This window comes from Pteronotus mesoamericanus, unplaced genomic scaffold (genome assembly GCF_021234165.1).
Source record: "Pteronotus mesoamericanus isolate MK-2021 breed Mesoamerican mustached bat unplaced genomic scaffold, CSHL_Meso_final scaffold_705, whole genome shotgun sequence".
NCBI classification, from domain to species: Eukaryota; Metazoa; Chordata; class Mammalia; order Chiroptera; family Mormoopidae; genus Pteronotus; species Pteronotus mesoamericanus.
The window spans coordinates 10,318,646-10,462,824 of NW_026555326.1; the positions used below are offsets into that span (position 1 = coordinate 10,318,646).

The window sequence follows — 144,179 nt, forward strand, 5'->3', positions numbered from 1 at the left end:
TCTGTATATCTCCCTAGGTGTCTGACTACATGAATGTCTGTTCAAGTTTCTTTGTTTGCTGGACGGTTGGTATCTATAGGTTTTCAGTATGTGTGTGCTGTGTCCTTCTAAAAATGCCTGTCTGCATACATGTACTGCGTCTATGTGCATGAATGTGTAAGCATGTGCCAATATGGAGAGGAATCTGTCTTCCTTCGATGTGTCAGTGTCTTTGTGTATATGTGTGTCTCAGTGTGGGGGATGCTTGTGGGCATGTCTGCCTCAATAGGTGAGTAATCTGTTTCAGTGTCTATGACTATTTTTTGGTGTTTGTGTGTCAATTTCTGTCAGCTCCATTTTTAGGGGGAGGGGCTAGCTCAGCAGTATTAAATCTTCCCTAGAGTCAGACCCACAAACAAGAATCCACTCCCACAGACTGCCCAGTCCTGACTGGAGTCTGGGCTCTTTATTTCCCTTTCCCTCCCCCACCCTCCTGATGAGGACACACTCATTTCTTTCAACCTCTCCCTCATCTCTCAGCCTCTCCCCCTCCAGTTCCGAATAAGCTCACGACGTCAACACTTTCCTGACCCAAAGTGGAGTGTTAATCGCCCCCCTCCCCCGCAATGCCCTTCTCCGTATCAGGCTGGCCTGAAACTGCCTTTGGAACTCCACTCCCCACCCGAGCCTCTAGCGGGGCAGGGATGCCAAATCCCTACCAGGAACCCCGAGGCACCCCTCCCTTTCACCAGAGGGACAGCTCCAGTCAATCTGGAACCCCAGCTCCGACTGGGTCCCCCGAAGGACTAGGCTGGGGTAGAGGGATTCCCTTAGCAACACCTTCCCAGGCCTGGGTCCCCAGCTTTTCGCGCACGTCCCACTCCCCCAAATCTGAAATCCCAACCTCTTTCCAGCCATCCCCTCGGGCAGGACCCAGGCGTCCGGACTTCCAGCCTCAGAGGGTGGAGAGGTAGGTAGGGCTACCTGAGGCTCGGGAGAAGACTTTGATTATACCCGTCTCTTTTTTTTTTTCTTCTCTGTTCTCCCGCGCAGCCAGGGGAAGCAACTTGGTCAAATCAACGGAAAACTCATTCTCTCCCAGCCCCAGTTACTCCGCGCCCGCGCCGCAGGGTTCCGCTCGGGAACCTAGCCCCCGCTTCATGGCGTCAGGACCCCGGGGAACCCGCCGCGGGCCGCCGGTCCCCCGTTCCTCCCTGAGTGGAAGTCCTGTTCACCAGCTCCAGGGTGGGAGTCGAGTCTCGGGCGGACTGGAGCCCTTACCTTGGGAGAAAGTATCCGAGAGAGTGAGGATCCAGATGAGGAGGCTCAGCATGCTGTCTGCCCGCCGTGCGCCCGCCCGCGGCTGGGCCCGGAGTTGGCGACTGAGCCAGAGGAGATGGCTGGGGAGGAGGAGCCCGGACCGCCCCCGCCCGCTCCCGCCCCCTGCACACACGCGCACTCGACACACTCGTTCGCACAAACTCACTTCCCTTCCCTCCTCTCTCTCTATCTCTCTTTCCTTCCAGTCCGGTTCTTCGCTCTCCCTCGTTCCCTCCTCCCCTCCCCCCGCCCCTTGTATTATTTCTAACCTCAAGCTTTAGCTCTCTGGGTTTCTGTAATCTCTGCCCTCCCATTCTCTATCCTTCTCCTCTTTTCCCTCTTTCCCTCTTTCCCTCCTCCCTCTTCCACAGTCCTCCTCCTCCTCCTCCTCCAACCCACGCGCGCGCGCGCACATACGCACGCCACTCGCTGGAACGCAGACGGTAAGAGCAAAGAGAAAAAAAGGAATCGAGGGCAAAGGCAAAGGGGGTAACAAACGTGACAATCGCGGGCACTGGGACAGGGACGACTGACAATTGCTTACTGGTTCCTCTCTCGCATTTATATTCACAGTCTTGGTCCCGGGCTACTGGACTAGGCAGTGGATTACGGAGGCTGGGCATGGGCTAAGGACAAATCTCTAGTCCAGAGGAGGACAGTGATGGGGAAGGAAGTGTGTGTTAGTGCATCTGTGTTTGGGTGTGTGTAAGTGTGTTTGGGAGAGTTCTTAACCTGGCCAGATGGCTCAGTGGATTGGAACTGCCTCCCCCGGAGCATAAAGGTTGCTGTTGGATCCCCCAGTCAGGGCACCTAACCTAGGTTGTGTTCGATTCTGATTCAGAAAGAGTAGGAGAGGCAACAGAACTCTCTCTCCTCCTTCCTCTCTAATATCAATAAAGATGCTCAGATGAAGATTTAAAAAGAAAAACCATAAAACCCTTTTCTTGTGTTTTGTTTTCCTTGTTAATACCACACTCAGAATTCCACACCCAAGTTTTCCCAAACTGGGAAATTTTAATTGACTAATGAATGATGGGGAGGTATTCCTTCCTCTCCCTAGAGAGCTGCAGAATCTGCTTCCTGGATCCTCCTGGAGCCCCTGCCAGGACGTCTTCCCCAGCACACAGCAAAGCCAGGTTAAGTGTTGGAGTCCTCCACTGGTCCTTGCAGAGAGAAAGGTGCAGTTGACTCCTTCTTTCATCGTGGGCATCCAGTTGGAGAACATGCTTTGAAGGGCGAAGGTGAGGGCAGCCGCAGGGAAATCTCTAAGCAGGAAGGAGTTTGAGATTCTTTGGGGTGGAAAGATCTAGGTACTGGGAAGGGAGAGCATTCAGTAGGGGTCTCCTTCTTAGGAACCCAGTTTGGCCACCGGCTCCTCTAACCAGATGTTTCTGCTCACAGGGTTGCTGGGGATGCGAGGACATCTGGATCCTAGGATCTAAGTTGAGGAGAAATAACATGAATTGCACAACTTTGCAATACTGTGTTAATCTAGAGAGGTCTCCACTTATTCCTTATCAGATTCTAGGTCTCCTGCATCACTAACAAACAACTGCCAAGATTGCTCCACTTTGGCCCCTGTGAGGCCATGCATTAGCTCTCTGGTGCCCTCTGCTGGTGAAGGGCAGCCACACTCAAGTGATCTAGACACATAGACACACAACTAGAGGATACAGAAACACAGGCAGAAAAACACACAAGCTTATGTTCAGAAGCACATTATGCATTGATCCATAAAGTCCTTCATATGTTCAAAAACACATATGTATAGGCAAACAGAGTTTAAAAACAAAGAGCCATACCTACCCCAGAGAAATAGAAATGTAATCCCAAATACATACAACCGCACACCAATGTGCATATACATAAGAGATTTGCACTTACTAATTCATTAATCATGCATTCCACAGGTACTTCTCCACAGTCTGCTTATGTTTTAGTTACAATGCTAGGCCTTGGAGATACAACAATGAACAAAATATTGACAAATCCCTCCCTCATAGTGTTTAATTTTGTAGGGGATTAAGAAGCAGTAGATCCCTGGCTGGTGTGGCTCAGTAGATTGAGTGCCAGCCTGCAAAGCAAGCGGTCGCTGCTTCAATTCCCAGTCAGGGCACATACCTGGGTTGCCGGCCAGGTCCCCAGTGGGAAGCATGCAAGAGGCAACCACACATTAATGTTTCTCTCCCTCTCTCTCTCCTTCCTTGCCCCTCTAAAAAAATAAATAAAGAAAAATCTTTTTAAAAAACAAGAGGCAGTAGAAAAATATAAAATACACAAGGTTGTAGTAAATGTTATGAGACAAATAAAACATGACAAATGAATAAGGAGTGGGAGGGAGGGAGAAACTTTTTCTCATAAGTAGTTACAGAAAAATGCTCTGCTCAAGTAACATTTAAGCAGACATTTGAAGGAATTGGAAACTAAAGGATTCAGGCTTCTGCAAAGAGAATGTAGCAGGTAGGTGGTAATAGCAAGTGAAAAGGACCGGAGGTAGTGGTACTCTTGGAGTATCAGCAAGACAGCCTTTTTACTCTGCATGAAGGTACATGGAAGGGAGGTGCATGGTAATACTGATTGAGGAAAATGTTAAGAAAAAGCTCAGGAGCAAAGAAAGTATTCTTAGCTTAGTGCTTCTTGCCCACTTCCCAGCTTCTGATAGTCAGGTTTGATGGTTACTCTCAGTATGAGGAAGGACTGGGTTATCAAAGCTTTTACTCCTCCTCAGATCTCTTATCTCACCTCCAAACCCTAGCAAGAGAGGAACTAAATTTCTCCATATTCTTAGCAGTAATCCTACCTCTCCTGGTCCCTTAATTTTGTTACCCCTCACTTTAATCTCAAATCCTTAACAGCTCAGTTCATAGTATGAACCCTGAGAAAGAAGACACCTACTAAGAAGACTCCTCTTAGCTAACTGGGCTCAAAAAACAAACAAAAAATCAACCCAGCAGTTATTTCTACAGAGGGACCTCTCTCACACACAAATAGCAGTTCAGGGAGAAGCCTGCACTGAAATGCTTGCCTTTTCACTGAACTGCTTGTTTGCAGCGTGTTCCTGTCATCTAAGCCAGTCCTTATAGAGGAGTTCCTGGTATCACATTTAGACCAATAGAATTGAGGCTTTTTCCCCATCCAATCGAAACTGTGCAGCTCTGACCAACCACAGCACCTCTATTCTGACCAATCAGAACAGTGTCTTTTGGTCCAATCAAATCTCAAAAATTTAAAGCCTTCATTTCCATGAAGAGAGACCAGGGACCAGGGGTGGCAAGTTCTACTTACATAAGCCAGCTCCCCTCTGGCTCTGGAAGCCCACTTTCCCTTTCAACCAAAGACTGAAGACTGTGTTTCCCTGGCTGAGCTGAAACACAGTTGTCTCACTGGAGCAGAATGCAGCAGACCAGTGCAGCACAAAGCAGACAAGCAAAGGGCAAAGCTGTCTAGCTGGAGAGGGGCCTGGCCCCAGGTCTCTCTGGCCTCCCAGTGGCTACCTCACAGCCATGCTGTTTTCACAGCTGTGCTGCATCACAATTGAGCTGTTTTGTACAAAGTTTCCTTTTTCACCACACCCAAATAGGGAATTCCTATTGGTGTTAAATTGAATTGCCAAAGACCATAGTTGAGAATAGCAAACATAGTTCTTCAGAATCCCTTCTACGTGAGCCACTCAAAATCCCAGTTTCCAGAGCTTAAGACCCCAACTCTAGCTAGTGGTCCTCAACATCAGCTGTGTATTTGAATCTCCTGAGGGGCTTTTTAAAACAGCAGTGACCTTACCTCACTCGTGAAGAGGAATTGTCCTGGGGTGAAGCCCCAAGCATGAGCATTTTAAAACACCTCCCAAGGTACTGATTGTAGTGGGTGGCCAGGGTTGAGAATCACTGAGCTAAGCAAACCCCTGCTTTCTAGATATTGCCCGCAGCAAATCTGCACACCACAAAGGGCTATACTCTCTTCCTTCCACAAGCAGTTCTGTTTATTGCAGATCCTACATCATCCTCCCCTCCTTCAGGGGAGAATGCCAATAAAGCTTCTTCAAAATTTGCTCCATTCTCATCTCTCTCACACTAGTGTTCACAATTCTATCTAATTGGATTAGCTGAGTCTGCTGAAGTCTAATCAGGTAACTCATCAAACTGGGAGCATCCTGGGGCTGAGTCCCCAGTATGAGACAGATGTTCTGAAAAGAAAGGCCTGTCATCAGACTTGACATACTTACCCAGGTGAGGATATCAGTCTCCACTATCAAACTTGGGGATCCTTGGGGGAAAGGGCTATGCTCCTTTAGTCTGGACCTCCCTGAGGGTAGGGAAGAATCCCAGTACTTCCCTCCCATCAGAGAAGCAATAGAGTACTTACAAACAAATACATGGGCCCTAAAACCAGGCCAAGAAAATTCTAGTCTAGCTTCTTCCCCTTATTTTTTTTTGGAAATTTACATTTTATTTTTAAAAATTTTACTTGTTTGTTTTTAGAGAGAAGGGAAGTGAGGGAGAAAGAGAAAGAGACAAGCATTGATGTGTGAGAGAACATCTATCGGTTGCTGACTGGGAACCAAACCTGCAACCCAGGCATGTGCCCTGACTGGGTATCAAACTGGCGACCTTTTGGTTTGCAGGTCGACACCCACCCAACTGAACCATACTGGTCAGAGCTTACATTTTATTTTTTATTTATTGATTTTACAGAGAGGAAGGGGGAGAGAAAGAGGGGAGGAAGAAACATTGATTTGTTGTTCCAATTATTTGTGCATTCATTGGTTCACTTGTGTGTGTCCTGATGGTGATCAAGCTCTCATCCTTGGCATATGGGGACAATGCTCTAACCAACTGAGCTACCAGGCCAGGGTTTGCCCCTTACTTTATGTAACATTGGCAGTTTATTTACCTAACCTCTCCAATCCTTGGTTATTTCATCTGAAAACAGGAATGATAAGGGTATTTATGGAGTGGTGATGAGGATTAAGTGAGTCAATATCCATATAGCTCCAAGAACAGTGCTGGGCACACAGTGAGTAGTAGACGCTAGCTATGATTATTCTTGGTCTGAGAGTTCCCCAAAGTAGAAACCTTTCAAATCTTCCTTTTGCAGAATCAATTTTCATTTTCATGTACAGGGACCAGCCCAGGTAGAGGCAGAAAAAAAGGAGGAAAGCAGCAAAAGTTTATATATGGAGTTAGGAGGAATATTAAAAACATTTTTTTTATTTTTAAATCATGTTTATTCTATAAGAGTTGTCTCAATTTTTCCCCCTTCTCCCTCCTCCACCCATCCCATCCTGTCCCCCGCTCCCACAGTCAATTCCCACTCTGTTTTCCACATCTATGGGTCATTCATACATATTCTTTGTTTAGTCCCTTCTCCTTTTCACCACTGTCCTCCTTGCCCATCCCCTCTGGTCACTTTCAGTCTGCTCCATAGTTCCATGCCTGTGGTTTATTTTGTTCGTTAGTTTATTTTGTTGAATAGATTCCACTTATAAGTGAAATCATATGTCTTTCACTGACAGGCTTATTTCATTTAGCATAATATTCTCCAGTTCTATCCATGTTGTTGCAAAACATAGGAGTCCCTTCTTTCTTTTTTTTAAAATGCAGATTAATTTTATTTATTTTTTAAATGTCAAAATCCATTATAAGATATTTAAAAATTTAAATCCATTATAAAATCTCAGCAATTAAAACACTATGACACCAGCACAGAAATAATCAAGTAGACCAATGAAATAAAATGAGCATTCTAGAAACAAATGTATGTGTCTAACAATGTAATATATGATGAAATTGATATTTCAGGTCAGTGGGGAAAATAAGACTCATTCAATAAATAAGGTGCATGGACCACTATTACTTGAAATAAAACAAATATAGAGCACTATTTCACACATTATACAACAAACATTCAGGTGAGTTTCCAATATGTAAAATCTAAAGTTTTAAGAGAAAATACAAATTAATATTTTTCTTAACTTGAAGTAAAATATTAAAACCCAGAAGCTATAAAGTAAAACATTGACAATATGACTATATTAAATATTTAGGACTACATAGTACTATACATATTTTAAAAAGTTAAAGGGCAGGTAATAGAATAAGAAAATATTTGCAACACATCTAAAAAAGGTTAAGAGTTTTGTTGGGTTTTTTTTCCTGGAAAATAATTCTACAAACACTTAATAAAAAAATGGATAAAGAATACCAAAAAGCCATTTAAAGCTTTTTAAAAATAATAGAAATAGGTAAGAAATATACAAAAACAGGTTTAGTTTCAACAAATAATAAAGTAACAATTAAAATAACACATCACTGTCACAATCAGACTAATAAATATTGATGACTGTGAAAAGAACTGGGTATTCACAGACTCTTTTTCTTCATTTTTTAAAGCAGTCCTTTTAGCATATCTTGCAATGCTGGTTTGGTGGAGGTGTATTCTTTTAGCCTTCTTTTGTCTGGGAAACTCCTTATTTTGCCTTCCATTTTAATTGAGAGCTTTGCTGGGTAGAGCAGTCTTGGTTGCAGTCTTGGTTGCTTTTCATGACTTGGAATATTTTTTGCCATTCCCTTCTGGTTTGCAGTGTTTCTATTGAGAAGTCAGCTGCTAGCCATACCGGAGCTCCCTGATATGTTACCAATTCTTTCTCCCTTGCTTCCTTTAGTATTCTCTGTCTTTGATATTTGCCAGTTTAATGATGATGTGTCTTGGAGTGGGCCTCATTGGGCTCCTCTTGAATGGGACCCTCTGTGCTTCCTGGACTTGTGTGACTTTTTCTCTCCTCCAATTAGGGAAGTTTTCCATAATTACCATTTCAAGCAGGTTCTCTATCCCTTCCTCATCCTCTTCTCCTTCTGGTATCCCTATTATACAGATATTATTTCGTTTCATGTTGTCCTGCATTCCCTAACCGCCTCCTCTTTCTTTCTGAGTCTTTTATCATTTTCTTTCTAGCCAGGATTCCTTTCAAGGTCCAGGGACAGGGATCCAATTCTAATTCTCTGAATATGATGTGACAGATAGGCCTTCCTGCTTGTGATGGCTACACTCTAGGCCAACGGTATTCCTCTCTGCTCGTACCAGCTTTCCAGTTTCTGCGTCAGGAAATAGGTTAGCCATAACTGCTAGGCAGGGTCTGGCTACTTTCAGCAGCATTTCCTAAATAGACAGATAGAGAACATTAACTTAATGTCTCTCCAGTGCCCGTATTCCAGTCTTCAAGACTCAGCCAGCAATGAGGCCTGGCACCAAGTCCTCCTCCATAAGGCCATGGAAGTTTCCCCTCCTCTACCAGCCTTCAGCTGGGAGCCTTTATTTCCCCCATCTCACTCTAAGTCTTCCCCATGTAAAGACCAAATAGTTCCAGGGTAGAGCAAATCCTGAGGACGAAGTTGCCCGTTAGGGGGAAAAAATTATAGAAAACTACCTACTTCTTCAGTGGTCTTCCTTCAACAATGGTACCTTCAGCCCTGGCTGATATTGTACAGTGGATTGAGCACTGGCCTGCGAAACAAAAGGATGCCAATTGGATTACCAGTCAGGGCGCATGTCTGGGTTGTGGGCTAGGTCCCCAGTAGGGAGCATGTGAGAGGCAACTGATGGCTATATCTCTCCTGCACTGATGTTTCTTTTTCAAAAAAAAAAAAAATTAATTGATTGATTTACTTTTAGAGAGAGGGGAAGGGAGGGAGGAAAAAGAGTGCAAGAAACATCAATATGCAAGAGATACATCAATCAATTGCCTCTTTCATGCCCCCAATTGGGGACCTGGCCCGCAACCCAGTCATGTGCCCTGACTGCAAACCAAACCAGTGACCCTTTGGTTCACAGGCCCGAGCTCAATCCACTGACCCACACCAGCCAGAGCTGAACTGATGTTTCTTTCCCTTTGTTTAGCCCTCCCTTCCCACCTCTCTCTAAAAATCAATAAATAAATATATTTTAAAAACTTAAAAAACTAATGATACCTTCAGAGAGTAAGACGGTGGCTGCCAGAGCATGGGGAAAGGGGAAAAGAGGTGGCATTAGTCAAAGGTACAAAGTTTCACTTATACAAGGTGAATAAGTCCTAAAGATCTACTGTACAGCATAGTACCTATAGTTAACCAGCAGTAAGCATTGTATACTTAAAAATCTGCAAAGAGGGTAGGTCTTATTTTAAGCATTCTCCTTTGTAAATTTATTATTGTTATTTATTTATTTATATTGTTCAAATACATTTGTCTCCATTTACCCACCACCACTTTCCTCAGCCCCACCAACCCCCACATCCCTGCTTCAATCCTTCACCATTTTGGCTTTGTCCATGTGTCCTTCACACATGTTCCTTGATTTGACCCTTCCCATTTCTTTCCCCATTACCCACCTGCCTCCTTCCCTCTCGTTTCGGTTTGTTTCTTTTTTCTTTCAATGTTGCTGGTTATATTTTCCATACTTGTTTGTTTTATTGATTAGGTTCTACTTATAGGTGAGAGATATGGTATTACTCATTCACCCCCTGGCTTATTTCACTTAGCATAATATTTTCCAATTCCATTCATGCTGTCGGGAAGTGTAGTAATTCTTTCTTTCAGCTGTGTAGTATTCCATTGTGTAAATGTACCATAGTTTTTTGATCCACTCAACTACTGATGGGCACTTAGGTTGCTTCCAGCACTTGCCTATTGGAAATTAGGCTGCTTTGCACATTGGGGTGCATAGGTTCTTTTGAATTGGTGTTTCAGGATTCTTACGATATAATCCCAGCAGTGGAATCACTGGGTCAAAACGCAGTTCGATTTTTAGCTTTTTGAGGAAATTCCATACTGTTTTCCACAGTGGCTGCACAAGTCTGCATTCCCACCAACAGTTTACTAGGGTTCTCTTTTCTCCACAGCCTCGCCAGCACCTGTGGTTTGTTGATCTTTTGAAGATGGTCTTTCTGACCGGTATGAAATGATATCTCATTGTAGTTTTAATTTGCATTTCTCTGATGGCTAGTGATGCTGAGCATCCTTTCATGAGTCTCTGGGCTCTGTATATGTCCTCCTTGGAGAAGTGTCTGTTCAGGTCCTTTGCCCATTTTTTAATTGGATTGTGGGGTTGTGTGAGTTCTTTATATATTTTGGAGATCAAACCCCTGTCTGAAGTATCATCAGCAAATATATTTTTCCATATGGTTGGTTCCCTTTTCATTTAACTGATGTTTTGTTTAGCCGTGCAGAAACATCTTATTTTGATGAAGTCCCAATTGTTTATTCTTTCCTTTATGTCCCTTGCTCTAGGAGACATATCAGTGAAAATATTGCTGCATGAGATATCTGAGAGTTTTCTGCCTATGGTCTCCTCTAGGACTTTTATGGTGTTGCAACTTATATTTAAGTCTTCTATCCATCCTGAGTTTACTTTTGTGTATGGTGTAAGTCGGTGGTTGAATTTCAACTTTTTGCATGTAGCTGTCCAGCTCTCCCAACACCATTTGTTGAAGAGGCTACTTTTACTCCATTTTATGCTTCTGCACCCTTTGTTGAATATTAATTGACCATGAAGATATGGGTTTATTTCTGGGCTCTCTATTCTGTTCCACTGATCTACATGTCTGTTCTTATGCCAGTACCAGACTGTTTTGATTACAGCGGACTTGTAATATAGTTTGATGTCTGATATTGTGATCCCTGCTACTTTATTCTTCTTTCTGAAAATTGCTGAGGCTATTTGGGGTCATTTATGGTTCTATGTAAATTTTTAAAATGTTTGTTCTATATCTGTGAAATACATCATTGGTATTTTAATAGGGATTTTGTTGAATCTATAAATTGCTTTGGGTAATATGGGCATATTGGTGATGTTAATTCTTCAAATCTATAAACACTGTATATGCTTCTATTTATTTGTGTCTTCCTTAATGCCATTCTTCATCGTTTTATAGTTTTCTGCGCACAGGACTTTTACCTCCTGTACTCCTAAGTACTTTATTTTTCTTGTTGCTATAGCAAAATGGGTTTTCTCCCCCTGATTTCTGCTTCTGATATTTCATTGTTGGTCTAAAAAATGCCTTTGATTTCTGAATATTGACTTTATATCCTCCTGCTTGCCAAATTCACTTATTAGGTAGAGTAGTTTTTTGGTGGAGTCTATGGGGTTATCTATGTACACTATCATGTCATCTGCAAACAATGATAGTTTTAATCCCTACTTTACAATTTTGAAGCCTTTTATTTCTTTTTCTGGTCTAATCGCTGTGGTTAGAAATTTCAGTACTATGTTGAATAAGAGTGGCGAAAGGAGACATCCATGTCTTGTTCCCAATATTAGTGGGAAAGCTTTTATTTTTTGCCCATTGAGGATGATGATGGCTGTAGATTTTTCATATATGGGCCTTATTATGTTGAAGTATGCCCCCTTTATTCCCACTTTGTTGAGTGTCTTTTTCAAAAATCGGTGCTGTACCTTATCAAATGCTATTTCCACATCTATTGAGATGATCATGTGGTTTTTGTCTTTCCTTTTGTTTATGTGATATATTACATTTATTGATTTGTGAATACTGAACCATCCTTGCATCCCTGGGATGAATCCCACTTGATCATGGTGGGTGATCTTTTTAATGTATTGCTGGATGTGGTTTGCTAATATTTTGTTGAGGATTATACTGTCTATGTTCTTCAGTGCTATTGCCCCATAGTTTTCTTCCATGGTTGTGTCTTTATTTGGTTTGGGATTAGAATGATACTGGCCTCATAAAAAGAGTTTTGGAGTCTTCCCTCTCCTTGGGTTTTTTAAAATAACTGAGATGGACAGGGGTGGGCTGTTCCTTAAATGTTTTGTAAAATTCTCCTGTGAAACCATCTGGTCCAGGGCTTTTATGTGCCGGGAGTATTTTGATTACTGCTTCAGTTTTACCAGCTGTTATCGGTCTGTTCAGGCTTCCTGCCTCTTCTTCATTCTGTGTTAGAAGGTTATATTTTTCTAGAAATTTTTCCATTTCATTAAGTTTTTCAAATTTCTTGACATATAACTGTTCATAGTAATTTCTTACAATCCTTTGTATTTCTGTGGTATCAGTTGTTTTTTTCCTCCTTCACTTCTGATATTATTTATTTGGGTCCTCCCTTTTTTTTCCTTGATGAGTCTGCCTAAAGGCTTGTTGATTGTGTTTATCTTTTCAAAGAACCAGTTCTTAGATTGGTTGATCCTTTGAATTGATCTTTTAGTCTCTATGTCATTAAATTCTGCTCTGATCTTGATTACTTCCTTCCTTCTACTTGCTCTCGGATCTGTTTGTTGTTTCTCCAGTTCTTGCAACTGGCAGGTTAGGTTGTCTTTATGAAATGTTTCTATCTTTTTTAGGTAGGCCTGTATGACTATGAACTTCCCTGTGACGACTGTCTTCGCTGAGTCCCATAGGTTTTTGACTGTAGTGTCTTCATTTTTATTTGTTTCCAGAAACTTTTTGATTGCTTCTTTGGTCTCATAATTGACCAATTCATTGTTCAATAGCGTGTTATTCAGTATCCATGAGTTTGAATGTTTTTTAGTTACTTCCTTGAGACTGGTTTGTAGTATCAAGCCCTTGTGGTCCAAGAAAATGATTGTTATGATTTCAATCATCCTGAATTTTTCAGGCTTGTTTTGTGTCCTATCATGTAGCCCAGCTTCAAAAATATTCCATGTGAATTTGTAGAGACTATGTATTTTGCTTCTTTGGGATGAAAGGTTCTCTATATGTCAGTTAAGTCCATTTGATCCAATGGATCTCTCAGTTCCACAATATCCTAGTCAATATTTGTTTGGAAGATCTATCCTTTTTTGAGAGTGGGGTGTTAAAATCCCCTGCTAATAGTGTGCTGCTGCCCATATTTTTCTTGAAGTCTTCCAAGATTTTCCTTACATATTGGGATGCTCCAATGTTGGGTGCATATAGGTTTACAAAGTTTGTTTTTTTTGATGGTTTCTTTCTTGAGTATTATAAAGTGTCTTTCTGGGTCTTTTATTATGGCCTTTGTTTTGAAATCTATTTTGTCTGATATAAGGATTACTACCCCTGCTTTTTTTTTTTCCTGTTCATGTGCCTGGAATATGTTTTTCCATCCCTTTACTTTCAGTCTGTCTACGTCCTTTGTTCTCAGGTGAGTTTCTTGTAGGCAGCATATGTGAGGAACATGTTTTCTTATCCTTTCAGCTATCCTATGTCTTTTGATTGGTGCATTTAATCCATTTACATGTAAAGTTATTATTGATAGGTACTTATTCATTTTTTTCCCTTTGTACCTGTGTTCCTCTCTTTCTCACTCTTTTTCTATATCTTCTTAAAGCAGTCCCTTTAGCATATCTTATAATGCTGGGATGGTACAGGTCTATTCTTTTAGCCTTTTGTCTGGGAAATTCCTTATTTTGCCTTCCATTTGAATTGAGAGCCTGGCTGGGTAGAGCAGTCTTGGCTTCAGGCCCTTGCTTTCCATGACTTGGAATATTTTTGCCACTCCCTTCTGGTTTGTAGTGTTTCTGTTGAGAAGTCAGCTGCTAGGAGTATCGGGGCTCCCTTGTAGGTTACTACCTCTTTCTCCCTTGCTTCCTTTAGGTTCTCTGTTTGTCTTTGATATTTACCAGTTTAATGGTGATGTGTCTTGGAGTGGGACTCATTGGGTTTCTCTTGAATGGGACTCTCTGTGCTTCCTGGACTTGTGTGACTTTTTCTCTCCTCCAATTAGGCAAGTTTTCCATCATTACTTTTTCAAACAGGTTCTCTATCCCTTGCTCCTCTTCTTCTCCTTCTGGTATCCCTATAATAAGGATATGATTACATTTCAGGTTGTCCTGCATTTCCCTAAGCACCTCTTCATTCTTTTTAAGTCTTTTTTTCATTTTCTTGCTCTTTCTGGGAGTTTTTTTCTACCTTTCCTCCAGCTCACTGATTTGATCTTCTGCTTCATCTAGCCTTCTTTTGATCCCTTCTACTGTGTTCTTCAATTCAGAAATTGTATTCTTCATTTCTTCTTGCCTCTTTTTGGTAGTTTTTATGTCCTTTTTCATACTGATACAGTTTGCAGTAAGTTCATTGTAGTTTTCCTGTAGTTTTTGGTAATTCTCTTTGAGCTCACTGACCTTCCTTAGAACCATCGTTTTGAACTTAATAGCTGGTAGTTTACTTGCCTCTATTTCTCTTAGTTCTCTTTGTGGCGATTCCTCCTTACCCTTCGACTAGGGGAGGGTGTGTGTTTCTTTTGCTTCCCATTTTTTGTGATACTCTTCTTTTTCGCTTCTGTTTCTTAAATTGACATGTCTTGACTTCCTGAAATTGTAGTGTGAATTTCTGTGGTAGAAGACCCTTTTTTTTCTTTTTGTTTCTGTATCTGCCTGTGCTGATGTCAGCTGTTGATGCCATCTGACCTTAAGCAGTCTGAAGGAGACTTCCAGGAATCTACTGTCTGTTTCTGTCTCCTCTAATTGTTAATCTGGTCACTCTGGCCTCAGCAGTTAAGCTTAGGCACCACAGGTTGGGGCAGAGTCCCTCCTGTGGGTGGGTTTATTGTGTTCTTCAGGCTGCTGCCACTCAGGGGGGTAGTCTGCCTGAGCCACATGGCTGTGTTGTATAGGGGTGGAGTCACCCCCGGGATCCACCTGGTTACTCCCTCAGTTCTTCCCTCAATGCCTCTATCTCCAAACTCTCTTCAGGTGTCTCTATACCACTCTGCACTCCCTTTAGCCAGGGATCTACTACCTGTGACTGTCACTCTGTACTCAGTAGTCAGGCTTGCCCACCACCTGGGCCAGGGCTGAGCCTCCTGTAGACCAGGTTATTGTGTCCATTCACACTGCTGCTGCTCAGGGGAGTGGTCTGCCTGATTAAGGTGGTTGCTTCTATATGGGGGAGGATTTAGCACCAGGATCCCCACCGGCTTCTCCTTCAGTTCTCTCCCCAATGCTTCCTTTCCCAGACTCTCCTCAGATAGCTCCAGGCCACCCTGTGTCCCCTTTAGCCAGGACCTACTATCTGTGACTGCCACTCTGTACTCAGTACACAGGCCTGTACATCATTGGACCAGGGCAGAGCCTTCTGGGGCAGGGCTTTTGTGTCCTTTTACACTGCTGCCACTCAGAGGAGTGGTCTGCCTGTGCAAGACAGCTGCTGAGGAATGGGGTGCTGAGTCAGTACTGGGACCTCATGGGTGCGCTCTCAGTTCTTTTCCCAAAACCTCCCTTCCCAGTCTATCCTCCAGCGGCTCCAGCCCGCTCTGTCCCCACCCTTGCTGGAGCTCAGGGCAAGTAGCTGCCACTACTAATTTTTGTGCTGGCCCTTTAAATGGTTCCTTGAGTCTCCAGCTGCCTGTATCTGGCAGAGAGCATTCCTGTGCTTTTCGCAGCTAGCTGTAGTCTGTGTTTTTTTTGCAGGGGGGCTCTGTTGCTGCAGGCTGGAGATCCCTGCCTATGGTTTAGACCCTGCTTTTCTCAGGGGGATCCAATCGATATTTTAATATCCCTTTGGTGCTACCACCCGTTGGCGCCCATCTTGCCTTCTCATGTTCTACCGCACTTCTTACCAGTTAGGTTGTGCAAAAACCGACTCCTTTGTCTTTCCGAAATTTTAAGGCTCCTCTCGCTATTGTTCAGTTGTTTGTTCCAGGTGATTTATCCACAATTTAGTTGCAATTCCAGTTTGGTCCTGGGAGGAGGTCAGTGTGATTTCCACTAGCTCCTCTGCCATCTTTAAGTCCTTAAGCATTCTTTTCATTTAAATTTGTATTTATTGATTTTAGGGGGTTGAGGGTGGGGGAGTTAGAGAGAGACATCAATTTTTGTTGTCCCACTTATTTATACATTCATTGGATGCTTCTTGTATGCGTCCTGACCCGGAATCAAACCCACAACATTGGCGTATCAGAATGGTGCTCTAACCAACTGAACAACGTGGCTAGGCATGTTAAATGTTCTTATCACAAAATAAAATAATAATAAAGGGGGCAGGAGAAAACTTGGAGGTGATGGAAATGTTTATGGCATAGACTGTAGTGATAGTTTATTTCCTGGATATATTCTTATTTCCAAGCTCATCAATTTATATACATGAAACATGTACAGCTTTTTGTTTGTCAATTATAAATAATGTGATTTTTTAAAAAAGAATGGCACTAACCTCCATCCTGTTGTTCAAAGCAGAGTCCTTCCAGTTTGTACTTGACTCTTCCTCCCTATTTGTAACTGGAGTCTCCAATTCTTGTTGGTTATTTCCAAGGTAGTGGTCCATGTTCTTCTATTTCCACTGTCACCACACTATGTCTCCTGCCTTGCCCATTAGCAATAGCCTCTGGGTGTCTGCTCATGACCCTTGTTCAGTTCTGTTGTTTGCAGCCCCAGTGGTCTTTCTCACATTTGACCACCTCACTCTCTGGCTTAAAATTCACAGGCAGGGTTGTGTCTTATCTCCCCATCTCACTGTTCTCCACTATCACTCCTGTCCCTTATACTCCAGCTTTATAGGCTTCTCTGAATTTTTGGAACTGATTGCATATCTCTCATTGTTGGGATCTCCACATGGGGTATTCCCTTGCCTGCAATGTACTTTTGCACTCAGGGCCCTACCTCTGCCTTATTCCCTAGGCTAAGTCCTGCTGATCCCTCAGACCTCACACTGAATGTCCTGTCTTCATGGAAGCCTCTTGAATTCTTCCAAACAGGTTAGATCATCTTGTTAGCAACTTCAAGCACTCTCTACTTCCACTGGCAACATTAATCACATTTGTAATTAGTTATTCAGTGTCTGTTTTTCCTGTTGGGTGGCAAGCCCTGTAAAAATGCAGACTATGTCAGTATTGTTCACTGCTCTCACCATAGTGCCTTGAATATAGTAATATCTTAAGATAAAAAAAAAAAAGAGATTTTCTCTCTTCTGAGTTCTACACAGAATTTCTTGAAGTAGAGAAAGGGTTAAGTTTCATTTTACAAAGCACAGAGCCAAAAAGCTAGCAGTTAAACTACAAGAGGAACTTCCCCACTAACTAGACATTTGGTAAGTTCCAGAAAGTCATCCTTTCAAGGCACTGGAAGAAGAACAGAAATGGCATGATTGTATGTGGCGGAGACATATGTTACCTCAAATATGCAAAAAGAATAATTCCAAAAAACAGTGAACAAAGTATAAATAGAGCCAAATGTCAGGTTACATCACCTGAGCACAGAGTAATAATTTATGGCCAAGTCACATGGCTCTAAAGTAGATTTATAATTGTGTGCTTCATTACTACTTATTCCTGCCCACCAGCCCTTCTCATTACCCTGTTCAATGGTGACCAAATGTCTTATTCTTCTGATGAAACAGAATGGTAGGGCCAGACCCCTAGTTGGATGCTCTGATGAATGGAGCTATCTCTCCAAAAATATTCATTAAAAACCTGCCATGAGCCCTGGCCAAGTAGCTCAGTTGATTATATCATTATCCTGATATGCCAAGATTGTGGGTTTGATTCCTGGTCAGGGGCACATACAAGAATCAACCAATGGATGCATAAATAAGTGGGACAACAAATTGATTTCTCTCTCTGTCTCGCTCATGGGCACTCTATCTCTCTCTGTCCCTACTCTTTCTAAAATCAGTAAATTAAAAAAAAATGTTTAAACTTTCCATGGTTTCACATCTCCTAGTGCATAATGAACACTTAAGCCAGGCATTGAACACATGCAAAGTCATTCACTCTCTGGCTTTGACTCACCTTTGGGCTTCAGGGACAGCTTTATTGCTTCCAATTTTATCCACATACACCACATGGTCCTGTATCTCCAGTCTATTAGTATTTTCCCAAATAGTCCATAGGTGTTTACTCCCTTGTCCCTTTGTTCATGTTTTCCCTTCAATGTGGTGTTTTTGGTTTTGTTTTCACCATAAATCTCCAGTCAAAACTTTTCCTTCAAGGACTAAATCAGATGTAGCATTGCCACTGAACTTCTGATGCATCTTTGCCACTGGCTCTCCACTCCTGAGGCCACCTGTTTTACTATTATAGGCCTGTGTACAGATGTGCCTTGGCCGCTTCTTAAACTGTGAGCACCTTTCCCACACATTATTTTCTCTCTCTGGGTCTGCTCAGGACCTTCCATATGGGAGATTAGAGAATTATTTTTTCAATCAAATGTCTGTCCCTTCTGTGAATTCATCCTCCTTGAGCATATACACGTGTCCAGCACTATGCTAGAAACTGTACCAGCATTATTCTCCATTCTCACAATGACAAGGTAGGTATCACCATCTCCACTTCTGTATAGGGTAATTGAAGCAGAGAGAAGTTAAGTAGCCTGGTTTCTATCTAATATTCCAGGATTTACATTCTCTTCTCAAATGCACTGCACACAGCCAGCCAATATATAGCCTGCCTCTTCACAGCTGGTTCTAGTGTGGCTCACTCAGGTGCTGAGGTTATCAAAGTAGAGTTTTCTGAGGAGGTACATCAAAGAATCACTGCTATGAAAGACGGAGCACCGGGCTGTGCCTGTATTCTGAGAGACCTGCCTTGTCCTCGTCCTCTCATGCCTTATTTACATGGGAAAAGAAAACTCAGAGCCAGCAAGAAAGACTGTGAGATATAGTTACCTGGCAGCTACCCACTCCTCACAATACTGGCTCTTCTTTTGATTCTCCCCTCCTCTGCTTCTGGATCTTCTTGGGTGATTGTACTGCCACCTCTATTTAGTCTAAATGGAAATAGAAGCCAAGGTGGATTGAGAGTCTCCCTCTCTTAAACAAACCATCAAATACTTACTTCAGAAAAAGTAGGAACTAAGAATTATACAAGGTGGGTGGAGTTAATAGTGCTGGGGTAGTTCAGCTAAACTGAGACCTGTGTCGTGGTCTCCTGCAAGCAGAGGTTTTAAAGTGGGGGCAGACGATAGTGGGGGAAGAAAACCAGTGGAAATCAGAAAAATTATTTGTCTTTTTGGTTCAACCTCAGCTAAGTCAACAGGATGTGATTTAAAGCATTGAGTAAAATCCAAAATATTTCCCAAGTAATGTTGAAAAATTGTTATTGATATTATTATAAATCTATATATATATATATATATATATTATTGTTGTTCAGTTACAGTTGCCCCAGTTCTTCCCCCATTGCTCTCCCCTGCCCCACCCACCCCACCACACCCTCAGTTAGTCCCCACGCAGTTGTCCATTTCCGTGGATCCTTTATTCTTGTTTCTAGACTAGACCCTTCCCTTTCTTTCCTCCATTGACCCTCTCCTGCCTTGCCTCTGGTCACTGTCAGTTTGTTCCTTATTTCCATGTCTCTGGTTCTATTTTGCTTATTTGTTTGTTTTGTTCATTAGGTTCCACCTATAGGTGAGATCATATGGTATATATATCTTTTGCTGCCTGGCTTATTTCAGTTAGCATAGTACTCTCCAGTTCCATCCATGCTGTCATGAAGGGTAGGAGTTCTTTCTTTCTGCTGCATAGTATTCCATTGTGTAAATGGACCACGGTTTTTTGATCTACTCATTTAGTGATAGACACATAAGCTGTTTCCAGCACTTGGCTATTGTAAATAATACTGCTTTAAATTGGGATACATAGGTTCTTTTGAGTTGGTTTTTCAGGATTTTTAGGGTATCCTAGCAGTGGGATCATTGGATCAAAAGGCCGTTCTATCTTTAGTTTTCTGATATTATTAATAATTTTTACATCTCTAATATTTCTCAGAATTGGAAAATGATTAAAAAAATGATTCTGCAAGGCTAATAGGGATTCTCTCTTACTTTTTCTACCCACACAGGTCACCTGAAACCCCATATTTGGCTGCAAATACAGCATATCAATTCCCTAGGCAAGGTGTAAACTGAAGAAAGTTTGCCTTTGGTGAAAGGGCTCCCTTTTTAAAAAATCTTTTATTACACAACCATCTATTCTAAACTTCCCCTAGTGAATGAGTTAATACTAATATGTGGAAGACTCCATATCTTCCCACCCTCTGCCCTGCACTGGATCAATCCTTTAACAAAAGGAACAAATTTTTAACAATCTAATTATAGACAGCTCTATACTTAGAGGGACCATCTAAAACCTCTGAAATTATACCTAGTCTAAGAGTTTACAACCAGAGACAGACTTATCATGAAGTTAAGGAAGCACACTAGCTCAGGGCCCTTCCCAGGTCCTGGGTGACACCCTGCCAGTGTGTTCATGTGGATCTGCATAAAAGACACAAAAGTAAGATATTGTAAGCACAAGTTTTTAAGGCCACTGTTTCTTTCATTATGACGTCCCCCTTTATCCCACCCACATCCTCCCCTGTGAGATAGTAGAGAAGCTACATACATTTCAGGGGTCTGGATAAGTAGATATTGAGTTGAGAGTATGTATAGATTGGATTAAAAGCTTATGTAATGTGAGTTAAAGTCACTTGTATGTATGGTCATGCTACCTTTCCTGGTGTAAAAAGAGCTTCCAAGAATGTTTCGGTAGCTACTAAACTAATGATGCAGTATCATGACATGTAAAAGCAGAACCAGAGGGTTACAATAGTAAAAACATGTTCTTTAGTATCCATATCTGGAAGCAGTTTTAAGACATATGGAGACAGAAATTAGTTCATAAAATATTCTTCTAATCACCAGATGTATAACATTGCAAGTAGTTGGGTTCTTATTGATACTTTGCCAAAATGAAAATTCTTCACTGTCAGGAGTATGCCTGATAATGTAGTATATACTAAATTATAAATATACCATACAAAATGATTCCTTTTTTATCATTATATTTTATTGATTGTGCTATTACAGTTGTCCAAATTTCTCCCGCATTGCCCTTCTCAACCAGCACCCACCTTCCCTTCAGGCAATCCAACACCATTGTTCATGTCCATGGGTCATGAGTATTAAGTTCTTTAGGTACTCCATTTCCTATATTGTACTTTACATCCCCATGGCTATTTTGTAAGTATCTATTTGTACCTCTTAATCCCCTCCCTCTTCATCCATTTATCTACACCCTCTCTCCCATCTGGAAATCATTAAAACTCTCTCCATATCCTTGATTCTGTGTCTTTTCTTCTTGTTTGCCTAGCTTGTTTTTTACATTCAATTGTTCACAGGTATGTGTTTATTGCCATTTTATTGTATTATAGTTTTGATCTTTTCTTAAATAAATCCCTTTAACATTTCATATAATATTGGTTTGGTTATAATGAACTCCTTTAGTCTTTTCATGTCTGGGAGGCTCTTATCTGCCCTTTAATTTCTAAATTATATATTTACTGGGTAGAGCATTCTTGGTTGTAGGTCCCTGCTTTACATGACTTGGAATATTTCTTGCCAATTCCTTCTAGCCTGTAAAGTTTCTTTTGAGAAATCAGCTGACAATCTTATGGGATTTCCCTGTAGGTAACTAACTGCTTTTCTCTTGCTGCTTTTGAGATTCTCTCTTTATCTTTAACTTTTGGCATTTTAATTATGTGTCTTGAAGTGAGCCTCTTTGCATCCATTTTGCCTGGGACTCTCTGTGCTTCCCGGACTCCCATGTCTATCCTTCATCAAATTAGGGAAGTTTCTTTCATTGTTTTTTCAAATAGATTCCCAATTTCTTGCTCTTTCTCTTTTCCTTCTGGCATCCCTATGATGTGAATGTTGGAACACTTGAAGGAGTCCCAGAAGCTGCTTCTAGTATCCTCCTTTTCTTGGATTCTTTTTCCTTCTTGTTGTTCTGATTGGTTGTTTTTGCTTCCTTATGCTTCATATCAATGATTTGATTCTCAGCTTCATTCACTTTGCTGTTGTTTCCCTGCAAATTATTCTGTATTTCAGTTAGGGAATCCTTCATTTCTGGCTAGATACTTTTTATGCTGTTGAGGTCCTTGATAATTTCCTTGAGCATCCTTATAACCAGTGTTTTGAACTCTGCATCTGATAGATTGTTTATCTCCATTTTGTTTAGTTCTTTTTCTGGAGTTTAAATCTGTTGTTTTATTTGGGCCATGTTTCTTTGTCTCTTCATTTTGGTGTCCTCCCTGTGTTTGTTTCTATGTATTAGACAGAGCTGCTATGACTTCCTACTTTGGTATCATGCCCTATTGTAGTAGGTGTCCTGTAGGGCCCAGTGGCACAGCCCCCCTAACACCCAAGCTGGTTATTCAAGGTGTGCCCTTTGTATGGGCTAAGTACAACCTCGTCTTGTAGTTAAGCTTTGGTTGCTGTTGGCAGGTCAATGGAAGGGATTTACCCAGGCCAGTCATTTGCAAGAATTGGCTGTGACCTCCACCCTCTGTGGAGGATCAGCTGTGCAAGTACAGGGTGGTGGTGCTCCCATGTGGTCTATGAAGAGATAAAGTCAGTACTATTTGCTATTGTGACACCATTTGCCTAGCAGGCCTATGACCTTGTTAAATATGACTGCTATTTTACTCTTTTGAGCTTATGTCCTCAAGCCTGGAACTTATTAGAAAGCAAGAGCAGAATGTGGGTAACTGCTTCCTACAGTGGCATGCAGAAGATAACTTTGGAACCAACTGCAGCCTCTGTTACAGCAGGTCAAGGGCCACATAACAGCAACACTCCACCCTTTTTAAAATCCAATTATAATTCAATAAAAGCTCAAAGCCCCTACCCCTTAATGCTGGTCTGTCTCTCCACACCATGCCCCTCTTCTTTCCTGAAGAGTGAATAAAAATTTTACTTTCTATACTTTCTTCTAGTTTTGTGAATTCTTTCACAGCCTGTGTCACCAACCACCCTAACCTTTTGGTGGTGCATACGGGGACAGTCTCTATTTCTCCCTCTCCTCCAGCCTCCTGAGACTTGTGACTAGGGGAGCAATAGATAGCAGGAATTTGACTCTGGCTAACCCCCTAACCCTTTCTCTGTGAGGTCCGGAAAAAAGATTCTAATCCTTCTCTGTCTCTTTAGACTCTGTGGACAGCTTCCTCCTCATCTACCTTCACAGCCAGTGATTGATAAGTCTCTCTGAATCTTGGGATGAAAACATTCACTTTGTTGAAAGTGATAGCTTATCCCCTTGTCCCATTGTTGTAAACCCCATACTGGGTCTCATTGTCTCACGTTTTTGGCTGGGAGGGACCCCTCCAACCATCTCCCTGATGGGTTCAGTCTGCTCTCTGGGAGAGATCTTCATGTTTGTCTGCCCTCAGGCTCAAGGATGCTCAGCTCTGACTGAAGATCTCTAGGTCATTTGAGTTGGGGACACCCTTCTCAAACCTTCCCCCCTCTTGTTTGTTCTTGTCCCTGAGATATCCTTCCCTTTTTTGTAGCTCCCACAATGGGCAATATCAATTAACCTTGCCCAAGGACTCCCCATTGGGTTGTCTACTTAAGATGTTGAAGGCTCTGGTACTTACCTCAAGCCCAAGCCCTTGATTTTCTGTTGCAACATGGATACAAGCTGGGTAAGTAGGAAGTTTGGCCCATGGATAGATCAAGCTTAACTATAATACTATCCTCCAACTTGACCTTTACTGTTGCCATCTTGATCACCTCTTTACATTTAGTTCTGTAAAGGAGGAGACAAGATTTTAACCTTCATCAAGGATTCCAGGTCTTTTGCTCCTAACTATGACTTTTCATTCAAATTTGCCTCACTGTACACTCCTCACCTCAATATTTGTTTTCCAGCTGAGTGGAACTCTACTCCTTTAAAGCCATGCTCATTTTTTTAAAATTGTTTTTCAAGTACAGTTTTCTCCATTCCCCCCACCCTCCCCCGCCCCATGCACCCCTACCCTCCACCCTCAATCCTGTCCCCTTTTGCCTTTGTCCATGGGTCCTTTTTACATATTTAATCAATACTACCCAGCAGGGGTGATATTCCTTACTGCTTAATCCAAGTCTTGCATTCAGCTCCCATTTGGAATTAAGCCTGACTCCACTGTGCTCATGTTAAGTAAAAACAAGGTTACAAAGATGTAGAAAATCTCACCACCATACCAGACTGTGAAACATTCTATATTCTCCTCCTGGAGACCTGGGAACTGCTAAATCCTGGGAAAAGTGGGCCTGGCTCTCAATGCAGAGAATAAAAGTGGCAGTTTAAACTCAAGCTATTTTTTCCACCCCTTCACCTGATGAAACCAAAGTCCTTCTAGGAGATACTTGCTTTTCTTCCCCTACATTTTTGAAATGTAAATGCCTGGCCTTCTCCAAGGACTCTTGTCTAAGCCATCTTTTAAAATACAAATTTTTGGAAGATAATTCTTATCAAAAGAGGGACAATCTTAGCTATATCTGAGCAAATCAATTTAATTTATTTCAGCTATTAATTTCTAAATTAGTAAATTCTGATGTTATTGAATGTCTAGGTATTTTGAAATAACATGAAATACTGAAACATAGATTGTTAGGCCTGCTATTGGCTTTTTATTACAAAGAGGCTATAGAGCAGATTCGGAGCTGTAGATAAATGTCTTGTGCTTTATATTGGAGGTATAGTTCTTGAAAGTGAGAATGTGTTTACCAATAAAGGAACTTATGTTTCTAATGGTCATGAGATGTGTTCATAAGTCAATCCAGGGAATGCTGGTTGCTTATTTTTGGTCATTATTGGAAATTGAGGTTTCTAAAAGTTAAGTTCAAATTAAGTTGGGAAGAAATTGTATGGACATGAGAAAAAGGCTGGCACTGCCATACTTGTATCAGACAAAGTAGATTTCAAAGCAAAGGCCATAAAGAGAGACCCAGAGGGGCACTTTATCATACTTAAAGGAAGAATCTATCAAGAAGACATCAACATTGTAAACTTATATGCTCCCAATATAGGAGCCCCCAAGTTTATAAGGAAATTGTTGGATGACTTCAAAAAAGATATAGACAGCAACACACTGATAGTAGGGGATTTCAACACCCCACTATCGAAAATGGACAGATCTTCCAAACAAAACGTTAATAAACATATTGTGGCGCTGAATGACACACTGAATCAAAGAGACTTCACTGACATATATAGAACCTTACATCCCAAAGAAGAAAAATACACATTCTTTTCAAATGCTCATGGCAGTTTTTCAAAGATAGACCACATGATAGGACACAAAGCAAGCCTCAGCAAATTCAGGAAAACTGAAATAATACCAAACTTTTTCTCAGACCACAAGGCCTTGAAACTCGAAATCAACCTCAAAGAGAAACTTCAAAAACTTGCAAACTCATGAAGACTGAACAGTGGACTATTAAACAAAGAATGGGTCAATAATGAGATAAGAGAAGAAATCAAAAAATTTCTGGAAACAAATGAAAATGAACAGACAACAGTCCAAAACCTATGGGACACAGCAAAGGCGGTCCTGAGAGGAAAGTTCATAGCAATACAGGCTTACCTTAAAAAGATAGAAACATTTCAAATAAAAGACCTAACACTTACAACTTCAAGAACTGGAGAAACAACAACAAATAAATCCCAGAGCAAGTAGAAGGAAGGAAATAGTCAAGATTAGAGCAGAACTGAATGACATAGAGATGAAAAGAACAATTCAGAGGATCAATCAATCCAGGAGCTGGTTCTTTGAAAAGATTAATAAAATTGACAAGCCATTAAGCAGACTCATCAAGACAAAAAGGGAGAGGACCCAAATTAATAATATCAGAAATGAAAGAGGAGAAATCACAACTGATACCACAGAAATACAAATGATCATCAGAAACTACTATGAACAATTATATGCCAAGAAATTTGAAAATCTTGATGAAATGGACAAATTTTTAGAAAAGTATAATCTTCCAACACTGAAGGAGGAAGAAACAGAAAGCTTGAACAGACCGATAACAGCTGGGGAAATTGAAGCAGTCATTAAGAAACTCCCAGCACACAAAAGCCCAGGGCCAAACAGTTTCCCAGGAGAATTTTACAAAACATTTAAGGAAGAGCTAACCCCTGTCCTTCTCAGACTATTCCAAAAAATCCAAGAGGAGGGACGACTCCCAGACTCCTTCTATGGGGCCAGCATCACCCTGATCCCAAAACCAGATAAAGACCCTACAAAGAAAGAAAACTACAGGCGAATTTCGCTGATGAACATAGATGCTAAAATCCTCAACAAAATATTGGCAAACCGCATCCAGCAATACATTCAAAAGATTATCCATCACGATCAAGTGGGATTCATCCCAGGGATGCAGGGATGGTTCAATATACGCAAATCAGTAAATGTGATACAGCACATCAATAAAAGACAAGACAAAAACCACATGATCATCTCAATAGATGCAGAAAAAGCATTCGATAAGGTGTAGCACCCATTTATGATCAAAACACTCAGCAAAATGGGAATAAATGTGGCATTCCTCAACGTAATAAAGGCCATATATGAAAAACCTACAGCTAATACCATACTCAACGGGCAAAAACTGAAAGCTTTCCCACTAAGATCGGGAACACGACAAGGATGTCCGCTCTCACTGCTTCTTTTCAACATCGTATTGGAAGTCCTAGCCACAGGCGTCAGACAAGAGAAAGAGATAAAAGGCATCCAAATAGGAAAGGAGGAAGTAAAGCTATCATTGTTTGCAGATGACATGATAGTATACATAGAGAACCCTGTAGACTCTACCAAAAAACTCCTCAACCTAATAAGTGAATTTGGCAAAACAGCAGGATACAAAGTCAACATTCAGAAATCAAAGGCGTTTTTGTACACCAGCAATGCAATAGAAGAAGAAGAAATAAGAAAAAATATACCATTCGATATAGCACGAAAAAAGATAAAGTACCTAGGGATAAATTTAACCAAAGACGTAAAAGACCTGTATGCAGAAAACTATGCAACATTGAAAAAAGAAATTAAGGAAGACACAAATAAATGGAAGCATATACCGTGCTCATGGATTGGAAGAATATCCTCAAAATGTCCATACTACCCAAAACAATTTATAGATTCAACGCAATCCCTATTAAGATACCAATGACGTATTTCACAGAAATAGAACAGACATTTCAAAAATTTATATGGAACCATAAACGACCCCGAATAGCCACAGCAATTTTGAGAAAGAAACACAAAGTAGGAGGGATCACAATACCGGACATCAAACTCTACTACAAAGCCACCATACTGAAAACAATCTGGTACTGGCACAAGAACAGACCCATAGAGCAGTGGAACAGAATAGAAAGCCCAGAAATAAGCCCAGGTCTCTATGGACATCTAATATTCGACAAAGGGGGCAGAAGCATAAAATAGAGCAATAACAGCCTCTTCAACAAAGGGTGTTGGGAGAGCTGGACGGCTACATGCAAAAAATTGAAATTGGATCATCAGCTGACACCGTACACAAAAATAAACTCTAGATGGATAAAAGACTTAAATATAAGTCACAACACCATCAAAGTCCTCGAGGAGAACATTGGCAGGAAACTCTCAGATATCCCACGCAGCAATTTTTTCACTGATATGTCTCCTAAAGCAAGGGACATAAAGGGAAGAATAAACAAGTGGGACCTCATCAAAATAAGAAGCTTCTGCACAGCAAAAGAAAACATCAGCAAGATGAAAAGGAAGCCAACCCTATGGGAAAATATATTTTCTAATGATACATCAGATAGAGGTTTGATCTCCAAGATATATAAAGAACTCACTCGACTCCACTCCAAGAAGACAAGCGATCCAATCAAAAAATAGGCAAAGGATCTGGGCAGATGCTTTTCTAAGGAGGAGATACAGAGGGCTCAGAGGCATTTGAAAGGATGCTCAGCATCACTAGCCATCAGAGAAATGCAGATCAAAACCACCATGAGGTACCACCTCACACCGGTCAGAATGGCCATCATAAACAGATCCACAAACAACATGTGCTGGCGAGGCTGTGGAGAAAAGGGAACCCTAGTCCACTGTTGGTGGGAATGCAGACTGGTGCAGCCACTATGGAAAGCAGTGTGGAATTTCCTCAGAAAGCTGAAAATGGAACTGCCTTTTGATCCCGCGATTCCCCTGCTGGGACTATACCCTGAGAACACCAAAACGCCAATACAAAAGAAGCTATGTACCCCAATGTTCATAGCAGCACAATTTACAATAGCCAAGTCTTGGAAGCAACCTAAATGCCCATCAGTAGATGATTGGATCAAAAAGTAATGGTACATATACACAATGGAGTACTACGCAGCAGAAAGAAAAAAAGAAGTACTAAACTTTGCAACAGCATGGATGGAACTCGAGAGCATCATGCTAAGCGAAATAAGCCAGGGGGCGAAAGACAAATACCATATGATCTCACCTGTAAGCGGAACCTAACCAGCAATGCAAAGATGCAAGGAAAATATGACCAGCAACACTGAAAGGAAAAGAAATCAACAGAGACAAGAGAGAAGGGCGGGGGGCAGGGAAAGGGAAGGGAAGGGGAAAGTCAAGGAACATATAGCAAGGACTCATGGACAAAACCAAAGGGGAAGAGCTGAGGGAGGGAAGGTGGGAGGGGGCAAGGGTTGGGGGGGGGGAGGCAGAGACAAATGTATTTAAAAAGTAAATAAATTAAAAAAAAATAGAAGGCAGAAGTCATAGAGATGTAATTTTGAAGGACAGGGATTAAAAGTGAGTTATTCTAAAAATGGTCATTTCTAAATGGATAAGTATGTTTGTGAAAGTTGCAGAAAGGTTTTGAAGGTTGCGAAAGTTTTAAATTTATGAAGAAAGAAACCTCAGGCTCCACCAAATTTCTCTCTAGTGACATACTTTGATGACTCTGGTGGTGTCTGGAGTTGTTTTCATTATACTTTCTCTTGCCCTCATTGATGTGGGGAAATGTACTTGTCAGCTATGGAATAAATCCTTCATGAAGGTGTGTTTTATCAGCCTTGACTGGTGTGGCTCAGTGTATTGAGTGCTGGACTGTGAACCAAAGAATCACTGGTTCAATTCCAGTCAGGGTACATGTTTGGGTTGTGGCCAGGTCCACAATAGGGGGCGCATGAGAGGCAGCCACACATTGATGTTTCTCTCCCTCCTTTCTCCCTCCTTTCCCCTCTCTCTAAAAATAAATAAATAAAATCTTTTCTTAAAAAGATGTGCTTTATCAATGCTAATATAGACAATGCTGGATAGAGTCATCCTACACAACTGTCCCCAGGTAACACCTGGGACCTTGGTCCAGTGACTCAGGAACCAATCACCCCTGACATTTGAAGAGATCCATTCCTTTCCCTTTGTTTGGTGCTCTGATTATTGGTAAGGCCACCCTCAGTGCACAGGGTAAACACATCCACAGGCAGGGGTGGAGTTGAGTACCCTAAATGAGGTAGATCCATTCCCAGAGCATCCATATGTACTTTCTTTCCCCTTGTTTGGATGGCACAGAGTTGAGTCCCCTGTCTGAGTGGGGTAAATCTATCCTGGAGCACATGGCTGGTACCCTGGTCATTGGTAAAGCTACCCTCTGGGCATAGGGTAAATACATCCATGGGTCAAAAGGGCTTTCTCTCTCAAACATGCTTTCTATCTCTCTGCTGGTATGGCTTTTTCAAGTGGACTTTCTATTGAGTACCCTGTCTGTATTCATTAAATATATTACCAGGGCATCTGGCTGGTGCTGTTGTCATTGGTAAGATCCCCCTCAGGCACAGGGAAACACATCTGTCTCTTTGAATTACTCTGCTGATGTAACTCTGCTATAATTCTAGACCCTCCATCTGGAGCATTTATCTCTTGTTACCAGGTTTCTGACCTTTCAGGGGGCCAAAGCAGCCCTGCCCAGCCTCTTCCCTGCTGCTAGACTCCTTGGAGCCCAGACTTTATTTCCACCACTCATTAACAGTCCTTAAATCTTTTACTGAGAGTCTCAACAGGTCTCCTTGCTTTGTAATTAAGACCTCCCATCCCATTTCTAGTCTTCTTAAAAGTTGTCAAAAACAAATAAGAGAAATTTTATGCTTTCTACAAAAATTAGTAATTCAAATTATTATGTATGGTATTTATGTGTTCAGTCTTCATGTATGTGGTCTTTACTTGATATGTGTTCGTGTATTACAGGTAGTGTGCTTTCTGCTTCTGGATGGCATATAAGGTATAATATTCTATTGGCCTAAAAATATTAAGCACTTATATAAATTAAGCAGAATCCTATGTTCTGGACAAATTATTTGATACTAAAAATGTTTTTAAGTTTAATTAATATCTTTTTTTTTTCAGAAATCAAAGGTATTTTTTTTGTTTTTTTTTTATTTACTTTTTAAATACATTTGTCTCTGCCCCCCCCACCTCTTTCCCTTGCCCCCTCCCACCTTCCCTCCCTCAGCTCTTCCCCTTTGGTTTTGTCCATGAGTCCTTGTTACAAGAAAAACTGTATTACACAAAATTTATGTTATAATCTATTGGCTAAGTATATTTGACAACCTTCCCAAAGTTTAAATTTTAAAAACAGAAATGACTTTGAGTTATTCTAATGGGCCACTGGAATACCTCAAGTATTTATTGTCTTTCCTTATAAAAGAAAGGTTTTTGAGCTAATTAGGCCTATTTCATATGCTCAAAATTACATGGGAAGCTTCTGCCAAACAGAATAATAATATTTTACTTGAATACATATATTTGTTATCAAAATAGAGCTTCTAGAAATTTCAACCAGCCCCAGGGAGCAACTTGCAAAGATTCAAAATCAAGTTCAAATGGCAGGAGAGTTCATAAAAGAATAATATAAAACTTCATAACAGCTTTATAAATGAACTCTCCTGCCATTACCAGGTCAGTGCTAACTACAGTCCCCCAATTACAGGCAGTGATGTCTCTTTATGAATTACATTTGCTGCCCTTTCTTTAGTCCAAAAAATACCATAATGGGAAAAGGTGCACAAAGTGAAAGTCACATACTTGACTATTGTGTGGACTGAACAGAGTGATGGCCCCATCTGCTGATCCTAGCTAAAAGAGCAGAAAGTAAAGATGCTTGGCACATTAGGAATCCCACCTTGAGTGCCTTCTCAATGCCCAAGTGATCCACAGCACTGCTGAGAAAACTCCGTTGTCCTTAAACGCAAAATGGTATGAGGAGTTTCTAAATATTTTCTCTAAGGTTTCTTGTCTTCATTGTTTATTTATTTTTTGGTTTTAAATTAGCTGTACAGCTCCAGAAGCAACTAGAGGTGCAGTGGTTGTATACTGGTTTTATATTGGATTTGGAAGAGGAAGCTCTTGGGGGTAGCAGGTGTTCTGACAGTCAATGACACTGAACAAACCAAGAGTGATGATTCCCTCTGGGGACATCAAGCAATGACCTCTGGGTATTTGTAACCTATGTATTGGGAATCTATGAATTGTTTCTAATGCTCAATGCACACTTCTGGTAAGTCCTGTACAGCATTTAAAAAACTTGCATATTCTTAGTTCTTTATATATAATAAGATTGTGTGTTAAATCTAAAATTATGGGTTTTATATTATTCTTTTATGTTATTTCATAGTAGTTATTACTTACCAGGAAATTGTTATCTTGAAGTATTTTATCTTACAAAGAAGCTAAGTTCTTTATCAATTACAATTTAAAAAATATTTTACCTAATTATATTTAGAGAGAGGGAATGGGAGGGAGAAGTAGAGAAAGAGAAACATCAATGTGTGGTTGCCTTTCATGCATCCTCTACTGGGGACCTGGTGCACATTCCAAGCATGTGCCCTGACTGGGAATTGAACCAGTGACTGTTTGGTTTGCAGTCCAGCAATCAATCCACTAAGTGACACCAGCCAGCAGGGCTCAGCTGCATTTTAAGTGAATCTACAACCATATCATTTTATTTTATTTTATTTTATTTTATTATTTTATTTTATTTTATTTTTTTATGAGAAACGTATTTTTATATTTAAAAAAATTTTTTTTATTGTTCAAATACATTTATCTCCATTTTCCTGCCACCATTTCCCCCTGCCCTGCCTGACCCCCACTTCCCTCCCTCAATCCGTCCCCACTTTGTCTTTGGGTCCTTTATACCAACATTCCTTGATTTGACATTTCCCCTTCCTTTTCCCATTACCCCCTTCCCTCCTTCCCTCTTATTATTGTTGGTTTCTTTTTTCTTTCAGTGTTGCCAATTATTTTTTCCTTGCTTGTTTGTTTTGTTGATTAGGTTCCATTTATAAGTGATATCATATGGTATTTGTCTTTCACCACCTGGCTTATTTTGCTTAGCATAATGCTCTTCAGTTCCATCCATGCTGTCACGAAGGGTAGGAGCTCTTTGTTTCTTTCTGCTGTGTATTATTCCATTGTGTAAATGTACTATAGTTTTGTTTTTTTTAGGGTGGGTGTTAAAACAGCTTTATGGAGATGCAATTCACAGGCGATGTAATTCACCTTTTTGAAGAGTACAGTTCAATGGGTTTTGGTATATTCACAGAGTTGTGAATCACCACAATCAATTTTAGAACATGTTCATTATCTCAAAAAGAAATCCAATGCTCATTTGCTATGCCCTTTACCCTCCAATCCCATCAGCGCTAGGTAAATACTAACATACTTTCTGACTCTATAAAGTTGCCTATGCTGGACATTTTCCATAAATGGAATTAAAAAATATGTGGTCATTTGTCACTGGCTTCTTTCACTTAGCATAATGTTTTTATTATTTTTAAAAAAATATTTATTTATTTTTTATTGTTCAATTACATTTGTCTCCACCTTCCTGCCACCACTTTCCCCTGCCCCCCTCCCCAACCATCCTCCCTCAGTCTTGTCCCACTTTGGCTTTGCCCATGGGTCCTCCACACATGTTTCTAGACTTGACACTTCCCTTTCATTTCCCTGCGCCCCCTCCCTCCTTCTCTCTTGATTGTGTTGATTTCTTTTTTTCTTTCAATGTTGCTGGTTATATTTTCCTTGCTTGCTTGCTTTGTTGGTTAGGTTCCACTTATAGGTGATATAATATGGAATTTGTCTTTTACCCGATGGCTTATTTCACTTAGCATAATGCACTCCATTACCATCCATGCTGTCGTGAAGGGTAGTAGCTCTCTCTTTCTTTCTATTGCATAGTATTCCATTGTGTAAATGTACCATAGTTTTTTGATCCACTCAACTACTGATGGCCACTTAGGTTGCTTCCAGCATTTGCCTATTCTATATTGTGCTGCTACAAACATTGGGGTGCATAGGTTCTTTTGAATTGGTGTTTCAGGACTCTTAAGATATAGTCCCAGCAGTGAAATCACTGTGTCAAAAGGCAGTTCCATTTTAGCTTTTTTGGACAGTCCAAACTGTCTTCCACAGTGGCTGCACCAGTCTGCATTCCCATCAACAGTGTATTAGTGTTCTCTTTTCTCTACACCTTCGCCAGCACTCATTGTTTGTTGATCTGTTTATGATAGCCATTCTGATTGGAGTGAAGTGGTATCTCATTGTGGTTTTAATTTGCATTTCTCTCATAGCTAGTGATGCTGAGTATCCTTTCATAAGTCTCTGGGCCCAGTGTATGTCCTCCTTGGAGAAGTATCTGTTCAGGTCTTTTGTCCATTTTCTAATGAGATTATTTGTCTTCCTGGAGTGGAGTCCTATAAGTTCTTTATATACTTTAGATATTGAACCCTTCCTTGTCCAAGGTATCATGGACAAATATATTTTTTCAGACAATTGGTTTCCCTTTCATTTTTCTGATGGTTTCTTTAGCTGTGTGGAAGCTTCTTATTTTCATGAAGTCCCAGTTGTTTATTATTTCCTTTATGTCCCTTGCTCTAGGGGATATATTGGTGAAATTATTGCTGCATGAAATATCTGCGAGTTTCCTGCCTCTGTTCTCTTCTAGGACTTTTATGGTGTCATGACTTACATTTAAGTCTTTTATCTATCTTGAGTTTATTTTTTTGTATGCTGTCAGTTGGTGATCAAATTTCAATCTTTTGCATGTAGCTGTCCAGCTTTCCCAACACCATTTGTTGAAGAGGCTATTTTTATTCCATTTTATGCTTCTGCCCTCTTTGTCAAATATTAGTTGCCCATATACACCAGGATTTATTTCTGGGCTCTCTATTCTGTTCCACTGATCTCCATGTCTGTTCTTATGCCAGTACCAGACTGTTTTGATTACAGTGCCCTCGTAATATAGTTTTAAGACCAGTATTGTGGTCCCCCTTGCTTTGTTTTTCTTTTTTTTTTCATTTATTCCACAAATATTTATTGAGCAGCTCTTTTTTTTTTATTTTTTTAATTTATTTTTTTAAATATATTTGTCTCTGCCTACCTCCCACCACTTTCCCTTGCCCCCTCCCGCCTTCCCTCCCTCAGCTCTTCCTTTTTGGTTTTGTCCATGAGTTCTTGCTATATGTTCCCTGAGTTTCCCCTTCCCTTTCTTTTCCCCGCCGCCCCTCCCTCCTTCCCTCTTGTCTCTGTTGATTTCTTTTCCTTTCAGTGTTGCTGGTCTTATTTTCCTTGCATCTTTGTATTGTTGGTTAGGTTCCACTTATAGGTGAGATCATATGGTATTTGTCTTTTGCCCCCTGGCTTATTCCGCTTAGCATAATGCTCTCCAGTTCCATCCATGCTGTTGTGAACTTTAGTACTTTTTTTCTTTCTACCGCATAGTATCCCATTGTGTATATGTACCATTACTTTTTGATGCAATCGTCTACTGATGGGCATTTAGGTTGCTTTCAACACTTGGCTATTGTAAATTGTGCTGCTATGAACATTGGGGTGCATAGCTTCTTTTGTATTGGCATTTCGGTGTTCTTAGGGTATAGTCCCAGCAGGGGACTCACTGGATCAAAAGGCAGTTCCATTTTCAGCTTTCTGAGGAAATTCCACACTGCTTTCCACAGTGGCTGCACCAGTCTGCATTCCCACCAACAGTGGACTAGGGTTCCCTTTTCTCCACAGCCTTGCCAGCACATGTTGTTTGTGGATCTGTTTATGATGGCCATTCTGACTGGTGTGAGATGGTACCCCATGGTGGTTTTGATATGCATTTCTCTGATGACTAGTGATGCTGAGCATCCTTTCAAATGCCTCTGAGCCCTCTGTATCTCCTCCTTGGAAATGCATCTGCCCAGGTCCTTTGCCCATTTTTTAATTGGATCGCTTGTCTTCTTGGAGTGGAGTCGAGTGAGTTCTTTATATATCTTGGAGATCAAACCTCTATCTGATGTATCATTAGCAAGTATATTTTCCCATATAGTTGGCTCCCTTTTCATTTTGCTGATGTTTTCTTTAGCTGTGTAGAAGCTTCTTATTTTGATGAGGTCCCACTTGTTTATTCTTTCCTTTATGTCCCTTGCTTTAGGAGACATATCAGTGAAAAAAATTGCTGCGTGGGATATCTGAGATTTTCCTGCCAATGTTCTCCTCGAGGACTTTGATGGTGTTGTGACTTATATTTAAGTCTTTTATCCATCTTGAGTTTATTTTTGCGTATGGTGTCAGCTGATGATCCAATTTCAATTTTTTGCATGTAGCCGTCCAGCTCTCCCAACACCACTTGTTGAAGAGGCTATTATGGCTCCATTTTATGCTTCTGTCCCCTTTGGCAAATATTAGATGCCCATATAGACCTGGGCTTATATCTGGGCTTTATTTTTTTTTAATTTAATTTTAATTTATTTTTTCAAATACATTTGTCTCTGCCTCCCCCCCACCACTTTCCCTTGCTCCCTCCCTCCTTCCCTCCCTCAGCTCTTCCCCTTTGGTTTTGTCCATGAGTCTTTTCTATATGTTGCTTGACTTTCCCCTTCCCTTCCTTTTCCCTGCCGCCCCTCCCTCCTTCCCTCTTGTCTCTCTTGATTTCTTTCCCTTTCAGTGTTGCTGATCTTATTTTCCTTGCATCTTTGTATTGTTGGTTAGGTTCCACTTATAGGTGAGATCATATGGTATTTGTCTTTTGCTCCCTGGCTTATTTCGCTTAGCATAATGCTCTCCAGTTCCATCCATGCTGTCACGAAGTTTAGTAGTTCTTTTTTTCTTTCTGCTGTGTAGTATTCCATTGTCTATATGGGCTCTCTATTCTGTTCCACTGGTCTATGGATCTTTTCTTGTGCCAGTACCAGATTGTTTTGAGTATAGTGGCTTTGTAGTAGAGTTTGATGTCTGGTATTGTGATCCCTCCTACTTTGTTATTCTTTATCAAAATTGCTGCAGCTACTCAGGGTCGTTTATGGTTCCATATAAATTTTTGAAATGTCTGTTCTATTTCTGTGAAATATGTCATTGGTATTGTAATAGGGATTGCATTGAATCTATAAATTGCTTTGGGTACTATGGGCATTTTGATGATGTTAATTCTTCCAATTCATGATCACAGTATATGCCTCCATTTATTTGTGTCTTCATTAATTTCTTACTTCAATGTTGTATAGTTTTCTGCATACAGGTCTTTTACCTCCTTGGGTTAGTTTATTCCTAGGTAGTTTATTTTTATAGTTGCTATAGCAAAGGGGATTTTTCCCCCTGATTTCTGCTTCTGATATTTAATTTTTGGTGTACAAAAATTCCTTCAATTTCTGAATTTTGACTTTGAAATCCGCTGTTTTGTCAAATTCACTTATATCAAGAAGTTTGTTGGTGGAATCTGGGGGTTTTTCCATGTACACTATCATATCATCTGCAAACAATGATAGTTTTACTTCCTCTTTTCCCATTTGCATGCCATTTATTTCTTTTTCATGTCTTATCACTGTGACTAGGACTTCCAATACTATGGTGAATAGAAGTGGTGAAAGCGGACATCCTTGTCTTGTTCCCGATCTTAGTAGGAAAATTTTAGTTTTTGCCCATTGAATATGAGGTTGGCTATAGGTTTTTCATATATGGGCTTTATTATATTGAGGTATGCTCTGTTTATTCCCACTTTGTTGATTGTTATCATAATAAATGTGTGCTGTACCTTATCAAATACTTTTTCCTCATCTATTGATATGATCATGTGTTTTTATCTTTCCTTTTGTTTATATTTTGTTGTATTATGTTTATTGATTTGCGAATACTGAACCATCCCTGCATCCCTGGGATAAATCCCACTTGATCATGGTGAATGATCTCTTTACTGTATTGCTGGATGTGGTTTGCCAATATTTTGCTGAGGGTCATCACAGATATTGGCCTGTAGTTTTCTTTCTTGGTTGTGTCTTTATCTGGTTTAGGGTTTAGAATGATGCTGGCCTCACAAAAAGTGTCTGGGATCTTCTCTCTCCTCGGATTTTTTTGAATAGTCTGTGAAGGACAGAGGTAGCTCTTCCTTAAATGTTTTGTAAAATTCTCCTGTGAAACCATCATAGACTTGTGTGACCGTTTGTCTCCTCCAATTAGGGAAGTTTTCCGTCATTACTTTTTCAAACAGGTTCTCTTTCCCTTGTTCTTCTTCTCCTCTGGTGTCCCTATTATAAGGATGCTATTATGTTTCAGGGGTTCTCATTTCCCTGAAGTCTCCTCTTCCTCCCCTTCTTCTTCTTCTCCTTCTCCTCCTCCTCTTCTTCCTCCTCCTCCTTCTTCTTCTTTCTTCTTCTTCTTCAAGTCTGTTTCATATTCTTGGTCTCTCTAGGAGCTTTCTTCTACCTTGTCCTCTAGCTCACTGATTCGATCCTCTGCTTCATTGAGTCTGTTTTCGATTCCTTCTACTGTGTTCTTCAATCCAGAAATTGTATTCTTCATTTCCTGTTGTATCTTGTTGATAGTTTCTCTGTCCTTTTTCATGCTGATATAGTATGCAGTAAGTTCATTGTAGTTTCCCTGTAGTTTTTGCTTATTCTCTTTGAGCTCACTGAGCTCATTTAGCTTCCTTAGAAATATAGTTTTGAACTCAAGATCTGATAGTTTATTTCCTCTATTTCAGTTAGTTCTCTTTGTGGGTGTTCCTCCTTTCCCTTTGATTTTGGGGTATTTCTTTTCTTCCCATTATTTCTGAAACTATTCTGTGTCTGCTTCTTAAATTCATCTGTCCTGATTTCTTGCCTTTGTGATATGGTTAGAAGACCACTCTTCTTCTTCTTCTTCTTCTTCTTCTTCTTCTTCTTCTTCTTCTTCTTCCTCTTCTCCTTCTCCTTCTCCTTCTCCTTCTTCTTCTTTCTTCTTCTTCTTCTTTTTTCCCTTTCTGGATGTGCCTCTGGTGATGTCAGCTGTTGAACCTGTCTGACCTTAGGCAGTCTTTTAGAGACATCCAGGCCATTCTGCCCATGCCTTTTCCAGAGACCAGGGTAAGTAGCTGCCAATAAAGATTTACATGTTAGCCCTTTACACGGCTCTTTGCATCTCCAGTTGCCCATATCTCTCAGAGAGCAACCCTGTAGCTTTTTCCAGCTGATTGTTATGTATGTACTTTTTGGGCTCTGGTGCTGTAGGCTGAAGATCTGTGCTTATGGTTTATACCCCACTCTTCTCAGCGGGATCCAACTGGCCATTATAAATATCCCTCTGGAGCTGCTGCCCATGGGTACCCAAACTGCCTTCTCAGGTCTCTACTGCACTCCTTACCAGTCAGGTTGTGCTAAGCTGATTCTTCTGTCTGTCCGAGTTTATAAGGCTCCTTTTTCACTGTTATTCAGCTGTTTGTTCCTGGTGATCTCTCCACAATTTCGTTGTCATTCCTGATTGGTCCCGGGAGGAGGTCAGAGTGGCTTCCATTCAGTCCTCCGCCATCTTGCCAGTCTCAAATTGCAGTTTTCTTAAATCTAATTTTTTTCTGAATTCCAAACCCCTTACCACATATTGTTCTTTGTTATAAAAAGTTTGGCTTGAAAGGAAAGGTAGGATGGTCTTTTAGGGTACAAACGCACTGTCTTTTCAGATCGCCAGGTATCTGAATAAATCATACACACACATTCAATCCCTGTCTCTGCTTATTGGGTCTGGTAGGTGACAGGCAGCCCGAACACTGGCTTTTCTGGTTTTAGTAGTAGTAGTAGTAGTAGTAGTAGTAATTTAGCAGCATTTTTTCTGAAGTTCACTATGTGTCCACATTATTCTAAGTCCTTTATTGTGAATTATCTTATTTACTCCTCTCAAATACTTGTTTTCTGTATTGAATAGTACTTATTTCCTCAATTTCACATGTGAAAAAACTAAGATGTAATGTAACCTGCCCAAGATTGTTCAGCTGAAAGGCTGCAAAGACTGAATACAATTTTCAATGTAAGAAGCATTCAGATGTGCATAGAAATTTTAGAGTTTATTTAAGCCAAATGGAAAACAATTGCTGGGAAGCAAGATCTCAATGGATTGAGGAAATGCTCCAGAGGATGGCAATTTTGCACCTTATTTTATACACTACAAAGTGTTAGGCAGGATAGATAGAAAACTAAGGCAAGAAGGGGGAGGAACGTATACCCTATCCATTAATTCAGCAGTCTTGAGCCCAGTCAGTGAAGTCATGTTTTACCTATTAACTCAGCATTCCTGAGCCTAGTCAAATCAGATTGCCAGATATTCCAAAGGTCACAAGAGAGACCATAAGTGGAGGAAGAGAGGGGCCTTTATTATTTCCACTATTTGGGAAAGGAAGCCTTTGAAGCTGTTCGTTAATCCCAGGGTCCGGATGTGGGAGGAGAAAGGGGAACCTGGAGGCTGGCTTTAAGCATATAACTCCTTGAAACCCCAATGGGCAGGGCACTCAGACTAGCTGGGTGTCTGCTTGCAGCTTTGTGCTCAGTGTATTTCATAAATTTGCTGCCTCATTTCCACTATTCTTTCTGACTCTTACCAAAATTCCTTCTTGGAAGTGAGATGAAAACCGAGGAGGAGAAGCCCCCTAACTCAGGTCTTCCCAGTAGCATTGTTCCTGGTGCTGTGACTCAGATCACAACTCATACTTTGTCTCCAGCCACCTGGAATAAAGTGAGTTTGGTCCCTCCAGGGATTTTTCTTTTTCTTTTTTTGTCTATTTCAGGGAGATAAAGCACAGCATGTGGGAGAGGGGTATTCAGTCATGCTATGCCTGTGTTTGGAGGCAGAAAAAAGGATATAAATTAAAATGTGTGCATGGATTTTCCTGGGCTCTTAAAATTGAAGAGGCACTTCCTCCCTCCTGTCCGAGTTTTGAGGTGCCCCTCAATGAGTGTGGGCTTTGTGGAAGTGCCTGAGGTTTAATCCCTAAGATGCATAGGGGCCCATAGGGAGCCCTGTCACTGTAATGTGGTGATGTACAAAATAAGGGGTGGTCGCCTAGCACTCTGAGCCCTCCTCCAATTGTATTATACAGCCAGGGGAGAAACCAAGATGCATAAGAGAGTTAGGAATGACAAAATATATAATACCCATTGGGAGCCCCCCACACAAGCAGCAGACCCAGCACACAAATTCCCTAGGCTTTTTGCTTCTAAAACATGGCCAGGGGAAAAATAAGTTTAAATAATCAGCCTGTTGTAAATTTTCTACGCCTTTTCACCTCAGGTGGCTTCTTGCAACTCTGTTTACATCTGAACTTTCTTTGTAAGAGCTGCAAAGAGGAGAAATGTTGCATAATGCAAGTGTCGAGAGAGAGAGAACTGGTTGGGGATCCCTCAAATCAGAGATATTATTCAAAAAAGCAAGAGGAGGTCCCTCCTTAGACTGTCCTTTTAAACATTGTCAGGAGAAGCAGTGGCTGGAGGCTATTAATTGACATCTGTGGTAATACTCTGTGGACAGAAACATTCCAGGTAATATAGTCTATGGACAGAAATATTCCAGGAAGACTTCGATGGGCTAGTAGAGGGAAAGGTTTTAAAGCTTTTTTTAAGATTGTTTAGGGCCTCACACCCCACCCTATTTATCCACACACTATTCCCCCATCTGCTATGGAACAAGTAGGACCAGGGCAATTTTTTTAAAGTACCTCATAAGGGTCTTTATTTCAAACTTCAGCATGCACTTATAGTTTGTTTAATATATGGAAAACGCTTATAAAAATAACCAGGAATGCTGATTTTGCCCACAGGGATTCTACACAAATTTGGGGGATCTAGAGGGAATGCCCCTATGTATATGGGCCAAACAGGGAATACCACATCTATTCAAATATATATTGTGTTTAACCTCTCAGGACCCATGAGATTGGGAAATGCCCAGACCCTGGCAGATGTTCAGACATTTGAACGATCATATCTACTGGTTAGGAAATTTTGCCAAAAATTTAGAAACTGTGAAAGAAATGCAGCAGGTGTCTTTCTTCCAATGGCTGTTGACTATATTCCTTTTTACTCTATGTACAAGCAGGCAATCTGGCAGTCAATCAGGGCTAATAATTTAGGAATCTACTGCCTACATAAGAAAGAGGTACACCCAGAGGACATGGAGGTTCCCTTTGAAATCTCCTCAAGAGAAGATGAAGGTGAGGGAGTAAGAAGTTTCCCCCTCAAAAATAGAGATTCACCACAGTCCTCTTAAAAAAGACAGGCTAGGTTTGGTTTACACAGTAAGATCAATTAATTTTGGAAATCTGGGGCTGAGAAGAAAAGCCTTCTCCAGGCAGGCAGGTTTGGGTTACACAGTAAGACTAGTTGATTCTAAGAAACCCACAGTCATAGAAGAGATGCTCTTTCCCAAAGGTATTCAAATATGGGAGAAGAAGCAGGGGATTCCAGTTTCTTCCATGTTCTCTTCTATTTTCTTTCAGATAGGAAACTGAGGCTCACTACCACAAGATATGCCTCTGGGATGCATCCTTAAGAATTTGGATAAATTTGACCCACAAACTTGAAAGAAAAACAAATTAACATTCTTTTCTAATACATCATGAACCCAACATAAATTAGGAGATGGGAAGTTTTGGCCTAGGAATGGCAGTCTAAATTACATAACACAATTTGATAATTAGAGTTATTTTGTAGAAGATGAGAAAAATAGACAGGGATACCCATATAAACAGGCTTCTATGGTATTTAGGAATAATCCTGAGTTATCTAAAAGTTGTAAGGTAGATCCTAATATTTTAGCAGTTATGAATAAAAAGGAACCCGACCCTGGGGAGGTATAGGGAAAGCCTGTGCTCCCACCTGTGACACCCCAGGAGACTGAAGCCCTGCCAGGTTCAGAACCAGGACCTCCATATTTAGAGTACTTAGACTCTGGGAGAGACAGGACAACTAGGCTTAGAAAGGAATGTAGACCACCACCTAAGACAGTGACCCCTTGGCTCTTTCCCATACAAGAAACCCTAGGACCAGATGGGATAGTAAGGGTCCAGGCTTCGTTCAGGATTTAATAAGTATTAAAGACAGATCAGGTAGCTTCATAGATGATCCCAGTAAATTTATAAATTAATGGAAAAAATAGTTTGACTTTGATCTGTCTGGAAAGATATTAATTTAATCTTTCAAGAAGCCCTAACAACTTCTGAGAATGAGAGCATTAAGGAAAAGACAATAACTTATGCCATAAAGTACATATGCTAAATGATAAACAAATCAATTATAATAAGCAAGCAACCATTGCCCAATGGCCCCAGGAGAACACAACAGACTTTTTAGAAAGGTTGCAGGAGGCTATAATCAATCATACTAACTTAGATCCTGAGTATCTTGCAGGAAGAATAATAATAAAGGATAAATTTATGACTCAGTTGGACCAAGATATTAGAAAGAAATTACAAAAGTTAGGAATGGGACCAGGGACTCCTATAGAAGATATGCAAAGGACGGTTTCATCAGTGTTCTATAATAGACATCAAGAAGAGAAAGAAAGGGCCCTAGAAAAAGAAAAATGCAAGGAGAAGAAGCAGGCTCAGTTAATATCTACTCTGCAAGGGCAATGGCCTCAAGGTCCACAAAAGGGAAAACCAAAAGGCACTCCCTCTAATAACTGTCATAAATGTGGGAAGCCTTAACACTGGAAGTGGAAATGCTCCAGGACAGGGCTTCCCTGAAAACCATGTCTCTTATGCTAGAAATTTGGCCATTGGAAGAGGGACTGTCCTGAGGATTGAAGGGACCCCAGGTTGGAGCCCTTGTGGGCCATGGTCTTGGACTGATAGAGCCCTATGCTCCAGTCAATTCCCACTAGGAACATCATTATAAAGCTGAAAGAACCAAGGGTAACCCATGAAGTGTCAGGAAGGCCTACTAATTTTCTTTTAGATACAAGAGCTGTCTTCTCTGTATTGACCTCCTGTTAGGAACCACTCTCTTCTGGTAACACTGTTACACAAGGATTAGATGACACTCTCCAGGCAAGACATTTTACTCTACTGTTAAATTTCCTTTGTGGAATGATCACTTTGGTATACCAATTTTTAGTCATGGGAGAATGCCCTACTTCACTGTTAGACAGAGATACTTTAAGTAAAGAGGATGCAAGTAATTTTTTCTATAGATGCTGAGGAACCTCTTCTTATTATGGTATTATTTATTAAAAGAGGACAAATTGAAACTGATATAGATAAGGAGCAAGAACTTAACTCCCAGGTCTAGGCAACAGAAATTCTTGGATGCGCTCATGTAGCTAACTTGTTTTGGTCAAATTAAAGAATCCAACCAATTTTTCTAATAGAGGCAATACCCCACATGTTCAGAGGCCATGGAAAGGCTGAAGAAAATGGTCACTACAGAGATTTCCTACTTAGATGGAGGCATAGGTAGATAACATTTTGCCTCCTTGCACAACCTAAAGGAAAACAATGAATTTAAAAAAGAAAAACCCAGAACTTCCAGGAAATAGAACTATGGATGTCCACCAACCATGGAGTTAAAGAAGAAACATTCATTCAGGCAAGTAGAAGGGACAGAGACAAGCAGCTGGGATGGAGAGGATGCGTGGCAAGGTGGCAGCTGGAGGACTGGGCAAGTCAGAAGGTGGTTGGTGGACCAGGCAGTCCTACATTTATCTGTGGATAAACTGGGAGGAACAACTGGAGAGCAAGAAAGACTGCACAACCCAGGATTCCAGTGCAGGTAAAGAAAGCCTCAAAATCTCTGGCTGTAAAAATCTGTGGGGATTGCAGCAGCAGGAGGAACTCCCAGCCTCACAGGAGAGTTTGTTGGAGAGACCTACAGGGTGCTAGAATGTACACAAACCCACCCACCCAGGAATCAACACCAGAAGGGCCTAATTTGCTTGTGGGTAGCAGGGCAAGTGACTGAAAGTGAGGTTAGATCAGAGCAAGGAGCATAGTTCCCTCTTTGACTCCTGCTCCACATACAGAACCACAACGAAGCGATGTGGGATGCCTCACCCTGGTGAATATCTAAGGCTCTGCCCCTTACAATGTAGTATCAGAGCCAAGACAAAGAAACATGGCCCAAATGAAAGAACAGATGCAAAACTCTGGGGAAAAAAATACAACTAAGAAATGAAGAGATAGCCAAACTATCAGATGCAGGGTTCAAAACACTGGTAATCAGGATGCTCACAAAAATGGTTGAGTATGGTTGCAAAATAGAGGAAAAAGTGAAGACTATGCAAAGGGAAATAAAGAAAAATATACAGGGAACCAACAGTATAAGGGAGGAAACCAGGACTCAAATCAACAATTTGGAACAGAAGGAGGAAATAAACATTCAACCAGAACAGAATGGAGAAACAAGAATTTAGCAAAATGAGGAGAGGCTTATGAACCTCTAGGACAACTTTAAATGTTCCAATATCCAAATCATGGGAGTGCCAGAAGGAAAAGAGGAAGAGCAAGAAATTGAAAAAATTTTTTTAAGATTTTATTTTATTTTTTTAGAGAGGGGAAGGGAGGGTGAAAGAGAGGGAGAGAAACATCGATGTGCGGTTGCCTCTCACGTGCCCCGCACTGGGGACCTGGCCAGCAACCCCAGCATGCACCCTGACTGAGAATTGAACCAGTGACCCTTTGGTTCGCAGGCTGGTGCTCAATCCACTGAGCCACACCAGCCAGGGCAAAAGTTGAAAATTTATTGGAAAAAATAATGAAGGAAAACTTTCCCAATCTGACAAAGGAAATAGACATCCAGAGAGCTCAGAAAGTCCCAAAAAGTTGGACCCAGGGAAGCACACACCAAGGCACATCATAATTACATTACCCAAGATTAAAGATAAGGAGAGAATCTTAAAAGCAGCAAAAAAAAAAAAAAAAAAAAAAAAAAAAAAGGAGACAGTTACCTACAAAGGAGTTCACATAAGACTAACAGATGATTTCTCAAAAGAAACCTTGTAGGCAAGAAGAGACTGGGAAGAAGTATTCGAAGTCATGAAAGGCAAGGACCTACACCTAAGATTACTCTATCTAGCAAAGCTATCACTTAGAATGAAAGGGCAGATAAGGTGCTTCCCAGATGAGGTAAAGTTCAAGGAGTTCATCATCACCAAACCCTTATTATATAAAATGTTAAAGTGACTTATCTAAGAAAAAGAAGAAGTTCAAAACTATAAACAGTAAAATGACAATAAACACACACTATCAAAAATTGAACCTAAAAACAAAAACAAACACAAACTAAGGAAACAACTAGAAAGGAACAAGATCATAGAAATGGAGGTCACATAGAGGGTTATCATTGGGGAGGGAGATGGGGTGGAGGAGAAAAAAGGTACAGGAAATAAGAAGTATAATTCGGAGGCACAAAATAGATAGGGGGGGGTTAAGAACAGCATATGAAATGGGGAAACCAAAGAACTTATATGTACAACCCATGGACATGAATTAAGAGGTGGTGGAATGCTGGTGGGATGGGGGGTACAGGGCAGATGGGAATTAAAAGGGAGGAAAAAAAGGACAACTGTAATAGCATAATCAATAACATATACCTAAAAAAATAAAATAAAATAAAACCTAAAAAAAGAAAATAAAATTGTCACTTCATTTCTAAACCATGGATTATTAGTAGTTGATAGGCCTCCCTGTAACACTCCCATTTTATTTGTTAGGAAGAAAATGGGATTTATAGACTAGTTCAAGACCTAAGGGAAGTTAAAGAGGCTGTCATCCTCAAACATCCAGTGGTGCCTAACCCTTATACTATCCTGGAACAAATTTTTTCCCAAATCCAACTCTCCGTGCTGGATTTAAAAGACACCTCCTGGATTCCCTTGAACCCAGTTTGTCAATTTCTTCTTGCTTTTGAATGGATAGATTCACTGGGGCATAAGCAACAACTAACCTGGACTGTACTCCCTCAAGGATTTAGTAATAGCCCTCATCTATTTGGAGAAGCATTGGCAGAAGGCTTAAGGAATCTAGTCACTTGAGAAGGGTGGCCAGGTGATCTAATATATAGGTGACCTATTTGTTCCCCCACAAAGGAACTAGGTTGTAAACATGTAATACAGACCCTAACTTTTTTGGTAGAAAGGGGATATAAAATATCTGAGGCTAAAGCTCAGATCCTAAAACAAAAAGTAAAATATTTAGGCCTTATATTAACCCCTGGATAAAGAAGGATGTTTCTGGGTCAAACAAAAAGGACATATTTAGAATCAGATTTTTGAGTTTTTGGACAAGGCTGGGCAGCTCAAGACCCTAATCAAGCAGAGATGGAATTCTTGGTTCAGTATCTTGTAATGAAAATCTTGGATACTGCTCTTCCTAGGTTCTCTGCCTTCCCTACTTCTTTAGCTCTTTTTTGGACCTTGCAATTTAATATCTTTGTCCATTTTGGGTACCACAGACTAGCAAAAATTCCCCTGAAAATGGCTGTCTGATTAGAATTTTGAAGCATACCTCTTAATCCCCTAGATCAGGCTGCTGACATATGCCATACAAAATTCTAACCCTTACCTGCCCAGAGAGGGACCAAGTGAAACTGTCCCAGGACTAGCTCTATGACCCTAATAAGCATGAAGCAGATATGGGAAACTGACCTTCAATATTCAGCACCCCAAAAATATTTAGATGGTGTCACTTGAGGGGGAAATGTTAGGCTGGATAGTTAGCAAACCAAGGCAAGAAGAAGAGAAAGACATGCCTCACCCATTAATTCATCATTCCTCAAATGAGATTGCCAGATGTTCCAAAGGTCATAAGAGAAACCATAATGAGTGCAGAAAGAGAGGAGTCTTTATTGTTTCCACTGTTTAAGAAAGGTAGTCTTTGAAGCTGTTTGTTAACCCCAGAGTCCAAGAAGGGAGGAGGAGAGGTAGCCTGAAACCTGGCTGCAAGCTATAACCCTTAAAACCCCCTATGAATGGGGCACTCAGACTAGCTGATACCCACTTGCAGTTTTGTGTTCAATTGTATTTTATAAGTAAACTTGCTACCTCATTTTCAGTATACTTTCTTTTACCTGAATTCCTTCGTGTGCCAGACAAGAACTGAGTAGGGGAAGCTCTGTAACTTGGGTCTCACCAGTAACAAAAGGAGGAAGTGTAAGGGGGTTATATAAAATCCCTTGTTGACAGAGTAGGTGGGTGTGAGAGAGCAAAACAGCAAAATCTCTGGATTTGGATAATAAGTAAAATGACAAAGAGGGAAAAATCAGGACAACTGCAATAGCATAATCAATAAAATGTATTTTGCATATCAACAAGGCTAACCAGGAAGGCTTGCATATTTTTAACCCAGGATGTAACTGGGAAGGAATTAGAGGGTCTGGGAGAGAGACCCTATGGGACACAGACCCGGGGGAACAGTGTGAAGACCATGCAGGAAGAAAAAGGGAGAAAGGACTCTTGCTACTGGGCCATGAAAAGGTACCTCGTGGTTTTGGATTAAGAACTGCATATCGCAGTGACAGTTCATCGTTCTGGGAACCATGAGAGGCCTGCCTAGATGAGCTCTGGACTTCTGTTCTTTTTCTTCTCAACTACAGTACCCCTGACTGGCCTGACTGGACTAACTGGGCTAAAGCGGGGAAAGGCAGGACTGCATGTGTTGGTGTGATGGGGGAGGGGCTCTGCCCTGTAGCGCTCCTCTGAGTCACCACGGATGGGGAAATAAACTGTACCAGACACAATTTCCCTGTCAGGAGAAGGGGTTGGTGATTCCCTCTAGTGGAGAATGCCCCGAGCCCTTCGTTAGAAGTGGTTTTTATTGAGAATGATATGCGCAGGGGTATACAGCATGCAAACAATGCCTATCAATCTACATCAAAAGGCTATAAATTATAAATTAAAGAAATATAGAGGTTTGTCTTAAATCAAGGTCCATCAGAGAAGTTGGCGCCAGATGCTCATTCAGGCACAGTTTTGAGGGCTCAGAAATTATCTCCTTGCTGTGAAGTAAAACACCTGGTTTTTCCTTACCAGGCCAGTGAGAAGCAGAGCAAGCTTCAGTGGATACAATGTATCCTTTTGCTGAGCTACAATTCTCAATGCCTCACAAAGTGGTCCCCAACATCAGTACTCATTAACTGGAGGGCATTCTTAGCAAATTAAGTTTCATAGGATTTAGTGCATTCCTTTTCCAGGCCTAATTGTCCCTGGGAACTGCCTGATCCAGTTCAGGGCTGTACCTGCCTTTAGATTGTTTCACTGACCCTTACCTTCCCAGAGAGGAACCAAGTGAAACTGTCCCAGGACTAGCTCTATGACCCTAATCAGCATGAAGCAGATATGGGAAACTGACCTTCAGCATACCAAAATATTTGGATTGTGTCACTTTAGGGGGAAATGTTAGGCTGGATAATTAGCAAACCAGCAAACCATGGTGGCTGGGCAGAGCAGCCAAGAGATAAGGAGACTTCTCCCAGATAGAATGAGGACTCTGGCCATGATAAAGCTGAGGGGTGAGGGACTTTTGCCCCTTTTCCATGTCCCCCAAGTCCTTCCCTGATGGCCCCCATGTGACTGTGCCTGTCTTAGGTTGCTCCTGCCATTGAGGGGTCTTACCTGTCATTGACTAACCAGCCATCTTTTGGGGCCAAGCAGGATGATATGAAGGAGGGTTGTTAAAGGGGTACTGCTTGGGACTACACAATTTCTTCCATTGACTCAATCCCCACTGGTTTTTGCAACCAAAAATGATGGAGACTTACCTTCCTGGTACTGGAACCCTGGCCTGAGGGGCCTTGTGTGAAATCCATCCTAAATTTTTATCCACTACACATGGATGTGGGACCAGCCTGTTCCATGTTAGTGCCCTTCCTATCAATCTGGATGGATGTGGTTTCTTTAATCCCATAGTTGTCAGATTTCCCATGCAACTCTATTTCTGACAGTTCTAAGTGACAGGTTTCTTATATTTTAATTGTTAATTTGATGTGGTTCTGTTAGGAGGCAAGCTCTGTTTACTTATGCTGCTATCTTGACTGAAAATCTACAGAGTTTCTTGAAAACTAATCCTAGGAACAAGAAGGTGATCAGTAAGATAAAGACAATTGTGGACATCTTCATCCTGCAAGGAAGAGCAAATTTGCTGGGTTAAAACTGTTACATCGAGTTTAAGTAATATTAAGCACAGAAAGGCAGAGGCAGTCTACTGTTGGAAGTGTGGAGTATGATGATAATTCAGTGGAGGTTCAATAGAATTAATAACATAAATTCATGACTACCTTTTATTTTCTTTTTAAAAGCTATGTTTATAGCAGAGATGGTTGTTATGCAGAGAAGTAGCCTTTTGGTTACTGAGTCTAACTATTGACTATAATGTTGACTGTAAGGTCTATGATAATCTCTATGTGTTTGAGTTAAAACTTAAATAATATTTTATTTATTTTCATGTATAAAATGTTAGCAAGTTTATAATTAAGGTGTACCAGAGCAGGAGCTTTAGATAATTCTTTATACATATTATAACTTGTTTTCCTTCTGGGTTACGCCAAATTGAATCAGTTCAATTTGACCTTAATAAGACATATAGAGGTTGGACCATTAATACAAAGTTTAGAATCCAATTGTGACCGTATTCAGTCACACCCAGGAATCCTCTTAGCTGTTATTTTTCATTTGTTTTTAGAAGAGGAAAGAATATTATTCCTCTGAGTCTTATGGTGTTAATTATGAACCCATCTTTAGATATTATATAACCAAAGTATTTTACCCAGGGTAAGCTGAATCAAAGTTTGTCCTTTGATATCCTGTGTCCCTTCATGGCCAGCTGTTGTCATAAGTAAATTGTGCTCTGTTGGGAGTCTATAACATGTTCTAGAGCATAGAAATAAAGCATCTATATATTGAATTAGAGTCAAATATCTGGAAAATTTAATACCAGTCAAATGAGCTCTTAGTATCTAAGATAATAGGTGGGACTCTTTGTATATCCCTGAGGCATTACTATTCAAGCAAACTTGAAATCTTCCTAGACAAAATCAAAGAGGTATTTCTCATTCTTCTTTATAGAAATGCTGAAAAAGGCACTGTATAAATCTATCACTGAAAAATATTGGCAGTCTACAGGAAAAGCTGATAATAGGTTATGTGGATTTGGAATCACAGGATGTTTGAGAATAACTAATTTATTTATAATTATGAGATTCTGTGCAAATCTCCATCCTTTTCCATTTGCTTTATTTACTTAAAGGATAGGAGAATTACAGGGGCTTATACATAAAATTATAAGCTTATCTTTTTTATAAAAGCTATGTTGTATATCATTCTTAATTCCAGCTAGTGCATTAGGTCTTAAAAGATATTGGTAAATATTAGGTAGGGGCAAAGAATTATCAATAAAATAGTTATTGTAGTAGGAAAGGCTGACTTGATCTTGTCAATAACTGTACTGGAAAGGGCCCCAAATTAAATTGCAACATCCCACAACAAACATTCAGTCTCAAGATTCATTTCTTCTTTTGGATGTTCCTTTAAAATTAATTTTTTCCAAATGATTTAGTATCTTATATTCTTATTTCTAAATATGTTTTTCCCTTCTTAAAAAAAAAGATATGTGGATGTTATTGGTTTCAAGAAAATCTCACCCTATCAGGTGAATTGGGTCAGATTTGATTAGCAAAAACACATGTTTCCCTGTAACATTCCCTATATGGAAAGGGACAGATTCTGATTTAAGCAGTCATTGGTTGACTAGATATCCCTACCATTTGTACAGAAGCTTTACTCTTAAGGAGAAGGAAACTTAAGTTGAAGCAACCACATGCTTACTTCTATTTATTTTCCTTTCTTAAATCTCATTTCAGTTTTCTATAAACCTTATTGTGACCTGGCTTTTTACAATAAAAACCAACTCCTATACAGGAGTTTCTCAGCAAACTCTAGCAATTGTCTTGCCTTGCTCTCAGGAACCAGTGAATATATTAATTGGAATAGCACAGAATAGCCAGTGTTAGGGTGTTTGGTGACAAGGGCTGTGAAAGAATTCACAAAGAAAGTGTAGAGAGTAAAGTTTTTATTCATTCTCCAAAAACAGAGAGGGGCATGGTGTGGAGAGATACACCACCATTGAGGTGTGGAGGCTTTGAGATTTCACTGAATTATAATTGGATTATAAAAGGGTGTATGTATGTGTGGGGGGTTGTTGTGAGGCCCCTGGGCTGCTGGGTCATTGTAACAAGAGGTTGCAGTTAGTATCAATGTTTTCCAGTAATTTCCAGTCCTGGGGACATAAGCTCAGAAAAGTAAAATGACAGTCATATTTGACAAAGTCATAGGCCTGCTGAGCAAATGCTGCCACAATACCAAATGGTGGTGGCTTTAGCCTTTCATTCTCCACTCTGGTTTTAAAATTGATTTATTCTTAATTTCTTTGCATGGTTTTGGTTTTGGTTTTGGTTTTGGTGAGCAGGGATGAATGTCTCTTCTGTAACTATTTCAGACAAGATAGTGATGTAAAGCAGTTCCTGCCTGTGGATCCAGGTATGGGTCATTAAGAAGAAGAGAGTAGAATTGGACAGCCCAAAAAGTGAGAGCTGAGGCCAGAGGCCATTTGTGGAGGCAATGTTCCACTGAATGAAGGATATGACATATTTGAGGAGATATGGCCTAACAAGAAGAAAGAAAACGCCTGCTATAGGTTTTTTCCAAGGATGAGAATTAGCCAGGAAAAGGACCAGATATTGGCCTTAAAGTACCAAAAAGGGAGAGGTAGGGTGGTAGGTAAATTCTGTATGTGTCAGCCATAGACTGCATCATTAGTTCTCAATAACTTCAAGTCAAAGGATGAAAGAAAAAAATGAAACATTAGCTTGGAAGAAAACTAGAAAAACTAAGGTTCAATCAGTTTGTGGGTGTCAGTTGGACAGTGCGATTTCCATTGAAAAACAATTCCTTTCCCTAAAATCACCCTCGTTTTATTAAAGAGATAGCAAAAGTTCAGTTTCCATTTGGCCTGATTATTTGAAATGTATTTTCTACTTGTATACATTTTTCCAGTTTACCAACAGCATATTGCTTAGGGTCATTTCTGAGAGCCATTAAGGCCTAAATATATGGAACCTCTGTCTATTTCCCATAGGAATAGTAAAATCGGTCCAATTGCAAAATAGTATTGAAATTAACAGTGTCATTGACTGGCCAAACCTCCCCATTGCCCGCTTTATATTGAGACCAGGCCATGCTACAAAAAGATTAGTCTTTTTCTTGAAGGACTCAGGGTCAAATTTCTCCCAATTGGTATGTTTTCCAATAGGGAACTCTTCAGGAACTGTGGACTGGTTTCCCATCTACAAAGAGGCAGATATGTAACAAGCCAAGAGTTAGAGGCTTCTGCATAAGCCTCTGGGGTGGTTTGGGCCATTCTAAGTAGAATGGATACCCTGTTAAGCTGTCTCTGAGGCTCTCATGAAAGTGAATTATGAAGAAAAGATGGTCAGCAAGCATTTAGTCAGTCTTAAGATTAGTTCCCTCTTGGGAGGTTCCTTTAAAATCATTATTTTCCCATTTGGTCCAGTATCTGGTTTATTTAGTTCTAAATACATTTCACCCTTTTGCAAAAAGATATTTGGGCATTATTGATTTCAAGAAAGTCTCACCTTACCTGGTGAATCGGGGCAGATTTATTAGTAAACATATATGTTGCCCCATAATATTTCCCACTTAGAAGAAACAGGTTCTGTGTTAAAAACAGACTGGATAATCATCTCTACCATTTGTCTAGATGCTTGCTGGGGGAGGGGAGATGGCAGTTACCAGAAAAAAGGGGGGATTAAGTGAATAAGATGAAGGGATTCAGAGTCACCTATTATTTGGCCTAGCTGGTGTGGCTCAGTGGATTGAGCACTGTCCTATGAACCAAAGGGTCACTGGTTTGATTCCCAATGTACAGCATATGCCTGTGTTGCAGGCCAGGTCCCCAGCAGGGAGTGTGCAAGATGCAACCACACATTGGTGTCTTTCTCCCTCCCTTCCCCTCTCTAAAAATAAATACATAAAATCTTAAAAATAAAAAAAATCACCCATTATTTTTTCTCTACATTGGATAGGCAGGCATCCTGTTGCTTGTTAATTGCAAAAACAAACACAGCAATTTCTCTGTAGCTGCACAGACATGGGGGGTGGCAGGGATGTAAATAAATAGGTCAAAGAAAGGAGGAAAACACTTATGAGTTTAGGCAAAATTGAACAAAAAGCCATAGTTAGGAGAAAGAGGCCTGGAATTCCCACTGAAGGTTAAAATCTTGTCTCCTCCTCTTGAGAACTAAACCTAAGGAGGATTTTGTGATGTCAACAGTAAAGGTCAAGTTGGAGGGTAGCATTATAGTAAAGAGATCTGTCCTTGGGCCAGACCTCCTATTCACCGAGTTTGTATTGAAGCCAAGTCATGTTGCAATAGAGAATCTAGTGCCTGGGCTTGAGGTTGCTAAATTCCAGAGTCTTAAAGTTCTTGAGGAGACATCCCAATGAGGAGTCCTTGTGTGGGGTTGATTGAATATTGCCCATGGCAAGAACTATGAAAAACAAAAGGGAAGGATATCTCAGGGATGAGAACAACTCGGGGCAGGGGAGGTTTGAGAAGTGTGTCCCCAACTCAAACAACCTAGAGATCTGTGGCCAGAGCTGAGCATCCCTGAGCCTGAAGGCAGACTGAACACAGGATCTGTCTCGGATCCAGGCATCCTTGGGTCCCCAGAGCAGACTGAATCCAGCAGGGGGCCAAATGGAGGCGTCCCTCCCAGCTGAAACCCTGGGAAAGTGAGACCTAGTTCCAGGGTTTATGACAAAGAGATGAGGGAATAAGCTATCACTTTTAACAAAGTGAGTGTTTTCATCCCAAGATTCAGAGAGACTTAACTGATTGCTGGCCATGAAGGTGGGTGAGGAGGAACCTGTCTGCAGAGTCCGGAGAGATGGAGAAGCATTAGAATACTTTCTCCAGACCTCAAAGAGACAGGGTTTAAGGGTTTAGCCCAGATTGAGCTTCTGCTTCCCACTTATCCCCTAGTTGCAAGTCTCAGGAGGGTGGAAGGGAGGGAGAAATAGAGAATGTCCCATACAGGCCACCAGAATGTTAGGGTGGTTGGTGACATGGGCTGTGAAAAATTTACAGAGAGAAGAAAGTGTAGAGTGTAAAGTTTTATTCACTTTCCAAGAAAGGAGAGGGGCATGGTGTGGAGAGATACACCTGCATTGAGGGGGCTTTGAGCTTTTATTGAATTATAATTGGATTATAAAAAGGTGCATAATGCTGATGTGAGGTCCCTCGGCTGTTAGGGCATTGTAACATGAGGCTGCAGTTTTCCAATGTTATCTTTTGCATATGGTTTTAGGGGGTGGTTAGTTACATTCTGTTGTTGCTTTCCAGTAATTTCCAGTCCTGGGGACATAAACTCAGAGGAGTAAAATGGCAGTCATGTTTAACAAGACCATAAATGTGCTTGGCAAATGGTGCCACAATGACAAATGGTAATTGCTGGCTTTGTCCTTTCAGCCACAATCACATGTTTTAACAGTTAAATTACATTCCTTTGTGAACCCATCAGAGTACCAAAGAAAGTAGGGAAAATCTTTAGGTATATTTCTTAATTCTGCTCTAGTGCAAAAAAAGTGTATACAATTGCATGTCCCTTCTGCTTGACACTGGATTTTCTCCAACAAAGCTACAGAATTTGTGAGGTAATTTTTTTTTGTAGTCTACCCAGGTTTTTTTTTCCACTCTCCATGTCTCTAAGGTCAATAGGAAGCTGTGGTGGAAGAGGTAGGAAGAGAAAGAGAAAAGGGAGGAGGAAAAGAGAGTGAGTCTAGACAACAAAGTAAATGGTAAAGTGGGGCAGTCAAAGAAGAAGGAAGGGTGAAGTGTTGTCACTGAACAGCTTCAGAAGCCTTTCTCATTCAAAGACAGGCTCTAAAAGTTCTGATTAACTTCTAGTGAAAAAGAGAATTTATCTGTGCTTCTCCTAGAAGCTTCTAATTTCCAATGAAGGTAAACTTTCCATTCATTTGATTTAAACTTAGAGCCGGTATTGTCTAATTGTGCATGCAAACAATTTTAAGTTCCAAAACGATGCCATTTTGGCCATCTTAATGATATCTTTTAAAATTAATTCTTCCCATTTCTGTAAGTATTTGCAAGTAAAGGCTTTCTATTTATTACCTAATTGCAGGAGTATTAATGTGAGCTGGGACCTGGGAGTTTCTGGCCTTAGAAGCATGATTTCCTATGTTAATTTTAGTTTTCTTTGGATATCTGAAGAGTCTGAACAAATTTCTAGAAAAATTACAAGGTGGGTTAAAGGGTTATTCTCCAAAGTACTGTCATTTTCTCAGTTGTATTCAACCTTATATGTGTCTCAGTTTCTCTCCACAGCTGTATAGTGTAGCCATGACGACTCAAGTAGCTTGGTAATCAACCTTTCTGTGCATGTCCCTTGATAAGTCAATTATTTAATTACATATGAGTTGGGATTCCATATTAGACTCCTTATATTGTGGGAAAGTGGCCCCAAACACTTCCACATAGATTCTTCCAATTGAGTATTCCAGGCACAGTAGTCACCTAAGAATACTCAAGATTAGAGCTGGAGGGAAGAAGTGTCCCATATCTTTGAGCTGAATGAGTTCAGCCTCTTATTTATGCAGTAAAAGGTTTTTGTTCAGATTCTCAGAAAGCAATTCTGTAACAGGGTGCAGCTATGTTCCCCCAAAGTGGATTTGTAATGGGGTCCAGAAATTCGGGTGTCCAAGGAAAATATAGGATATTCTCATCCCCCTCTCCAAGGTGGGCTGCCATGGGGGATGGGAAACAGGGAGCAAGGCCATTGAAAGTCATTTTCATGTCAATAACAGGCCAAGGACCATTGAGAGTTACTTTGAATATCAACAACAGCAGGATAGCTTCAAACCTCATATGCAAAGATGGTTATTTTGCATATCAACAAGGTGAATCAGGAAGGTTTGTATAACTTAAACTCAGGCTGTAACTGGGCAGGCAGCTCCCCTGGTTGCAGTGCCTGTCAGAGGAGACAGAGATGGGGTTGTTGGCGAGGATTCCCTCTGGAGTTGGGACCCAGGCACAGTAGCCATGCTAGTGGCTTTTGACCATGTGGTTTTGGGAGTGGAGTGGGGTCTCCCTTTCCCATGCTGCTTAGAAAGCAGGAAAGCAAGATGCAGCAGCCATGCAGGCAGCTGCCCCTGGTTACAGCATGTGCATGTGAGTTCAGAGATGGTTTGATCCATATCACGAGGGAACAATGCAAAGACAGTGGGGGAAGGAAAGTGGAGAAAGGACTCTTGCTACTGGGCCATGAGAAGGTGCCACTTGGTTTTCAAATAATAACTGGAGATTGCGGTAAGGCAGCAGATGGTGCTTGGAACAGCAAGAGGCCGGCATAGCTGAACTCCAGATTTACGTTCTTTTTCTTCTGAAGGACTGTACCCCTCACTGGGTAACAGGCGGGGGGTGGGGAGGGCACGGGTTGGACACCCCTGATCTAGAGAATGGCACTTTTACACCTTATTTTATACATTACAATCAAAGGAGGCATAAGGGAGTTACATGAAATTCATTGTTGAAAGATTAAGGAGGCTGAAAAAACAAAGCTGGGAAATCTTTGGGACTGGACAAAAAGTAAAATGAATAGAAACATACTTCTTTTACACAGATAGGTAGAGGATAGTTAACAGTCAATGATAACAATAACCATGAGGGGATTTGTGGTCTCTGCTCTTGTAATTGAGCTCTGAGGGAGTCAGAAAAACAAAAGGAAATTCTTCTGACATTCCAAAGGTATGTTATTGTATATGCAACAAGATAATAGGCTCAGTTAGATTAAAGACTTACCTTCATCAGGGAAGATATTAAACTAGGACAAGACTACCATGACTCGGTTTTAATTAGAAAGTTTTAATTTCAGATCTCTTATGAGGTTACTTTTGGTCTCCAAGTTTGTAAGGCCACCATGCAGGCCTCCCCTGAGCTTGTCAAATTTAGTATGTGGCCACTGTTTTGTCCACAGAATACCGAAGCTTGTTTTCTGTGATCTGAGTCTTATTTCCCTCACCTTCCCTGACTTCATAAAGAAGAACAAAATTTCCAGGCACAATCCCAGCTTACATTTGAAGGAGTTAATGAGTAAATTTGCTAGAAGACACAAAGCTGGCAAATGCAGAAGGAATAGACCTCAGGCTGCCAGGTTTTCCTTATCTTCCCTTACCACCAAACACCAGCCTTGGCCTAGGCCCCTTCTCAATCACTCCGGGGAAGGTGGGATACAGTCTGGAGCTATGGGGAGATGTTTGGCAGAGAAGACAGTTGGCAGATGTGACCCAAAGACAGCCTTGGAGAGAGGTGAGGAAAGTTAAACAGGTTTTCAGGGTCCATCTTCCGGAAGATACATCTTTAAGAACTTCAGCCTCTCCAGGGGCACCATCAGTGAAGCAGGTTCTTCCTGCCTGCGCCCCCCCGCCCCCAGCTCCATTTCATTAACTGGGAAATAAACTGGAGCCACAGGTGAGATGCCTGGGTAAGGGAAGGGCACCAGCCCAGCTGCCACTGGGCAGAGGATACAAGGTGGAGGAGGCAGGAGGAGACTAGGTTTCTGAAGCTGTGGTAAACCCCTGGTTGCACATCTCCCAGACTACAGCTCCTTCCTTAGCTGGAAGGCACCCCCCCCCCCCCCCCCCGCCAACCCGTTGCTCCTTATTGCACTAGGGAGCACTGGTAGCCAGAGAACTTTCTGGAGTAAAGTGGAAATTTTTTCCTCCAAGAATCACCCAATCAAGATCTGTGGGCACACCCTGGCTGGGTTGCTCAGTTGGTTGGTGCATCATCCTCATACACCAGGTTATGGGTTCCATCCTGGTCAGGGAGAATACAGGAATCAACCAATGAATGCATGGATAGGTAAAAGAACTAATCAATGTTTCTCTCTCCCAAATCAGTAAATAAAAAAAATTAGAGAGACCTGTGGGCACAATAAGCCCTCAGATGGTGGGGAGGTGTGGGGACAACTCCACACAGTCCCTTTCTAGAGCTAAATCTGCTCCCTCAGAACAGGGAGACATTGAGAGTATGCACTGGGGAAGGGCTGGGATCAGGGAAAAATTGAATTTTAAGAGAGAGAAAGGAGGCATCCTCCTTTTTGCCCCCAGCAATCATCTCCTCTTTAAACACGTGCCTATTTCCTCTCAATGCTCTCCTCCTTTTCTCCCAGGATCCACCAGAACTGTGCCTTCCTCAGTGTTGTGCCCCAACCTACCCTTGCTTTGCTTCTTTCCTTGCTCAACCTTTAGCAGTGCTGTTCTTGCCCTCCAATCCCTTTGTGCATTAGTTTGCTAGGGCTGTCATAACAAATACTACAGACTGACTGGGTGGCTTGAACAACAGGAATTTATTTTTTCTCAGTTCTTGAGGTTGGAAGTCCAAGATCAATATGTAAACAAAATTAGTTTCTTCTGAGGCATCTGTCTTTGGTTTGCAAATGACTATCTTTTTCCTGTGCTTTCACATGGTCTTCCCTTTATGTCCTAATTCCCTCTTTTTATAAGGAAACCAGTCAGATTAGATTAAGGTCCACTTGAATCACTTTAACTTAATTATCCCTTTAGGATACCACTTCTAAATATAGTCACAATCCGAGGTACCGAGGTTAGGATTTCAACATATAAATTCGGGGGAACACAATTTAGCCCACAACAACTTCCATATTCAGACTAGTTTGCTATCAAATCCTGAAGATAACAGGGTGCCCTAGATTGGATACTGTGGCATCCCCACCCACCCCACAACACATCCTAACACCTCCCTCCCATTGTTCTTACATTCAAGACCTCTCAGAAGTACCTGGTTACACAGGCCCATGTTATCTGGCAAATAGAATCTAACATGCAGAGATAGCTTCCCTCTGGTTGCAAAATTAAATCTGACCTCTGGCTACTTTCTCTGTGATTCTTGGACTGCCTATTTCTATTGCTGAATCATAGTTCTTCAGTGTCTTTTGTCCTTTAGGAATCTCTTTCCCACAAAATGTTTCAGTAATGTTAAATAATGTATTTCGAATAGGCTCAAAGGTTCAAAAAATGATATAAGAAGGAATATATCAAGAAGTCTGATTCCCACCATCTTCATTCATCTTGCTCCTTCCCACACTCTACCCCTTATAGGCAACTGGATTATGAGATTTTGCTGTATCTTTCCAGTGTTTCTACAAGCCTATTCAAATATATGTGTTCATGTATCTCCTTTCTTATATACAAGGAAGGATAGTCATTGATTGATCCTTTGCTTTTTCCTCTTTAATATATATATATATATATATATATATATATATATATATATGATTTTCCCCATAGCTATACAAATTATTTCCCTTTTTTATATAATAGTTGCATAGTTTTATTTAGCAAATTTCCTGTAAAAGGACACTTCAGTCATTTCCAATGCCTGTTTACTTGACAGCGGTGCCTTGAAAACCTTAATAAGTGAAGGTTTCCTAATGCTCATGAAATAGAAGGCCCTGGATGGAAGGCATGAGGGTGGGTAGAAAGTATTCAAAGGTGGTGGGAAATGTTTCAAATTAATGGGTGAGCTGTGGCTGTTCTGCTTTATGGAGTCTTCTATATTAAAAGACCCTAAAGACCTCATACTAGACATGTCTTTGATGCTACTTTACTGGTTCAAGGCATCTTACATTAGCAATGTCCCTGAGGAAGAAGTTATGATTAGAAATAAAACTAATAGGTTATTTCCCCCTTTCTCTATATTAGATATCTATTGATGTATAACAAAATACTGTAAACTTAGCAGTTTTAAGCAGCACACATTTATTTGCTCACAGCCCTGTAGGTCACACATCTGGGCAGAAAGTCATGGAAGTTAGAATATGATAATGGGGGGAGATAAGCAATAACTAGTCCAGTGGTTCTAAAGCCCGTGATCTATGGGAAAAGGGGAGGCAGACTGGGAAGTCTGTAGGACTGTGTCATGCAGACTGTGAATAGGTTGTCTGCTCAGTTTCTTATGGTTCTAGGACTGAAGTCTTCAACTACTAGAAGCCAACCCTCTCTGTAACCCATTCATAATATGAATGTTTCTTCAATGCTAGCAGGAAATAGTTTCTGCAGACTTGAGTCTCTTTAGGAATGGTCCAGTCCTCTTGCAAGGATCTTAATCTGATTAAGAAGGCTTGCTCAAGAAAAATCTACCTTCTGATTAACTCAAAATCAACTGATTTAGAATCTTAATTATAGCTTTCATTAAGTTTGTGTCTGACCTGCTCTCATCACTGCTGGATTGACTCCCATCCAGTACCAACTAAGCCATTTCTCCAGACCTTCTCTCTACACAAAGGCCAGGCCCCCAGTTCAGACTCACATTACATGAGGTCCAGCACTCACAATTTCCATGTATGACTCTCCTAGGCCTCCCATTTCTACTTCCTAGTCATTCCCTACAACAGGGGTTCTGGACACAAGGGCCTGCTTGTTGCCTCCCCTCCAATCACCCTATTTCAGTTTCTGTGCCTTTATTTCTGCTGACTACACTGCCTGGAATGACATTGTTACTTTTCTCCATCAATTATGTTCTCTTTCATTGCTTAAATTTTATTTAACAGTTTTTTGGAAAGACTTCTGTGTGCACTGGGGGTGCAGAGACGGAAGGCATTTTCCAGGTCCTTGATAAGTTTGCAGACTTCAACAGCAGATGAGCAAACAGTAAAAAAACCATCATTTTGAGTAAAGAAATAAGCATAGTTAGAATGCAAGGTGTGAGGAGAGCAGGAGCAGCTATGGGAAAGGATTACCCAGGACCACAAATGTCTTTAAAGCTGTCTGTATTTTATCTAGAAGACAATGGGGTATTTAAAGGCTAGAAGAAGGTTCCTGTGAGCAGCAGCAGGACCTGTGGACACTCTTAACAACTCCCAGTGTGGTCCTGAAGTTCAGAGCCACTGGAGTAGCTTGCACCATGATCCCAGCCAGATTCATGCCCAGAGTTCAGCTGGAAGGAGAGCAAGTGCTGTGTGGCCCATGCCAGGAGGGATATCTCAGAGGGTGTGCGGTTAAGAACTGGATGAGCTGCACTACCAAGACACAGATTCAGATATGTGGAGTAGAAGGTCAGCAAGTGCGAGGTCAAATGGACCCACCAGGAAGATGAGCAGCTGAGGACCCCTATGAAACAGTTTGAAAAGCAAGACTGGAAGTTCCTCCCTAGCCACTTTCTTAACTGCACTGACTTGCAATGCCAGTACTGGTGTCTGAGGGTCTTGAATCCAGATCTCTTCAAGGGGTTGTGGACCAAAGGGAAAAATTAGAAGGTCATTGAACTGGTTAAGGAGGAACAGTATCAAAAGTAGATGCTGGTTGCTGAGCACACGAACGGTGAGCTGGGGAAGGAGTGTCATGCACAATCACCTCAACCCAGAGGTGAAAAAGTCCTGCTAGACTAAGGAGGAAGACTGTATCACCTGTGAGACCACAATGTTTTGGGTGAACTCTGGGCTGAGGTAGCCACGATGTTGCCATAGAGGATGGACAGTGCTGTGAAGAATCACTGGAATCCTACTGTCAAAAAGAAGGTAAACACGGGAGGCTTCCTCAATGAGTCTAAAGACTGAAAGCCCCCCATGTACTTGGTGTTGGAGCTAGAGAATTACTACAACCACAAGAGGGCCCACCCCTCAGAAGGCCGAGGAAGTCTTGTAACCAACTGGCCCTGGTACTTCTTGCCACAAAGGAAGGGGAAAGCACTGAGAAGGAAGCCATAGCAGTTGCCCCTGCTAAGGAACAAGAAGCTGTCACTGTAGAGCTGGATAGAGTGCACACACCAGAGCCTTTCAATGGCATCTCCAAGTATGAAGACAAAGGAGGGCTCCTTGCCAGAAACCAACCCATCCTACAGTGGGTGCTGGAGGTTGCAAACCTTCCGATCTTAGCTGTGGGGTCCAGCTTCTCAAAAGACCTGGATTTGATCAACTTGTACTCTGATGCTTGGTATGACCTGAGGAAATTTGACCTCCTTGAGAATCTGTGTGCAGAGATCAGGATAAACAGCAGCCCAGTAAAACCATAGCCGTCATAGCAACAGCAGGCTCTGCTGCCCCACCAGCCTGCTGCCCCAGGGGCCCAGCAAGATTGAGTACCACATCATCTTGGACCTGAGCTGGGGCAAACTGATCCTATTTTTCCCAGCACTAAATTGGAGGGCTTGAGAATTGGCATGCTGCCTCCTATGCTTAAATGGCAGAAGAAGAGGCATGTCACCCCATCCCCCATCATAGATCATAGAATTAACCTGTCCTTCCTGGGCTCCCGCAACAACCTTTTACCCAAGGGTACACCCATAAAGACACTGACCTTCTCACTCTCCCAGAACACATTGGAGCTGGAGAGCCCCTTGCTGACACCCACTCCAGCGTGAGCCAGAAGTCAGTGGTCAATACACCCCTGCATGAGGTTAAGACACCTCTACACCAGAAACCCTAGATTAGAAGTACTTTGTGGACAACACTCCCCACACACCAGCCCCATTAAATAACACTAGGGAGACCTAAAGGCCCTGCCCCAGACCCTTCACTTGGAGGACTTGAAGGAGGTACTCTTCTCCAAGCCTAACATTGCAGACTTCATTGTAGATGAAGTAGGCTTGAGAAGCAGAAGAGGTAGAAAGACTGTGCTGAGGTAGAGCCCCATCAAGAAAGTCCAAAATACCCTCACTTTTGAAATTATTAATGAGAATGGGAAGCTGATGATGTCCATACTGTCCAAGACCTTGTCTTTGCTGACATGCGTTATCAAGCTCTTCTAGCCTCACCCCACCAGACAGCAAAGAAGATGACAGCCTTTTCATTGAGGGCTTCCTGCAGGCCAAATCTGAAAAGCTGATGATTGCCCAGATGCTCTGAAGCCACTTTTTAATACCTATCTCCATGACTAGTGCCTGAAAGATGGTGGCCTTTGGACTGGGGTGTGGTGAGTGGGGATCAGGAATTAACTTTTCATGCAGGAGAAAGCCAGGCAGCTCCTGGGCTACTTGAAGTTGAGCCACATGTCTCAGATCCAGGCCTTGTCCTGATGGGCTTGGTAGTCATGAGGCTTTACTGATGTTTATTGCGGGGGGGGGGGAGTAGGGAACAGATGCTTGTCTGTGAATTTGAGACTCACTCTGGTGACCACATGTATGAAGCCTTCGGCAGCTAGCCCCTCCCCAGATCACTCACAGCCACAACTGTCCTGTCTCTGAGTGTAGCTGTGACTGTAGGAGTTTCTGGTGCTAACAGAACAAAGTTCTACCCCTGGGCCTTCCCTGTCCTCTTCCCAGGGTCACAGGGAGACTTATGAGCTGTTTCTAAGCTCTGGTCAAGCCTGGATTCATCTCAGACCCTTGTTTAGAACAGGGCACATGGTCAACATACTTATTCCTCATCCCATTGGTATATTTTCTTCGGAGAATTGCCTTTCTCCTTTAAAAAAATAATGGCTAGAATCAGGGGAGTGATCTGTGTTATAATGAGTATACTAAATAGCAAACTGTCGTATAAGGAGTTCACTGGCTGTGGTGGTCAAGTAACTATTCACACAGGAATAGTTAGAAGTAGATTGCAACATCTCAGGCTCCAAGTTCTACCTCTTTCAAGAAACCTTCCTGGAGAGTTTACACTGATCTCTATCTACTTGGACCAATTATTGTGCCTAGTAATAGCAGTAGATGAACTAGAAGCAATAACAATTTAAATAATGACCTATTCATTCTTACCAATGACAGCTCTGTGAAGTAGGCAGGAAAGTTAATGTTATTTCTATTTTATGGATGAGGAAACCAAGGAAACTTATCTATGGCATAAAAGTAGCAGTGAGGAACTTTGAACCCAGATTGTCAGAATCCCAATGACATGTTATTGATGCTGCCACATTACTTCTTTGTTTGCATTGCATCTAAATATTTTTCTTAGTATTCAATCTGTTTAATATACATCTCTTGACCTGTACACAGTGCCTATACTCTATAAATGTGGGTTAATTAAGAATATGGTCCTTGACGGATACTATATCTTTTCCAATTCTAATGAATGAAATGATGAAACACTCATTCTATCTTTATACCCTTCCCCAGAACCTAGAACAGTGCAGGGTAAAAAAAGGCATTCAATAAATATTTGTGAAATTTAAATGGCTGATGAGAAGCAAAAGAGAAATCAAGACTGCATGTAAAAATCCTAGAAGGGAGATGGAGCTGGAAGCTAGGCTGGGCCTATGTGGATGAACTAGTAGGATAGAGAGCCACTTGCAATAGTACCCAGCCTGAGCAGACTTGGCAGCCAAGTAATACTTTCCTGATAAAGTGCTCTATGAAGAGGTGTAATGTGTCTCTATTTAAAGTTAATTTTTCAGAATTTAAAGTCCCACTCTAAAATACAGTGCTCCCTTTGTTGCTTCTGGCAGAATTGGAAAGCCATAAATTTGGAGACTACCACAATAAACCAGAAATTTCCTCCCATGTGAGTGAGAAACAGCTCTCTCCTTCTGAAGAGAACATTTTTCCAGAACTTTGCTAATTGAGTAGCTGGTTTTCTAGTTCTTTCTTCTATTTGTTACTGAACTAAATTCTAGTCAATGTCTGTTCTCCTCTCTGATATATTGGACAGGCAAATAACATATATAGGAGAACACAAAAGTAATTTCTCTTTGACTTGGGGCTATGTTTTTGTATTTATGTATGAAAGAAGTGGCATCTGATGCTTTGAAAATTTGTAGCACTTGCTGAAAAACCACTGTATAGTGGATTTTGAGGACTTGTTCAGTTTAATAAATGCTTACTGAGTATCTATGTACTGGGCTTACAGGTATTCATTCATTCATTCAACCAATACTTATGAGTGCCTACTATGTGCTAAGTATTATAACAGGAATTGGAAAAACAACAGTAATACAAGCAGGCAAAACAATTTCTTCCTTTATAGAGAGGAAATAGAAAGTATTATAAATAAGTAACATAATATATAAAACAGTAGATAACAATAAGTACTAAGAAGATAAATCAGAAAGAAGAACAGGTGATGTTAAGAGAGGGAATTTGTCAGGAAAAGATAACCCAAAAGGGTGATATTAATAAAAATTTGAAGGAAGTGAAGGAGTTAAGCATGCAGGAATCTGAAGAAGGCATTTTAAGAAGGTAGAGAAAATATAAAGCCTATAAGATGGGAACATTTCTGGTGTGTTTAAGGAACAGCAAAGAGAAAAGTATAACCTGAGCAAAGAGGGTAAGGAGAAAAGACCAAAAAGCCAGAGGTCAGAAAGGCAAACAGGGGCCTTATCAATCATTGCAGACTCTGAGCTCTTAGCATCAGTAAGATGTGCTGCCAATGGAAAGTTTTAGCAGAAATGGCCTGACAAATATTTTGGCAGGAATATTTGGCTGCCATGCGAAATAAGAAGAAGCAGGAAGATCAGGAGGAGACTGCTCAACAATCAAGTGAGAGTGACTTGGACCAAGGCAAGAGCTGTGAGAATGGTGAGAAGGGGTTGGATTGTGGATGTATTTTGAAGGTAGAATGGATATGATTTATTGAAAGATTAGATGTTAGGTGTGAGAGAATGGGCAGAGTCAAGGATGATTTGCAGGATATGGCTTGAGTGCCTGGAAGAGTGAGTGACTGTCATTTACTGAGAGAGAAAAGAATATAGAAGGAGCAGGTCTTGGTAGGTGAGAGTGAAGGATGTGAGGGAAGACCAAGAATTTGGTTTTTGACATTTTAAGTTTGAGGTGTATTTTAGACACCCAAGTGGAGATAGCTGGTAAATAGTTGGATAATGGAATCTAGAATTCATTATAGAATGTTGTGAGCAAGAGATATAAATTTGTGAGATATTAGTATATAGATGGGATTTAAAGCTACAAGACTGGATGAGATCACCTAAGACATGAGTGTAGATAAGGAAAGAGTTCCAAAGATTGAAACTAGATATACTCCAATGTTGAGATGTCAGGGAGATGAGAAAGAATCAGCAAAGGAAACTTTGAAGGGAAGTCAAGAGAAACAAAAGGGGGTGTGGTGTCCTATAAGCCAAGGGAAGGGAGAATTTCTATGAAGAATGGGTCATCACCTGTGTCAAAGGCCGAGATGAGATGGTAAGTCAAGATGAGAACTGGCATGAAAAAGTCATGAGTGACCTTGACATAAACCTTCTTCATTGAGTGATGGAGGTTGAGGCCTGGCTAAAGTGGGTTCAAGAAAGAATATAAGGCCCTGGTTGGTGTGGCTCAATAGATTAAGTGCCAGCCTGTGAACCCAAAGTTTGCAGGTTCGATACCTGGTCAGGACACATGCCTGGGTCTCAGGCAAAGGTCCCAGCTGAAGGTGTCTTAGAGGCAACAGATGAATGTATCTCTCACACATTGATGTTTCTCTCTCTCTCTTTCTCCCTCTTTCCTCCTCTCTCTAAAAATAAATAAAATCTAAAAATGCAAATAAATAAATAAATAAGACTACAAGGAAAAATATTTAAAAAAAAAATCAAACATTTATTTAGCCAATGAATCTGTAAGCTGGCTATTTTTGCTGGGCTCAGCTGGGCACTACTTTTGATCTGTAAATGTAGACAATGGTTAGAGAAGTTATGCTGCAAAGAGAAGGAAAGAAAGGAGTGGTAACTGGAGGGGGAAGTAGGTCAAGGTTTTTTTTTTTTTAATTGAGGACAACCAATGTGGTATGGTTGTCCTCAAGTTGCTTTAAACCCAAAAGAGGAGACAGACACATAAGCAGCTGTTATAAAGATGTTCACGTAAAGATGTTCACCAGGTTCCATAGCAATACACTCTTGAAAAATGTAAAAACTCAAACTTAGTTTAGGAAAAAATACTTTGAAAAAATAAGCACTTAAATCACACTTCAATTTCCATCCAGGGGAAGAAAGAAAAGAATGATATTCCAGTTAGAAAGAAGAATATAAGTCAAATCATGGAAGTCTGAAAACAACTTTTCTTGTGTAGGAGTCACAAATAGCCCAACATTTCTGTTTTAGAACTGGATTGCCTGGGCATGGCTCCCAGCTCTGCAAGATTTGTGGCCTTTGGAAAAATATGAAACCACCCTGTGAACTGTTTTTATCAACTATAAAGTGGGAATATAATATCTGTTTTATAAGATTACCATGAGGATAAAACATCTGTACATGTGAAGTGCTTGTAAATACATGGCATATAGAAGTCATATGATCAATAAATGTTGGATCTTCTAATTACTGGGTGCAAACAGTGAGGCAGAGCTTGATGGGGTATAAAATTGAAGACATAGTTAGCCAGACATGGAAGGACTTGTATGTCCTACTAGGGATTTTACTTTATTCTGGGGACTGGTAACCATTAAAGGGTTTAAGGCCAAAAAACAGTATGGTCTGATTAGTGTTTTAAGAGTTTCACTATGAGCCAGTATTTCCACCTCTGGGTACTTATACAAAGAAATCCCAAACACTAATTTGAAAATATATATGCACCCCTATGTTCATTGTAGTATTATTTACAATAACCAAGATATGGAAGCAACTTAAGTGTCCATCCATTAATAGATGAAGACTGGATAAAGAAGATGTGGTACATATACACAATGGAATATTCCTCAACCACAAAAGTGAAATCTTGCTATTTGCCACAACATGGATGGATCTAAAGGGTGATATGCCAAGTGAAATAAGTCAGAGAAAAACAAATACCATATGATTTCACTTATATGTGGAATCTAAAACACAAAATAAATGAATAACAAAACAGAAACAAATTCACAGATTCAGAGAATAATTGATGGTTGTCAAATGGCAGGGTGGTTGAAGAAGTGGGTGGAAAAGGTGAAAGAGTTAAGAAGTACAAATTGCGAGTTATAGAATTGTCATAGGGATTTCAAGATAGCATAGGAATTAGAATAATTAATATTCTAACAACTATGCATTGCATAAGATGGGTACTAAATTTTGGAATGATAAGGGTTGCTGTGAGAAGTAAATTAAATAATAGAATGAAAGTGTCTGACCCTGTGCAAGATACATAGTAGATATGCAACAAATATTTGGTTTGATATTACTAAGAGAATTATTACAAGGAGGAGCAAAACCTTGTCAGTTTCACACCTCTGTGCTCTGAACTACCAGGCCCAGAACTCACTAGCTTCTGGAAACATGAGAGAGGCACATAGACTGACTTCTGATCCACATAGCCTCATTCTCTTTTCTGTCCCACTCTTCTCACCTTTGTAGCTGTCTGTTCACCTCTGCTAGTATTCAGACCCTGATTCACCCTTAAAATGCCTACCATGTCCAAGGCTAAGACCTTATTTACAAGGCTGGAATGTGGGTAAGAAAAACTTCTGATGTCATAGCCTTTCCTTTAACTGCTATGTGTCATCAGAAAGCTGTTGTTCTTCTATCAACCCTTGACATATTTAACAACTTTTGCTTTACATTATCATTTAACAACATCTATGTCTTATCTTCCCTAATAGTCAGCACATTTCCAGAAGGCACAAACTGCACAGTAGATATCTTTGAGTACCCACCTCTCCCAGTATAACCTGTTGCTCAGTCCCTATTTGTGGAATTAACTGAATAAAATTTATTCATGCTTATGCAGTGCTGAAAACCTGCAAAGCTATGAATAAGTCAGAGTTTGTTTGACTATGGAAGATGTTAAATAATATCTTTTTTTTCAAATGGAACATAAAGGGTCCCAGATAGAGCAGGTAGGACCATGACCTGTGGGCCTAGAATTTACTCTTGATAATCTATAAACAACAGTCAGCTCATTAAGCATCATGGTTCTTATGAAAGTTGATGTAAGAGGCAGCAAGCCTCAATGATCAACAATAGTTCAGGGCCCTCCTCCTAACCATGGATTTGTGCCTCTACACAACAGCTCAAAACACAGAGAACAAACCAATTTATATGATCTTCTCTCTGTTCCATTGGCACACATTTTGTGCTAATGTGAGACCTGTAGGAAGAGATGTGTCTCTGGCCTCTGGGTAGGCAGAGAAAGCCCAAGAGAGCTTCAGTGCTTGAGGGTGATGGCAGCTGGAGAGGAAAGTCAAAGGCCTTGGCATGGAAGGGGAACTCAAGAGATTAGCTTGCTCATCTCTCAGGTTTTAGATGGTATTGTTGTTCTGGCTGATTTGATATAGGTAACGGAGGCCTGAAGTGGGTAAGTGCGTGATGCAAATGCGTAGCATATATGTGGAGAGGACAAAAGATGAAAGCAGAGTTGCTCAGGCTTGCTATACTGCTGCCACCACCATCTACTTCTGGCTGAAGGTTGTGCTGGTGGTGATGATGAGTGTATATTGGGAGAATGACATCATCCCAGAACAGGGTAAGTGTGGATGTATATGTTACGCATGTGCGTTTGTGGGTGTGACACACTCTTTAATATTCAGCTGCTTCTGCCCTGGCTGGTGTGACTCAGTTGGCTGGGTATTGTCCCACAGAATGAAATGTCTCAGGTTTGATTCCTGGTCAGGACACATGCCTAGGTTGCAGGTTCAGTCCCTTGTCAGGGCATGTACAAAAAGCAACCAATTGATGTTTCTCTCACAGGTGTTTTTCTACCTCCATTGTCCTCTCTCTAAATCTTTTTTCCCTTCCTTTCTCTCTAAAAACAATGAGAAAATGTGCTTCAGTGAAAATTAAAAAAAATATATTCAGCTTCTTCTGTTTATTTTTATGATACTACTGCAAGTATTACTACTACTAGTGATAATAAAAACAGTAATAACAACAGCTAACCAAACTATTGAGCACTTTGCATGTGCCAGGCACAATAAATGTACTAAGTGTATGACATACATAGTCTCATTTAACTCTCCAAAAAAAAAGTACTTATTACTGTTACTCCCATATCATAGCTGAACTAATTAAAAGATAAAGTTTAGGTATCTTCTATGGCTGCGTAGCGAGTAAGTTAGAGTCAGAGTTTTCACTTCAGGTAAGCATTAAGGCTATTCACAGATATGTCTCCCTCTCTCTCTCTCTCCAGGTTGTCTCAGTGGAACTCAAGTACAGCTATGTAACTTTCTCTGGCCAATATAATGGGAGTGGAAATGTCACTTTTGACCAGCATCTTTAGGATCAAGAGTCCTGGGGAAAGGATGATGGTGAAACGGAGCCTTCAACTGAAATTCAATGGGTCTTTGTGGCTATAAGCCATTGAGATTCTCAGGCTGTTCATTATCACAGCAACACAGTCAAACCAATCTTGGCTGAGTTGGAAGTCTTTCTAGTACAGTGAATCCTCTTAAACTCCACACTTTGGTGTCTTCCTCATTTCCTTCAGCTGAGTTAGATATTTTCCCAAAGGGCTCAAATAATACTCTAGAGTGACACTGATCACATTTTATGTCCATTCTTGTTTCTATCATTAGACTGGGAATGCAGGCACATAATTCTCTGTTTTTGGCCTCCCAGCATTTAACATAAAGTCTGGGACAAAGGAGGTCTGGGCATGCTCACTGAAAGAATGTAAGAAAAGGACCCTGGTACTATAACTACCATGCAGGACAAATCTCCAGGTGGCCAAGAAGGCCAGTCCACCTCTGGCTGCACATTCCTATAAGGCAACAAGAGGATAAGCTATTTCCAGGAACCTCATACCTGGAGACCATGACAGGGGACCTGGCATCTGCAGAGTCAACCCCACTGGCTAGCAGAATTCATCCCATCCTCTCCAGACCTCAGCAGTAAATTAGCAAATGTGAGGAATTTACCCAGAGGGTAATCTGGCAATAGCATAAATAAGTAATTTACAAAGCCCATTAAGGTGGTCCAAAATTATTTATTTATGGGAAATATTTGACAGATCTGGAGCTTAATCATTTATCCCTCTGAATATTTATCCAGGGTCATTGGTAAATAATCCACTTATTACACACTCTGTAGGGTTTTGTGAGTTATGATATAATATCAGAACACTGACAGAGTACTAGAATGTGAAGGCCAGGAAAGAATGGGGAGCTGGAGGGTCATTAACTCAGTTCCAGGCCTTCTGGATACAAAAGGAAGACATACAGTTCCCAGCAAGAAGGATCTTCTCTTCAAAGTTAGATTGATGTTAAATAAAGTACAGAGGCTTTTAGTCTTGGTCTAATCTTTGAGGAGATGGTAAAAGGACAAAGTAAGTGTGTAGAGACCGGTCTAAAAATGGTAGGTTTTAGCACCAAACAGAGTAGGGACAACATTCAGCTTAGTAGTTCTACAGGGCCTAATGGGTAAATCTAAATTTCCCCACCTGATACTAAAGATCCTTCAAAACTGTCCCCAGTTCCTTTCCAGTCTTATCACTCATTGCTCCCTTTCTTATCTTAGAACTAGCCATTGAAACCCTCAATCAAGACATGTATTGTCCTTTCCCATGGATCTGTTCACAGCATTCCTCCTGCCTGCATTGCTTTCTCCCCGTTTACCACCATGGGGTAGACTTTTTAGTTTAATATTTTTTATATCCTCCATTCCTCCCTCTCCCCACCCCCTACCCTCCCCATGGCCTTCATCATAGTGTTGTCTGTATCCATGGGCTATGTGTCTATGCATATATGTTCTTTGGCTAACTTCTTCCAGTCTCACCCAATCCCTCCCCTCTGAGATCTGTCAGTTCAATGTAAGCATGCCTCTGGTTTTATTTTGTTCATCAGTTTAGTTTGTTTATGAGATTCCACATATGCGTGAGATCATATGGTATATGTTTTTCTCTGACTGGCTCATTTTGATTAGCATAATATTCTCCAGGTCCATCTATCCTGTTGCAAAGGGTAAGAGTTTCTTCCTTTTTACAACCGTATAGAGTTCCATTGGGTAATGTACCACAGCTTTTTTATCCACTCATCTACTGATGGGCACTTGGGCTGCTTCCAGACCTTGGCTATTGTAAATAATGCTGTTATGAACATAAGGGTGCATATATTCTTTCTGATTACTAATTCAGGATTCTTAGAATGTATTCCCATAAGTGGGATTGCTGGGTCATAAGGAAATTCCATTTTTTAATTTTTTGAGCAAATTCCATACTGTTTTCCACAATGGCTGCCCCAGTCTGCATTCCCACCAACAGTTCACTAGGGTTCTCTTTCTCCACATCCTTGAGAGCAGTTGCAGTTTGTTGATTTATTGAAGATAGCCATTTTGGCAGGTGTGAAGTGATATCCCATATAGGTTCTTTTTGTCTTTTAAAAAAATTGTGCTGTATTTTTTTCCATTATCATTTAGTCCCCTTATATCCCTTCCCTGAAATCACCACATTGTTGTCCATGTCCATGAGTCCTTTACCCTTTTGGTTCTATCCTTTCACCCCCTAACCTTCCTCCACCCTTAGCTGTCATCCTGCTCTCTCTCTATGAGCCTGTCTCTATTTTGCTGGTTAGTTCAGTTTGTCATTAGAATCCACATTGGAGTGAAATCATATGATAATTATCTTTCTCTGGCTTATTTCACTTAGCATAATGTTGTCTAGGTCCATCTGTACTGTTGCAAAGGGTAATCTGTTTTTTACAGCAGAGTAGTATTCCACTGTGTAAATGTCCCATAGTTGTTTTATCCATTCATCTACTGATGGCCACTTAGGCTGCCTCCATGTATAGATGATCATAAATAACACTGCACTGAAAATAGGGGTGCTTATTTCTTTTGAATTAGTGTCTTTGGTTCATTGTAGTTTTAATTTGCATCTCTCTGATGATTAGTGACATTGAGTATTTTTTCAAATGTCCATCTGTATGTCTTCTTTGGGGAAATGTCTGTTCAGGTTCTTCCCCCATATTTTAGTTAGATTGTTTGTCTTCCTGGTGCTGAGTTGCATAAACTATATATTTTAGAAATTAACCCCTTATCAAATATATCTTCTCATATGGTGGGTACTCTTTACATCTTGTTGATGGTTTCTTTTGCTGTACAAAACCTTCTTTAGTTTGATGTAGTCCCATTTGTTTATTTTTTGCTATATTTCCCTTGTTCTTGGAGATGTATTGGCAAAAATATTGCTATGAGATTTTACTGCCTATGTTTTCTTCTAAAATTTTTATGGTTACATTACTTATATTTAAGTCTTCTATCCATTTTGAGTTTATCCTTGTATGTGGTTTAGTTTCATATTTTTTGCATATACCTGTCCAATTTTCCTGACACCATTTATTGAAGAGACTGCTTTTATTACACTGTATGCTCTCTCCTCCTATGTCAAATATTGATCATAAAGGTGTGAGCTGATTTCTGAACTCTGTTCTGTTTCATTGATCTATATGCCTATTCTTATGCCAGTATCAGGCTGTTTTGATTACAATGGTCTTGTATTAAAGAAACAATTTCAAATGGTCTTTGAAATCATGATACCTAATTTCAAACGATACCAATTTTGTTCTTTTCTCCCAAGATTACTAAGGCTATTTGGGGTCTTTTGTAATTCCATATAAAGTTTGGAATATTTGTCCTAGATCTATGAAATATATTATTGGTATTTTAATAGGAATTGCATTGAATCTATAGATTGTTTTGGATAGTATGGCTATTTTAATGATAAGTCTTCCAATCCATGAATACTGTACAAGCTTCCACTTCTTTGTATGTCTGTCAGTTTCTTACTTCAGTGTCCTATAGTTTTCTGAGTACAGGAATTTTATGTCCTTAGTTAAATTTACTCCTAGGTATTTTTTGTTGTTGTTGAAATAGCAAACGGGATTGTTTTCTTTGTTTCTCTTTCTGATAATTCATTATTGGTGTATACAAAAGCCACCACTTTCTGAACATTAATTTTGTATCCTACACTTTGCTGAATTCATTTAGTATGTCTAGTAGGTTTGGGGTGAAGTCTTTAGGGTTTTTTATGTACATTATCATGTCATCTGTGAATAATGATTTTTACTTCCTCCTTTCCAATCTGGATGTTGTTTATTTCTTCTTGTTGTACGATCAATTTGTCTAGGACTTCCAGTACTATGTTTAATGAGAACGCTGAAAGCTGACATCCTATCTTGTTGCTCACCTTAAGGGAAAGGCTTTTAGTTTTTTGCCCATAGTATGATGTTGGCTGTGGTTTTCATATATGGCCTGTATTATGTTGAGGCAGGAACCCTTTATTTCCACTTTGCTGAGAGTTTTTATTATAAATGGGTGCTGATTTAACAAATGCATTTATTACATCTATTGATATGATTATGTAATTTTTAAAAAAAATATTTATTTATTTATTTTTAATTTTCCACATACATTTGTATCCATTTACCCACAACCAATCTCCCCTACCCCAACCACCCCCACTTCTGCCCCTCAATACTTCCTCACCTTGGCTTCATCCATGTGTCCTTCATACCTGTTCCTTGATCTGACCCTTCCCCTTCACATCCCCATCAATTTCTTCTTTCTTTTAATGTTGCTGATTATATTGTCCTTGCCTGTTTTCTTTGCTGGCTAGGTACCACTTATAGGTAAGATCATATGGTATTTGTCTTTCACCAACTGGCTTATTTCACTTATCATAATGCTCTCCAGTTCCATTCATGCTTCAGCGAAGGGTAGTAGCTCTATCTTTCTGCTGTGTAGTATTCCATTATGTAAATGTACCATAGTTTTTTGATCCACACATTTAAAGATGGGCACTAAGGTTGCTCCCAGCACTTGGTTATGGTAAATTGGGCTGCTATGAACGTTGAGGTGCATAGGTTCTTTTGAACTGGTGTTTTGGGATTCTTAGGGTATAGTCCCAGCAGTGGAATCGCTGGGTCAAAAGGGGGTTCCATTTTTAGCTTTTTGAGGAAATTCCACACTGCTTTCCACAGTGGCTGCACCAGTCTGAATTCCCACCAACAATGTACTAGGTTCCCTTTCCTCCACAACCTCGACAGCACCCGTTGTTTGTTGATTTATTTGTGATGGTCATTCTGACCGGTGTGAAGTGGTATCTCATTGTGATTTTGATTTTCATTTCTCTCATAGCTAGTGAAGCTGAGCATCCTTTCTTATATCCCTGGGCCCTGTGTATGTCCTCCTTGGAGAAGTGTCTCTTCAGGTCCTTTGCCCATTTTTCATTTGGGTTGTTTGTCTTCCTGGAATGGACTCGTGTGAATTCTTTATGTGTTTTTGACATCAAACCCCTGTCTGATGTATTATTGGGAAATATATTTTTACATATGGTTGGCTCCTTTTTCATTTTGCTGATGTTTTCTTTAGCTGTGCAGAAGTTTCTTATGTTGATGAAGTCCCATTTGTTTATTCTTTCCTTTATATCCCTTGCACTAGTGTGACATATCAATGAAAATATTACTGCATGGGATATCTGAGGGTTTCCTGCCTATGTTCTCCTCTAGGACTTTTATGGTGTCACGACTTATATTTAAGTCTTTTATTCACCTTGTACTTTTCTTTACTTTTATTTTTGTGTATGGTGTAAGTTGGTGGACGAACTTCAATTTTTTTGCATGTAGCTGTCCAGCTCTCCCAACACCATTTGTTGAAGAGGCTATTTTTACTCCATTTTATGCTTCTGCCCCCTTTGTCAAATTTTAATTGACCATGGAGACATTGGTTTATTTCTGGGCTCTCTATTCTGTTCCATTGATCTATGTGTCTATTCTTATGCCAGTACCAGACTGTTTTCATTACAGTGGCCTTGTAATATAGTTTGATGTCAGTTATTGTTAACCCCCCCCTATTGGTTTTCTCTCTCAAAATTGCTGTGGCTATTCAAGGTAATTTATAGTTCCATATAAATTTTTGAAATGTTTGTTCTCTGTCTCTGAAATACGCCATTAGAATTGTAATAGGGATTGTGTTGAATCTATAAGTTACTTTGGGTAGTATGGACATTTTGATGATGTTAATTCTTCCAATCCATGAACATGGTATATGCTTCCATTTATTTGTGTCTTCCTTAATTTGTTTCTTCAGTGTTGTATAGTTTTCTATGTACAGGTCTTTTACCTCCTTGGTTATGTTTATTCCTAGGTACTTTACTTTTCTTGTTGCTATAACAAAGGGGAGATTTTTCCTAGTTTCTTCTTCTCCTACTTCATTGTTGGTATACAAAAATGCCTTCAATTTCTGAATATTAACTTTGTATCCTGCTGTTTTGCCTAATTCACTTATTAGGCTGAGCAATTTTTTTGAGGAATCTATGGAGTTTTCCATGTACACTATCGTGTCATCTGCAAACTATGATAGTTTTACTTCATCCTTTCCCATTTAGATGCCTTTTATTTATTTTTTTCTTGTCTGACCACTGTGTCTAGGACTACCAATATTATGTTGAATAGAAGTGGTGAAAGTGGACATCCTTGTCTTGTTCCTGATCTTAGTGGGAAAGCTTTTAGTTTTTGCCCATTGAGTATGAGGTTGGCTGTAGGTTTTTCATATATGACCTTTATTTTGTTGAGGAATGCCCTCTTTATTCCCACTTTGTTGAGTGTTTTGATCATAAATGGATGCTGTACCTTATCAAATACTTTTTCTGCATCTATTGATATGATCATGTGGTTTTTGCCCTGCTTTTTGTTTATGTGATTTATTACATTTATTGATTTGCAACTATTGAACCATCCTTGCATCCCTGGATGATTCCCACTTAATCATGATGGATGATCTTTTTAATATGTTGCTGGATGCGGTTTACCAATATTTTGTTGAGGATTTTAACATCTATGGTCATCAGCGATATTGACCTGTAGTTTTCTTTCTTGGTTGTGCCTTTATCTGGTTTTGGGATTAGGATAATGCTGGCCACATAAAAAGAGTTTGGGATTCATCCCTCTTCTTGGATTTTTTGGAGTAGTCTGTGAAGGATAGGGGTTAACTCTTCCTTACATGTTTTGTATAATTCTCCTGTGAAACTATCTGTTCCAGGGCTTTTGTGTTCTGGGAGTTTTTGATTACTGCTTCAATTTCACCAGCTGTTATCAGTATGTTCAGGCTTTCTGCTTCCTCCCCATTCAGTGTCGGAAAGTTTTACTTTTCTAGTAATTTGTCCATTTCACCCAGGTTTTCAAGTTTCTTGGCATATATTTGTTCATAGTAATTTCTTACAATCCTTTATATAACTCTGGTATCAGTTGTTATTTCTCCTCTTTCATTTCTGATATTATTTATTTGGGTACTCTCCCTGTTTTTCTTGATAATTCTGCTTAAAGGCTTGTCAGTTTTGTTTATCCTTTCAAAGAACCAACTCCTGGTTTGATTCACCCTTTGAATTGTTCTTTTAGTTTCTATGTCATTCAGTTCTGCTCTGATCATGATTATTTTCTTCCTTCTCTCTCTGGACTTTGTTTGTTGTTTATTCTCCAGTTCTTGAAGGTGGAGAGTTCAAATATTTATTTGAAATATTTCTATCTTTTTTAAGGTAGGCCTGTATTACTATGAACTTCCCTCTTTGGACTGCCTTCACTGTGTCCCATAGGTTTTCTGTTGTGTGTTCATTTTCATTTGTTTCCAGAAACTTTTTGATTTCTTCTTTGATCTCATCATTGACACATTCATTGTATAATAGTTTACCATTCAGTATACATGAGTTTGAATGTTTTTGAGTTTTTTCATTGAGGTTAGTTTCTAGTTTCAAGCCCTTGTTATACAAGAAAATGCTTGTTATGATTTCAATTATCCTGAATTTGTTGAGGCTTGTTTTGTATACTATCTTGTGGTCTGTCTTTGAAAGTGGTCCATGTGCATTTGAAAAGATTGTGTATTTTGCTTCTTTGGGATGAAAGGTTCTATATATGTCAGTTAAGTCCATTTCATCTAATGTGTCATTCAGTTTCATAATATCCTTGTTGATGTGTTGTTTTGAAGATTTAACCATTTTTGACAGTGGGGTGTTAAAGTCCCCTACTCTCAGTGTTTTACTGTCTATATCTTTCTTGAAGTCCTCCAAGATTATCCTTATATATTGTGGTGCTCCTATGTTGGGTGCATGTATGTTTACAATGTTTATGTGTTCTTGATGGAGTCTTCCTCTGAGTATTAAAAAGTGTTCTTCAGGGTCTCTTTCTATGGCCTTTTTTATGAAATCGATTTTGCCTGATATAACTATTGCTACCCCTCCTTTTTTTTCCTGTCCATTTGCTTGGAATGTTTTTTTCAATTCCTTTATTTTCATTCTGTGTAGGTCCTTTGTTCTGATGTGAATCTCTTGTAGGCAGCATGTATGTGGGTCATGTGTTCTTATACATTCAGCTATCCTATATCTTTTGATTGGGCCATTTAATCCATATACATTTAAAGTTATTGATAGGTACTTATTCATTTTTTCCCGTTGTACCCGTGTCCTCTCTTTCTCACTCTTTATTTTTATCCTCTTAAAGCAGTCCCTTTTGCATATCTTGTAGTGCTGGTTTGGTTCAGGTACATTTTTTTCCCTTTTTTTTTTTTTTCCTCTGGGAATCTCCTTACTTCATCTTCCATTTTAATTGGGAGCCTTGCTGGGTAGGATAATCTTGGGAGTAGGCCCTTGCTTTTCATTACTTGGAATATTTCTTGCCATTCCCTGCTTACTGGTAGTGTTTCTGTTGAGAAGTCAGCTCCTAGCCGTATCGGGGCTCCCATGTATGCTATTACCTCTTTCTCTCTTGCTTCCTTTAGGATTCTCTGTCTTTGTTATTTTCCATTTTAATGATGATGTATGTTGGAGTGGGCCTCATTGGGTTCCTCTTGAATGGGACCCTCTGTGCTTCCTTGGACTTGTGTGGCTTTTTCTCTCCTCCAATTAGGGAAGTTTTCCATTATTCCTTTTCCCAACAGTTTCTCTATCCCTTCTTCTTCTCCTCCTTCTGGTGTCCCTATTATACGGATGTTATTACGTTTCAGGGTGTCCTTTATTTCCCTAATGTCTCTATTTTTTTTTTGAGCTCTTTTCATTTTGCTAGTCTTTCTGTGAGCTCTTTTCTATCTTGTACTCTAGCTCACTGATTTGATCCTTTGATTCCTTCCCCTGTGTTTTTCCATTCAGAAATTGTATTCTTCATTACCTCTTGCCTCTTATTGATAGTTTCTGTGTCTTTTTTCATGCTGATATAATTTGCAATAAGTTCCTCATAGTTTCCCTGTAGTTCTTGATAATTCTCTCTGAGCTCACTGAGCTCAGTGAGTTTTCTTAAAACTGTTGTTTTGAACTCAGTATCTGATAGCTTACTTGCCTCTATTTCATTTAGTTCTCCTTGTGGGGATCCCTCCTTTCTATTCCAATTGGGGGTGTTTCTTTTTCTTCCCATTAATTGTGAGACTCTTCTGTTGCACTGTGCGGTGGCTATGGGGGGCACACCACTGTAGAGGAGTGCTGCAGAGAGTTCAGTGCTCCCTGAAACCTGAGGGAAAACCAACTGGGGCCAGCTGAGGTGGGAGCAGGGCTCTGAAACCTGCAGAGCCCATCCTGGGGTTGTCATGAATGAGGGGGAATAAACATAAAACATTGCAAAAACTTCTCTGTTTTCCAGGAGAGCTGACGGGGGCACTTCCCTCTCATTGGATAAGGTGGTGATACATCCTTCCACGGGGGAAGCCCCCATCTCCCTTTGTTCCAAGGCTTTTATTGAAAAACTTCTCAGTGGGTTAGGCCACAGACATGCGTACATATACTCATTACATTAGCATGTTAAGTTTCACAGAGAATAGATACTTTTAAGAAAACAAGTGACAGGAATTTGCTGATTTACATGGGTCCAAGAGGAAACCAGTATAAACAAAAGAGAATGAGGATAAGGGCAAACGCTTTAATGATATAGGGTAAGGGGTGTAAATAATGTGAATGTCCTTCACAGCATGAGCTGGCCAGAGATCTGAGGGAAGAACAGAGCACATTTTAAAGAAATTACTTATAGGCCTGATTTCCCTGGCAACCACCAGACCTGATTTACAGCTGACTGATGCACTCCTTTAAGCCTGAGCCAGGTGTGGGGAGGGAACCACCAAGAGATAGGGAGGCTGCTTGGCTGCAATGAGGACTCCAGCCATGTCCAAGCCAAGCTGAGGGGTGTGGGGGCCTCTTTGCCCCTTCTCCGTATTCCCCGATTTCTTATCTGTTGCCAAAATCAGGCTAATGCCTTTGGTTGTTAACCTCAGCGCAAGGTCACTTGCCCGTCATTGATTAATTGACCATCCATGGCAAAGCAGAAAGGCAGGGGTTACATCCCTACGGGCGGTGGGGGGACAGGCCGAGTCTCCTCAGGAGCCTGTTTCTCCAAGGCCTCCTGATTATTTCCAGCCTTGGGGCCCTCCAACCAGTTGGCAGGGTTACAGCTTGTGAAACCAGGCCAGGCGTTTCCCAACACTCTTCTTTTTCACTTCTGCTTCTTAAATTGATCTGTCTTGACTTCTTGACTTTGTGATGTGGCCTTCTCTGGTAGGAGACTGTTTGTTTGTTTGTTTCTTTCTTTCTTTCTTTCTTTCTTTCTTTCTGGATCTGCCTCTGGTGATGTCAGCTGTGGACCCCATCTGAACTTAAGCAGTCTTTAAGAGACTTCCAGGAATCTACTGTCTGTGTCTGTCTCCAGTTGTTAATCTAGTCACTCTGCCTTCAGCAGTCAGGGTGGGGCAGAATCCTTCCTGTGGTAGGGGCTATTGTGTCGTTTCATGCTGCTGCCACTCAGAAGAGTAGACTACTTGAGCAGTATGGCTACTGCCATATGGGGAAGGAGTCAGCACTGGGGTTGCCTCGGCAACTTCCTCAGTTCTCTCCCCAATGCCTTTGATACCAGTCTTTCCTCAAGTGTCTCTAGACCACTCTGCATCCCCTTTATCCAGGCATCTACTATCTGTGACTGCCACTCTATACTCAGCACCCAGGCCTGTGCAATGCCCGTCTGGGGCCGAGCCTCCTGGGTGCTTGCCTATTGTGTCATTTCATACTGTGGCTGCTTGGGGGAGTGGTCTGCTTGAGCAAGATGGCTGCTGCCTTATGGGGGAAGTGTCAGTACTGGGATACCCCCCTATTCCCTCAGTTTTCTCCCCAGCACCTCTATTACAGACTCTCTTCAAGCATCTCTAAACCGCTCTACATCCCCTTTAGCCAGGGATCTACTATCTGTGACTGCGGGTCTGCACTCAGCAGTCGGGCTTCCCCAAAACTTGGCCGCCTGAGCCTCCTGGGGGCAGGGCTATTGTGTCCCTTCATGCTGCTGCTGCTTGGGGGGAGTCGTCTGTCTGAGGAAGATGGCAGCTGCAGAATGGGGTGTGAGTCTGCACCCGGACCCACCATCCACTGTCTCAGTTCTTTCTCCCAAGCCTCCTTCTCCAGTCTCTCCTCAGGTGGCTCCAGCCCACTCTCTGCCCCCATCACTAACAGAGCCCAGGGAAAATGGCTGCCACTACAAATTTTTTGTGTTGGCCCTTTAAGTGGCTCTTTGCATCTCCAGCCACCTGTCTCTGGTAGAGAGCAACCCTGCCACTTTTTGCAGCTGGTAGTTGTGTGTGTACTTTTTTGTCTCTGGTGCTGTTGGATGGAGATCCCCACTTATGGTTTAGATCCTGCTTTTCTTAGGGGGATCCAACTAGTCATTTCAATATCCCTCTGGCACTGCCACCCTTGTGTGCCTATTCCACCTTCTTGAGGCACTACTGCACTCTTTATCAGTTAGGTTGTGCTAAAGATGATTCCTCTGTCAGTCTCAGGTTTTAAGCCTCCTCTCTTGTTATTGTTCAGTTGCTTTCCAGGTGATTTCTCCACAATTTAGCTGTTATTCCAGATTGGTCCTGGGAGGAGGTCAGCATGACTTCTATTCACTCCTCTGCCATCTTGAAGTCCTGATCATGTATTTTTTACCTTTTATTTTGTTCATGTGATATATCACATTTATTAATTTGTGAATATGTAACAATCTTGTATCTCTGGAAGAAATTCCACTTGATAATGGTGTATAATTTTTTTTAATCTATTGCTAGATCTGATTTGCTAATATTTTGTTGAAGATTTCAGCATCTATATTCATCAGGGACATTGGCCTATAATTTTCTGTTTTGGTAGTTTCTTTATCTGGTTTTGGAATTAGGATAAATGTGTTTCCTGAAAGTTTTTCCATTTTTCCAAGGTTTTCCAATTTAATAGGATACAGTTGTTTATAGTATTTTCTTACAATCTTTTGTATTTCTATGATGTCAGTTGTTATTCATTCATTTCTGATTTTATTTACTTGGGTCTTCTCTTTTTCTTGGTGAGTCTGATTAAACGTTCATCATTCATATTTATTTTGTCAAAGGGCCAACTCTTGGTTTTATTAACCTTTTTTTTTTCAGTCTCTATGGCATTTATTTCCTTTTCGATCTTGATAATTTTTTTCCTTCTATAATACTTCCTCTTATCTTTTTTGTTGTTGTTTTTCTAGTTCTTTTAGATATAGGGTTAAATTGTTTGTTTGTTTATTTATTTATTTATTTATTTTCTTTTTGAGGTAGGCCTGTAATGCTATGAACTTCCTTCTCGGGACTATTTTTGCTGTGTCCCATAGATACGGTTCGTTATGTGTTCATTTTTTTGTTTGTTTGTTTCTTTCTAGGTAATTTGGATATTTTCCTTGATCTCCTTGGTAACCCATTCATTGTGTAATAGCATGCTATTTAGCCTACATGTATTTGATTTTGAATTATTTTATTGTAGTTGACTTCTAGTTTCATGTCATAGTGATCCAAAAAGATGCTTGATATGTTTTAAATCTTGAATTTGATAAAACTTATTTTGTGTCCTAACATGTGGTCTATCTTTGAGAATGCACTATATACACTTGAAAAGAATGTATAATCTGCTATTTTGGGTTAGAATGTTCTGTAAATATCAATTAAATCTGTCTACTCTAGTGTTTCAATAAAGGCTGCTATTTCCTTGTGAATTTTTTTTTTTTTTTTTTTTTTTTTTTTGGTTTGGAATATCTGTCCATTGATGACAGTGGAGTCTTAAAATCTCCTTCTATGATTATATTGCTGTCGATCTCTCCCTTAATGTCCATGAGGATTTTCTTTATATATTTAGATGCTCCTATATTTTGTTCATGTATTTTTACAAGGGTTATATCCTTTTGTGGTAATAATCCCTTTAGTATTATGTAGTGACCTCTTTTGTTTCTTATGGCGTTTGAAGTCTGTTTTGTCAGATGAAAATATTGCTACACCACTGTTATTATCATTTTCATTTGTGGAATATTGTTTTTCATCCTTTCACTTTAAACTTGTGTGAATCTTTTGTGTGTTTGTGTGGAGTCACCAGAGAACATGCCAGTGGATGGAACAGGTGATACAAGAGCAGTGTCAGCCATATTTATTCTCTTTTGTAAAATTTATTTTTTGATTACCGTGGAAATACAATATTATATTAGCTTCAGGGATGTATGACATAGTGATTGGATATTTATATACCTTACAAAATCGTCACCCTAATACGTAGAGTATACACCAGACACCATACATATTTAATACAATATTGAGTATATTCTCTATGCTATACTTCACACCCTTGTGACTATTTTTATAACTGTCAATTTGTACTTCTTAACTCCTACCTTTTTCACCCATTTCCTCAACCGTTCCCCAATTTGTCAACCATTGGTTTGTTCTTTGTATCTACGAGTTTCTTTCTGCTTTGTTTATTTTGACTTTTATATCTCAAATGTAAGTGAGGTCATATGGTATTTGTCTTATTCTGTCTATTTCATTTGGCATAATATACATTCATATTGTCACAAATGGCAAGATTCTATTATTTTTTAAGGCTAAGTAATATTCCTTTGTATATATGCACCACTACATCTTTACCCATTTTTCTATTGATGGACATATTGGTTGCCTCCATATCTTTTCTATTGTAAATAATACTGCAATGAGCAAGGGGTGCATATATATGTTCAAATTAGTGTTTCATTTTTTTCATATACTCAAAAATGGAAATGCTGAATGATGTGGTAGTTCTATATATATTTTTTATTTTATTTTTTCTAGTATGAGTTATTTGTGCAGTAAAAAAATTATGTTGTTCTACATAGACCATTAACATTTTCTGGAGGGTACATAAAAGAAACTGTTACAAGTGGGCACCTCCTGGAAAGTGAACCTGGCAGTTTGCACTTTTTAAATTATTTACTTCTAATTATATATTTTTTTCATATTTTCAAATATATTTTTTTAAATTTTATTTTAATTTATTTTTTCAAATGCATTTGTCTCTGCCTTCCCCCACCACTTTCCCTTGACCCCTCCCTCCTTCCCTCCCTCAGCTCTTCCCCTTTGATTTTGTCCATGAGTCCTTGCTACATGTTCCTTGACTTTTCCCTTCCTTTCCTTTTCCCCGCCCCCCCGCCTCCTTCCCTCTTGTCTCTGTTGATTTCTTTTCCTTTCAGTGTTGCTGGTCTTATATTCGTTGCATCTTTATATTGTTGGTTAGATTCTGCTTATAGGTGAGATCATATTGTATTTGTCTTTCGCTCCCTGGCTTATTCCACTTAGCATAATGCTCTCCAGTTCCATCCATGCTGTCGCGAAGTTTAGTAGTTCTTTTTTTCTTTCTGCTGAGTAGTATTCCATTGTGTATATGTACCATTACTTTTTGATCCAATCATCTACTGATGGGCATTTAGGTTGCTTCCAACACTTGGCTATTGTAAATTGTGCTGCTATGAACATTGGGGTGCATAGGTTCTTTTGTATTGGCGTTATGGTGTTCTTAGGGTATAGTCCCAGTAGGGGAATCACTGGATCAAAAGGCAGTTCCATTTTCAGCTTTTTGAGGAAATTCCACACTGCTTTCCACAGTGGCTGAACCAGTCTGCATTCCCACCAACAGTGGACTAGGGTTCCCTTTTCTCCACAGCCTTGCCACCACCTGTTGTTGGTTGATCTGTTTATGATGTCCATTCTGACCGGTGTAAGGTGGTACCTCATGGTGGTTTTGACCTGGATTTCTCTGATGGCTAGTGATGCTGAGCATCCTTTCAAATGCCTCTGGGCCCTCTGTATCTCCTCCTTGGAAAAGTGTCCACCCAGGTCCTTCTCCCATTTCTTGATTGGATCGCTTGTCTTCTTGGAGTGGAGACGAGTGAGTTCTTTATATATCTTGGATATCAAACCTCTATCTGATGTATCATTAGCGAATATATTTTCCCATAGGGTTGGCTCCCTATTCATTTTGCTGATGTTTTCTTTAGCTGTGCAGAAGCTTCTTAGTTTAATGAGGTCCCACTTGTTTATTCTTTCCTTTATGTCCCTTGCTTTAGGAGACATATCAGTGAAAAAATTGCTGCGTGGGATATCTGAGAGTTTCCTGCCAATGTTCTCCTCTAGGACTTTTATGGTGTTGCAACTTATACTTAAGTCATTTATCCATCTTGAGTTTATTTTTGTGTATGGTGTCAGCTGATGATCCAATTTCAATATTTTGTATTTAGCCATCCAGCTCTCCCAACACCATTTGTTGAAGAGGCGGTTATTACTATATTTTATGCTTCTGCCCCCTTGGTCCAATCTTAGTTGCCCATATAGACCTCAGCTTTTCTCTGAGCTTTCTATTCTCTACCACTGGTTCATAAGTCTGTTCTTGTGCCAGTACCAGATTGTTTTGAGTGTCATGGATTTGTAGTATAGTTTGACACCCGGTATTGTGATCCCTCCTACTTTGTGTTTCTTTCTCAAAATTGCTGTGGCTATTCGGGGTCGTTTATGGTACCATATAAATTTTTGAAATGTCTGTTCTATTTCTGTGAAATACGTCATTGGTATCTTAATAGGGATTGCCTTGAATCTATAAATTGCTTTGGGTACTATGGAGATTTTGATGATATTAATTCCTCCAATCCATGAGCACAGTATATGCTTCCATTTATTTGTGTCTTCCTTAATTTCTTTTTTCAATGTTGTATAGTTTTCTGCGTATAGGTCTTTAACGTCTTTGGTTAAATTTATGCCTAGGTACATTATTTTTCTTCTTGCTATATCGAATGGTATTTTTTTTCTGATTTCTTCTTCTTCTATTGCATTGCTGGTGTACAAAAATGCCTTTGATTTCTGAATGTTGACTTTGTATCCTGCTGTTTTGCCAAATTCACTTGTTAGGTTTGGGAGTTTTTTGGTAGAGTCTACAGGGTTCTCTATGTACACTATCATGTCACCTGCAAACAATGATAGCTTTACTTCCTCCTTTCCTATTTGGATGCCTTTTATCTCTTTCTTTTGTCTGACCACTGTGGCTAGAACTTCCAATACGATGCTGAAAAGAAGCTGTGAGAGCAGACATCCTTGTCATGTTCCCGACCTTAGTGGGAAAGCTTTCATTTTTTTCCTGTAGAGTTTGAAATTGGCTGTAGGTTTTTCATATATGGCCTTTATTATGTTGAGGAATGCCCCATTTATTCCCATTTTGCTGAGTGTTTTGATCATAAATGGGTGCTGTACCTTATCGAATGCTTTTTATGCATCTATCGAGATGATCAGGTTGTTTTTGTCCTTTCTTTTATTTATGTGATATATCACGTTTACTGATTTGCATATATTGAACCATCCCTGCATGCCTGGGATGAATCCCACTTGATCATGGTGGGTAATCTTTTTAATGTTTGCTGGATGCGGTTTGCCTATATTTTGTTGAGGATTTTAGCATCTATGTTCATCAGCGAAATTCGCCTGTAGTTTTCTTTCTTTGTAGGGTCTTTATTTGGTTTTGGGATCAGAGTGATGCAGGCCTCATAGAAAGAGCCTGGGAGTCTTCCCTCCTCTTGGATTTTTTGGAATAGTCTGAGAAGGACAGGGGTTAGGTCTTCCTTAAATGTTTTGTAAAATTCTCCTTTGAAACCGTCTGGCCCTGGACTTTTGTGTGCCAGGCGTTTATTGATTACTGCTTCAATTTCCTCAGCTGTTATCGGTCTGTTCACGCTTTCTGTTTCTTCCTCCTTCAGTGTTCGAAGATTATACTTTTCTAAAAATTTGTCCATTTCTTCAAGGTTTTCAAAATTCTTGACCTATAATTGTTCATAGTAGTTTCTGACGATCATTTGTATTTCTGTGGTATCAGTTGTGATTTCTCCTCTTTCATTTCTGATATTATTAATTTGGGTGGTCTCCCTTTTTTTCTTGATGAGTTTTCTTAAAGGATTGTCAATTTTATTTATCTTTTCAAAGAACCAGCTTCGGGATTGGTTGATCCTCTGAATTGTTCTTTTCGTCTCTATTTCATTCAGTTCTGTTCTAATCTTTACTATTTCCTTCCTTCTCCTCGCTCTGGGATTTATTTGTTGTTCTTTCTCCTGTTCTTGAAGTTGTAGTGTTAGGTCTTTTATTTGAAACGTTTCTATCTTTTTTAGGTAAGCCGGTATTGCTATGAACTTCCCTCTCAGGACTGCCTTTGCTGTGTCCCATAGGTTTTGGACTGTTGTCTGTTCATTTTCATTTGTTTCCAGAAACTTTTTGATTTTTTCTCTTATCTCATTATTGACCCATTCATTGTTTATTATCTACTGTTTAATCTCCATGAGTTTGCAAGTTTTTGAAGTTTCTCTTTGAGGTTGATTTCCAGTTTCAGTCCCTTGTGGTCCGAGGAAAAGTTTGGTATTATTTCAATTTTCCTGAATTTGCTGAGGTTTACTTTGTGTCCTATCCTGTGGTCTATCTTTGAAAAACTGCCATGAATATTTGAAAAGAATATATATTTTTATTCTTTGGGATGTAAGGTTCTATATATGTCAGTTAAGTCTCTTTGATTCAGTGTGTCATTCAGTGCCACAACATGTTTATTAATGTTTTGTTAGAATCGAAGATCTGTCGATTCTTGACAGTAGGGTGTTGAAATCCCCTAGTATCAGTGTGTTGGTGTCTATATCTTTTTTGAAGTCAATCAACAATTTCTTTATAAACTTGTGGGATCCTATATTGGGAGCATAGAAGTATACAATGTTGATGTCTTCTTTATAGATTTTATCTTTAAGTATGAAAAAGTGCCCCTCTGGTCTCTCTTTATGGCCTTTGTATGAAATCTACTTTGTCTGATACAAGTATGGCAACGGCGGCCTTTTTCTCATGCCCATTTGCTTGGAATATTATTTTCCATCCCTTTACTTTCAATCTGTGTAGGTCTCTTGCTCGGAGGTGGGTCTCTTGTAGGTTGCATATGTGTGGGTCATGTTTTCTTATCCTTTTAGCTACCCTGTGTCTTTTGATTGGGGCATTTAGTCCATTCACACTGAGAGATATTACTGATAGAAACTTACTCATACTTTCTTTGTGTACCTGTGTTCCTCTCTGTCTCATTCTTTTCCTTCATCTGCTTAAACCAGTCCCCTTAGCATATCTTGGAGTGCTGGTTTGGTAGAGATGTATTCTTTTAGTCTTGTCTTGTCTGGGAAACTCCGTATTTCCCCTTCTATTTTAATGGAGAGCCTAGCTGGGCAGAGCATCCTTGGCTGTAAGCCCTTGCTTTTCATGGCTTGGAATATTGGTGCCATTCCCTTCTGTCTTGTAGCGTTTCTGTTGAGACATCAGCTCCTTGGTGTATCGGGGCCCCCTTGTATGTTACTTTCTCCTTCTCCCTTGCTGCCTTGAGGATTCTCTCTTTGTCTTTGACATTTGCCATTTGCCATTTTAATGATGATGTGTCTTGGAGTGGACCTCTTTGAGTCCCTCTTGAGTGAGGTCCTCTGTGCGTCCTGTATCCATGAGAGCCTTTCTTTCCTCAAATTCGGGAAATTTTCCATCATTACTTTTTCGAGGAGGTTCTCTCTCTCTTGTTCCTCTTCTTCTCCTTCTGGTATCCATATATACGGATATTATTGAGTTTCAGGTTGTCCTGCATTTCCCTAAATGCCTCTTCACTCTTCTTGAGTATTTTCTCCATTTCCTGTTCTTTCTGAAGGTTCTTTCTACCTTATCCTCCATCTCACAGATTCGATCCTTGGCTTCATCCAGCCTGCTTTGGATTCCTTCTACTGTGTTTTTCAATTCAGAAATGGTATTCTTCATATCCTCTTCTGTCTTCTTGATAGTTTCTATGTCCTTTTCCAGGCAGATATAGTTTGCTGTAAGATCATGATAGTTTCTATGCAGTTTCTCATAGTTCTCTTTGAGCTGGCTGAGCTCATTGAGCTTCTTTAGAAGCATTGTTTTGAATTCAGTATCTGATAGTTCCCTTGCCTCTATTTCATTTAGCTGTCTCTCTGGGGAGTCCCCTTTTCCACTCATTTGGGGGGAACTTCATTTTCTTCCCATTTTTGTGAGTCTGTTAAGTATTTTTGTCCTTTACTTTTCTTTCTGGGCCTGCCTCTGATGATGTCAGTTGTTGACCCTAGAGGACCTTGGGTTGTTTGTTTGAGCCTTCAGGAGTCTAATGCCTGTGTCTGACTGCTTCTTGGAGCAGTTCTGTGACCCCTTCTGTCAGGGCTGGGCTATTTTTGGGGATCTCTCTGCACTCTCACTCAGGCTCCTTGAGTGTGCTCCCAGCGTTGTAGGATCCACCACCTGCCTGGGCTCACATGTGCTTTCCCCAGACCAGGGGGCTTATTCATGACCTTGTGTACTCATCTGGCCCCCCGGCCGGTGAGCTCCGTGGCACTAGTCAGTTTAGAGCCTTCTATTGTGTATTTTCCCCGCTTTGGCTCTTTGGGTGCATTGCTTGCCCTCGCCTAATGGGGACTACGGAAATGGGAGGAAATCAGCTCTAGGATTCTTCGGTTAATCCTGTCTCTGGTCTCTCCTCCAGGGACTCTGGGCAGCTCTACTAATTTTTTGGGCCACTCTGCAATAGCGGGCAGGCGGGTTAATTTACGCTTGCCCTTGCCGCTGTGTGCACTCTCTCGCAGGCTGATTCGGTGCCAATCTGTGAGAGGCCTTGCCGGCCAGTGCAAGCATTTGTCAGTCCACGCGGGTCACACACATGCTCGCCAACTCTCGCCGCTCACTCAGCGCAAGTGTGCGAGCGTGCACTGGGTGTTTTTGGGGTGTCTGTGTGTGCTTTTCAGCTTTTGCCTCTTTGGGGGTGTGGCCTCCTCCCACGCAATGGAGACTACAGCAAGGAGAAGGAGTGGGGACTCCCTGGTTCCTCCTCCCGTTCTTTCCCCAACGCCTCCTCAGGGGTCTCTGGGTAGTTCTGTGACCCCTTTGGCCAAGAATCCACCATCTGTGCAGCCTGCGTTTCAATCGCAGGCAGTCTGGTTCCTGTGCATCATGCTTCTGCCTCTTTGGGGGCGCACCTTTCCAGCCCGCAATGGAGATTACAGAATGGGGAGGGAGTCGGTACTCCCCGGTACCTCCTCCAGTTCTTTCCCCAACGCCTCTGTCTCCAGTCTCTCCCCAAGGCTCTCCCAGCCAGTCTGCACTCAGCCCCGCAGCTCACATGCATACAAGCTGTGTGCGTAGCACACAAAAGGCCAGTTAATTGATTCCCTTATGCCTGAGAAAGATGGTAGCTGCAGAGTGGGAGGCGTGCTGTCATCAGAGCTCCACCCGCCGCTGTGTCAGTTCTCTTCACAAAGTTTTCCTCACCAGTCTTTTCCCAGGCACCAGCCCACCCTGCTGCCTCCTCTACCCAGAGATCAAGGAGGGTGGCTGCCACTGCAACTTTTCCATTGGCCCTTTAAATGTCTCTTTGCATCCCCAGCCACCTGTCTCTGGCAGAGAGCGCCCCTAAGCTTTTCGGGGTTGCGTTTTGTCTGTATTTTCTTGGTTTTAACTGCTGTAGTTTAGGGGTCCCTGTTTATGATTCAGACTCTGTTCTTCTCGGGGGGAGCTAACTGTCTGTTTCAATGTCCTTCTGGTGCCAGTGCCCATGGGCACCCAGCCCACCTTCTCGAGCCTCCATTGCACTTCTCACCCGTTGGGATGTGTGAGAGTCGAATCCACTGTCTACAGCACTAAGGCTCCTCTCCCACTATCGTTCCACTGCTTTCCAGGTGATTACTCCACTATTAAGTTGCAATTCCAGTTTGGTTTTGGGAGGAGGTCAGCGTGACTCCCATTCACTCTTCCGCCATCTTATCTCCCATCTAAATTATTTACTTTTAAATTTTTTAAAATAATTAATTTTTTTTCTTTTTCTTTTCTTTTCTTTCTTTCTTTCTTTTTTTTTTTTTTTGTGAAACCTCAGTGTTTTTCATAGTGGCTGCACCAATTTACAATCACATCAAAAGGCCACTGAGCATTACCTTCCTCTACATCCTCAGCAAGACTTGTTTGTTGATTTACCAGTAATAGCCTCTCTAACAGGTGAAAAGTAATATCTCTCTCATTGTGATTTTGATTTGTATTTCCCTAATGATAGTGATGTTGTACATCTTTTCATATGTTTATTGGCCATCTATTTGTTCTTTTTGGAGAAATGTCCATTCATGACCCTGACCAGGTAGTTCATTTGGTTAGAGCATTGCTCCAATATGCCAAGGTTGTGGGTTGGATCCCTGGTTAGGGCACATACAAGAATCAACCAATAAATGCATCAATAAGTGGAACAGCAAATCTCTCTCTTTCCCTCAAACTAAACTGAATGAATAAAAAAAAATTTTAATAAACTGAATGTATTTTAAAAAAGAGAGACAAATGTTTATTCTGGCCCTTTGCCAATTTCTAAGTCAGAATGCTTGTCTTTTTTATGTTAACTTGTATAAATTCCTGATATATTTTGCATATCAACCCATTATTAGATGTATTATTGGCAAATATCTATACTCATTCGGCAGTTTGTCTTTTTGTTTCATTTATGGATCCTTTTGTGGTAAAAACCTTTTAGTTTGATATAGTCCCATTTGTTTATTTTTTCTTTTGTTTCCCTTGCTGCAGGAAACATGTCCAAAAAATGTTACTAAAAGCAATGTCAGAGGTTTTTTCAAGACAGGAGTGGAATAGGTGGAACTTGTATTCAACTTCTCCTAGAACCAAAGTATAAATTCAACTAAATTAAGGAAAATTACCTTGAATGACCAGCTGAAGACTGGCTGAAGAAGAGATTTATAACCAAGAAGCTGTAAAAGAAATCATGTCAAGACTGATAGGAATGGTGAAGTAGCAAAAGGGTCAGAACCTAGGATGACTTGGCTCTTTTTCTCACCTGCCCCTGGGCCTGAGGCTGGTAAAAGCTGATCTTGGAGAGCAGCTTGGTCCTTGCCAGGAACAACTGGGTCCATCAGAAGCAGCAAGAAACTGAATTGCTTGTGACTTCAAGAAGGTTGCTGAGGGCAAAGTAGGACCAGTGTTTATAACATTGGCCTGAGCTGGAGTCCCTCCCTAGGGCCCCAGAACCAATATGCAAAGGGGCCAGTGCCATACAACAATGGAGCATAATATACTGTTCAGAAACAGTATATTCAAAGGGAGATCACAGAAGGTACCAAACTCTGCAGAGGAGAATTCCAATTTTCTCTTTTGTTAATTATTTTTATTTTTTATTTTTCACAACCTTGGCATATTGTGATGATACTCTAACCAACTGAGCTACCTGGCCAGGGCAGTACCATGGTATTTTGATCACTACAGGTTTGTGGTGTAGTTTGATATCAGGTATGGTCATACCTCCAACTTTGTTCTTTTTTTTCTTAAGATTGCTTTTGCTATTTAGTGTCTTTTATGCTTCCATATGAAATTTAGAATATTTTTATCTAATTCTGTGAAAAATGCCTTTAGTATTTTGAAAGGAATTGCATTGAATCTGGGATAATTTACATAATACAGACAGTTTAATGCTCTTAATTCTTTCCATTTTTGAGTGTGGATGGTAAATGCTTCCTTTTTTGTTGTTGTTGTTGTTTTTTTTTTTGTTTGTTTGTTTCTTCCATTTCTTTCTTCAGCATCTAAGGTTTTCCAAGCATAGGTCTTATATCTCCTTAGGTATTTTATCCTTTTTGATGTTATTCTAAATAGGGTTATTTTGTTAATTTCTTTTTCTGGTAGTATGTAAATGATGTATAAAAATGCAACCAATTTCTGAGTACTTATTTTGTGTTTTGCTACTTTATTCAATTCATTATTAAAGTAGTTTATTGGTAGAATCTTTAGGATTCTCTCCATGTAGTATTATGTCATCTGAAAATAATGACAATTTTACTTTTTCCTTTCAAGTTAGGATACGTTTTATTTCTTTCCCTTGTTTAATTTCTGTGGCTAGGACTTTTAGTACTATGCTAAATAAAATGTGGTGAAAGTGGCATTTTTATCTTGTTCCTAAGTTAAAGAAGAAATTTCATCTTTTCCATGGACCACTATTGAAGTAAAACAAACATAGAGCTCTATTTCACACATTATACAAAAAATATTCAGGTGAGTTAAAATTAATATGTAAAATCTGAGGAGTTTTAGGAGAAAATACAAAGTAATATTTTTCTTACCCTGAAGAAAAATATTCAAACCCAAAAGCTATAAAGTAAAATATTGACAATATGTCTATATTAAACATTTAAGACTATATAGTAATATACATACAAGAAATTAAATGACAAGTAATAGAACAGGAAAGTATTAGCAACACATCTGAAAAAGAGTTAATAGTTTGTTTGGGTTTTTTTTAGGGAAAAAATTCTACAAACCTTTAACCAAAAAATAGATAAAGAATACCAAAAAGTCATTTAAAGCTTTTTTAAAATAAAATAAATAAGGAAGAAATATACAAAAACAGGCATATTTAGTTTCCATAAATAATAAAAGAATAATTAAAATAACACATCATCACAAACAGATTAATAAGTATTAAAAATATTGGTAATATCAAGTATTGGTGTCTGTGAAAGAAACTGGGTATTCATGGACTCTCTTCATCTACTTAAAGAAGTCCCTTTAGCATATTTTGCAATGCTGGTTTGCAAAATTCTTTTAGCATTCTTTTGTCTGGGAAACTCTTTCCTTCACCTTCCATTTTAATTGAGAGCCTGCTGGGTAGAGCAGTCTTGGTTGCAGGCCTTTGTTTTTCATTACTTGGAATATTTCTTGCCATTCCCTTCTGGCTTGTAGTGTTTCTCTTGAGAAGTCAGCTGATAGCCATACTGGGGCTACCTTACATGAAACTACCTCTTTCTCCCTTGCTTCCTTTAAGATTCTCTGTTTGTCTTTGATATTTGCCATTTTAATGATGATAGTCTTGGAGTGGGCCTCATTGGGTTCCTCTTGAATGGGACCTTCTGTGCTTCCTGGACTTGTAAGTGACTATTTCTCTCCTGAAATTAGGGAAGTTTTCCATCATTTTTTTTTTTCAAACAGGTTCTCTATCCTTTGCTCCTCTTCTCCTTCTGGTATCCCTATTATAAAATATTATCATGTTTCAGGTTGTCCTGCATTTCCCTAAAAACTTCTTCATTCTTTTTGAGTCTTTTTTTTCATTTTCTTTCTCTTCCTGGGAGCATTTTTCTACCTTTTTTAAAAAAATTTATTTTAATTTATTTTTTCAAATACATTTGCCTCTGCCTACCCCCCACCACTTTCCCTTGCCTCCTCCTTCCTTCCCTCCCTCAAGTCTTCCCCTTTGGTTTTGTCCATGAGTCCTTGCTATATGTTCCTTGACTTTCCCCTTCCCTTCCTTTTCCCCGCCCCCCTCCCTCCTTCCCTCTTGTCTCTGTTGATTTCTTTTCCTTTCAGTGTTGCTGGTCTTATTTTCCTTGCATCTTTGTATTGTTGGTTAGGTTCCACTTATAGGTGAGATCATATGGTATTTGTCTTTTGCCCCCTGGCTTATTTCACTTAGCATAATGCTCTTCAGTTCCATCCATGCTGTCGTGAAGTTTAGTAGTTCTTTTTTTCTTTCTGCTGAGTAGTATTCCATTGTGTATATGTACCATTACTTTTTGATCCAATCATCTACTGATGGGCATTTAGGTTGCTTCCAACATTTGGCTATTGTAAATTGTGCTGCTATGAACATTGGGGTGCATAGGTTCTTTTGTATTGGCGTTTTGGTGTTCTTAGAGTATAGTCCCAGTAGGGGAATCACTGGATCAAAAGGCAGTTCATTTTCAGCTTTTTGAGGAAATTCCACACTGCTTTCCACAGTGGCTGCACTGGTCTGCATTCCCACCAACAGTGGACTAGGGTTCCCTCTTCTCCACAGCCTCGCCAGCACCTTTGTTGTTTGTTGATCTGTTTATGATGGCCATTCTGGCTGGTGTGAGGTGGTACCTCATGGTTCCAGCTCATTGATTCAATCCTCTGCTTCATATAGCGTGCTTTGATTCCTTCTACTGTGCTCTTCAATTCAGAAGTTGTACTCTTCATTTCCTCTTGTCTCTTATTGATAGTTTCTGTGTCCTGTTTCATGCTGATGTAGTTTGCAGTAGGTTCTTTGTAGTTTTCTTATAGTTTTTGGTAATTTTCCTTGAGCTCACTGAGCTCATTGAGCTTCCTTAGAACCATTGTTTTGAACTCAATATCTGATAGTTTACTAACTTCTATTTCATTTTAGTTCTCCTTGTGGTGGTCCCTCTTTTCCCTTCAACTGGGTTGTATTTCTTTGTTTTCCCATTATTTGTGAGACTTTTCTTTTTTGCTTCTGCTTCTTAAGTTGATCTGTCTTGATTTCCTGACTTTGTGGTGTGAACTTCTATGGTAGGAGACCATTAGTTTTTCTTTCTAGATCTGCCTGATGATGTCAGATGTTGACCCTGTCTGATGTTAGGCAGTTTGTTCGAGACTTCCAGCAATCTACAGTATTAGTCTATTCACTCTACACTCAACAGACCGGCTTAGACACCACAGGGAAGGGCAGAGTCTCTCCTTGGGATAGGGTTATCAGGTCCTCTCTTGATGCTACAGCTCACGGGAGTGGTCTGCCTGAGTCATATGGCTGCTACCACATGGAGGAAGAGTAAGTACTGGGATCACACCAGCTACTCTCTCCATTCTCTCCCCAAAACCTTCATCTCCAGTCTCTCCAGCATCTCCAGCCCACTCTGCCCCTGCCTTGCCAAAGACCAGCATGAGTGCTTGCAAATAAAAACTTAGGAGTTAGCCCTTTAAAGGCTCTTTGTGTCTCCAGCTGCCCATCTCTGGCAGAGATCAACTCTGCCACTTTTTGCAGCTGGCTGTTACAGATGTACTTTTTGGGCTCTGGTGCTGTAGGCTGTAGATCCTCACTTATGGTTTATATCCTGCTCTTCTCAGGGGGATCCAACTGGCTGTTTCAATATCGTTCTGGTGCTGCAGCTCGTGGGCACCCCACCCACGTTCTCGAGGCTCCATCACACTCCTTACCAGTTAGGTTGTGTCAAAGCTGATTCTTATGTCTTTCTGAGGTTATAAGGCTCCTCTCTTGCTATTGTTCAGTTGTTTGTTCCAGGTGATTTATCCATAATTTAGTTGTGATTTCAGATTGGTCCTGGGAGGAGGTCAGTGTGACTTCCACTCCTCTGCCATCTTGAGTCTCCTATTTATTTAATTTTATTGTTTTCAAGTACCTTTGTCTCCATTTTCCTGCCACCAATCCCCCATCTCCCCACCCATCACCACCTCCCACCCTCATTCCTATCATCCTTTGGATTTGACAGTGTGTCCTTTACACCTGTTCTTTAATGACCCCTGCCCTTCTTTCCCACTTTATCCCCCTCACATCTCCCTCTGGTTACTGTCAGTTTGTTCTTTATTTCAATGTTGATGGTTATATTTTGCTTGCCTCTTTGCTTTGCTGATTAGGTTCCACTTACTGGTGAGATTGTATGGTGTTTTTCTTTCACTGCCTGACTTATCTTACTTAGCATATTGCTTTCCAGTTCCATCCATGCTATTGTGAAGGGTAGTAGCTCTTTCTTTTTTTGTTTTGCATAGTATTCCATTGTGTAAATGTACCACACTTCTTTGATCCACTCATTTACTGATGGGTATTTAGGCTGTTTTCAGTACTTTGCTATTGTAAATTGTGCTGCTATGAACACTGGGGTGCACAGGTTCTTTTGACTTGATGTTTCAGGATTCTTAGAATAAAATCCCAGTGGTGGAATTGCTGGGTCAAAAGGCAATTCAATTTTGGTTTTCTGTGGAAATTCCATACTTTTTTCCATAGTGTTTGCAGAAGTCTGTATTCACACCGAGTTTACTATGGTTCCCTTTTCTCCACAACTTTGCCAGCACTTGTTGTTTGTCGATTTGTTTATGATGGCCATTCTGAATGATGTGAAGTGGCATCTCATTGTGGTTTTAATTTGCATTTCTCTGATGGCTAGTGATGCTGAGCATCCATTCACATGTCTCTGGGCCCTGTGTATGTGCCTCCTTGGGAAAATGTTCATGTCCTTTCCCCACTTTTTAATTGGTATGTTTGTCTTTCTTGATTGGAGTCCAGTGAGTTCTTTTTATATTTTGGAAAGCAAACCTTTATCTGATGTATCATTGACAAATACATTATCTGATATGGTCAGTTCCCTTTTTTTTTTGTTGTGGTTTCTTTAGCTGTGCAGAAGCTTTTTATTTTGATAAAGTCCCATTTATTTATTCTTTCCTTTATATCCCTGGCTCTAAGGGGCATATTGGTGAAAATATTGTTGTGTGCAATATCTGAGACATTCTTTTGTATGTTCTCCTCTAGAACTTCTATGGTGTTGTGACTTATATTTAAGTCTTTTATCCATCTTGAGTTTACTTTTGTGTATAGTGTAAGTTGGTGATGACATTTCATTTTTTTTTTTAATGTAGCTGTCCAGATCTCCCAAAACCATCTTTTGAAGAGGGTATCTTTACTCCACTTTATGTTTTTTCCCCCTTTGCTGAATATTAATTGACATAGATACATGGGTTTATTTCTAGGCTCTCTATTCTGTTCCATTGATCTATATGTCTGTTTATATGCCAGTACCAGACTCTCTTGATTACATTGGCCTTGTGATATAGCTCGATATCAGGTTTTTTTATTCTTCCTACCTTGTTCTTCTTTCTCAAAAGTGTTGTGTCTATTCAGGGTAATTTATGCTTCTATGTATATTTTTGAAATGTTCTATGTCTGTGAAATATGTCAGTTGTATTTTAATAGATATCGCACTGAATCTGTAAATTGCTTTGATTAGTATGACCATTTTAATGACGTTAAATCTTCCAATCCATGAACATGGTATATGCTTTCATTTATTTGTGTCCTCCTTAATATATTTCTTCAGTGTTGTATAATTTTCTGAGTACAGGTCTTTTCCCTCCTTGATACTCTAAGGTACTTAATTTTTTTGTTGCTATAGCAAGTGGGATTTTTCCTCTGATTTCTGATTCTAATATATTATTATTTTTTAATTTTTATATAAAGAATTTTTATTTTTATGGGAAAGATCTTCAAAAGTGGGTATTCCAGGTCAAAGGGGTCTTGCATTTTTTATTTTAAACAATTGTTTCCAGATCTCATTCAAAAAAGTCTGTAAAATTTTACATTTCCTCTAGTCCCATGCCAGTACACTCTTCACCAAATCCCTGGCAGTAGTAGGGTTAGCCTTCTTTTGTTTGTTTGAAGTTTTTTCTTTTTGTTTACTGTGTACATTTCTAAACATTTTGAAAGCAGAGAAAATCATATAATGAGGCCCAAATACAATTCAGCTTCAGCAGTTATCAACATCCTGCCATTACCATAGCCTTCCTTTTAAGTTTTCAAATTTATGGGTATAATGTGATACACTTGTTACTTTTTTAAAATCTTGTTTAAACATCTCTCTGACTGCTAGTGATTGTGAACACAATTCTGAATTATTGGAGTGGTTTTGATGTAAGTGCTTCTTTCATGGCCTTTACATATTTGTTGGTTGTTTGTCTTTTTCATCAATTTATAGAAGCAGTTTGCATATCATAGATGTTAACCTTTTTATCTGTTTTGGTCATATTTTTTCTTTTTCTATTGACTTTTAAAAAATTTTTAAGTCATGTTTATTCTATTACAGTTGTCTCAATTTTCCCCCTTTACCCCCATCTACCCATCCCACCACAACCCCCCCACTCCTATAGTCAATTCCCACTCTGTTGTCCATGTCCATGGGCCATTCATACATGTTCTTTGTCTAGTCTCTTCCCCTTCTTTCCACCATTGTCCTCTTTCCCCATCCCCTCTGGTCACTTTCAGTCTGCTCCATGCTTCCTTGCCTGTGGCTTATTTTGTTTGTTAGTTTATTTTTTTGAATAGAGTCCACTGATAGGTGAGATCATATGGTATTTGTCTTTCATCATCTGGCTTATTTCACTTAGCTTAATATTCTCCAGTTCCATCCATGTTGTCACAAAAGGTAGGAGTTCCATTTCTCTTTCTTTCTTTTCTTTTATTTCTTCCTTCCTTCTTTCCTTCCTTCCGTTCTTCCTTCCTTCCTTCCTTCGTTCCTTCCTTTCTTTAATGCAGATTGATTTTATTTTTTTAGATGTCAAAGTTAATTGTAAAATATTAAAAAATTTAAGACCATTATAAAGTCTCAGCAATTAAACTACCATGACACCAGCACAGAAATAATCAAGTAGATCAGTGAAATATAATGAGCATTCTAGAAACAAATATATATATCTGTCTAACAATGTAATATATGATTAAGTTGATATTTCAAATCAATGGGGAAAATAAGACTTATTCAACAAATAAGGTGCACAGACCACTATTACTTGAAATAAAACAAATATAGAGCCCTATTTCACACATTATACAAGAAATATTCAGGTGAGTTAAAAATCAGTATGTTGAATCTAAGGAGTTTTAGGAGAAAATACAAACTAATATTTTTCTTACCCTGAAGAAAAATATTGAAACCCAGAAGGTTATAAAGTAAAATATTGACAATATGACTATATTAAACACTTAAGAATGTACAGGAGTATACATATAAAAAAGTTAAAGGACCAGTAATAGAATAGGTAAGTATTTGCAACCCATCTAAAAAACGGTTAATGGTTGTTTTTTTTTTTTTTTTTTTTTTTTAATATTTCATTGCTGGTACAGAACAATTTTGAAAGCGGGTTTGAAAGCAGACACTCTGGTCTTGTTCCTGATCTTAATGGGAAAGCTTTTAGATTTTACCCATTGAATATGATGTTGGCTACATGTTTCTTGTATATAGCCGTTATTATGTTGAGGAATGCCCCCCTTATTCACACTTTGCTGAGTGTTCTTATCATAAGTGGTTGCTGTACCTTATGAAATGTTTTTACCCCATCTATTGATATGATCATGTGACTTTAGTCTTTCATTTTGTTTTTGAAATGTATCACGTTTATTGATTTCCAAATATGGTGCCATCCTTGCATCCCTAAGATGAATCCCACTTGATCATGGTGTATGATCTTTTTAATGTATTGCTGGATGTGGTTTGCCTGCATTTTCTTGTGGATTTTTGCATCTATATTTAACAGTGATATGGGCCTATAGTTTCCCTTCTTTGTTGTGTCTTAGTCTGGTTAGGGGATGTTTTTATAAAGCCTGCCTTATAACAAGAGTTTGGGGGTCTTCCTTCATCTCAGAATTTTTGGAATAGTCTGAGAAGGGCAGGCGTTAGCTCTTCCTTAAGTGTTTTGTAAAATTCTGTGAACCAACTGGTCCAGGGCTTTTGTGTGCCAGGAGATTTTGATTACTGCTTCAAGTTCCCTGGCTGTTTTTGGTCTGTTCAGGCTTTCAGCTTTTTCTTTCTCTCTTTTTTTTTTATAAAAGATTTTATTTGTTTTGTTTAGAGAGTGGAAGGGATGGAGAGAAAGGGAGAGAAACATCAATGTGTGGTTGCATTTCATGCGTCTCCTGCTGTCGTCCTCGCCTGCAACCCAGGCATGTTCCCTACACTGGAATCGAACTGGTGACCTTTTGCTCCGCAGGTCAGTCTTCAATCCACTGAGTCACACCAGCTAAGGCTTTCAGCTTTTTATTCATTCAGTTTTGGAAGATTATATGTTTCTAGAAACTTGTCCATTTCATCCAGGTTTTCAAATTTCTTGTCATATAGATGTTCACAGTAATTTCTTTTTTTTCCTGATTTTTCTTTCGTTCTTTCTTTCTTTCTTTATTTATTTTTAAATACATTTGTCTCTGCCTCCCCCCACCACTTTCCCTTGCTCCCTCCCTCCTTCCCTCCCTCAGCTCTTCCCCTTTGGTTTTGTCCATGAGTTCTTGCTATATGTTCCTTGACTTTCCCCTTCCCTTCCCTTTCCCTGCCCGCCCCTCCCTCCTTCCCTCTTGTCTCTGTTGATTTCTTTTCCTTTCAGTGTTGCTGGTCATATTTTCCTTGCATCTTTGTATTGTTGGTTAGGTTCCACTTATAGGTAAGATCATATAGTATTTGTCTTTCACCCCCTGGCTTATTTCACTTAGCATAATGCTCTCCAGTTCCATCCATGCTGTCGTGAAGTTTAGTAGTTCTTTTTTCCTTTCTGCTGCGTAGTATTCCATTGTGTATATGTACCATAATTTTTTGATCCAATCATCCACTGTTCACAGTAATTTCTTACAATCCTTTGTACTCTGAGGTATCAGTTGTAATCTTTCTTCTTTCATGTCTGATTTTACTTATTTGGGTTCTCACTCTTATTTTCCTGATAAGTCTGCTTAAAGGCTTTTCGATTTTCTTTAATTTTTCAGAGAACCAGCTCCTAGATTTTTTGGTCCTTTGCATTGTTCTTTTAGTCTCTGTGCTGTTTAATTCTGCTCTGATCTTGATTATTTTCTCCCTTATACTCACTCTGCATTTTGTTTGTTGTTGCTTTTCCAGTTCTTGAAGCTGTAGGGTTAGGTCATTTATTTGAAATGTTCCTATCTTTTTTAGGTCGGCCTATATTGCTATGATCTTCCCTCTCAGGACTGCCTTTGCTGTGTGCTATAGGTTTTGCACTGTCGTGTGTTCATTTTCATTAGTTTCCAGAAACTTTTTGATATCTTCCTTGATCTCATTATTGACCCATTCATTGTTTAATAGCATGCTATTCAGTCTCCATGAGCTTGAATGATTTTGAGTTTTTTTTCTTGAGGTTGGTTTCTAGTTTCAGGTCCTGTGGTATGAGAATATGATTGCTATGATTTAAATTTTCTTGAATTTATTGAGGCTTGTTTTGTGTCCCATTGTGTGGTCTGTCTTTGAAAATGTTCTGCATGCATTTGAAAAGAATGTGTATTTTGCTTTTTGGGGATGAAAGATTTCATATATATATGTGAAATATTTGAAAGCAGACACTCTGGTCTTGTTCCTGATCTTAATGGGAAAGCTTTTAGATTTTACCCCTTGAATATGATGTTGGCTATATGTTTCTTGTATATAGCCGTTATTATGTTGAGGAATGCCCCCCTTATTCCCACTTTGCTGAGTGTTCTTATCATAAGTGGTTGCTGTACCTTATGAAATGTTTTTACCCCATCTATTGATGTGATCATGTGACTTTAGTCTTTCATTTTGTTTTTGGAATGTATTACATTTATTGATTTCCAAATATGGTGCCATCCTTGCATCCCTAGGATGAATCCCACTTGAAATATATATATATATATATATATATATATATATTTCACATATATATGTGTGTCTCTTTTTATGGTCTTTGTTTTGAAGTCTATTTTGTCTGATATAAGTATTGACACCCTGGATTTTTTTCCTGTCTATTTGGTGGTGTCTTGTGGAAAGTATATGTTTGGGTCATGTTCTCTTATCCATTCAGCTACCATATATCTTTTTATTGGACCCTTTAATCCATTAACATTTAAGGTTATTATTGATATGTACTTATTCATTCCCCTGCTTTGTACCTGTGTTCCCCTATCTCTTGCTCCTTTCCTTCCTCTTCTTGAAGCAGTCACTTTAGTATTTCTTGAAGTGCTGGTTTGCTCTAGGTGTACTCTTTCAGCCTTCATTTTTTCTGGGAAACTCCTTATTTCATCTTCCATTTTAGTTGATAGCCTTGCTGGGTAGAGCATTCTTGGTTGCAGGCCTTTGCTTTTTATTACTTGGAATATTTCTTGCCATTTCCTTCTGTTTTGTGGTGTTTCTGTGGGGACGTTAGCTGCTCACTGTCTCTTGGCTCCCTTGTATGTGTTACCTGTTTCTCCCTTGCTGCCTTTAGGACTCTCTGTTTATGTTTGATATTTGCCATTTTAATGATGATGTGTCTTGGTAAAGTAAGCCTCTTTAGGTTCATCTTGATTGGGTCCTTCTGTGGTTCCTGAACTTGCATGGCTTTTCCCCTCTCCAGGTTATGGAAGTTGTGATTATTTTTTCAAACAAATTTTCTATCCCTTGCTCCTTTTCTTCTCCTTCTGGTATTCCTATGATTCAAAAGTTGTGTTTCATGTTGTCTTTCAGTTCCCTTAAGCTATCTTCATATTTTTTGTCTTTTTTTTTATTCTGATGCTCTACTAAGGTATTTCTTTCTACCTTGTCGTCCAGCTCACTAATTTGGCCCTCTGCTTCATCCAGCCTGCTTGTAATTCCTTCTAGTGTATTTTAAAAAAAAATTCAGATATTGTATTCTTCATTTCTTCCTGGTTCTTTTTTATAGTTTCTATTTCCTTTTTCATACTCCTCTAATTCCCACTCAGTTCCTTCTAGTTTTCAGTGAGTTCCTTAAACTTCCTTATAACCATTCATTTGAATTCTATATCTGATAGTTTGCTTGTCTCCATTTTATTTAGCTCTTTTACTAGGGAGTTTTTATTCCTTTCTATTGTGGGTTCTTTTTTCTTCCTCTCCATTTTAGGTGACTTTTTTTGTTTGTTTCTGCAATTTCTGATGTTCTGCTTTGCTACTTGTCTTCGTAGGATGAACACCTGTGGTAGGAGTTCAGTGAGACTCAGTGATGTGGTCTTTGATTTCCTTGTCTGGGTGCCCTAGGGTTGTCCTTTCTTGCATTTGTGTGTGCTCTTTTGTTGTGCTTGGGCTTTACCTGTCGGTGGCTCCTTTGTGGTGGGTTCTCCTCTTGAGTCGAGTTACTGCTATTCACAACTCCCACTTTGTCTTGTATGCTGTTGTGCAGGTGTTGGTTTACAAAGCAGTATTACCAGTCCACCAAACCTACATCAGTAGAAAGAAACCCCCCACCACATTAGCAGTCACAACCACAATAGAACTAAGACTAATAAACGTGAAGAGGGATTGCAGATATTATATAGTATGACAAAGGAAATGTGAGATGACTATAAGAGGGGAAAATGTTGTTGTGTGGTAAGAGGGAGGAGAATTGTTAAAAGTTAGGATAGAACTAAGGTGAAGAAAGGGAGAAAGCAAAATTTACAATGTAAGTATAGCATGAAAGGACTATGGGGACTGTGGGATAAGAAGGGGGAAGAGTATACTATGAGGTTTGAAGTGAAATTGAAAAGGTACTAAACCAATGGGAGCAAAATTGCAGAAAACTCACAGCAGGGTTAATAGCAATGACAGTTTAATGAAATTTTATGAAGGTAGAATGCGAATAAAAATATTGTGGAAAAGTGAAAAGTCACTATGAAATGTATACACTAAAGAAAAATGATTTTGAGAGAATGGCGGAGCAAAGTAATAAGAGTAAGGAGTAAAACTCAGTTTGAGAGAGGGGGTAAAAGAAAGAAGAGAAAAAAGAAAGAAACAGGAAACAATGAGATAAAATTCCTCATTCAAATGACGAGGGGCAGGGCAAAGGGGAGTGGAGTAAAACAGTGGGAGAGTATACCATGGGATTTATAATATAACAAGTAGTCAAAAAAATAGGAGATCCTTTAGAACAGTACAGCATTAACTGTGACATTTCACTTAACCAACCACCTTTTATATAAGGTGAAAAAGAGATAAGACTCTTAGGATGGAGAAAGAATGTGAGCTGACTTTAGAAAGCAGAGTGCTTAGCGAGGTTAGGTGGAGGAGAATTAGTGAGAATAAGGGATAGAAAGTTGGTGTAGTGTGTGAGAACATAAAGTCAACCAAAACAGTATTAAAACTCAGGAAGATGGCAAAATCAATTAAGACTGGGGAAAGGTACTGTGTGGGATTTGGAATAACAATAGTATGAGAAAAAATATATAGTTTGAATGAAAAGAATAAAAAGTGAAAGACCAAGAGTAGTGTGTTATTGGAATATGAGTGAAGTGAAAGAAGGAAAAATTCGAATGCAACATGAAAGGGAGAATAAAGAAAACAAATCAAACAGTGCAATCAAACAAACAAAACAAAAAGAAAACTAATTAAACAAAAAGAAGAGAAATACAAAAAAAATAATAACTATGCAAGCTCTGAAGGATAGCAAAGTGAAATTTTCCCTGGCTATTGTGGCTCAGTGGATTGAGCTCTGGCCTGTGAACCAAAGGGTTGCTGATTTGATTCCCAGTCAGTGCATATGCCTGGATTGCAAGCCAGGTCCCCAGTAGGGAGGTGTGAGAAGCAACCATGCATTGATGTTTCTTTCCTTTTTTTCCTCCCTCTCTTCCCCTCTGTCTAAAAATAAATAAGTAGAGGAGAAAGATGGCAGAGGAGTGAATGGTAGTCATGCTGACCTCCTCTTCCCAAGACCAAACTGGAATTGCGACTAAATAATGAAGTAATCACCTAGAAAACAATGGAACTATAGTGGGAGAGGAGCCTTGGAGCTGCGGACAGACAGTGGATTCAACTCTCACACATCCCAACTGGTGAGAAGTGTGGTGGAGGCTCGAGAGGGTGGCCTGGGTGCCCACGGTCCCTAGCACCAGAGGGACATTGAAACGACCAGTTAGCTCCCCCCTAGAAGAATGGGGTCTGAATCATAAACAGGGACCTCTAAACTACAGCAGCTAAAACCAGGAAAATACAGAGAAAACGCAACCCCGAAAAGCTTAGGGGTGTTCTCTGCCAGAGACAGGTGGCTGGGGATGCAAAGAGACATTTAAAGGGCCAACACAAAAATTGCAGTGGCAGCCACCCTCCTTGATCTCTGGGTAGAGGTGGCAGCAGGGTGGGCTGGTGCCTGGGAAAAGACTGGTGAGGAAAACTTTGTGAAGAGAACTGAGACAGCGGCTGGTGGAGCCCCAGTGATAACACACCTCCCACTCTGCAGCTACCATCTTGAGCAAGTATAAGGGAATCCATTAACCTGCTTTTTGTGCACTCTGCACACAGCTTGTGCACCTGTGAGCTAGGGGGCTAAGTGCACGCTGGCTGGGAGAGCCTTGAGGAGAGACTGGAGACAGAGGCATTGGGGAAAGAATGGGAGGAGGAACCGGGGAGTCCCAACTCCCTCCCCATTCCATAGTCTCCATTCTGGGCAGGCAAGGCGCACCCCAAAGAGGCAGAAGCAGGGCTCGCAGGAACCAGACTGCCCACGATTGAAACTCAGTCTACACAGGCGGTGGGTCGTTGGCCGAAGAGGTCATGGAACTGCGCAGAGACCCCTGAGGAGAGACTAGAAACGGAGGCGTTGGGGAAAGAACGGGAGGAGGAACCAGGGAGTCCAGACTCCTTCTCCTTTCCCTAGTCTCCACTGTGAGGGAAAAGGACACACCCCCAAAGAGTCAAAAGCCGAAAAGCACCCAATAGAGAGCCCAAAACCACCCAGTGTGGGCGTGCACACCTGCGCCAAGTGGCCGGTGAGGGTGGGCGAGTATGTGTGTGGACCTGCGTGGGCTGGCAAGGGCTCACGTGGGCTGGCAAGGCTTCTCATAGGTTGGCACAGATGGGGCCTTTGAGGGTGTGCACAGATCGGCAAGGGCAGGTGTAAATCGACCCGCACAGGCCCGCGAGTGCGGAGCAGCCCGCAGAAATAGTGGATCCCGGGCCAAAGGAATCACAGAGCTGCCCAGAGTCCCTGGAGGAGAGACTGGAGACAGGATTAACCGGAGAGTCCTGGAGCTGACTTCCTCCCATTTCTGTAGTCTCCATTTGGCAAGGGCAGGCAACGCATACAAAGAGCCAAAAGCGGGGAAAGCACACAATAGAAGACCCTAAACGGACCAGTGCCAGGGGTGCTGGAGGGCCAGACAAGTATGCTAGGGCGTGAAGAAGCCCTCTGGGATGGGGCAAGCATGCATGAGCCCAGGGTGGTGGGGGATCCTGCTGGGCCTGGGAGGGCTATCAAGGAGCAGGCAGGAGAGTGCACAGCGATCCACAGAAATACTGGATCCCTGGCCAAAGGAGTCACACGGCTGCTCAAAGCAGGAGTCAGACACAGAGAGTAGATTGCTGGAAGGCTCAAATAAATGATCCAAGGTCATATAGGGTCAACAACTGACATCATCAGAGGCAGGCCCAGAAAGAAAAGGAAAGGAAAAATAAATAATAAATAAAAAAGACCCACCTACTACCATAGAAGTTTAATCCACAAAGTCAGGAAATCGAGACGGCCTAATTGAAGCAGAAGCAAAAATAAATAAAGAAATTAATTAATTAATTAACACACTCTCACAAAAATGGGAAGAAAAAGAAGTTCCTCCCAAATGAGGGAAAAGAGGTAATTCCCAAACAGCTAAATGAAATAGAGGCAAGGGAACTATCAGATACTGAATTCAAAACAATGCTACTAAGGAAGCTCAGTGAGCTCAGACAGCTCAAAGATAAGTATGAGAAACTGCAGAGAAACTATCAGGATCTTACAGCAAACTATATCAGCCTGGAAAAGGACATAGAAACTATCAAGAAGACACAAGAGGATATGAAGAATATCATTTCTGAATTGAAGAACACAGTAGAAGGAATCCAAAGGAGGCTGGATGAAGCTGAGGATCGAATCAGTGAGATGGAGGATAAATAGAAAGAAGCTCCCAGAAAGAACAAGAAATGGAAAAAAGACTCAAAAAAGAATGAAGAGGTATTTAGGGAAATGCAGGACAACGTGAAACTCAATAGTATCCATATAATAGGGATACCAGAAGAAAGAGAAGAAGAGCAAGGGATAGAGATCCTCTTCAAAAAAGTAATGATGGAAAATTTCCCTAATTTGAGGAGAGAATGGCTCTCATGGATCCAGGAGGCACAGAGGACCCCACGCAAGAGTGACCCAAGGAGGTCCATTCCAACACATAATCATTAAAATGGAAACTATCAAACACAAAGAGAGAATACTCAAGGCAGCAAGAGAGAAGAAGAAAGTAACATACAAGTGAGCCCCCATATGGCTAGGAGCTGACTTCTCAACAGAAACAGTAATATGAGCCCGAAGGGAATGGCAACAAATATTCCAAGTAATGAAAAGCAAGGGCCTACAACCAAGGCAGCACTAAACAGCAAGGCTCTCAATTAATATAGAAGGGGAAATAAGGAGTTTCCCAGACAAAAGAGAAATAAATAAATACATCTCTACCAAACCAGTACTCCAAATTATGCTAAAGGACTGATTTAAGACAATGAAATAAAATGTGAGAATGCAATTTATAGATTCAACGCTATCCTTATTAAGATACCAATGACATATTTCACAGAAATAGAACACACATTTCAAAAATTTATATGGAATCATAAACGACCCCAAATAGCTGCAGCAATGTGAAGAAAGAAAAACAAAGTAGGAGGGATAACAATACTGGACATCAAACTCTACTACAAATCTAATATACTCAAAACAATCTGGTACTGGCACAAGAACAGACCCATAGACCAGTGGAACAGAATAGAAAGCCTAGAAATAAGCCCAGGTCTCTATGGGCATCTAATATTTGACAAAGGGGGCAGAAGCATAAATTGGAGCAATAATAGCCTCTTCAACAAATGGTGTTGGGAGAGCTGGACGGCTACATGCAAAAAATTGAAATTGGATCATCAGCTGACACCATACACAAAAATAAACTCAAGATGAATAAAGGCCTTAAATATAAGTCGTGACACCATAAAAGTCCTAGAGGAGAACATTGGCAGGAAACTCTCAGATATCCCATGCAGCAATATTTTCACTGATATATCTCCTAAAGCAAGGGGCATCAAGGAAAGAATAAACAAGTGGGACCTCATCAAAATAAGAAGCTTCTGCACGGCTAAAGAAAACATCAGCAAGATGAAAAGGAAGCCAACCCTATGGGAAAATATATTCGCTAGTGATACATCAGATAGAGGTTTGATATCTAAGATATATAAAGAACTCACTGGACTCTACTTCAAGAACACAAACGATCCAATCAAAACATGGGCAAAGGACCTGGGCAGACACTTCTCCATGGAGGAGATACAGAGAGCACAGAGACATTTGAAAGGACGCTCAGCATCACAAGCCATCAGAGAAATGGAGATCAGAACCACTATGAGGTACCACCTCACACCGGTCAGAATGGACATCATAAACAGATCAACAAACAACAGGTGCTGGCCAGCCTGTGGAGAAAAGGGAACCATAGTACACTGTTGGTGGGAATGCAGACTGGTGCAGCCACTGTGAAAAGCAGTGTGGAATTTCCTCAGAAAGCTGAAAATGGAACTGCCTTTGATCCAGTGATTACCCTGCTGGGACTATACCCTGAGAACACCAAAATGCCAATACAAGAGAACCTATGCACCCCAATGTTCCTAGCAGCACAATTTACAATAGCCAAGTGCTGGAAGCAACATAAATGCCCATCAGTAGATTATTGGATCAAAAAGTAATGGTACATATACACAATGGAATACTATGCAGGAGAAAGAAAAAAAGAACTACTAAACTTTGTGACATCATGGATCAAATTGGAGAGCATTATGGTAAGCGAAATAAGCCAGGGGGCGAAAGACAAATACCACATGATCTCACCTATAAGCGGAACCTAACCAACAATGCAAAGATGCAAGGAAAATATGACCAGCAACACTGAAAGGAAAAGAAATCAACAGAGACAAGAGAGAAGGGGGGGGGCAGGGAAAGGGAAGGGAAGGGGAAAGTCAAGGAACATATAGCAAGGACTCATGGAGAAAACCAAAAGGGAAGAGCTGAGGGAGGGAAGGTGGGAGGGGGCAAGAGAAAGAGGTGGGGGGGAGGCAGAGACAAATGTATTTAAAAAGTAAATAAATAAAAAAATACTTATGAGAAAAATAAAATAAAATAAAATAAACACTTGAAAAAAATAAAAAATAAAAAATAAAATAATAACATAAAAAGAGAAAAACAGGTACAAAGAGAAAAAATGAATGCGTTTTTATCAGTAATAACTCTCAATTAAATGGACTAAATGCCTCAATCAAGAGACATAGGGTAGCTGAATTGATAAGAAAATATGACGCACACATATGCTGCCTACAAGAGATCCACCTCGAAGCAAGAGACCTACACAGATTGAAAGTAAAAGGATGGAAAAAAAATATTCCAAGCAAATGGGCATGAGAAAAAGACCGCCGTTACCATACTTGTATCAGACAAAGTAGATTTCAAAACAACGGCCATAAAAAGAGACCCAGAGGGGACCTTTATAATACTTAAAGGAGGAATTTTCCAGAAGACATAAACATTGTAAACTTAGATGGTCCCAATATAGGGACTCCTAAGTATATAAGGAAATTGTTGGACGACTTCAAAAAATATAGAGAGCAACACAGTGACAGTACGGGATTTGAACACCTCACGGTAAATATGGACAGAACTTCCAAACAAAACATTAATAAAGATATTGTGGAGCTGAATGACACACTGAATCAAATAGACTTAAGTGATATATATAGAACCTTACATCCCAAAGAAGAAAAATACACATTCTTTTCAAATATTCATGTCAGTTTTTCAAACATAGACCACATGATAGGACACAAAGCAAACCTCAGCAAATTCAGGAAAATTGAAATAATACCAAACCTTTTCTCAGACCACAAGGGCTTGAAACTGGAAATCAACCTCAAAGAGAAACTTCAAAAACTTGCAAACTCGTGGAAATTGAACAGTAGATAATTAAACAATGAATGGGTTAATAATGAGATAAGAGAAGAAATCAAAAAGTTTCTGGAAACAAATGAAAATGAACAGACAACAGTCCAAAACCTATGGGACACGGCAAAGGCAGTGCTGAGAGGGAAGTTCATAGCAATACAGGCTTATCTAAAAAAGATAGAAACATTTCAAATAAAAGACCTAACACTACAACTTCAAGAACTGGAGAAACAACAACAAATATATCCCAGAGCAAGGAAAAGGAAGGAAATAGTCAAGATTAGAGCAGAACTGAATGACGTAGAGAAAAAAAGAAAAATTCAGATGATCAACCAATCCAGAAGCTGGTTCTTTGAAAAGAGAAATAAAATTGACAGGCCTCTATGCAGACTCATCAAGAAAAAAAGGGAGAGGACCCACATTAGTAATACCAGAAATGAAAGAGGAGAAATAACAAGTGATACCACAGAAATACAAAGGATTGTCAGAAACTACTATGAACAATTATATGCCAAGAAATTTGAAAATCCTGATGAAATGGACAAATTTTTAGAAAAGTATAATCTTCCAACACTGAAGGAAGAGAAACAGAAAGCGTGAGCAGACCGATAACAGCTGGGAAAATTGAAGCAGTAATCAAGAAACTCCCGGCACACAGAAGCCCAGGGCTGGACAGTTTCCCAGGAGAATTTTACAAAACATTTAAGGAAGAGCTAACCCTTGTCTCAGACTATTCCAGAAAATCCAAGAGGAGGGAAGACTCCCAGACCCTTTCTATGAGGCCAGCATCACCCTAATCCCACCGCCAGATAAAGATCCTACAAAGAAAGAAAACTACAGGCCAATTTTGTTGATGAACATAGATGCTAAAATCCTCAACAAAATATTGGCAAACCACATCTAGCAATACCTTAAAAAGTTTATCCACCATGATCAAGTGGGAATCATCGCAGGGATGCAGGCATGGTTCAATATATGCAAGTCAATAAACATCACATAAATAAAAGAAAAGAGAAAAACCACATGATCATCTTGATAGACTTAGAAAAAGCATTTGATATGGGACAGCACCCTTTATGATCAAAACACTAACAAAATGGGAATAAATGGGGCATTCCTCAATGTAATGAAGGCCATATATGAAAAACCTACAGCCAACATCATACTCAACGGGCAAAAACTAAAAGCTTTCCCACTAAGATCGGGAACATGACAAGGATGTCCGCTTTCACCACATCTTTTCCACACCGTATTGGAAGTCCTAGCCATAGCAGTCCGACAAGAAAAAGAAATAAAAGGCATCCAAATAGGAAAGGAGGAAGTAAAGCTATCCTTGTTTGCAGATGACATGATAGTGTACATAGAAAACCCTGTAGACTCTACCAAAGAAACTCCTCAACCTAATAAGTGAATTTCGCAAAAGAGCAGATACAAAGTCATATTCAGAAATCAAAGGCATTTTTGTACACCAGCAATGAAATAGAAGAAGAAATCAGAAAAAATATACCATTCGATATAGCAAAATGAAAAATAAAGTACCTAGGAATAAATTTACCCAAGGAGGTAAAAGACCTGTACACAGAAAACTACACAACATTAAAAAAAAAAAATTAAGGAAGACACAGGTAAATGGAAGCATATACCGTGCTCATGGATTGGAAGAATCAATATCATCAAAATGTCCATACTACCCAAAGCAATTTATAGATTCATCGCAATCCCTATTAAGATACCAATGACGTATTTCACAGAAATAGAACAGACATTTCAAAAATTTATATGGAACCATAAAGGACCCAGAATAGCCTTAGCAATTTTGAGAAAGAAAATTTAAGGAGGAGGGATCACAATACCGGACGTCAAACTATACTACAAATCCATGACACTCAAAACAATCTGGTACTGACACAAGAACGGACTTATAAACTAGTGGTAGAGAATAGAAAGCTCAGAGAAAAGCCCAGGTCTATATGGGCAACTAACATTTAACAAAGAGGGCAGAAGCAGAAAGTGGAGTAATAATAGCCTCTTCAACAAATGCTGTTGGGAGAGCTGGATGGCTACATGCAAAAAATTGAAATTGGATCATCAGCTGACACCATACACAACAATAAACTCAAGATAGATAAAAGACTTAAATATAAGTTGCAACACCATAAAAGTCCTAGAGGAGAACATTGGCAGGAAACTCTCAGATATCCCACGCAGCAATTTTTTCACTGATATGTCTCCTAAAGCAAAGAACATCAAGGAAAGAATAAACAAGTGGGACCTCATCAAACTAAGAAGCTTCTGCACCGCTAAAGAAAACATCAGCAAGATGAAAAGGAAGCCAACCCTATGGGAAAATATATTTTCTAATGATACATCAGATAGAGGTTTGATCTCTAAGATATATAAAGAACTCACTCGACTCCACTCCAAGAAGGCAAACGATATAATCAAAACATGGGCAAAGTACCTGGACAGACACTTTTCCAAGGAGGAGATACTGAGGGCCCAGAGATATTTGTAGGATGCTGAGCATCACTAACCATCAGAGAAATGCAGATCAAAACCACCATGAGGTACCACCTCACACCGGTCAGAATGACCATCATAAACAGATCAACAAACAACATGTGCTGGCGAGGCTGTGGAGAAAAGGGAACACTAGTACACTGTTAGTGGAAATGCAGACTGATGCAGCCATTGTGGAAAGCAGTGTGAAATTTCCTCAAAAAGCTGAAAATGGAACTGCCTTTGATCCAGTGATTCCCCTCCTGGAACTATACCCTAAGAATCCCAAAACACGAATTCGAAAGAACTTATGCACCCCAATGTTCTTAGTAGCACAATTTACAATAGCCAAGTGTTGGAAGCAACCTAAATGCCCATCAGTAGATGATTGGATCAAAAAAATATGGTACATTTACACAATGGAATACTACTCAGCAGAAAGAAGAAAAGAACTAGTAACCTTCGTGACTCATGGATGGAACTCGAGAGCATTATACTAATCGAAATAAGCCAGGAGGTGTAAGACAAATACCGTATGATCTCACCTATAAGTGGAACCTGACCAACAATACACAGATGCAAGGAAAATTAGACCAGCAACACTGAAAGGGAAAGAAACCAACAGAGACAAGATGGAAGGTGGGGGCAGGGGAAAAGGAAGGTGAGGGGAAAGTCAAGGAACATATAGCAAGAACTCATGGACAAAACCAAAGGGGAAGAGTTGAGGGAAGGAGGGAGGGGGTAAGGGAAAGTGGTGGTGGGTAGGCAGAGACAAATGTATTTGAAAAAGTAAATAATTAAAAGATAAAAATAAATAAGTAAAAATCTAAAAAGAAAAAACAAGTAAAAAGCAAAGTGAAATATATCTCAGCTCTTTGTGTTTGCCTTCTAACTTCTTTCTTTTCATCTCTGATTTTCTCACAGCTTTGAGTCTTATTGTCTTACTCTTGAACAACAACAACAACAACAATAAATCACCCTGATGACTTTAAGCCTGTCAGGCGGCTTTTCAGGTCTTCTTCATCCTGCAGGGAGACAGTGCAGCGGTGGGCTCTGTTTTCCCCCTTTCTTGTGGTTCCATGAAGATGAGGATAAGTTCGGGCTACAATAATCACAGGTGTCCAGTTTCCAGACCACACCCTCTGAGTGCTGTGTAGCCCACATTGTCTACTCTGCTCCTTTGCTCCAGTCAGGTACTGACAATCCACCTTGTTCTGAAACCTTTTGATCAGCCTATGAGGTGCACTGATTGGGAGCAAATTGTGCCCGCTCCTTTGTTGGCTGTAGTGCTGCATATGCACAAAGTCCCTGCAGGGCAGCTTTGTTTCCCCATCAAAAGGAGTCTCTCTCTGGGCACTGCTGGCTCTCCAAGCCCATGCTGCTCCACTTTGATCAATCTGTGAGGCACCCTGAGTGGGAGCAAATTGTGCTCCCACCCCTTCTTTGCTGTCCTGGCTACTGTGTGTGCAAAGTTTCTCTATTTGCAAGGTCCTTGTACAGTGGTTGAGAATGTCTTCTGAGAGAAGACCTGTTGGTGCAGTGTGCTGTCCCTAATGAGCACCCATCTTTCCATACAAACCACCTCTCTTAGCAGCCCAGAGTCTATCTGTGTCATGGCCTAGTCACAGCTCATATTTTCTCCCAGCTCCAGGTGTTATACAGCTCCCCAATTCCTCTGGTACTGTCCCAGCCAGGGCATGCTGCTGGCTGTGGGTCTCTTACTGACCCTTTATCCCTGCAGTGACTTTAAGCATCCAGGTCCCTTCTTGTGAAGGTCTGTGACTTCCATGCTCTGGGAGGGGAGGGAGCAGCCAAGTTGCAATCACTTCCCTGGCTCTCCTCCAATGTTCCTGTGGCTGCCATGGTCTCCTGTGCACCTTCCCATTAGACTTCAAAATCTTCTTATCATCCCTTTTAAAGCATCTTCTGCAACCTTTGGCTTTCAAACTTCATATCAGCTGAGATTCTGTTGGTTTTTCACTCTATTCTTCAGAAGATTGGCTAGGTGTCCCAGTTGGGCACACGAGCAAGTGTTTTCAGCTCCCACCTACCTCACTGCCATCTTAAAATCTCAGAATTTTTAATAAAGATGAACTCATGATAATGGAATATTGGCCCTTAATGATTTTGTGTATTATGTTATTGAAGAAATAAAAAGTTCTCTGTTAAGAGAAAAAGTGAAGAAAAACATTTAAAAAATCTAGTGTTTTTAAGTGTAAGGTTAGATTGTCTATTTGAGATTTTTCTTGTTTCTTTAGGTAAGCCTATATTGCTATAAATTTCTCTGTTATATGTGCTTTTGCAGCATCCAATAGATTTTAGGTCTTGTGTTTAAATTTTCATTTGTTTTAAGATTACTTTTGATTTTCTCCTTGATCTCATTGTTAACCTATTTTCTGTTTAGTAGTATATTGTTTAGCCTGCACATGTTTGTGTGTTCTTCAGTTTTCTTCTGTAATTAATTTCTAGTTTTATACCATTGTGTTCAGAGAAGATGCTTGACATAATTGTCATCTTCTTAAATTTACTCAGATTTGTTTTGTTCTACAATATGTGGTATAGCATGGAAATTGTTCCATGTGCACTTGAAAAAAATGTGTATTCTGCTGTTTTGGGATGGCTTTTTATAAAAATGCTCTTTAAGTTCACCAGATATAATGTGTACTTTAAGGCCACTGTTCTTATTGATTTTCTGTTTGGATAGTCTCTTTTGATGTCAAGGGATACTGACATTGCCTACTACTATTGTAAAACTGTTGATATCTTTCTTTATGCCTGTCAATAATTGCTATATATATGCTCCTACAATGGATGCAAAGGTGTTTGCAAGAATTTTTTCCTCTTGTTGAATCTATTTCTTTATCATTATATAACGTTCTACCTTGTACCTAGTTTTAGCCCTTTTATAAAAGTGTATTTTGTCTTACATATGTATGACCCAAGCAATCTTTTTATTTCAATTTGCGTAATTTTTTTTTATCCCTTAACTTGAAATCTGTGTGTGTCTTTTGATCTTAAGTGTGTCTCATGTAGGAAGCAAATATATGCATCTTGTATTTTTTAAAACCATTAAGGCACCTATATCTTTTTCTAAAATTATACTTTATTGATTATGCTATTACAGTTGTCCCGACTTTTCCCCTTTGCCCCCTCCACCTAGCACCATCTTCTCCCTCAGGCAATCCTCCCACCATTGTTCATGTCCATGGGTCATGCAAGTTCTTTCCATTTCCAATACTGTATTTACATCTCCATGGCTATTATGTAACTACCTATTTGTATTTCTTAAAGCCTTCACTTTCTCATCTATTCTCCCCTACCTGTCACATCTGGGAGCCATCAAAATGTTCTGTGTATACACAACCCTGTCTCTATTATTGTTTGATTAGCTTGTTTTTTTTTTTTAATTCAGTTGATAGATATGTATTTTTTGCCACTTTGTTACTTATAGTTTTGACCTTCTTTTTCTTAAGTCCCTTCAACATTTCACATAATAATGTTTTGGTGATGATGAGCTCCTTTAGTTTTTTCTTATCTGGGAAGCTCTTTATCTGCCCTTTGATTTTAATGGAAGCTATGCTGGGTAGAGCAATGCTTGGCTGTAGGTCCCTGCTGTTCATTTCTTCCCAATCCCTTCTAGCCTGAAAAGTTTATTTTGAGAAATCAGCTGACTGTCTTATGGGACCTCTCCTGTAAGTAACTAACTGGTTTTCTCTTGTTGCTTTTAACATTCTCTCTTTATTTTTAACCATTGGAATTTTAATTATTATGTGTCTTAGAGTGGAATTCTTCGCATTCCTCTTGTTTGGGACTCTCTGTGCTATTTCCTTCATCAAATTAAGGAAGTTTGCTTTCATTATTTTTTCAAAAAGATTTCCAGTTACTCGTTCTTTCTCTTCTCCTTCTGACATCATTATGATGTGAACGTTGGGATGCTTGAAATTGTCCCAGAGTCTGCATACACTATTCTAATATTTTTGGATTCTTTTTTTCTTTGTGTTGTTCTGATTGGTTGTTTTCTGCATCCTTATTTTTGAAATAATTGATTTGATTCATGGCTTCATCCACTTAACAACCAATTGTTCCTTATTGCAATTAGTATATTCTTTGTTTCTGACTGGATTTGTTTTGTTTTGTTTTTTTTTTTTTTGGTGTCGTGACTTATATTTAAGTTTTTTTATGCATTTTGAGTTTATTTTTGTGTATTGTGTAGGTTGGTGGTCAAATTTCATTTCTCCCAAATCCATCTGTTGAAGAGACTATTTTTACTATGCTTCTGCCTCCTTTGTCAAATATCAATTGACCATAGAGACATAGGTTTATTTCTGGGCTTTCTATTTTGTTCCATTAGTCTATGTGCCTGTTCTTATACCAATACCAGGCTGTTTTGATCACAATGGTCTTGTAATATAGTTTGATGTCAGGCATTGTGATCTATTCTACTTTGTTCTTCTTTCTCAAAATTGCTGTGGCTATTTGGGGTTGTTTATGGTTCCATATAAATTTTTGAACTGTTTGTTCTATGTCTGTGAAATATGTCATTGGTACTTTTATAAGGATTGCATTGAATCATTGAATTTGTAAATTGTTTTGGGTTTTATTGACATTTTGATGATATTAATTCTTCCAATCCATGAACACGACAATCCTTCCATTTATTTGTGTTAATTTCTTTCTTCAGTGTTATATAGTTTTCCATGCACAGGTCTTTTACCTCTTTGGTTAAGTTTATTCCTAGGTACTTTATTTTTCTTGTTGCTATAGCAAAGGGGATTTTTTCTTGATTTCTGTTTCTGATATTTCATTGTTGGTGTACAAAAATGCTTTTGATTTCTGAATATTGACTTTGTATCCTGCTGTTTTGCCAAATGCACTTTTTTGAGTGATTTTTTTTGGTGTAGTCTATGGGGTTTTCTATGTACACTATCATGTCATCTGCAAACAATGATAGTCTTTCCACATCCTTTCCAATTTGGATGCCTTTTATTTCTTTTCTTTGTCTAATCACTGTAGCTAGGATGTCCAATACTTTGTTAAATAGCACTTGGGAAAGTGAACATTCTTGTCTTGTTCCCAACCCTAATGGGAAAGATTTTAGTTTTTGCCCATTTACTCTTATTTTGGCTATAGGTTTTTCATATATGACATTTATTATGTTGTGGTATGTCCCCTTTACTCTCACTTTGCTGCATGTTTTTATCATATATGGGTGCTGTACCCTAACAAATGATTTTCCCATGTCTATTGATATGATCATGTGATTTTTGTCTTTCCTTTTGTTTATGTGATGTATTACTTTATTAATTTACAAATATTGAACCATTTTTGCATCTCTGGGATGAATCCCACTTGATCTGGTGGATGATCTTTAATGTATTGCTGGATGTGGTTTGCCAATATTTTATTCAGGATTTTAGTGTCTATGTTCATCAGCCATATTGGCTTGTAGTTTTCTTTCTTTGTTATGTCTTTGGTATTGGGATTAGGTTGATGCTGGCCTCATAAAAAGAGTTTAGAAGTAATCCCTCTTCTTGGATATTTTGGAATAGTCTGAGAAGGACAATCCCTCTTCCTTAAGTATTTTGTAAAATTCTCCTGTGAAACTATCCGGTCCAGGGCTTTTGTGTGCCAGGAGTTTTTTGATTAGTGCTTCAAGTTCCCCAGCTGTTATCCATCTCTTCAGGCTTCTTGCTTCTTCTCCATTCAGCGTTGGAAGGTTATACTTTTCTAGAAATTTGTCCAATTCATTGAGGTTTTCAAACTTCTTGGCATATAATTGTTCATAATAGTTTCTTACAATCCTTTGTATTTAAGTGGTATCAGTTGTAATTCCACCTCTTTCATTTCTGATATTTTTTGGGACCCTCTCCCTATTTTTCTTGATTCTACTTAAAGGCTTGTCAATTTTGTTTTTCTTTTCAATGAACCAGCTCCTGGATTGGTTGATCCTTTGAATTGTTTTTTGAGTCTCTCTGTCATTCAATTCTGCTCTGATTTTATATATTTCCTTCTACTTGGTCTGTGCTTTGTTTGTTGTTGTTTCTCCAGTTCTTGAAACTGAAAGGTTAGGTCATTTATTTAAAATGTTTCTATCTTTTTGATGTATGCTTGTATTGCTATGATCTTCCTTATCAGGACTGTCTTCGTTGTGTCCCATAGGTTTTGGAATGTTTTGTGTTCATTTTCGTTTGTTTCCAGAAAATATTTGATTTCTTCTTTGATATCATTATTAACCCACTCATTGTTTAATAGCATGCTATTCAGTCTCCATAAGTTTCAATTTTTTGAGTTTATTCATTGAGGTTGGTTTCTAGTTTCAAGCCCTTGTGGTCCAAGTATATGCTTGTTATGATTTCAATTTTCCTGAATTTGTCGAGGCTTGTTTTGTGTCCTATCATGTGGTTTATCTTTGAAATGTTCCATGTGCATTTTTAAAGAATGTGTATTTTGATTTTTTGGGATGAAACATTCTATATATCAGTTAAGTCTGTTTGCTCTAATGTGTCATACATTTCCATAATATCCTTGTTGATATTTTGTTTGGAAGATCTATCCATTGTTGACAGTAGGGTGTTAAAATCCCACCTATAAGTGTGTAACTGTCTATATCTTTTTTGAAGTCCTCTAAGATTTTCCTTATATATTTGGGTGGTCATATGTTGGGTGCATACAATTTTGCCACGTTTATGTCTTTTTGATGGATTCTTCTGAGTATTATGAAGTTTCTTCCTGCGTCTGTTTTTATGACCTTTGTTTTAAAATCTATTTTATTTGATAGAAGTATTGTTATTCCAGTGCAGATCCCCTAGAGACTTGACCACGCAGTCAATCTGGACACCTTGGACATGGCGCCATGGGATCCTCAGTGCACAAGCAGCAGCAGCAGTAGCAGCTGCAGCAGCCCTTGGCATCCAAGATCACAAACTTGCCCTGGGTTGAAAAATACCAGCTACAGACACTGAATGATCTCATTTCTCATCAGGACATTTTTTTTAAATTAATTTATTTACTTTTTAAATACATTTGTCTCTGCCTTCCCCCCACCTCTTTCCCTTGCCCCCTCCCACCTTCCCTCCCTCAGCTCTTCCCCTTTGGTTTTGTCCATGAGTCCTTGCTATATGTTCCTTGACTTTCCCCTTCCCTTCCCTTTCCCTGCCCCCCCCCTTCCCTCTTGTCTCTGTTGATTTCTTTTCCTTTCAGTGTTGCTGGTCATATTTTCCTTGCTTCTTTGCATTGTTGGTTAGGTTCCGCTTATAGGTGAGATCATATGGTATTTGTCTTTCGCTCCCTGGCTTATTTCGCTTAGCATGATGCTCTCCAGTTCCATCCATGCTGTCGCAAAGTTTAGTACTTCTTTTTTCTTTCTGCTGCGTAGTATTCCATTGTGTATATGTACCATAATTTTTTGATCCAGTCATCTACTGATGGGCATTTAGGTTGCTTCCAACACTTGGCTATTGTCAATTGTGCTGCTATGAACATTGGGGTGCATAGGTTCTTTTGTATTGGCGTTTTGGTGTTCTCAGGGTATAGTCCCATCAGGGGAATCACTGGATCAAAAGGCAGTTCCATTTTCAGCTTTCTGAGGAAATTCCACACTGCTTTCCAGAGTGGCTGCACCAGTCTGCATTCCCACCAACAGTGGACTAGGGTTCCCTTTTCTCCACAGCCTCGCCAGCACATGTTGTTTGTGGATCTGTTTATGATGGCCATTCTGACCGGTGTGAGGTGGTACCTCATGGTGGTTTTGATCTGCATTTCTCTGATGGCTAGTGATGCAGAGCATCCTTTCAAATGTTTCTGGGCCCTCTGTATCTCCTCCTTAGAAAAGCATCTGCCCAGGTCCTTTGCCCATTTTTTGATTGGATCATTTGTCTTCTTGGAGTAAAGTCGAGTGAGTTCTTTGTATATCTTGGAGATCAAACCTCTATCTGATGTATCATTAGCAAATACATTTTCCCAAATGGTTGGCTCCCTTTTCATTTTGCTGATGTTTTCTTTAGCCGTGCAGAAGCTTCTTATTTTGATGAGGTCCCACTTGTTTATTCTTTCCTTTATGTCCCTTGCTTTAGGAGACATATCAGTGAGAAAATTGCTGCGTGGGATATCTGAGAGTTTCCTGCCAATGTTCTCCTGTAGGACTTTGATGGTGTTGCAACTTATATTTAAGTCTTTTATCTATCTTGAGTTTATTTTTGTGTATGGTGTCAGCTGATGATCCAATTTCAATTTTTTGAATGTAGCCATCCAGCTCTCCCAACACCATTTGTTGAAGAGGCTGTTATTGCCCCATTTTATGCTTCTGCCCCCTTTGTCAAATATTAGATGTCCATAGAGACCTGGGCTTATTTCTGGGCTTTCTATTCTGTTCCACTGGTCTATGGGTCTGTTCTTGTGCCAGTACCAGATTGTTTTCAGTATGGTGGCTTTGTAGTAGAGTTTGATGTCCGGTATTGTGATCCCTCCTACTTTGTGTTTCTTTCTCAAAATTGCTGTGGCTATTCGGGGTCGTTTATGGTTCCATATAAATTTTTGAAATGTCTGTTCTATTTCTGTGAAATACGTCATTGGTATCTTAATAGGGATTGCGTTGAATCTATAAATTGCTTTTGGTAGTATGGACATTTTAAGGATATTAATTCTTCCAATCCATGTGCACGGTATATGCTTCCATTTATTTGTGTCTTCCTTAATTTCTTTTTTCAATGTTGCATAGTTTTCTGCATACAGGTCTTTTGTGTCTTTGGTTAAATTTATCCCTAGGTACTTTATCTTTTTTCGTGCTATATCGAATGGTATATTTTTCCTGATTTCTTCTTCTTCTATTGCATTGCTGGTGTACAAAAACGCCTTTGATTTCTGAATGTTGACTTTGTATCCTGCTGTTTTGCCAAATTCACTTATTAGGTTGAGGAGTTTTTTGGTAGAGTCTACAGGGTTCTCTATGTACACTATCATGTCATCTGCAAACAATGATAGTTTTACTTCCTCCTTTCCTATTTGGATGCCTTTTATCTCTTTCTCTTGTCTGACCGCTGTGGCTAGGACTTCCAATACGATGTTGAAAAGAAGCGGTGAGAGTGGACATCCTTGTCGTGTTCCCGATCTTAGTGGGAATGCTTTCAGTTTTTGCCCGTTGAGTATGATATTGGCTGTAGGTTTTTCATATATGGCCCTTGTTACGTTGAGGAATGCCCCATTTATTCCCATTTTGCTGAGTGTTTTGATCATAAATGGGTGCTGTACCTTGTCAAATGCTTTTTCTGCATCTATCGAGATGATCATGTGGTTTTTGTCTTTTCTTTGATTTATGTGGTGGATCACGTTTACCGATTTGCGTATATTGAACCATCCCTGCATCCCTGGGATGAATCCCACTTGATCGTGATGGATAATCTTTTGAATGTATTGCTGGATGCGGTTTGCCAATATTTTGTTGAGGATTTTAGCATCTATGTTCATCAGCGAAATTGGCCTGTAGTTTTCTTTCTTTGTAGGGTCTTTATCTGGTTTTGGGATCATGGTGATGCTGGCCTCATAGAAGGAGTCTGGCAATCTTCCCTCCTCTTGGATTTTTTGGAATAGTCTGAGAAGGACAGGGGTTAGCTCTTCCTTAAATGTTTTGTAAAATTCTCCTGGGAAACCGTCTGGCCCTGGGCTTTTGTGTGCCGGGAGTTTCTTGATTAATGCTTCAATTTCCCCAACTGTATCGGTCTGTTCAAGCTTTCTGTTTCTTCCTCCTTCAGTATTGGAAGATTATACTTTTCTAAAAATTTGTCCATTTCATCCAGATTTTCAAATTTCTTGGCATATAATTGTTCATAATAGTTTCTGATAATCATTTGTATTTCTGTGGTATCAGTTGTTATTTCTCCTCTTTCATTTCTGATATTATTAATTTGGGTCCTCTCCCTTTTTGTCTTGATGAGTCTGCTTAAAGGTTTGTCCACTTTATGAATCTTTTCAAAGAACCAGCTTCTGGATTGGTTGATCCTCTGAATTGTTCTTTTCGTCTCTATGTCATTCAGTTCTGCTCTAATCTTGACTATTTCCTTCCTTCTACTTTCTCTGGGATTTATTTGTTGTTGTTTCTCCAGTTCTTCAAGTTGTAGTGTTAGATCTTTTATTTGAAATGTTTCTATCTTTTTAAGGTAAGCCTGTATTGCTATGAACTTCCCTCTCAGGACCGCCTTTGCTGTGTCCCATAGGTTTTGGACAGTTGTCTGTTCTTTTTCATTTGTTTCCAGAAATTTTTTGATTTCTTCTCTTATCTCATTATTGACCCATTCATTGTTTAACAGTGTACTGTTCAGTCTCCATGAGTTTCCAAGTTTTTGAAGTTTCTCTTTGAGTTTGATTTCGAGTTTCAAGGCCTTGTGGTCTGAGAAAAAGTTTGGTATTATTTCAATTTTTCTGAATTTACTGAGGCTTGCTTTGTGTCCTATCATGTGGTCTATCTTTGAAAAACTGCCATGAGCATTTGAAAAGAACGTGTATTTTTCTTCTTTGGGATGTAAGATTCTATATATGTCAGTTAAGTCTCTTTGATTCAGTGTTTCATTCAGCGCCACGATATGTTTATTAATGTTTTGTTTGGAAGATCTGTCCATTTTTGACAGTGGGGTGTTGAAATCCCCTACTATCAGTGTGTTGCTATCTATATCTTTTTTGAAATCATCCAACAATATCCTTATAAACTTGGGGGCTCCTATATTGGGACCATATAAGTTTACAATGTTGATGTCTTCTTGATAGATTCCTCCTTTAAGTATGAAAAAGTGCCACTCTGGGTCTCTCTTTATGGCCTTTGCTTTGAAATCGACTTTGTCTGATACAAGTATGGCAACGCCAGCCTTTTTCTCATGTCCATTTGCTTGGAATATTATTTTCCATCCCTTTACTTTCAATCTGTGTAGGTCTTTTGCTCTGAGGTGGGTCTCTTGTAGGCAGCATATGTGTGGGTCATGTTTTCTTATCCATTCAGCTACCCTGTGTCTTTTGATTGGGGCATTTAGTCCATTCACATTGAGAGATATTACTGATAGAAACTTACTCATCTTTTCTCTTTGTACTTGTGTTCCTCTCTGTCTCATTCTTTTCCTTCATCTGCTTAAACCAGTCCCCTTAGCATATCTTGGAGTGCTGGTTTGGTAGAGATGTATTCTTTTAGCTTTCTTTTGTCTGGGAAACTCCGTATTTCTCCTTCTATTTTAATGGAGAGCCTAGCTGGGTAGAGCAGCCTTGGCTGTAGGCCCTTGCTGTTCATGGCTTGGAATATTTGTTGCCATTCCCTTCTGGCTTGTAGTGTTTCTGTTGAGAAGTCAGCTCCTAGGCGTATCGGGGCCCCCCTTGTATGTTACTTTCTCCTTCTCCCTTGCTGCCTTGAGGATTCTCTCTTTGTCTTTGACATTTGCCATTTTAATGATGATGTGTCTTGGAGTGGACCTCCTTGGGTCCTTCTTGAGTGGGGTCCTCTGTGCCTCCTGGATCCATGAGAGCCTTTCACTCCTCAAATTAGGGAAATTTTCCATCATTACTTTTTCGAGGAGGTTCTCTATTCCTTGCTCCTCTTCTTCTCCTTCTGGTATCCCTATTATACGGATATTATTGCGTTTCAGGTTGTCCTGCATTTCCCTAAATGCTTCTTCATTCTTTTTGAGCCGTTTTTCCATTTCTTGTTCTTTCTGAGAGCTTTTTTCTACCTTGTCCTCCATCTCACTGATTCGATCCTCAGCTTCATCCAGCCTGCTTTGGATTCCTTCTACTGTGTTCTTCAAATCAGAAATGGTATTCTTCATATCCTCTTGTGTCTTCTTGATAGTTTCTATGTCCTTTTCCAGGCTGATATAGTTTGCTGTAAGATCCTGATAGTTTCTCTGCAGTTTCTCATAGTTCTCTTTGAGCTGGCTGAGCTCATTGAGCTTCCTTAGAACCATTGTTTTGAGTTCCATATCTGATAGTTCCCTTGCCTCTATTTCATTGAGCTCTCTCTGTGGGGAGTCCCCTTTTCCACTCATTTGGGTGGAACTTCTTTTTCTTCCCATTTTTGTGAGAGTCTGTTAAGTATTTTTGTCCTTTACTTTTCTTTCTGGGCTTGCCTCTGATGCTGTCAGTTGTTGACCCTATAGGGCCTTGGGTTGTTTGTTTGAGCCTTTCAGGAGTCTAATGCCTGTGTCTGACTCCTGCTTGAAGCAGCTCTGTGACCCCTTCGGTCAGGGCTGGGCTATTTTTTGGGATCTCTCTGCGCTCTCACGAGAGCTCCTTGAGCGCGTTCCCAGCGCGGCAGGGTCCCCCACCTGCCTGGGCTCGCATGTGTTTGCCCCAGACCAGGGGGCTTATTCGCGACCTCCCGTGCTCATCTGGCCTCCCTGGCACGCGAGCTTCGCGGCACTGGTCAGTTTAGGGTCTTCTATTGTGTGTTTTCCCCGCTTTTGGCTCTTTGGGTGCGTTGCTTTCCCTCGCCAAATGGGGACTACGGAAATGGGAGGAAATCAGCTCTAGGACTCTCCGGGTAACCCTGTTTCTGGTCTCTCCTCCAGGGACTTTGGGCAGCTCTACTTATTTTGTGGGCTGCTCCGCAATCGCGGCCGGTAGGTCAATTTACGCCTGCCCTTGCCCCTCTGTGCAATCCCTCGCAGGCCGTACGGGTGCCAGTCTGTGTGAGGCCTTGCCGGCAGGTGCAAGCGTTCGCCAGCCCGCGTGGGTCACACACTCTCTCGCCAACCCTCGCCAGTCACTCGGCGCAAGTGTGCGCAGCTGCTCTGGGTGTTTTGGGGGTTTCTATGTTTGCTTTTCGGCTTTTGGCTCTTTGGGGGTGTGGCCTCTTCCCGCGCAATGGAGACTTCGGCAAGGAGAAGGAGTCAGGACTCCCCGGTTCCTCCTCCCGTTCTTTCCCCAGTGCCTCCGTTTCTAGTCTCCCCTTAGGGGCCTCTGGGCAGTTCTGTGACCCCTTCGGCCAAGGATCCAACCCCTGTGCGGACTGCGTTTCAATCGCAGGCAGTCTGGTTCATGCGGGCCCCGCTTCTGCCTCTTTGGGGTCGCGCCTTTCCAGCCCACAACAGAGACTACCGAACGGGGAGGGAGTCGGCACTCCCCGGTTCCTCCTCCCGTTCTTTCCCCAATGCCTCCGTCTCCAGTCTCTCCTCAAGGCTCTCCCAGCCAGTCTGCACTCAGCCCCGCAGCTCACAGGCGTACAAGCTGTGTGCGGAGCGCACAAAAGGCAGGTTAATTGTTTCCCTTATGCCTGAGCGAGATGGTAGCTGCAGAGTGGGAGGTGCATTATCACCCGGGCTCCACCAGCCGCAGTGTCAGTTCTCTTCACAAAGTTTTCCTCTCCAGTCTTTTCCCAGGCACCAGCCCACCCTGCTGCCGCCTGTACCCAGCGATCAAGGAGGGTGGCTGCCGCTGCAACTTTTGCGTTTGCCCTTTAAATGTCTTTTTGCATCCCCAGCCACCTGTCTCTGGCAGAGAGCGCCCCTAAGCTTTTTGGGGTTGCGTTTTGTCTGTATTTTCTCGGCTTTAGCTGCTGTAGTTTAGGGGTTCCTGTTTTTTATTCAGACCCCGTTCTTCTCGGGGGGAGCTAACTGGCCGTTTCAATGTCCCTCTGGTGCCAGTACCCGTGCGCACCTAGCCCACCCTCTCGAGCCTCCACCGCAATTCTCACCCGTTGGGATGTGTGAGAGTCGAATCCACTGTCCGCGGCACCAAGGCTCCTCTCCCACTATCGCTCCACTGCTTTCCAGGTGATTACTCCATTATTTAGTTGCAATTCCAGTTTGGTTTTGGGAGGAGGTCAGCGTGACTCCCTTTCACTCCTCCGCCATCTTTTTCATCAGGACATTTTGAATACCATTCAAAAATTTATCACTGAAGACCAATTGTCACACCTGCTTCTCTATGGCCCTCCAGGGATAGGAAAGACATCCACTATTCTTACCTGTGTGAAACAGCTGTACAAAGAATTTGGCTCCATGGTTTTGGACCTGAATGCTTCAGTTGACTGAGGAATAGATATCGTTCAGGGACCCATCCTGAGCTTTGCTAGCACAAGGACAATATTTAAGAATGGCTCTAAACTAGTGATACTTGACGATGGTGATGCCATGACTAAAGATTCTCAGAATGCCTTGAGGAGAGTGATTGAGAAATTTACTGAAAATACCAGATTTTGCCTCTCTGAAACTACCTGTCAAAGACCATCCCGCCTTGCAGTCCTGCTTTACAAGGTTCTGATTCTGCCCCCTGACTCCCAAACTCATTGTTCCGTGCCTGGAGCATGTTGTAGAAAAAGAGAAAGTTGACATAAGTGAAGATGGCATGAAAGCACTTGTGATTCTTTCCAGTGGAGATATGTAGCGGGCTCTAATCATTTTACAGAGCATGAATATGGTCTTTGGGAAAGTGACAGAGAAGGTGATGTACACCTGCACAGGGCACCAGATCAAGTCAGACATCACCAACATTCTTGATTGGCTGTTGAATCAAGATGTCACCACAACCTGCAGAAATATGGAGTTGAACACTCTGAAGGGGTTGGCATTACATGATATCCTGATAGAGATACACTTGTTTGTGCATAGAGTTGACTTTCCATCTTCAGTTTGAATACATTTGTTGACCAAAATGGCAGAAATTGAGTACGGACTTTCTCTTGGCATCAGTGAGAAGATTCAGCTGAGTTCCCTTATTGCAGCTTTTCAAGTCAACAGAGACCTGATTGTCAAAGATGCCTAGATGCTGACAGAGGATCATTTGCTGCAATTCTGAGGCCCAGGAGTGACTAGAGAACAGGGGACTTGTTATGGGGTGAACTGGAGTCAGGGGATGAAGCCACAATCACCCCAAGTCTTGGAAAATTCATGTTCCAGGCATGGGAGGGAAGATATATAATAAGAAGCTTGCTTGTGGCTGTCTGGAGCAGAGATGTACAAAACAATTTTAGTGTTCAGCTGTATTACTGCATTGCTTTATTGGGAGAAAAAGCAAACACCCTTATTTCAGCCTTTGGGCTTTTACCCTTTATTTGGTTGGATGACAGGAAGTTAGCCTACCTCATTTCATTTCGAGCACTAAAGGTTTCAAATCTAGATGGTCCATGTCTTCCAACTCAGGATAAACAGAACATCTACAAAATCAAGTATAATCTGTGATGTTGACCGTGTATTTCCTTTTAGGGTAGATGTTAATAGATTTCTGGCTAAAACTATTATAAAATGGACTTAATTCTAAAAAAAAAAATCTATTGTTATCCTGGCTTCTTTTTCCTTTCCATTTTCTTGAAATATTTTTTTCCATCTCTTACTTTAAGTCTGTGTAGGTCTTTTCTTCTGAGGAGGGTCTCTTGTGGGCAACATATGTGCGGGTCATATTTTCTTATCCATTCAGCTACTCTATGTCTTCTGATTGTAGCATTTACTCCATTTACATGTAAAGTTATTATTGATAGGTACTTATTCATTTTTTCCCTTTGTACCTCTGTTGATCTCTTTCTCACTCTTTTTCTTCATCTTCTTAAAGCAATCCCTTAAACATATCTTGCAGTACTGGTTTGGGAGAGGTGTCTTCTTTTAGCTTACTTTTGTATGGGAAACACCTTATTTCACCTTCTAATTGAGAGCCTTGCTGGGTAGAGCAGTCTTGGTTGCAGGCCTTTGCTTTTCATTACTTGGAATATTTCTTGCCATTTCCTTCTGGTCTGTAGTGTTTCTGTTGAGAAGTCAGCTGCTAGCTGTGTTGGAGCTCCCTTGTATGTTACTATCTGTTTCTCCCTTGCTGCCTTTAGAATTCTCTCTTTGGAGAATTAAAGGACATTTGCCCTTTTAGTTATGATGTGTCTTGAGTATGCCTCATTGTGTTCCTTCTGAATAGGACCCTCTGTGCTTCCTGGACTTGTGTGACTTTTTCTCTCCTCCAATTAAGGAAGTTTCCCATCATTACTTTTTCAAACAGGTTCTCTATCCCTTGCTCCTCATCTTCTTCTGGTATCCCTATTATATGGATATTATTATGTTTCAGGTTGTCCTGGATTTCCCTAAATGCCTCTTCCTTCCTTTAAATTTTTTTTTCTTTTTTTGCTGTTTCTGGGAGCTTTTTTCTACCTTGTCTTCCAGCTCACTGATTCGATCCTCTACTTCTTTGAGCCTACTTTTGATTCCTCCTACTCTGTTGTTCACTTCAGAAATTGTATTCTTCATTTCTTCTTGCCTCTAGTTGATAGTTTCTGTGTCCTTTTCTATGCTGATATAGTTCTTCTAGTTTCCCTCTAATTTTTTATAATTATCTTTGAGCTCACTGAGCTTCCTTTGAACTGTTGTTTTGAACTCCATATCTGATAGTTTCCTTGCCTCGCTTTCACTTAGTTCTTTTTCTGGGGATTCTTCCCTTCCCTTCAACCGGGGGTCGGTGTTTCTTTGTCTTCCCATTATCCGTGAGACTCTTCTTTTTATTGCTTCTGCTTCTTAAATTGATAGGTCTTGACTTCCTGACTTTGTGGTGCACACTTCTATGGTAGGAGAGCTGTGAGATCAGTAGTGAAGTCTCCTTGATCTCTTTAACTTGTTGCTTTTTTGATGCATTTTATGCCATCTGTGTTGGCTCTCTGGAAGTAATTGAGTTTGACTGTTTTTTGGTCATTCTTTGGTGGGTCCTACTCTCCAGCTGGTTGACTGCGGGTCACTCTGCCCACCACATCTTGTGTGTTTTTGTGCAAGTTCTACCAGAATGAAACTACAAAGCCCAGGAAACAAACCCACACCCACAAAAATAAATCCCCCCTGCAATCCCACTATTAACATCAAATGAACCAGTATTAATAAGGCTGTAATAAGAGTAATACTATTATACGAAAGGAGAGAAATAAACTATTAGTATAAAATCTAATTAATTAATACACTCAAACTTGATGGACCTGAAATGAACATTAAAAAGCTATGTAGTAAAAAAAAAAATATTGGAAATTATGGAGAAGACCACAGTGGATTTCATCTCATTAGCCTCTAGTATTTACCACTGTTTTTCTTTCTGGATCTGCCTCTGATGATGTCAGGTGTTGACCCTGTCTGACCTTAAGGAACCTGTTTGAGGCTTCCAGGAATCTATTGTATGTGGCTCTCTCTTTCAGTTGTTAACCTAATTACTCTGCACTCAGCAGTCCGGCTTGGGCACCACAGGGTGGAGCAGAGTCCCTCCTTGGTGTGGGGCTATTGCTTCCTCTTATGCTGCTGCAGCTCAGGGAAGTGGTCTCCCTGAGCAAGATGGATATTGCCATGTGGGGGATGACTCAGTGCTGGATACTGTCTCATTTCTCTCCACAAAGCCTCCATCTCCAGTCTCTCCTAAGTGTCTTTAGTCCACTCTGTGCCCCCTTTTCTAGGGATCTACTCTCTGGGGCTGCCACTCTGTCTTCATCAGTCCAGGTTAGGCACCACAGGGGAAGGCATAGTCCCTCTTGGGGGCCGGGGCTATTTTTCCTCTCATGCTGTTGACACTGAGGGGAGTGGTCTTCCTGAGCAAGATGGCTGCTGCCATGTGGGGGATAGTCAGCACTGGGATTCTGCTGGCTATTCCCTCAGTTCTCTCCCAAAGCCTACTTCCACAGTCTCTCCTCAGGAGTCTCTAGCCCACTCTGACCCTGTCTTTGCTGAAGCCCAGGGTAAGTGGCTGCAAATCAAAATTTATGCTTTGGCCCTTTAAACAAGTCTTTGCATCTCCAGCTGCCCATGTCTGGCAGAGAACAACCCTGCTTCTGTTTGTTGCTGGTATTATCTGAGTACTCTCTGGGCTCTTTTGTCTAGGCTCAGGATCACTGCCTATGGTTTAGACTCCTCTCTTCTCAGGGGGGATCCAACTGGCTGTTTAAATATTTCTCTGGTGCTGCTGCTCATGGGCGCACAGGCAGCTTTCTTCAGTTCCACTGTACTCCTTCCTGGTCAGGCTGCACCAAAGCTGATTCTTCTGTCTGTCGAGGTTATAAGGCTTCTCTCTCACTGTTGTTCAGTTGTTTACCCTGGGTGATTTCTCCACAATTTAGTTGTAATTCCTGATTGTTCCTGGGATGAGGTCAGGTGACTTCCATTCACCCCTCCACCATCTTGAGTGTCCTGACTGGATCTTTTTTATGTTGTTGAGGTCCTCAGTTCCTTGACAAGCCTTTGTAAGCAGTGTTTTGAACTCTGCATCTCATTGATTCCTTATCTCCATTTTGTCTAGCTCTTTTTCTGGGGTTCTGATCTGTTCTTTCATTTGGGCCATGTTTCTTTGTCTCCTCATTTTGACAGCCTCTCTATGTTTGTTTCTAGGTAGAGCTGCTTCATCTCTGTGCCTTGGTAGTGTTACCTAATATGGTAGGTGTCCTGCAGGGTCCAGTGGCACAGCCTTTCCTGTCACTCAAGCTCGGTACTGAAGGTGCACCCTTCCTGTGTACTGACTACACCCTCCTCTTGTTGTTGAGGTGGGGTTGTTGGCAGATCAATGGGAGGAATATACTCAGGCCAGTGAGCTGCAAGGACTGGTTGTGACCAATGACCAACCTCTGCTTTCTGTGGAGGATCAGCTGTGCAGGGGCAGGGTGATGCTCTTTTGTCAAGGTCTGTAGCTGTGCACTGCATATATTGGCCTTGTCATTTCCTGGGTGATGCAGACTAAGATAAGCCGCCACCTATGTTTTATCCAGGGCACTCTGCCTAAGCTCTAAAGCAGTCAAGGTGGCTGCTATTTGTTCTGGGCTGGAGATTCTAAGGTGAAACCACACTGTGAATCTAAGCTGGCTGCTGTTAGTGCTGGGACTGGGACTCACTGAAGCCAAATGTTGCATGTTTGATAGATTTTAGGAGGTTGTGAGTATTAGCCAAAATCAGCCATTCATATAGAAATGCAGCTTTGATGGGCCTGTTAGTTGGGTGAGGCAGAGTTTCTGGTGATCTCCACGGCAGATCACACAGTGTTAGCCAGGATGATCAAGTCTTAGATATGGCACCAGCTTAGTGGTTCTGTGGGGGTTGGGGGAGTTAGAAAAGTGACAATGGCTTCCATTTACATTGTTTCCAGACTTCAGTTTTTCCATGTATATCACTGGAGCCTTTCAAGCTGCTACACTGGTCCTGGAACTCAGAGGGAGTGAGTCTGAGTAGATTATTTCATATGTGGGTTCTTTAAGAGGAACTGCTTGGGGCTCTAGAAGTCTCTTCCACCAACTCAATCCCCACTGGTTTTTCAGCAAGCAATCATGGGGAATTATCTTCCTTGCACTGGAACTCTGGGCTGTGGGCCTTGCTGTGGCACTGGTACTCCTCACCCCTGAGATATCCCTCTCAAATTTTTATCGCCACAAGTGGGTGTGAAACCAACCTCTTCCATGTCTGCACTCCTCTTATCAGTCTGGATGGAGTGGTTTCTTCAATTCTGTAGTTGTCAGACTCCCATTTAACTCAATTTTGTAGTTGTCATACTTCCATTGAACTCGATTTCTGAATTGTTCTGAGTGATGTTTGTTCTATATTTTAATAGTAAATTTGATGTGGTTGTGTGAAGAAGTAATCCCTGTCTCCCTACACCACCATCTTAACCAGAAATACTCATCTTTTAATTGGTGCATTTAGTCCATTTACATTTAAAATACTTATTGATAGGTATTTAGTTATAGATATTTTATAATTTCTTCTAACTTTTTGAAGTTTTTTTTTATTCTCTTCTCATCTGTTGTTGATGATTTTCTATAGTGTTACATTTGAATTACTTTCTTTTGGTCTCTTTTATAGTTCATAAATTCCTAGTTGTGGCTGCTGTGTGCTTTACATATACCAAGCAATGTGTGTAACATTTTAATTTAAGCTGATTTATATTGAATTGCGACACATGCTTTGTTATTAATTTTTTTAATTAATTTATTTCTTTTTCCAAATGCATTTGTCTCCACATAACCACCACCACTTTCTCATGTTCCCCTCACCTTCCTCCCTCAATCTTTACCCACTTTGGCTTTGTCCATGAGTCCCTGCTATATGTTCCTTGACTTGCCTCTTCCCTTTCTTTTCCCCCAGTCACCCTTCCTACCTTTCCTCTTGTCTCTGTTGGTTTCTTTTCTTTCTTTTCAGTGTTGCTGGTCTTATTTTCCTTGAATCTTGTATTGTTGGTTAGGTTCCGCTTATAGGTGAGATCATATGGTATTTGTCTTTCGCCCCCTGGCTTATTTCACTTAGCATAATGCTCTCAAGTTCCATCCATGCTGTCACAAAGTGTAGTATTCCTTTTTCTCTTTCTGCTGCGTAGTATGCCATTCCGTAAATGTACCAAAATTTTTTGATCCAATCATCTACTGATGAGCATTTAGGTTGCTTCCAACACTTGGCTATTGTAAATTGTGCTGCTATGAACAGTGGGGTGCATAGGTTCTTTTGATTTGGAGGTTTTGGGATTCTTAGGGTATAGTCCCAGCAGGGGACTCACTGGATCAAAAGGCAGTTCCATTTTCAGCTTTTTGAGGAAATTTCACACTGCTTTCCACAGTGGCTGCACCATTCTGCATTCCCACCAACAGTATACTAGTGTTCCCTTTTCTCCACAGCCTCGCCAGCACCTGTTGTTTGTTGATATGCTTATGATAGCCATTCTGACCGGTGTGAGGTGGAACCTCATTGTGGTTTTGATCTGCATTTCTCTGAAGCTAGTGATGCCGAGCATCCTTTCAAATGTCTCTGGCCCTCTGTATCTCTTCCTTGGAAAAGCATCTGCCCAGCTCTTTGCCCATTTTTTGAATGGATTGTTTGTCTTCTTGGAGTGGAGTCGAGTGAGTTCTTTATATATCTTGGAGATCAAACCTCTGTCTGATGTATCATTAGAAAGTATATTTTTCCATAGGGTTGGCTCCCTTTTCATTTTGCGGATGTTTTCTTTAGCAGTGCAGAAGCTTCTTAGTTTGATGATGTCCCACTTGTTTATTCTTTCCTTGATGTCCCTTGCTTTAGGAGACATATCAGTGAAAAAATTGCTGCATGGGATATCTGAGAGTTTCCTACCAATGTTCTCCTTGTTGCGACTTATATTTAAGTCTTTTATCCATCTTGAGTTTATTGCTGTGTATGGTGTCAGCTGATGATCCAATTTCAATATTTTGCATGTAGCCATCCAGCTCTCCCAACACCATTTGTTGAAGAGGCTCTTATTACTCCATTTTATGCTTCTGCCCCCTTGGTCCAATCTTAGTTGCCCATGTAGACCTCGGCTTTTCTCTGAGCTTTCTATTCTCTACCACTGGTTTATAAGTCTGTTCTTGTGTCAGTACCAGATTGTTTTGAGTGTCATGGATTTGTAGTATAGTTTGACATCCGGTATTGTGATCCCTCCTCCTTTGATTTTCTTTCTCAAAATTGCTAAGGCTATTCAGGGTCCTTTATGGTTCCATACAAATTTTTGAAATGTCTGTTCTATTTCTGTGAAATACGTCATTGGTATCTTAATAGGGATTGCGTTGAATCTGTAAATTGCTTTGGGTAGTATGGACCTTTTGATATTAATTCTTCCATTCCATGAACATGGTATATGCTTCCATTTATTTGTGTCTTCCTTAATTTCTTTCTTCAATGTTGTATAATTTTTGGTGTACAGGTCTTTTACCTCCTTGATTAAATTTATTCCTAGGTACTTTAGTTTTCTTGTTGCTATATCGAATGGTATTTTTTTTTCTGATTTCTTCTTCTCCTATTTCATTGCTGGTGTACAAAAATGCCTTCGATTTCTGAATATTAACTTTGTGTCCTGCTGTTTTTCCAAATTCACTTACTAGGTTGAGTAGTTTTTTGGTGGAGTCTACAGGGTTTCCTATGTACACTATCATGTCATCTGCAAACAATGATAGTTTTACTTCTTCCTTTCCTATTTGGGTGCCTTTTATTTCTTTTTCTTGTCTGGTCACTGTGGCTAGGACTCCCAATACTATGTTGAATAGAAGTGGTGAAAGCAGACGTCCTTGTCATGTTCCTGATCTTAGTGGAAAAGCTTTTAGTTTTTGCCTTTGAATATGATGTTGGCTGTAGGTTTTTCATATATGGCCTTTATTACATTGAGGAATGCCCCATTTATTCCCACTTGGCTGAGTGTTTTGATCATAAAAGGGTGCTGTATCTTATCAAATGCTTTTTCTGCATGTATCGAGATGATCATGTGTTTTTGTCTTTCCTTTTGTTTATGTTATGTATTTTGTATATATTTATGTCTTCTTGATAGATTCTCTCTTTAAGTATTACAAAATGTCCCTCTTGGTCTCTTTTGATGGCCCTTGTTTTGAAATCTATTTTTTCTGATATAAGTTTTGCTACCCCCGATTTCTTCTCTTGCTCATTTGTTTGTAATATTTTTTTCCATCATTTTACTTTCAATCTGTGTAGGTCTTTTGTTCTGAGGTGGGTCTCTTTTAGGTAGCATACATATGCTTCATATTTTCTTATCCATTCAGCTATCCTGTGTCTTTTAATTGAGGCATTTAGTCCATTTACATTGTGAGTATTATTGATAGAAACTTACTCATTTTTTCTCTTTGTACCTGTGTTTTACTCTTTCTCACTCTTTTCCTTCATCTTCTTAAACTAGTCCCTTTAGCATATCTTGTAGTGCTGTTTTGGTGGAGACATATTCTTTTACCCTTCTTTTGTCTGAGAAACATCTTATTTCACCTTCTATTTTAATTGAGAGCCTTGCTGGGTAGAGGAGCCTTGGTTGTAGGCCCTTGCTTTTCATTCCTTAGAACATTTCTTGCCATTCCCTTCTGGCTCTTAGTGTTTGTGTTGAGAAGTTACCTGCTAGCTGTATCGGGGCTCCCGTGTATGTTACTCCCTGTTCTCCCTTGCTGCCCTTAGGATTCTCACTTTGTATTTGATATTTGCCATTTTAATGATGATGTGGCTTGGAGTGGGCCTCATTGTGTCTTTCTTGAATGGGGCCCTCTGTTCTTCCTGGACCCGTGAGACCTTTACTCTCCTCAAATTGGGGAAATTTTCCATCATTACTTTTTTGAGGAGGTTCTCTATCTCTTGCTCCCCTCCTCTTCTTATCATATCCCTATTATGCAAATATTATTGCATTTCAGGTTGTCCTGCATTTCCCTGAATGCCTCTTCATTTTTCTTGAGTATTTTTTCCATATCTTGTTCTTTCTGGGAGCTTTTTTCTACCTAATCCTCCATCTCACTGATTCGAATCTCAGCTTCATCTAGCTTGCCTTTGATTCCTTCTACTGTGTTTTCCATTCAGAAATGATATTCTTCATATCCTCTCATGTCTTATTGATAGTTTCTATGTTGTTTTCCAGGTTGATATAGTTTTCTGTAAGATCCTGATAGTTTCTCTGCAGTTTTTCATAGTTATCTTTGAGCTGGCTTAGCTCATTAAACTTCCATAGAACCATTGTTTTGAATTCAATATCTGATAGTTCCCTTGCCTCTATTTCATTTAGCTCTCTCTTTGGGGAATCTCCTTTTCCACTCATTTGGGGTAAACTTCTTTTTCTTCCCATTTTTGTGAGAATCTGTTATTTCTTACTTATTTATTTTTGCTTCTGCTTCAATTGATCTGTCTAGATTTCCTAACTTTGTGGATTAAACTTCTATGGTAGTAGGTGGATCTTTTTATTTATTTATTATTTTCTTTACTTTTTTTTCTGGGTTTGCCTCTGATGATGTCAGTTGTTGACCCTATCTTACCTTGGGTCATTTGTTTGAGCCTTCCAGGAATCTACTGTCTCTGTCTGTCTCCTGTGATTATCATTCTGGTCACTCTGTCCTCATCTATCAGGCTTAGGCACCACAGGGTGGAGCAGTGCCTCCTGATGGCGGGACTATCGTACCCTTATAGGCTGCTGTCACACAGGGGAGTAATCTGTCTGAGCATCATGGAGAACGTGGAATGGAGAAGAGTCAGCACCAGGACTTCCCAAGGCCTCTGTCTCCAGTCTCTCCTTGAGGTTCTATGGGCAGTTCTGTGACCCCTTTGGCCAGGGATCCACTATTTCTGCATAGTGTGATGTTATTGAGCACTTTCTGGCTTCCCTGCCCACTTCTGTCTCTTTGGGGGCGTGGCCTGCCTGTGCAAAATGGAGACCATGGAACAGGGAGGGAGTCAGCCCTGGGGATCTTGGCTAATCTTCTAGTTCTTTCCCCAATGCCTCCATCTCCAGTCTCTCCTCAAGGGTCTCTATGCAGCTGTGTGTCCCCTTTGGCCAGGGATCCTCTATTTCTTCCAGCCAGTCTGCACTCAACCCCCAGCCCATATGTGCACAAGCTGTGTTTGGAGCCACAAAAGGTAGGTTAATTGATTCTTTTATGCCTGAGTGAGATGGTAGCTACAGAGTGGGAGGTGAGTTATGACCGGGGCTCTGCTGGCCACCATCTCAGATCTCCTCACAAAAATTTTCCTCACAAATCTTTCCTCTGGCATCTGCCCACTCTCCTGCCACCTCTACCCAGAGATCAAAGAAGGCGGTTGCCACTGCAAATTTTTGCGTTGGCCCTTTAAATGTCTCTTTGCATCTCTAGCCGCTTGTCTCTGGCAGAGAACACTTCTAAGATTTTCGGGGTTGTGTTTTGTCTGTGCGTTTTCCTGGTTTCAGCTGCTGTAATCTAGGGGTCTCCGTTTATGGTTCAGACCCTGTTCTCCTCAGGGGGATCCAACTGGCCATTTCAATGTCCCTCTGGCGCTGGTGCTTGTGGGCGCTCAGCCCACCCTCTCAAACCTCCACCACACTTCTCACCTGTTCGGATGTGCGAAAGTTGATTCCACTGTCTGTCCGCAGCTCCAAGGCTCCTCTCCCGCTATCGTTCCATTTTTTTTTCCAGGTGATTGCTCCACTATTTAGTCACAATTCCAGTTTGGTCTTGTGAGGAGGTCTGTGTGACTTCCATTCACTCCTCTGCCATCTTTTCGATCTCCGTATTGCAAACACATTCTAAAATCGCTGAAGTTTCTACTCACCTCCATGTATTTGTTATTTTTACTTCTTTATGTGTATATTTATGTGTACACATTAATTTATTCTGATAACTACTTTTATTTGTTAACCTTTGTACTAACATTATAATTGTTTAACCCTGTGTTTTTATCGTTCACCTTTGTTGAATAAACTTTTCTTTCTTATATATTTTTTTATTTTTGTCTTTTTTTTCTTTTCTACTAAAAAAAAATCCCTTTAACATTCATTGTAATGCTTGTTTAGTGGTGCTAAACTCCTTTACGTTTTTCTTTTCTGCGAAGCTCTTTACCTTTGTTTTTGTTGTAAATTACTCTACCTTACTAGGTAGAGTAATCTTGGTTGCAGGTTTTACTTTTCATCATTTTAATCATTTCATCACATTTCATCAGGCCTTTCAAGTGACTGTTGAAAATTCACCTGACAATCATGGGAACTCTATTGTATATAACTAAATGCTCTTCTTTTGCAACATTTAATAGTCTCTTTTTGTCTTTAAATTTTGGCATTTTATTTATGATTTGTCTTGGTGTGAAATTTTTTTTGTTTTGTTTTGTTTTGTTTGGAACTCTCTGTGCTTCCCAGACTTGTACGTATATTTTCTTCACCAGGTTAGCAAAGTTTGCATTCATTATTTTTTTCAAATACATTTTTAATTCCATTCTCTCCCTCTTCTTTTTCTCCTGATGTTGTCTCAGGTGTTCCTTCAACTACCGTCCTTTAAAATACTTTTATATTTTTGCTGTATCAATTGGATTTTTCCAGTACCCTTCTTCCAGATCACTGATTCAATATTTTACTTCATCTAATCTGCTCTTTATTATACCTTGTGTATTGTTCACTTCAGTTATTGCATTATTTAGTTCTGATTCATTCTTTTTTACATTCAAAAAATCTTTCAATTTTTGGGGAGTTTTTTTTGCAAAGATTAAGGCAGTGGCTTAGCTGTGTGACTTGGATGCCCTATAGACACTGGTAAGAGTGGCTGAAATGTGGATAGTACTATCCCCCCCATAAGCAGCTGTTCTGGCAACGGACAGACCAGAAAATTGCAGCTGCGGAACTCCCCCTTTTTAGAAGCAAGGTGCCTTAACTCCATACAAAGATCTCCAACCCACAGCAATATACATGGGAAGAGAAAACTTTGTGGCATCTGTTGGTGGAACTCAGTGGGAAACAACTGTAACTGTGACGCTCAGAATGCACACTTTCAGCATGAAGTGCTTCTGTTATTCAGCACCAACCTGGAGAGTTCATTATACAGGCTCAGAATGCCTAGAGACTATGTTGCTGCACATGGGTCCCTGCAGGCTACAACCAGCAGTGTCTTTAAGGTGCCTTCTATTTGCTGGGGAGACATCACTAAGTATTTGGAAAAGGAGGACCAATCTTCATCCTCATTTTTAAAAAAGATTTTATTTATTTATTTATTTATTTTTAGAGAGGGGAAGAGAGGGAGAAATAGAGAGAGAGAAACAGTATGTGGTTGCCTCTCAAGTACCTCTTACTGGGGACCTGGCTTGCAACCCAGGCATGTGCCTTGACTGGGAATCAAACTGGTGACTCTGGTTTGCAGGTTGGCACTCAATCCACTGAACCACACCATCCAGGTTGATCTCCCCCTACCTGAGTGCACAAGCAGTACCCCACCATCTTTGGGCCACTTCTGCTTCTGAGTTTAGAGGTGCAGAGAAGCCAAGCTGATCTGGGAATTTTTGGCCCTACCTGCAGTTTTTGCAGTTGTACCATGCTGTACTGGGAACTCAGGTCTTTCTTTGCTGACACTAGCTGTACAGAGAGACTGGGATGTGGCACAAGGAGGAGACTTTGGGTCCCCTTCAGCTTAGTTTGGCAGTGAGCAAGGTGCCACATGGAGCTGAGAGTTCCACACAGCATACACTGGGGAGGCTTCTGACTGTGGGTTAGGCAAATAAGGGATAAACTACTTGAGTATTTTACAGGAAGGCGAACCCAGCTTCAGCCCATGCTATTCTGGGAAAAGGAAGAAGTTCCAGCCCCCCTCCTACAGGTTTTAAGGCATCACTCCCACAAAAAACTTTGTAGATCAGCCCTACCTACCAGGTCCTGGATTCCCCCACTGGGTACATTTCCATGGGGGCGCAGAGGAAGAACACCTCAGTATGGGGACTATAAAAGTTTAAGAGCCCAGGAGGCTATGGCCTGGGAATGGGAGTGAGAGCTTAACTTCCCCATGAGATCTTGGAATGAGACAGAGAGCTTAACTTCTTCCTGCCAGCTGGACTGGCATCAGCCCCAGTTGAAAACTCTTGATTTTTCCCTGCAGTCCAAGGCTGTTGAGTTCTCTTCTGAAAAGGGGACAACTGACTGTACCCATCCTGAATTGGCAGCAAGCCATTCTGAGGAAACAAGAGCTGTAGTATCTGAAAGAGACTCAATGGTTCGGCTTTGAGCAGAGGCTACTTTTTCATCATTGAGTGTTCTACAGATTGTGTGACCCACTAGTAGGGAACTCACTAACCCTGTCTCAACTGACATAAGCTCTCATGATCTTACAGTCTCTCATCAAAAGCCTCAGCAGGAAGACCAGGCAACCTCAGAGAGAGGCAGAGTAGCTGAAAGATGAAGGCAAACTTCAGAGAGCCTCAGTCCCTATACAGAGATGACCCCAGCTCTAAGCAGGAAGAAGCTAAAACTTTTATACAGGTTTTCCCCTGACATACACACACAAGCCCAACAGAAACAGACACAAACAGTGAACAGTATGATAGCTATAGACAGGTAGCCCAAGGCTGGTTACACACAATGTCAGACATTGACCTGTATCTGAACCCCATTCAAGTGGACACAGAACCAATAAAACAAGTGTTGGGCTTTAGACCTCATTAGTGCTCAAACCAAATAGCTCCACAATTCGTATGCCCAAAGGGAGATTTCTGAAGGCACCAGACACTGCTGAAAACAACACCACCTCAAGGGGCCTCACCTGCACAGCATTTCCCACATGCTGGTCAAAGGTTACCCTTACAGCCCCCAAGTTTTAAGGGTTAACTCTACCCATGAAAGAGCCAATAGCATTCAAGACTCAACCATTAGAGGAGTGACAGAGAAACCACAGAAATACTCCTGGACTATGGATCTCAGTTCTGAAATATTGTGACCCTGACCCCAACACCTTCATCATTAAACCATCAAACCAAATTAGGGAGACACACCACACCTATATAATACACAGATATCAAATGGGGAAACAAAGAAAAATTTCCTTTCAAAACAACAGACACCCCCCAATTTAAAAAAAAATATGAAATAAAAGAAACAAAAATACCAGATTCAGAGTTTAAAATAATGATTATAAGAATGCTCAAAAACCTTAGGGAAAGAATGGATGATCTCAGTGAGAACTTAAACAAAATTATAGCAATCATTAAAAAAGTACTAGAAGCCATAAATAAGAACCAGTCAGAAATAAAGATTATAATACCTGAAAGGAAAAATTCATTTGAAAGAACCAACAGCAGGTTAGATGAAGCAGAGGATCAAGTCAGCTAATTAGAGGACAAAAAGATCAAGATTCACACAAAGAAAGAAATGGTGGGAAAAAAATACTTAGAGAAGTGAGGAAAATCTAAAGGACTTTTTTTTTTTTTTGGACATTATCAGGCATAACAACATCCACATCATAGGAGTTCCAGGAGAAGAAAGTGAGAAATGGATAGAGAAATTTGAAAAAAACAATAGCAGAAAACTTTCCTAAACCGGTGAAGGAAAAGGTCACACAAGTTCAGGAAGGACAGAAAACTCAGAAAAAGATGAAGCTAAAAAGACCCACATCAAGAGCGGGTGAAAAACTATGGTACATTTACACAATGGAATACTATGCAGCAGAAAGAAAAAAATAGCTACCATCCTTCACATCATGGATAGAATTGGAGAGCATTATGCTAAGTGAAATAAGCCAAGCTGTGAAAGACAAATACCATATTATCTCACCTACAAGTGGAACCTTATCAACAAAACAAACAAGCAAGGAAAATATAATGAACAACATTGAAAGAAAAAAAAAACAGAAATGAAAAGGATGAAGGGAGGGGGATAATGGGAAAAGGAAAGGGAAGTGTCAAATCAAGGAACATATATGAAGGACACATGGACAAAGCCAAAATGGGGAAGGATTGAGGGAGGGAGGTGGGAGTGAGTGGGACAGGGGAAAGTGGTGGTGGATAAATAGAGACAAATGTATTTGAACAAAAAAAAAAAGAGAGAGAGAGAGAGAGAGATACATCATAAATGAAATGGAAAAGGGCCAAGAAAAGGAGGAAATTTTAAAGATAGCAAGAAAGAGACAGTCAGATACCTACAAGAAAGTCCCCATTAGACTGTCAGCTTATTTCTCAACAGAAGCACTTCAGACCAGTAGAGACTAGCAGGAAGTATTCAAATAAATGAACTAAGAACATACAACCAAGATTATTCTATCCATCAAGGCTATCATTTACAAATGAAGCTCCGTGCCAAAAAAAAAAAAAGAGCTTCCTAGGTAAAAAATAATAATAGAATAAAAATGAAAAACAGGTACTCTAAAAGTGGCAATATACTTACCTCTCTATAATAACATTAACTAAAATTTGATTATTTTTTTAATTTATTATTTTATTGCTCAAATATACTTATCTCCATTTTTCAGCAACCATTTTCCTCTACCCCACTCACTCCCCAACTTCTACCCCCAATCCTTCCCCACTTTGGTTTTGTCCATGTGTCCTTTATACATGTTCTTTCACTTGACCCTTCCCCTTCTTTTCCTCGCGAATCCTGTCTCTCCTTCCCTCTGGTTACTGTCAGTTTGTTTGTTTTTCCATGTTTCCAGTTATATTTTTCCTGTTTGTTTGTTTTGCTGATTAGGTTCCACTTAGAGGTGAGATCATATGGTATTTATTTTTCACCACCTGGCTTATTTCTCTTAGCTAAATGCTCACCAGTTCCATTCATGCTGTTACCAAGGAGAGGAGCTTTATTTTCTTTTGGCTGCATAGTATTCCATTGTGTAATGTACCACAGTTTTTTGATCCACTCATTTATTGCTAGGAAATTAGGTTGCTTCCAACACCTAGCTATAATAAATTGTGCTGCTATGAACATTGGGGTGCATAGGTTCTTCTGAATTGGTGTTTTGGAATTCTTAGGGTATAATCACAGCAGTGGAATCACTAGGTCAAAAGGCAGCTCCATTTTTACCTTTCTGAAGAAATTTCAAACTGTTTTCCACAGTGGCTACACCAGTCTCCAATCCCACCAATAGTTTAGCTGGGTTCCCTTTTCTCCACAATCTTCCCAGCATTTGTTGTTTGTTGATTTGTTTATGATGGCCATTTTGACTGGTGTGAAGTGGTATCTCATTGTGTTTTTAATTTACATCTCTCTGATGGATACTGAAAATGAGCATTCTTTCATATATCTCTGGGCCCTGTTTATGTCCTTTCGGGTAAGTGTCTGTTCAGGCCCTTAAAATCTAAGCAGTCAGGCTTAAGCACCACAGGATGGGCAGTGCCCCTCCTGTGCGTGACTTTGTTTTTTTCATTTCACACTTCTGTCACTCAGGGGCAGTGGTTTGCCTCATCAAGTTTCCTGTTGCTGTTGGTGGAGGAGTCTACACTGGGATCCCACCAGCTGCTTTCTCCATTCTCTCCCCAAGGCCTCTGTCTCCTGTGTCTCCTCAGGTGTCTCTAGACCACTCTGTGCCCACTTTATCCAAGGATCTACTGTGTGTGACTGCCACTCTGTACTCAGTAGTTAGGCTTTAGTACCACTGGGCCAGGGCAGAGCCTCCTAGAGGAAAAGTTATTGTGTCCTCTCACCTTG

General features: G+C 40.3%; 2 pseudogenes; both read left to right on the forward strand.

Annotated features, from left to right (window-relative positions):
* Window positions 1-252: 252 nt before the first annotated feature.
* LOC129062088 (myb-related protein B-like) lies at window positions 253-63,363 on the forward strand (annotated as a pseudogene).
* Window positions 63,364-120,240: 56,877 nt separating this feature from the next.
* Window positions 120,241-128,120, forward strand: LOC129062143 (replication factor C subunit 5-like; annotated as a pseudogene).
* Window positions 128,121-144,179: the final 16,059 nt, after the last annotated feature.